At 45.6% G+C, this 124,780-nt stretch overlaps 1 protein-coding gene and 1 pseudogene across 2 annotated transcripts; both read right to left on the reverse strand.

Annotated features, from left to right (window-relative positions):
- Window positions 1-6,013: 6,013 nt before the first annotated feature.
- LHX4 (LIM homeobox 4) lies at window positions 6,014-85,366 on the reverse strand (the record flags this gene model as incomplete). The annotated part of the gene is made up of 6 exons (XM_081012280.1): window positions 6,014-6,479; window positions 10,723-10,894; window positions 12,386-12,540; window positions 15,803-16,005; window positions 52,692-52,863; window positions 85,291-85,366. 6 exons carry the CDS (start codon window positions 85,364-85,366, stop codon window positions 6,085-6,087), a joined length of 1,173 nt encoding a protein of 390 aa, XP_080868406.1. The 3' UTR covers window positions 6,014-6,084.
- Window positions 70,212-70,841, reverse strand: LOC308480628 (ubiquitin-related modifier 1 pseudogene; annotated as a pseudogene). The gene has a single exon. The product of its transcript is annotated as a ubiquitin-related modifier 1 pseudogene (transcript).
- Window positions 85,367-124,780: the final 39,414 nt, after the last annotated feature.

Here is a 124,780-nt window from a genome sequence, read left to right on the forward strand (position 1 = left end):
CAATAAATAGGTTTCTTTAGACTTTGCTTCAGAACTGTACAAAATGTATAACCGCAGGGAGCTGTCCGTGGTGGGATAGAGCAAACTGGGAGGGAAATGTAAGGAATGCATCAGCCTTGCTCTTGTCATTTTTCTTGCTTGAAACTGTATTCAAAACCAAAAAGTGGACAGCTTCATTTTTACCGAGTCCAAGATGCTGAGTTTGTTCTTGGTCTTTTTCCTCCTCTAAGGAGTTCTGTGCTTGCATGTCTACACAGAGAAGCTATTGGATGGAATGCCTGATGAGCTCGTGACACCACCATGCACACAGTCTGTGTGTTCTGCTCTTCAGGTACAAAAGATGCCTTCTTATTCCACAGCACTAGCTAGAAGTCACCCATGTGCTTTAGGAAAGCATTGTGTTTACCAAGCAATGTGAATATGCTAATCCTGACCTCTGCTTTTGCATTATTTGCTTCCTTGTTGCGGTTAGGAGCAAATCCTGTTCGTTTTTTTTGTTTGTTTCTGTTTTTAAAGACAACAACCAAACCCAAGTGAAATAGACAACATGCCAGTGGTGTGCTTTTTCTTTTTTAGCTTCAGCCATGGCCAAAGCCCTGCAGCAACAGGTCATAACATACAACATGTTCACACTAAACTGTGAATTAGTCCTCTGAGCACTGTTTCCGAGTCCTGAAATGCAGTGCTCTTAACAGGAAGATGGATTTCCTTCCCACAAATATACCAGCCTTAGCTGCGTTAGAGTGAAGGTGAAAGCTAAAGTCATAGAAGAGGAGTTCTGGTCAAAAACACTGAGACCTTATACAAGGCTGGAATATTGCAAAGGCAGGTAAAATGTTATGCTAAGCTCTTCAGGAATTAAGGAGACATGGATGGCAAAGAACATGCAGTAATCAATTTGCATGATTCTCTCTACATTTGAACAATTTCAGGCAGATGTTCTTAAATCCTCCAGAAAATGTCAAACTTTATTAGACACTTCATGGCAAAGCGTTTATAACTTATGCTTAATCAAGTTAATAAAACTGGGATGCAAACTGATCATCTAAATAAAAGTTTCAAGAGCAAACATTTCTCCCATTTGATGTTGTCAGATTGATAAATTGTCATACACATGCGATTGTTGCAGAAAAGTAGCTATGTTGATACCTTAGCAGTGGTGTTCTGGGTGTGGCATCAATGTACACAGATGCCCTTTTGCATCCAGTAGAGTTTATAAGTCCATTCTACCCCTCTGACTATTACACTTGAGCTTTGATTGAGTGGGGGCGTATATATAATTTCTATTGAACTTTGAAGGAAAGATGTAATAGAGATAAAGAATCCAGCCAAAGGGCAGAGCACCATCTGCATGCATGCAGATTTTTGTTAATTCAGCCTTGATGCACACAATTCCTTACTGACTTTGCTGGAGTTGGTAACCAGGAATTGAAAATGAAGTACACAGAATCAAATCAGTATTAATGTTCATCATTCTCACAAACTTGATAGCCTGCCTATTCTTTGCTGCATCAAATTCCTCATTAAAGATTTGATAACACATTGTAAACCAAAATATAGTATACCTGTGCCATATGGAAGCTAAGAATTTTAAAGGGATCTTGGCTGGGCAGCAGTAGGATGCAAAGTTTGTTCCGGGTTTTCTTTGGGGTCTCTCAGTTTGCTACTGTTTCTGTATCATTGCATCTTGAACAAAACATTTGTCAAATTATTTCTAGCACTGTCCTCACACTTGTAATTTTCACTTGTGAATAGTTCATGATGTATTTAAAGGTATCCTCCACAACATACTCCTAAGTTAAATTCTTGTCTCGTACAACATACAGGTTTTTCTGCTGTTCTTCCCAAGCTTATTTTTGCCTCAATGTATGTTTTGTTGTTTGTTTTTGTTCCCAAATGGGCAAAGGCAACCCATCATTACGGATTTATTTTTTTGTTTTTAGGCTAAAGGAATTGTGAAGACTGAAGAGGGTGAAATGGTACAAGGGCAGGTGCAATCCTTGACAGTGTAAAGCAGACTTCCTCAACCTTGGCCCTCCAGATGTTTTTGGCTTACAACTCCCATGATCCCTAGCTAGCAGGACCAGTGGCCAGGGATGATGGGAACTGTAGTCTCAAAACATCTGGAGAGCCGAGGTTGAGGAAGCCTGGCGTAAAGCATGAAATAATGCCATATAGGCAATGAGAATGATGGGGGGAAATGGCATTATTGATTTCAGTCAGAGGCTTGCTTTTCACTTAAAGGGAACTATGGCACTTGAGCATACGTGTATCTCTCCCACTGAAACCACAAGGGCTTGAAGGTGCTTAAGTTTTGGCATCAGCATGCCATGTGTTACTCATTATTTATAAAAAAAAAGAGAGAGAGAAAATGCCCCAACGCCTACAATATTCACACCTACGTGATCTAAACATTGCCACATTTCCTTTTGTCATGGTTCTAACAAAGCCTGATGCATGAATCCCTTGCAAGCACCTTCTAAACATTTCTCTGGTGTTCAGAGTAATTGGCTCCACATACTTGAACATGTGCAAGCATATACCTGCATGTTGACAGGCTTGAATAGGATGAATGTTTGCAGGGGGGGGTGTGAAAGTTAAAATGAACCCCCCCCCTTGCAAAAAAAACCCCTTTTTGTTCCTATTTTAAGTTCTGCAGTCTGTGACTCCAATATGGATAAAACAGCTTGATTTCAGCAGAGTGTGGGGCTGATACTGGAATAATTGCTTTCTCACTTGAACTGAAATAGAAAAGCTATTCAGTAATGAAGCTGAATTAGTCTTGATATTATAAAGGGTCATGGTAACAAATGACATAGAAATAGTTTACAGTTACAGTATCTTAAAGGAAGATACTGAAAATGTCCATATATTGTCAGAAACGTGACTGAGATTGTTTAGCTGTGGCACAGTGGACTTAGGCTTGGTCATTTGTACCTTCAGTCTGATCCCCATTGGGTTGTGTGGTCTTATTGTCTGTTTTTACCACTAATAAATGTATTGGGGGTAAATCAAATACTGACTCAAGGGAAATGTTTCTAAATTTTGATTGAAAGTGAGACAGTGTGCTGGTCAGGAGAAATGTGGAGCTCATTCTACATGGGATCGGTAGTCATCTTTCACATGGTGTACAATGCTTGGCAAAACTGAACACGTTTTTTTAAAAAGCAAGACACACAAGCCCAAATTATTACCAGCTCCATAAAACAGAAAGCAGTCTTCGCTTTCCCCCACAAAATCTTGTAGGGGCAACATTTTCCACAGTGGAGGCAGAATTCCAATTAAATGCTTAAAGGGAAAAAAGGAGCAGTCAATATTAATCTGGAGACTTTCAACAGATACATTGTGGGGTCTTTTTCATTAGATTGTTTTGATTATGGAAAGGCAGCTATGGAAGTCAGCAGAAATCCCTTGCCTAATTCAGTTCTGTTTATATTTTTCGCAATAGCATGTTGAAATAAAAACTTTACATATGCACTTTCCCCCTTAACAGCTATAATCTCTCCAAGGGAGAAATGTACATACTTCCACACAGTGAAAGGCAGCATGTATTTGGGTCAAGAAGCTGCTATGTTCCTTTAGCATTTTACTGTGTCTTGTCCCATTCTCGTGTGATTTCAAAATAGGCCCCCAAACCCCACCAGAGCAAGTGAAAGCTTCTTTTTAGGCTTTGACTGTGTGATAGCTCAGTCAGTAGAGCATGAGACTCATAATCTCCAGAGTTGTGGGTTTGGGTCTCACGTTGGCCAAAAAGAATCCTGCATTTCATGGGGTTGGACTAGATGACACTCTACAATTCTATGGGTTGTAGTCATTCCTAATATTTCAGTGGGTCTACTGAGGGTATGACATAGTTGGCTACCGCCCTATTGGTTCAGGGACAGAATATTGAGAGTTTGCACGTGTAAGACTGGTACACTTGTGTGTGTAACCTCATTGGCAATCGTTGTGCTTGAGGTGTTAAAACTGATCTACCTGACTGCTCATTCACAAAAAAGTAATCACATATTGAACACCTATGCATGGGCCAGTTCTCAGCTTCTCGTTACACTCATGTGACCTTGCTCCTTTTACTCAGTGAATATAGTCTGGAAGTTATTGTCTGGAAATGCAAGGAAAGACATAGTTCTTCCCTGAGCCATGTCTGCAAACAGTAACCAATTTATAGAAGACACCGTTAAGAGAAGCATTCTGTGATTCTCAAATAATTGAGAAGGGCTATAAGACTATAGTAGTTCTAAGAGCAATGCAGTACTGAGGTATGTGAGGCAGGCTTGGAATGTGTATGAGTCTCTAAGAAAGTTCAAATTGTTCACAGAACTGCTTCAGTGGAAAGTTAAACAACCCTGATCTCAGATAGTCTATGAAACCCTCTTGACACATCTGGTTTCTGGCTAATGTCTTCCACCATATGATTGTCATGTTATTTTTCTTTCTCGGTCTTTTCATAGTCTTCCCACCCTAGAAAGCGGGGGGGAGGGGATCCCATGCACTCCAGAGATGGTTGTTGGAGAGCTCCCATTCCTAGCCACTGGCTCTTCTGGCTGGGGCTGATAAACACCATAGGTGGAGGGCCACAGGTTTCCTACCCCTGCCATGAAGCTTTCTTTGGCGGGTGAATTCTGAACAGCTTTAAATCTTCTAAAGGTTTGTCTCCTCGAAAACCGGTAGCAGCATAGCAATGGCAATAAAAATGTGTCATTTAGCATGGTGCCATATTATAACATGTACTGAAATAATGAGACATCATAGGACTTTGCACTAGATTATAGGCATTGTCAAATTCTTTGTAATCCAATTTCCTATAAACTAAGACTCCTTTTTTTCATTTCTGATCAGACGAAATATGCCTTGTGCTTGACTTGTATGCAGATTGCAGCCTTGGAGTAGTGGAATTAAAGGCCTACAGCGGACTTTTTGCCCATGCTGGACCCTTGCATGCTCACATAGTTGATGGGGACTACAAGCCCAGTAAAATTGTGCATTGTGGAGAGATATTTTGTTGTTGTTCTTTTCATGAAAGGGAAAGTGTCCCAAGGTAAAAGGTACTGCTCTTGCAGTGGTTATAACCAGTGATCCCAGCAAGTCAAGAAAATAACTGCTGTAATCGCCCCGTGACCCACCTGTGGTGTAGGTTTTTCTAGCCTATGCAAAATCAGTTTTTTCCTCTCAGCTCCTCTGCAGCATGTTGTCCAATTGATCACAATGGTACCTCCTCTCCCCTAGCCAAAAACAGGACAGGCCTGTCTTGGTGGCTGGGAAGGGTTTGACATGTAGGAGATAAAATTGTATCTGCCTTGTTTTGGGTACTGTGCCTTGCCAGTTGGTACAGAGGCTGGGAAAAGAGAGGAAAAGGCAGCAACATCCCCTGTGATGCTGCAAACTGCAAATGCTGAAAGGCTGCAATGTAGGTAGGAAGTAAAACCACCTGTGGCTGCCCCACCATTTATCCTGCATAAGGCAAAGATATACCGAAACAGCCAAGTAAATGTGAAGCTGCAGGACTGGGGGAGGAAGGAAATACAGAAGGGGCGGGGAAGGGGGGAATTGCAATCTCCCAATAACTTTCCATCCCTTCAGCAGTCAAGTCTGGATTTAGCAATATTGCATTTCCATTGGTTGGCTAGAGGTGAGCAAATGAGGACAGGGGCCGTGCCACATGAGAGCTGATGTGGAGCTGCCAAAGGCCAAAATGTTTAGTCATTTCAACATGTGCTAGTGTTGCACTCAACAGCAGAGCTCTATGGAAAGAGTCAATAAACTCTTATTTACTACAGCTGGCACCCCTAAAGTCATACAAATACTATACACACCAATGTGCTCTGTTCAGGAGCAGTGCCTCCTATGTCCCACTCTTTCAGACAGAAAGCAAATATATATCTTAATACCATGTTTTCTTTCAGCTCTACAGGAAACAAATAGTGGATTCCCATTCTAAAATAATGGAAATGTTCTCGGAATGGCACGCCTGTGATCCTTGAAGTCTGATTGCCGTCCCTCAGTGGGTGTTCGTTTGTTTATAGTATGCTTTCAGGCCCCAGAGAGCAAGTGGGGATATGGCAAAATTGACGGGAGCGCAAAATTTTAAAAAGGAGGATGATCCATTTCATCAAGCCAAGAGGCAGGGCTTGTTGGAAAGTCTGGATAACCAACGCTGCTTCCAGTAGAAATATCAGAGGTTGGGCCTCCAGCCATAGCTCTGAGTGTCTGACTCACCCCCTGCCCTCCATGTGCCATTATTCCTAAATTATTGTCCATTGTGTAATCCAGGCCATTTAGCAACGGAGTGTGTGATGGAAGGGATGATATGGAAGCGGGAGACTGTGGGATTCCGTAGGGGCTTCCATCCCTCAAGTCCTGATACGATTGTCCAGTCCCATCCATTGAGAAAGTACCGTTCATTAGCTGTCCACTAGCCACCTCACCAGCATTGTTATAAATTCTGTTGTTGTGGCCAAGCTCCGAGAGGATTTGGTCTTCTGTAAACAAAGCAAGGAAAACAGCATTTTAAGTGCAGCAGTAATAATAAGGGTCACTGCATACATTTGCCATGAAAAGGAAGAAAGAACACTGGTAATCTATCCAACTGCAGTCCTATCCAAGACAGCCAACCGTTCTTAAGTCCATTGATGCCCATGGATTTAAGCTAGCCTTGTATCTAACCACCTGTCTGGTAGCTGTAGGCGACAGAGAATTGTAAAAAAGTTACTAGCCTGGCAGGGGAGGGACTTTCCATGGGATAGCATAGAAACCCACCGGCAGGGCAAAACTGTCTCCTCTTCAGCACCTAGCAGACTAGTAAATGTTGCCACAGGCTAGTAACTTTTGTGACCTTATTTTTAGGGCTTATTCAAGCACACTTCTGCCGCATCATGGCTTAAGTATCTTTTCCACCGCTGAAACAGGATCAACCCCATCCCAACTGGCTGTAGACCTACATTAACTGATTTCCCTTTCTTCTTCTTGTGGCAGTTATGAAGTTCTGCCAATCCAAAGACTGAGAAGCTTCATACATGCTCCAGTGCCCACTTCTGGAAAAGACTAACCAAAGCAGTGCAGGTGATGAAAGACTGACATGTTTTAAATGCTCTGACAAACAGTAGTTCTGAAATTCTCAGAGATATTTACATTGCAAAATTCATCAGTGTCATTGAAAGGTCTATACTGGTATCAAAAGCCAAACTGTAACAGAAAAGCCCTATTGTACCTGTGTGGGAAATGGTCGTTGTTGTTTTTAAAAAAATACATTTACTATTTTGACTTATTTTTAAACCACCATTTCTTTCTCACATCTCATTATTATTTGACTACTTGGTTAATCACTCATCAACTTATTTCTGTCACTTGCTGATTCAACACATATCTTTGTGTATTTAAGGGCATTAGTCAGCCAAACATAAAGTGCTTAAGTCCAGTTTATTTCAGTGGCAGAGTTAAGCCTAGGCTAAACACACACACACCCCGACATTGTCATCAGTGGGACTTACAGGGGCTTAGTTTATCAGCTGGTGCTTGTTTCTAAGTTTCTACCTTTTCATCAGCCACAACTGATGAAATTAAAACAGTGGTGCCCATCTTGTGGCATCTCTGTTTTAATGAGGGTGCACAGCACCACATAAAAAATGCACACAGAACACCACACAAAACTTTCAGTGGTATCTATCGTTTCACAAGCAGACTTATGGGAAATGCACACTTCCAGATCTATTCCAAAGGGTCCCCAACCCTCTGGAGGAGATTTGCAGGGAGGAAGAGGAAGGTGAAGTCCCATTAATGCCAGCTGAAGGCCATTCCGTGCGCACACAGAGACACCTTTCTACACATTTAAAAGGAAGGAAAAATTCCAAACCTTAAAACAGGGAGAAGGTTTAATTAAATTGGATCTGGCTTTTAGTAAAGGCAATCAAGTTTATATGGAGTTGCACATCTGTGAATAGCTCTTTATTCTGCCAGATTTTATACAGCAAAGTTCAATTTGTGTGTACCAAGAAATAAGTCCCAATCAATTCATTGTGGTTTACTCCCAGGTAACAGTATAAGATTTCAGTCTTCAAATGCTTTCGGGCAAGGTTCCAGATTCTCATGGCAATGCACAAAGCAACTTGGGTCCCTGATATCTTCAGGACTCTTATATCCTGGCCCAATCACTGAGATCATCTGGAAAAGTGCTGTTTGTTACGTTTAAGAGACCTGAGGCATTTAGTCAGTCTCATGCTGTGGAACACTTTCCCAGTAGAGATGAAACAGCAAGCCTCCTTGTTGACTTTCAAGCCCTTTTAATGCCAACAGGCCTTTGCAGCTGCTACTTATTTATCATTAGGATTAGCCTGCCTCTTTAATTACTAACTGTATGGTTTGAATGGTGCTTTTATGAATTATTGTTGTATACCACCCTTGGATTTTATGATAATGGCAGTATGGAAACGCTTTTATAATAAGAGGGTAAAAATATGTGTTACTTGGTATGTTGGTCTGGCTCTTCTTTTTTCCTCTTTTTATTATTGGTTACCGTATTTTTCGCACCATTGGACGCACATTTTCCCCTCCAAAAATGAAGGGGAAATGTGTGTGCGTCCTATGGGGCGAATGCAGGCTTTCGCTGAAGCCTGGAGAGCGAGAGGGGTCGGTGCGCACTGACCCCTCTCGCTCTCCAGGCTTCAGGAAGCTCTGCGCAACCCTCGGGAGACCGGCTCCGAGGGTTGCGCAGAGCTGCCTGCCGTTCCGGGATCAGCGCACTTCTCCCCATCGCCAGCCCCACAAGCTCGGGGGACAGCGGGGAGGCAGAGCGCACCTTCCCGCTGTTCCCCGACCTAGTTCTTCCAGCCCCGCACCTGGGCGGGAAATAAAAATATTTTTCTTTATTTCCCCCCCAAAAAACTAGGTGCGCCCTATGGGCCGGAGCGTCCTATGGAGCGCAAAATACGGTACATTTCTTGTTGTTGATGGTTATTTTTTATATTTAAAAAAAATCATCTTTAGCCTTAAATACCTTAAACACGTTTGAAGCAGGTAATTCAGACTGCAATTCTCAACATACCCTCAGCCTAGCTCAGGGCCCTACAAGTGCAAAAGTAGGTTTCTAAATGGACTGTGCAGGCAGTTTCCTCACTGATCCAAAAGTTTGGGGTTGAATGGGCAGAGCCATTTCAAGACTGCAGTTTTGCAGTGAAGCACTGATTCAGTCCTCCACTATACCACCCAACTGCTGCTTGGCAGGATTTTAAACTGTGGACTGGAGCAACTCAATAACTTATTTTATTTATTTAAGTCCATTTCTAAACAGCTTAATTTTAGGGGGAGGACACTTAAGCAGCATACAAGAAAACTCAAATGTATAATAAATTTACAATCTGTACAATCGAAATGCCTATGGAATTTAGCTTATGAGGAGGCTGTAAATTAGCTTTCCAAACAGTTGCCTTCTGAGCAAATGTTTGTGCATTCTTAAGAGAGGGAAGCATGTTTTGTTTCCAACCTGTTCTGGCTAATGATTTTGAATCCTGTTAAGAACACAGGTGTTTTTAAATTGAGAAGAATCCCTGTGAAAAGCCAATGAGAAGTGTTATCTCATGGGATTATCAGCACAGAAATGTTTGGGGTGGGAGAGTCACATGCCGCCCATTCAATCCTGAACAGGAGCACTCCACACGGCGCCATTTTGCAGGTCCCACTGCCACATGTAGGGCCTTCTCTGCCTTGCAACTCCCACTAATAATTCTCTCTAGGTACTGGACTTTATATCTGTTTGATACTAAAAATCCAATGGTGATACCAGAGGCTCCAAGTTTACTCACCCAAATTGGAAATACCCAGCCATTCTCCAGTCAGTCAAAGACTATGCATATAGCAAACTGGTTGTTTTGGGTGGGGGGGGTGAGGGAATTGTCACAAAAACAAACAGCAAATTCAACTTCCATCGGAGAACTTCATTATAACAAACAATTCAGAGGTTCAGTTTGCCGTTTGAATTGGGCAGCTTGCACACAGTGAGGGCAAGAAAGCAAAGGTTGGATTTGCTGCCCTCTCCGCTGCATGTAGAATGTTGCATTTGGACTGGGGCATATGCCTAGATAGGCATACCTCCCACACAACCCATTCCTTTGGGTGGCCAGTGTGCAATGCTTCTCTATGGGAGATTCTACATCGAAGAGGGGAAATCCCAAGCCTCCTTCATGCCACTGCTTTTGTAGCCAACATAGACTAAAACAAGTGTGGGGAACCTCAGGACTGGTGTCTGACTGCAGTCCTCCAGGACTCGCGTTGGCTCTGCTCTGTGCTTCCCCCAGGCAATTTTGTCTGGGTATATACTGTCCTTGAAATCAATAATGCCTCTTACGTAAACGGATGGAAGCGTTTATATGTAGAGAAACCCTATGGCAGCCTTTCTCAACCTGTGGGTTCCCAGATGTTGTTGAACTACAACTCCCATCACCCCTAGCTAGCAAGGCCAGAGCTTGGGGATGATGGGAGTTGTAGTCCATCTGGGGACCCACAGGTTGAGAACCGCTGCCCTATGGCTTGCTTTTTTCTCTTGCCCTGCCCATCATCAGCACGCAGAAGGTTGCCCTCAGTCTGAAAAAAGTTCTCCATCCCTGAGCAAGGGCAACTTCAAGCACAAGCATATGAGCCTATAGCTCAATCTGCCTTGTAGAGCAAGTTTGTGTTGTCCTGTGGACGATAGCCCTAAGCCTTTCCCCAGTCTCTGCTCTCCCCCATGCCTACCTCTGAAGCTCAGCTCACTATCACTAACCCCACAGTCCTCTGCAGAGCTCTCTTTTTCATGTTTGCTGCCTCCTCGATTCCGCTTAACGCTCTTGTAGAACTGGCCCCAGCGGTGACGCCCAGCATCTTTCTTCAGACGTTTCTCTTTGGCTCTTCTGTTTTGAAACCAGACCTGGAGCCGTAGAAGATAAAGGAGGAAAAAGACAAGCATTGGTGGTGGCTTGAGAGTCCATCCAAGCAGAGAACTCTAGTGTGGTTCAGTGGACAGAGAGCAGCAATTTGATCTCCTGTATCTGAATTCAAGCCCTAATTCTGCCTTAGATACGTCGATTTATTTTGTTATTTGTAGCACTTCTACCCTAAAGCCAAAGAAAAAGCTCCCAGAGTTGCATACTAACTACAGAAAGATGGACAGGACGAACAAAATGAAAATGGTGTAAGAGGGAGGAAGAAGCAAGCAAACTCAGACACAAGTTCTTAGTTCCATGGTCGTCTGGTGTGGTGACCAATAGGTGGAAAATTTCAGAAGAGTTAGCTGATCTCTCCATTATGCTGCAGTCAGGTGCAATGGCTGCTGGAGGGAGAGAAGCCTAGCTTCTTGCAGCATAGCTGGAAGTGGCCGTGCATCTGTTTTCTTCCCTCTGTTATAGCCTCGATTATGTGACTTTCTCAGCTTCAGTTTCTGCATTCCAAAAATAATATCTGCATTGGGATAATATTTATTTCACAAGTTTATATACAGTTGTTTTTCTTTTGTAATAAAACCTCCAGGTGGTTTGCAAAAAAAGAGTAAAAAGATAAAATAGTTCCCCAATGTAAATTATTGCCATTATTAATGACATTGTAGCAACTCCCCCCCCCCAAAAAATTCCCAAGGCAGATTCATATCTGGGGTTATTGTTTCTGTGTATTACTCTGTACTTTTGTGCTTTTGTGTTGTGATTCTTGAAGGGCATAAAATAAATTTAATAGATAAATAACATTCCTGCCAAACCAGACGATCCACAGTGCAGTGTGGCACAAATAGAGGCAACTCCTAGTTTACTTGAAGAGGAGCTCTGTGACAATACAAGCCTTACACACGTTCAGTTGATACGGTTAGTATGAAAATCTTTCCCTTGGAGGATGAGTGAGAGTTAACACGGGAGCACACTCTAGGAAAGCCTTGGAGCTGCTTTTGACATCCCTAAAGATCTAAGAGGGTTTATTGTTGTGTCAAACCATTGGAGGATTCACTGGCCTTGCAATTAATGTCACACCCAAAGCTACCTCTGCAAATGTTTGAACTGGTGCTGCTTTCTGCGCCTTCTCTGAACGTGACCAGGTGAAAAAGAGGAGAGTGTTAGTAAAAGGTGATACTCCTTCTTCCTCAACAGATCTTTATAAAAGCCCTCAAATTCTATACATTCCTTTCATTCTGTTCCTGCATCTGAGGTCCATAGCAGCCTCCAGATATGCTTTATCAACCCCATGAAGTGCAGGATCGTGGAATTTTAACCCACAGGTAAAGGGACTTCCGCTGCCTCCTTCTTGCACACACAAATTTCTCCTGCATGAGCTCAGCTAATGCCACCTGGCAAGTCATTAATGGCAAGTAATTAATGCTGTAGATCAATCAATTACTTAGTTGAGGACAGTATCTGCATTGTGCCATTTGGCTCACCTGTACAACCCGCATGTCCAATCCAGTTTCAGAAGACAGCTGCTCCCGCACATGCCTCGCTGGTTTGGGGGAGTTTTTATAGGCATTTTTTAATGTTTCCAACTGTTTGGCTGTGATGGTGGTTCGAGGCCTCTTAGCTCCAGCTTCTGAATCGTCTGTAACAGAACAGTTTCCTTTTATTTTGGCACACAGAGCATGAAATGGAAGCTTAGGCAGAATATAGGTATATGTGTGCCGTGAGTTTTGAAAGTGGAAGCTGTCTCAGGAATGAGAACAAGGCAAAACCAGCCTGCACTGTCCTTTTAACAGTAGGTTGACGCTATTGAATGGCAATTTAGAGCCATTTGATTGCACAGCTTGCAAAAGCACACAAATAAGAGAACCCAGACCTTGTTTGTTATCATCTGTCTCATGCTTTTGATTCTATAATTAAGTAACACTTCAACTGGAAATCATGGATCTCACTGTCAGTTGGTTCTGCAAGCAGTAGCACGTGCAGTTTTCTGCAGTTAAAACAAATGTATAAACAGACTCCCAAATCTGATTTAGTCTCAGATAATTGCCTATGAATTTCAAGGAGAGCAGCAACAGCCTCTATCATCAGATCAGCAATAAAAATGCTAGTGTGAGGATACTCTCTGGTTGAAGTTGCCAGGCTGAAATGGGTAAAAAGTGCCTGTTTTTATTTCTGAACTCTCACAATATAGCAGCCATTCTAACAGTAGCTTTTTTCTTTTCTTGAAGGACAGAGTGCATGTTCTGGAAGAAGCATAACTGCCAAAGCCAAAAATGCTCCACAGCATTTCCTACGTACTCTGATAACAAAACGTATTGCTATAGAAACACATCTCCCCTTCCTTCATATATAGACAGTTTAGCCATCCTGTTTGGTCCACGCCTTGGAATTCCTCCTCTCTTTGCAGCTCCTTGGGCTGCAAAACTTTATGACACTGTAGCCATCGATAACGCTGAGTCAATAATAGAAATTGAGCAATATTCAATCTCTGATCTCTTAGCCCTGCCCCCCAAACCAATCCCCTTAGCACAAATAGGCATTGCATCACCCTAGCTAAATTGATTAGGTCAAAATAGAGTCCTTAATTAATGAGAAGTCAGGGCTTGTCAACATGAAATCCATTAAAGACCAGTTCAGTTTTAATTTCAGTCAGGCACTGTTTGGCAGTCTCTGTGGATTCATTAGTGTTTGGTGATCTATAGCCTCTTTCTGTCTCGCTTGCCTCAACCCACCCCCAATTCTGGGTTTTTCACCTACAGTAAATATTGGCATTTTAGACCTCGGGATGAAAAATGGGAGACTCTTTGGGTTAAGGGCCAGATTAAGCTGCTGTGTAAGATACAACTCTGTTGCCTCAAGCAGAGCCGAGCCTGGGGGGGGGGGTTGCTTTTGGCTCTTGATGTTCCTCCATGCAGAGCATCTTAAACAGAAAATAGATGGCATGCATCCCTCCGTTGCTCATCAATCCCCTGGGAATATAAGATTCTTTTTGGAGATACATTGGGGGGGACGACCAAATATTTGGCCCAGTTCCGGGAGCTTGCGGGAGGAACTGAACAATTAGATGCTCAAGACCTGCCCCTGCTCCGTGCTTCCATGTACCCTGGCACAGCCATTTTGCCAAAGCTGAGGATGTGCCAAGGATGATGTTATGCAAAGAGATTCAGGCTGGGGAGGCTAACAGCAAGAGAGAAAACAATGTGCTGGAAAAGAGGTGGAAATCCTAGGGTGGCAGGACAGAGCCAGGCCGTTGTTCATGCCTAGTGAAATGGGCAGGTTCTGGCTGCCTTTTCCCAGTTCCCTGCACCTGTGTTTTTTCAGGTAATACTGTCCATTCCAGTAGGATGTGTGTTCGCTTGGTAATATGCCCATCTATTGCAACTCTTCGTGCGATAAGGAAAAAGAAGTTTTGTGTGCACAGAACTTCAGAAGGAGATTTGGTGAGGTACATTAAATCTCGAGAATATGAAGAAGACATGGTTTCGGTAGGACAGCCCTTGAAATCCAAGGGAAGCAGGTACATCATTCAAATGGGAAAGCTACAAACTGCAAAGTTCGGCTTCCAGGCTTAGCTGCCACCTGGCCATGTCCTTGCTGTCTCTTAGCACTGTTCATCCAAGGCACTCCTCCTTTCCTGAGACATAGAAATCTCCCCAAGAAACAAGGCCAGGCTTTGTGTCTGGAGTATGGAGTTTTGAGCTGGAACGCAGCAGTGCTTTGCTCCAGACCTTGCACAGCAGAAGGAGCCAGCCTGCAACGTTTGGGCAACAACATCAAGTGGCCCAAGGCAGCAGGAGGGGTGACACGATTGGAGAAGAACAGGAGAGCCCACCGGTCATGGCATGACTCTCCATTCCCCAGCTCAGGCAAGCCACCCCACGGTACAGGGATCTGCAGATGTACACCCTAGAGTGGTACTGGCATTTGGTCTCACTTCCATTCACGGCACACTTGCAAATGAGGCTGGCCAGAACTGATGTCCCGTATGTGTATCCATGTGCCAGGATTGGATCCCAGGTTCCCAGAGGGTTCAGTTCCTGCCTTGCAAACAAATTCCAATTGTCATTTCCCATAAACAGGTTTGCTACCTTTCCTGCTCACGTGTACCATATTTTTCGCCCCATAGGGTGCACCGGCCCTTAGGGCGCACCTAGTTTTTTGGGGGGGGAATAAAGAAAAAAATTTATTTCCCCCCCAGGCGCGGGGCTGGGGCGGGGGAAGCCCGAGCTTCCCCCGACCCCAGCCCCCAGAACAGGCTGCTATCCGCAAGCCTAGGGAGCCCGGCGGGAAGTCGCGCCGGTCTCCCCAGGTTTGCGGATATCTGCCCGAAGCCCGGGGCGCGCTACTCAGCGTGCCCTGGGCTTCAGGATGCAGACAGCTCTCCGCAAGCCTTGGGAGACCGGCGGAAACTCCCGTGGGCTCCCAAGGCTTGTGGATAGCTTCCTGAAGCCTGGAGAGGAGAGGGGTCGGTGCGCACCGACCCCTCTCGCTCTCCAGGCTTCAGTGAAAGCCTGCATTTGCCCCCCCCCCCACATTTTCCCTTCATTTTTGGAGGGGGAAAAGTGCGTCCTATACGGCAAACAATATGGTACTTAATGCTAACACTAGGTGGTGCCAGAGGAGAAAAGAGAAGCAAGTGCCCCCCCCCCAAAAAAAATAAGGAGCTTGCCCCCCACTGCTGGACTCCTGTCGTTAACATAATTTTCTTTCATACCTTGCCAAGGTATGAAATATCCTTTGCCCTTCCTGCACCTGCCCCCTTCCCTGGCCACCACTGATGTTAACCTGAAAGAAAAAGAACCAATTTTTTTCCTAATTCACACAGGTTCTCTTGTCTGTTTGTCCAGAAGCAACTGTATCTTGCCACAGAGGAACGCCTGGCATGTTTGCTGAATCCCTACCGTTCTGCTTGGCCGTCTCATAGTCTTCCTTGCACACCAGGCGTCCGTCTTCCATGAGGTAGAACTCATCACCTGTGGCCAGTTGGCGATTGCAGATGATGCAGGCAAAGCAGTGCAGGTGATAGACGAAGTCCTGGGCTTTCCTGACCACCTGCGTGGGTGGAATCCCCTGCTGGCACGCTGTACATTTTGTACCAAAACGCCTGCAGAGGAGAACAAAAAAAGACTACGCCTATAACCGGAGCAATATATATACTGTACTTGGTGCAGAAAAAAAAGCACAGAAAGTAGCATTAGGCAAAGATTTCAGCTGAACACAATTTTTTGCTCATACGACTCTTGAGCATAGCTGTCAACTGTCCCTTATTGGCGGGAAAGTCCCTTATTCCAGCACTGTGTCCCGCTGCTGTCCCTTATTGATGATGTCCCTTAAATTTCCCGGGTTTCAAAGGAAGCAGCTCCTCTCCCTCCCTCCCTGCCGGCCAGGGAGGAGGCTCCAACTGTGATGCTTGGCTGCGTTGCTCACCCAGCAAGGAGTCTAAGAACAACTGGGGGGGTGGAGCTTGCATGCCTTGTGCCAATCAAATCGGCCGCATTGCCTGGGGGAAACGCCTTTGCTCAGCGCTTCCCAGTGGAGAGGTGACGGTAGTTTTCCTTGCTGCATCCCCTTTGCCGGGTTGCTGCGCTGTGGGAACCACTGTTTGAGACTTCGTTTGGCTGCTGGCTGGGCTTTCTGCTTTTGGCTCAGAGGGGCTCAGAAGTTGAACATACCTGTGTTCGAAAATCCCTTATTTTGGCTGCTGATCCCTTATTTTCGAGGCTGCTGGTCCCTTATTTTCAAATCTGTAAGTTGACAGCTATGCTCTTGAGAACTAGTCTAGAGTGTATGGGTAATGCCTGCTGAAATCTCAGAAGCCAGAGCCATTCCTATATCCACTTTTGAGAAGTGGAAGGCAGGGTTTCAGAGCCCTGTATAGGTATTTGCCCCTTCCAAGGACCAGCAAAACTAGAATAAATTAGGTTAAAAAAAGCAATGTAGATTGGCACAATGCATGCAGCTTTTCTTGGTCGTACAGAGTATGGATTACCTGGGCACCAGTTTTTATTTTAAGGGTGGGATGTACACAGCTCTGCCTGCGGCAGAAAACCAGGATGGAGTGAGTCACTGTTCTGAGCAAGGGAGGCCAAGAGATCTTCTGAAGAAGAGAAGTACTCAAAATGAAGAGAAAGGGATGTGGACGAAGGGGCAGAGTTTAAAGCAGCAATCAACCCAATTATGCATGACATTTCACACAGCAGGGCTTAATCTTCTTCACTGGAGAGAGACTGGCCTAATGGATCGCAGGAAGGGTTGGTCTTAATGGTCCTTTTAACTAAAGCCTATGTGGGCCGTGCAGTTGCCCCCGCGAGGACAGTACATATTTCATCCACATTAAGTCTAAATTAATTATGGCTAAATAAATAAATTATAGCTGGGATGATGAATACAGAATTAATTTAGAATGATGGGGTCTCGCATGCGCCAATAATACTGAGCACAGCACACCTGCTGCGTAGGGGAAAGGGAGGAAGGAAACACATCCTGGGTGAGATATTGTCCCCCTGCATGTGAGTGGGGCCCTAATGGTCTATACGGCAGTGTTAAAAGCTGTGCTATGAATCAGTGCCCAAGACAGATAACAGTCTTGGGAGGGAGTGCAGCCACAGCATGCCAGCATGACAATGTGAACATAATCAGCAGAGTCCCAATCCTGTGCAGTAGATGTTTATGCCCTTGGAATTCAAGGATGCCATCTGTGAATTGTGGGGTCTCTTCCCACAAAGTTGCAAGAAAGTTGAGGCTGCACAAACTGCTCTAGCAAGTAACAGCAACACATTCGGTGCATTGAAATGTTTACCACCAGCCGATTTGTACTCCAACCGGCAAGCAGGGGCGTCTTACCCATAGAGGCTAGTGGCGCTGGGCGCCAGGGTGCCAAGTTCTGGAGGGCACCAGGGAGGAGGCAGAGGCTGGACGCAGCGCCTCCCATCATCAGCTTTCCACCCTCGCCCGCCTCCGCCATGCTGCCTGCGCCAAAGCAGCACTGCGCCCGGAGCCTCCGTCTGCCATGGCCACCGTGGCACGAAGTGGCCAGCTGAGGCAGGAAGTGCCACGTCCAGCCTCTGCCTCTTCCCCACCAGAGGAGCCGCCCTCCAGCCGCTGCCCGCCTCCTCCAGCCCCGTCGGCAGCACTGTCCTCCCTAAAAAACTCTGGGAAGCGGGGGGCGGGGCGCCGGAGGGAGCTTTGAAAGCCAGTGTGGTGTAGTGGTTAAGAGCGGTAGACTCGTAATCTGGGGAACCGGGTTCGCGTCTCCGCTCCTCCACATGCAGCTGCTGGGTGACCTTGGGCCAGTCACACACCTTTGAAGTCTCTCAGCCCCACTCACCTCACAGAGTGTTTGTTGTGGGGGAGGAAGGGAAAGGAGAATGTTAGCCGCTTTGAGACTCCTTCGGGTAGTGATAAAGCGGGATATCAAATCCAAACTCTTCTTCTTCTTTGCACCACGGCTCCAGATATGCTTCAGATGGCCCTGCCAGCAGGTGACTGCAAAAAGGCTCCCACAGCTCCTTTTGGGTTTTGCTTATTGGGTTTCTGCTCCTTTTGGTTATTTTCAGATGTATACTTAAAACATCTCAGGTCTACACCCGCAGAAAACATAATGTGCAGTTCAACCCTTAAAGTGCCCTTCTCTGTTAGAGCATCCCGAGAAATGCAGGTGTTCCCGTCTGCCTGATTTGTAGCTTGCATTCAGTTTCCAGTGTCCTCTGCATCTCAGAGAGAAAGGGACTGTGTTCCTATATTCTGGGACAGCATATACCCATAAAGTCACATTAAGGCAACATTAAGGAGCCACATTTATTTTAAGTGCCGGAAAAGCAGAGTCATAGCATCACAGTTCAGCCATGCAGCCACTTGATTTTATGGCCTACCTTCCCAAACCTAAACTGCAGCTAATCAATCTGCAAATGCAGGAAAGAGCATAAAAGCCACTTGCAGAAATTCACCTCTCGGTTTTTCTAAGCGTCGACACGTGAGTTCTGGTTAGTAGCAAAAAACATTCACTCGCTATCTTTTGCAATTTGTGCACACCTGCAGGCTACTGTCCTACAACAATAACAACATAAAGATGGGAGAGTAGAGGTAAATAAATCTCCAGGCCTTCTCCATGATAACCACCTTTTTGGCTGACAATAATATTGTATTGTTTTGCAGCATGAATGGATTCCTCGCAATACAATGAAAAACAATTGACCTGGGGTGTTTAGATCAGCCCTCATTCATTGACATTTGGGCTCTCTTTGTATTCATACTACTTCTCCTTCTGACCTTGCTGCCCTCTATTCCCATCTTTGCCTTTTCTTTAAACAGCTTCCACCACCGGCCTTACAGTCAGCATGCTGGTCTTGATTTTATAACTGGAAACAGGACATCGGTTCCTTCCACCCCAGTTGTACACCCAATCCTTAGAACCGGGGGCTTTGCAAGGGAGGGGTACTGGGATCAATTGCCCCAGGGTTTTCTGCATGGAGGGGCCTCATACACGAGAGAGCATCATCAGCATTGGCACTGCTGCATTTTGTCAACTTTTGTAAGCTGCAGACAGCAGGGGCCTGGAAAATGCATCCCCCGAAAAGGAAAATGCATCCTCCAAAATAAAGAAGGAACAGCATGGAGGGAGAATAAAGGAGACGGGATCATTCTGGTTGATCAGCTGAAATGCTTGTGCAATTGGAATGACTGGAAAAGCGCAACCCATTTGAATTCCACCCATTGTATTTCTTCTTTTAATCGGGGACCTTTGTTGGTTCTAACAAATCAGGAATGCAGAAGCAGGTATACAGCATGGAATGGCGGTGGAAGAGAACTGTTGTTGCATGCCACCCCAATCTCTGAGCGGTGCGAGTTTCCAGGGGTTCCATGCGTGCTCACCCAGGGTGTGACTGCGGTGTCTTTATGATATATGGTTCATTTACACATATATACAGTGGCACACATATATTGAGTGCTCACTGGAAGGACAGATCGTGAAGCTGAGGCTCCAATACTTTGGCCACCTCATGAGAAGAGAAGATCTCTGGAAAAGACCCTGATGCTGGGAAAGATTGAGGGCACAAGGAGAAGGGGACGACAGAGGATGAGATGGTTGGACAGTGTTCTTGAAGCTACCAGCATGCGTTTGACCAAACTGCGGGAGGCAGTGGAAGACTGGAGTGCCTGGCGTGCTCTGGTCCATGGGGTCACGAAGAGTCAGACACGACTAAACAACAACAGTGGTACCTCTGGTTACGAATGCTTCTGGTTACAAACGCTTCAGGTTATGAGCTCCGCTAAGCCAGAAGTAGCTGCTCCTGGCTGCGATCTTTGCCCCAGGAGGCGAACGGAAATTTCACACCGGAGGCATGTGTGCAGCAGGACGCCTCGTTAGTGAAAGCACACCTCAGGATAAGAACGGTTTCAGCTTAAGAATGGACCTCCGGAACAAATTAAGTTCGTAATTAGAGGTACCACTGTACAACCTAACCCCATGATGGAGGGGTTCACAGCATTAACACTCCGAGAGGGTTTTGCTTTTCCCATAGGCACAGCTCTGGATCCAGACAAACATCAGACATCGTGCTCTGCCCCTCTCTCCTGCTTGCTCTAAAAATATCTACTACAAACTCTGCCTTTGCCTTCTAACTCTGAGTCCTCTCTCTTTGGCTTTCTTCATGGCTCATCACCTTCGTTTTGTCCTCTAAATGGCTCACCTCAAGAGGAAACTGCCTGCCTTATTTAACTTTTAACGTCTGCTGGGTCCAGGGATCAAGAGTCTGGTACCCACAAACTCATAACAATATTAATGGAGTGCTTCACAACTAACATAATGTACAAATTCATCCTAGGGTGGATCATCCATAAGCCCACTGCTCCTGAGTATTGCCTACCTTTTGTGTGTGTGTGTGTATAGTTTTTTAACATATCATTTTCAGCAATTATTAAACATACTTTTATATAGTATACAATTTTTTTGACTTCCATCAATCACATAGAGAGCCAGTGTGGTATAAGAGTGGTGGGCTCGTAATCTGGTGAACCGGGTTCGCTTCCCCGCTCCTCCACATGCAGCTGCTGGGTGACCTTGGGCTAGTCACACTTCTCTGAAGTCTCTCAGCCCCACTCACCTCACAGGGTGTTTGTTGTGGGGGAGGAAGGGAGAGGAGAATGTTAGCCGCTTTGAGACTCCTTCGGGTAGTGATAAAGCGGGATATCAAATCCAAACTCAAACTCATCTGAAAGTTTTCCAATCTTTTCACTTGAGTATTGCCTACCTTGTGGGCATAAGGGGCAGTAGTGCCATCTTGCTGGTATCAATAGGGCCTATCTGCCCCAACAGAAGTGACAGCTTGGCTCATGAAGGCCAAAGCTCCACCCTGTATATTCAACAGCTTTCAGTTCCATGGAAGCCACTTCCAGGTCGGTTGGGTCACAAGGGCCATTTCTCAGGGGCCAACAAGCCCTTGTTTTCTCAAACTGTGAACAACCCCCTTCCATCCAAGATGGTGCCAGGATACTCCTCTGGCCCTCTAGTCCCCCAGCTGCCAGGACAGGAGGATCCGTTCTAACTTGACACTGCCAGAAGAGGGAAGGCAACATTGACCATTGAGTCAAAATAATCATCCAAAAGTTCACTTTGAAAAATCTGTCGCAAACAAGATGGTCCTTTGGAGAACCAGCCGCACTGGTTCCTCTTGTCCTGTGACAGGGAATTTTGAAGATTTCAACATGAAAATTGTCAATGAGTGGCAGTGTCAATGAGAAGGTGGCAGTTTAAATAGGAGGCAAACTCTTTGTTTTTACCAAATTTTTGAAATACATTTCATGGCAGCAATCTGGGCATAAAGTCCTTCAAAGATTTGACTGTGTCAACAAAATCCTAACAGATGAAAGAGGAACAGCATGGAAACACAAATCAGTTTTCCCAGGTGATGGCAAGCTAACTGGCAGAGATGGTTCAAACATACTACAATCTCTCAGGTGGAACTGAACAAGAGCTCCTGGGTTTCCCCAGAAATTGTGGGTTTAATTCAATTCCTGACAAGACTTTATCACTCTTCCCAAAATAATGCTACACTCAAAAAGGAATGCAGTAGCTTTAGTGAGAGCTTACCTAAAAGATCTTCAAATCTCTGTTCCCTGATCTGAAATATTTCATTTTCTTCTTGGATACTGCAGAAGGATGTAATGGACCTGGGATTATTGCATAAAGTCGTTTGAAGATCACTTAGAGTAAGAACCTGGTAGAGGTGTTTCCAAAATGTATCATAGCTGATGATAATCTTTAACTAACTGCCTATTTCAAACGGTGAAGGAGAAAGAGAATTCTCTAAATCATATCTTATGAAAAGTAAATTATGGTAAGCAATGCAGCAGTCAAGGCTGTGATCGTTATCTGTTCTCCCTACAGAATAAGATCTTAGAGAGAAATGTCTCCTGATAATCTCATTGCTAATTTTGCTGCTCAGAAGAATAAGTTATCCAAGGCCGGATTCAACTAACCTTGCGTGCTGGCAGAAGCCAGTGCAAGGACTCCCAGTAGCACACTGAGCCTCTCCTCCCCCCTCTATGCCCAATGCCTCCCCCAAAATCTGCTTGGAAGAGTCAAGAGATCCCCCAAAACAGCAAGGGGGGGGGGGGAGGAGACAGGAGATTGTTCTGCCTGGCAAACAAAAATGTTTACACTGATGGGCAATTGTAATAGTGCCCGATGTTGAGCGCCACCCAAATTTCCTACAGTAATGTAACATCTACAGTAATCTGAATGTGGTTTGTCATTGTGTATAAATACATTCCTTAGATTTGTTTGTGTTTGTTTATGGATCCCAGATGCAGAAGGACTCAAGGCATGTTTGCAAGCGAACTTTATAAAATTGTCTTCAAATTCTAGAGGCATATCTTAACACACTCTTTCTGACATCAAATCAATATGCTTTTTAATGGATTGCATGCACATTTGCTCTCTTTGGGGGTTTTCGCAGCTAGAGGCGGGGAGGAGAATGGCGTTAGCACATGGCAGAGGTTTTCAACCAGTGTGCCATGGCACCCTGGGGTGACTTCAGTGATGGTCAGGGGTGCCACGGGCAACACTGGCCTCTGTCCTTCTTTCCTTTGCTCCCTCCTCTGATGCCCTCTTGCGTCTCTGCCTCCCAAAGGCTTGCACAGCTGTTTGTTGCAGCAGCCCTGGCCACAAGCTCCCCAAGCCCCCGTGGGGCAATGTGAGGGGGAACCTCTTTTGGGGGTGGAGGGGCAGCTCAGAGACCAGGGGGGCAAGCAACAGCTGCCCGGAGGACTCCCAAGGAGAAGGGAGAGGAGAGGAGGCTGAGGGAACACCGAAGAAGAAGAAGAAGAAGAAGAAGAAGAAGAAGAAGAAGAAGAAGAAGAAGTAGTAGTAGTAGTTTGGATTTGATATCCTGCTTTATCACTACCCGAAGGAGTCTCAAAGCGGCTAACATTCTCCTTTCCCTTCCTGCCCCACCACAAACACCCTGTGAGGTGAGTGAGGCTGAGAGACTTCAGAGAAGCGTGACTGGCCCAAGGTCACCCAGCAGCTTCATGTGGAGGAGTGGGGAAGCGAACACAGTTCACCAGATTACGAGTTCACTGCTCTTAGCTACTACACCACACTGGCTCTCTACAAAGGAGGATGTTCAAGAAAGGGTGAGAGGTTGCCAGCTCTGCAGGCAAGGGGTGACATAACTGGGCCCCTGAGCCCCACAGGGGCCACAGAAAGAATATAGTTGGTCAAGGGAGCCTTGGACTCAGAAAGGTTGAAAACCTCTGGCACATGGTGTAGTGAATGGGGAACCCCTCAAAAATTCTGTCCCTGCTCCTCTCAGAGTCATACGCCCTGCTCATACACAGTCATACACAGGATTAAATGAAGTCCTCCCTACATGGTGGCCAGTCTCCTGCCAGAACCTTCCAAGCACCATGATTACACTTTAATACATCTTTTTGCCTCTATTCACGTTGCATGAAAAATGTTCCGCTCTCGTAAAAAACATGTTCTTTAATGGCACCTGTCAGAGTCTGGAAATGTGGCTAAGTAAACACGCAATTTGTTACCGAAGGCAGCAACAGCAATTGCTGGACATCAGATCAATCAGTTTTTAAAAGGCAAATTAATAAAAGGATACGTGGCGGCATAAACACATTAACATGGGGAATTCATTCAATTCCTCCCCCAGTTGGATGTCTCTGTGAGTAATAGAAGAGCAGCCAGGTTCTACCTAAAGAGAATTGCTAGCTTCAGCGCTAATATTGCTGCATTTGGCAGGCATGGGGTTTGCAGGGATACGGCAGGACTGTGATGTCAGTCAAAGGGCCTCCGCACATTAAATGTTTGGTGTACAACCTAAAACGTTTCAAGTGAGCGTTTAAACAAGTACATTGTGGATGCAAAGCAAGCCCTTCGGTTATTTAAAGTCTGAGTCAAGTAACCCACTTTTTGAGGCTAACCAGTTTTAAGACAGCATACATTTTCAAGAATTGCAGTCCAACATTCCTCCTCAAATCCCTGCACTGACTTTTCACCAGCCCCCCCAGCCCCAGTTGATGGGTAAAGTTAAAGGAACCCCTGATCATTAGGTCCAGTCGCGGACGACTCTGGGGTTGTGGTGCTCATCTCGCTTTATTGGCCGAGGGAGCCGGCATACAGCTTCCGGGTCATGTGGCCAGCATGACTAAGCTGCTTCTGGCAAACCAGAGCAGCGCACGGAAACGCCGTTTACCTTCCCGCAGGAGCAGTACCTATTTATCTACTTGCACTTTGACATGCTTTCGAACTGCTAGGTTGGCAGGAGCAGGGACTGAGCAACAGGAGCTCACCCCATCGCAGGGATTTGAACCGCCGACCTTCTGATCAGCAAGCCCTAGGCTCTGTGGTTTAACCCACAGCGCCACTCATGTCCCTCGCGGTACTGTCATTCAAATGGTGTGCAATGCTGTGTCATGTGAACAATTATGTGAGGCAGGGATTACCTCCCCCCCCCCCAATATTTTATTCATATTGGCACCCCTGATTCCAACTAAACATCAGGAAGAAGCTTCGGACAGTAAGAGCTGTTCGACACTGGAACAAATGAGATGATCCTCAGGCTCCCTTCCAGTTCTATGAAATGTCCTCCACCCCATGACATTATTAGCATTTATGTATTATCCGGAGAAGCATCAATGCTTGAAACATATCTGGCTTGCAGTAGTGCCCAGCAGTTGGAGCTGATCTTTGGAGTCTCAACCTACCCAAAGTCCAAAAGATGACTAAATAAAACTGAAAGCAACAGTCTTGACGTGAAGACTTGGCGCTCACCAACCTGCTCTGTAAAGAACTTCAGGAAGAGTCTTGGCAGTGCTGGTAAGAGCTCCAGTTAGTGCACTGAAAGTACATTCTGTTCCAGAGGCCGGGGGTGTCAGACAAGCAACTTCCAAAAGCTGCGTGCAACTTAACAGTTTGAAGCACCGGAAGGAATTCATTCCATGGCAACCACTTCAGTTGCCCCATGGGGGACGGAGAAGCCACAGGGCTTTTTGGACCAGTGTGAAAAGGCTATTGGCGTTGTGGAAAGAATGGGGAGGCACAATTTTTAAATGCTTTTCAGAGTTGCTGAAATGGCTAAAGGCAGCCCTAACACAACCACTGTTTCATTTTGATAGCAAAAGCTTTTGAACATGGTTTGGAGGGCCTTTGTTTTGTTTGTTTTTCTCTGGCATTGTGGTGTTGCTCACGCTGTTTTTACATTTACCGGTATATCTCGCCTTTCCTCCAAGGTGGTACAAAAGGTTCTTCCTCTCCCCATTTTACCCTCACAACCACCCTGTGAGGTAGGCTAGGCTGACAAGCACGGGGGGGGGGGGAGATATGTTCTCCTGAAGAGAAAACGACCATGGAGTTAAGAATAAAATGCTCAAAAGGGAGGCCACTGATGAAGACTAAAAGTTGAAATGTATCTGACCATTCCAATTTTAATTAGACTGTATCTTATAAATAGGGTGCAGGAATGCTTTATAAACATGTGTTTGTAGAATTTATTTTATGGAATATTAAATATCAATGTCTATGACTGTAACTCTCCAGCATTTTATTTGCAATGGAGGCAAAACCTTTTTTGGGGGGAGAACCCCTACCTGAGATTATATAGTCATGTTAGGCTATAAAGGTAAAGGTAAAGGAACCCCTGACCATTAGATCCAGTCGTGACCGACTCTGGGGTTGCGGCGCTCATCTCGCTTTATTGGCTGAGGGAGCCGGCGTACAGCTTCCGGGTCATGTGGCCAGCATGACTAAGCCGCTGAGCAGCCGAACCAGAGCAGCGCACAGAAATGCCATTTACCTTCCTGCCGGAGCGGTACCTATTTATCTACTTGCACTTTGACGTGCTTTTGAACTGCTAGGTGGGCAGCAGCAGGGACCGAGCAACAGGAGCTCACCCCGTCGCGGGGATTCGAACCGCCGACCTGATCAGCAAGCCCTAGGCTCTGTGGTTTAACATGTGGCGTCCCATGTTAGGCTATATAATGGCCCAATTATCTACCTCTGTGCAATGGCAGCTTTATATTTGTAAATGCCGGCAATAAATAACAATACAACTACCATTCACCCACCACACCTTAATATTTAAGATATTGGCCTTATCACGCATGACACCAAATGCAATGTGGTTTTTCTTGATATCAAAAGCATCATCTCTGTTCAACAGCAAGGAGGAAGGACACAACCCAGATGTTTGCCTCCCTCTTGCTGCCCTAGCTGAAATCCATGCTTTAGGACCGTGGCTCCACGCTTTACCTCTTCATCTCGCATCTAAATCTCTCAAGTGTCTTCTGTGATTCATCCCATCCATATGACTCATGGCTGAAGGTGACAGCAGCCTGACTGGAAGAAGAGGGAGCCAGGAAGTGCCCTTAGCCTTCCCCAACCTGATGCTTTCCAGATGTTTTAGACTACAACCCCTGTGATGGCTGGGCTGATATGAGTTGCTTATTGTCTTCAGAAAACAAACAGCAAAATAAAGTAAAATAGGCAATTATGGGTGCCATAAACAAATAGGAATTTAACAGGACTAGGCAAGATTCACTATTTCCTTGTGAATGCCTTCGTATGATTTCATTTGATTCCAGGATCTTACAAAAGATCAAGGGTATCCTTTATCACATGGGTCTGTTATTATTATTGTTATTATTATTATTATTATTATTATTATTATTATTAATTCTAAGATATCACTCCTGCTTTCCCCTTCCAATGGAGATGTCAACCAGATAGAATAAGCAAAAAAATCAAAGTGAAAATAACAACAGTCCAATTATTTAAAATATCTAAGTAAATAACAGGTGGGTTACCATGCTAAAAACAGCATTAAAAGAACCCAGGAAGTTGAAACTCACAGATAGTAAAACAGCAAAAGGATCTAAGGATGGTTGAGAAACAAGACTCAGAAAACATTTCTCTTCAACTATGGCTTTTTAAATGTGTTGGGGGGGGCACTGGTTTGTTTTTGTTTTACTATATATTTTGCATTTTCCCATTGTGAATGGACTTGGGATCTTCAGATGAAGGGTGGTATATATTACTACTACTACTACTACTACTAATAATAATAATAATAATAATAATCTGAGCTCTTGGGAAGTATGCTATACAATGGGTCATGTTCCCAGCAACTGTACCTGAGAAGAGAGTGGCACATTCCCTCTCCTCACCCCCCCTTCCATTGTCCTTCTCCAGTTTGCCCCCCCCCCCCCCCGCTTCACCACTTCACTTCTCCTCCCCATTTTATGGTACCTTGCTTTCCTTTCTTTTCTGAACCCCTTTCGGAGACCTGCTCAAGTATCACGTTGTGTGCATCCTGACACCTAGTTCTGCAAGACAGCACCTTCCATAAGCCATGGTGCAAAGGCGAGAGAGAGGTCCATCGGCAGAATGACCAGAGGAGGTGTGTTGGGGGGGTGAGGAAACGCTGTGTGAGAGAGGTGAGCACTCCCCACAACATCCACTGTACCTCCTCTCCATCCAAAGACACCTTTCAGCCAGTAAAAAACACTCAAGAAAGGCAAAAAGCAGGACAGGTAAGGGGGCAGTCTGAGCCCCAGCAGAGAGGCCTGGAAGGTTGCATTCGGTCCTTGCTGTCAGGAGCTTGTCCTACACTCGAGTAGGACCCCGGCAGACACACATGCCCGACTGGCATGTTCTCTCCCTCCGGGTCAATCGTTCTGGAGCTTCAAAAGCTTTCTTCAGCCTGAACATCACAGTGACCGATGCCAACAGACACCGGCACACTTAGGGATCTGCAGAGTCTGCGCAGTTGCGTAACAGACCTCAGCAACTCAGCATTTTGGCTAATCTACTTTATTTACATATAAACACACACGGAGCACTGCAACATGGCTCCCTCTCTCTCTAGCATCAGACAGCAAAGAGAAAAGAACAAAGGACAATAGTCCCACTTCATGGAACACAGTAACACAAACATCCTGTCTCCGTCACACCCCACTCTGTGGAGTCAAAACATATATCGTCATGTGAAAGACAACAATCCCATGACTGCAATCATGGAGCTGGAATTCTAACACCTGCTCCTGATATTCCCTATCCATGCCCTAACCCGGCACCTTTAACAAGCTTCGGTGCCCGGGGGACACATAATTTTCTGGTTTGCCTCGGGCAGCAAAATGTCTTGGGCTGACCGGAAGCAACATCTTTCCAGAGAGTGCCTTCCCCCCTCCGAAGCGTAGTGAAGTTAATTCCTTGCTTTTCTCTTGATACAGAAAAATAGGGGTGGTTGGCTTTTGCTGCCCAACTCCCCAAGGGACTGAGTCCCCTAAGTCCATGATCGGTCAGAGATGAATGGATGGAATCAGGATGCAGTGAAAGCAAGGCAGATCTTTGTTTTTCTGTTGTGGTGGAGTTCCCTCCCCTCCAACAAGGAGGCAAAAGAGACCCAGAATCAAGATGAAAACCTCTCTTTTAAGGGTTTTCATTTTGGCATGGAGAAGAAGGACATCCCCTCTACAAACAGTCAGAAATTACCTCAAACATAAGGTGGGGTTACTGTGATTCAGGCAGGCCGGGGTGTGATATTCCTGAGGATTTACCAAGTTTCACTTAGTTCAAGACACAGTTTACACAAAATATTAGCATTTGATAGGAAATCAGGGTGCCTGTCAGACATCCCTCAATGCAGAGCATCTGGGCAAACGATGACAATTAATACAAAGGAAGTTCATAGATATATAGGAGAATAATCCCTTCAGGAACTTCGCCTGACTGCTATCTGCCTGTGTGTTCTCAGGAAAGGGGGATTAAGGAGGCAGAGGAAATATTTAGAAGAACCAAGATGGCTTTTGGGTTGCTCTCCTGTACTATTTTAGACATGTGGGTTGTATACTTATGTATGTGCGTTTACCTTGTGCAGTTATCTTAGAATTCCTCTAAACAGTTCCAAGATCCTGATATGAATCTACCATCTACGCCGGTGATATCTGAAAGGACAAATGCACTCAAGGACAAAGTGCATGATTAATATCAGGTGTAGTTTGGCCCTAAGAGGTCGTTGGGTTTGAGTTCCAGGCTTCTTGCAGGAATGAGTAAGAAGGGATCAGCACCTGGATGAGCAAGAAGCTTGCAAATGGGCTCTGTGACACAGGCTTTCGGCTTTCCTTTCCTCTCAGCTGTTACAGCAGGGGTGAAAGGATCTGTCCATTCCAAAAACAAAAGTGGTTTAGAAAGCCTGAATGAATTTTTAAAAAATCTTCAGGCAACTTTGCGGGGGACGAGGAAACAAAGAAAGCGCTAGGTGAGCCTCTCACAGGAGGGTTTTCCTTTGCCAAGATGCCACAGTGAAAAAGGCCCTCTCCTTGATAGTCTCACTGCACTTGGAGCTTGCACAAGGAGAAGCCCCCCAAAAAGGAGATTATGGTTTATGCAAGAGGTCAGGTACCCTGATCCCAAGCCATTTATGGGGTTTAAAAATTAAAACCAGTTGCACCTGCTCATTGAAAAAAAAGTTGAATGAATCCAGGTAATTGTGATTGGGTGGCCGTGCACCTCCCCACCCCACAATGTACGGTAGCAGCACAGACAGGAATTTCTATGTTAGGTGAGCGCAGAAGTTCCCTGCCCAGACAATGATGTCAGTTACTCTTGTATTTTCTTACCAAGGTGTCCTGAACATTCCAGAGGATGCAGAAGCTCACAGGGCCATCCTGGGGACTTCTAAAAACCTCTTAAATATGTTGCCAACTTGAAACATCTAATGAGTCTCCCTATATAGAAAGCACTAACTTTTAAAAATTGTTATCATCTGTATTTTAAATAGATTTTTAAAATATTGTTTTAATTCTATTAGTGTTTTTAAAGGTAAAGGGACTCCTGACCATTAGGTCCAGTTGTGACCGACTCTGGGGTTGCTGTGCTCATCTCGCTTTATTGGCCAAGGGAGCCACCATACAGCTTCTGGGTCATGTGGCCAGCATGACTAAGCCACTTCTGGCAAACCAGAGCAGCGCATGGAAACGCCGTTTACCTTCCCGACGGAGCAGTACCTATTTATCTACTTGCACTTTGACGTGCTTTCAAACTGCTAGGTTGGCAGGAGCTGGGACAAAGCAACGGGAGCTCCCCTCGTCACCGGGATTCGAACCATCGACCTTCTGATCAGCAAGTCCTGGGCTCTGGACAGCACCACCCGCGTCCCTTCATTAGTGTTTTTAATGACCTTCTAATGACTATCTTTTCTACATTTTTAGCTTTTTCTATTTTTGTCCCACTCTAGTCTCTAGTCTGAAGGAAAGACAAGATGATTCCTCCTCCTCCTCCTCCTCCTCCTCCTCCTCCTCCTCCTCCTCCTCCTCCTCCTCCTCCTTCTTCTTCCTATTATGTGCTACCGATTCACTTCTATACTGATATGCACCTGACCAATTGAGTTTGCTATTAAGGGCTCATCTACACTTCCACTTGTGCTGTGCCTGGAAACTACAGGTCCAAGCAGTTTTCTGTTTCCCTGGGAAAACTCCCTCTTTACTGCTGAATCTCCAATTCAGAGGTCTGGAGGGTGTCAACATGAAAACGGGCCTTTTCTGTGGTGGCTCCCTGGAGTCCAAGACAGAAGAATGTCAAGAGAATACAAACTCATTTGCAAGGAAGATCCTCAGACCAGAGACTCGGCTGCCTTCTATCTTTCCTGCAAATTCCGCATGGACTCTGCATTTCATGTCTATGCCTTCAAGGGTGTTCTTCCATGGGGGGGGGGGCAGAATATTACAGTAGAATTGGCTCCAAGGCTTATCCTGCTGAGTGATGCCCACACGAGAGCCGTTACTTCCTTTAAAACCTGCTTATGTAATGCCATTAAAGAGGTTTTAACTAAAAGCAAAAACACTCATTTCTGCAGGGCAGATCAAGCAGCCATTTCCCCAATCCAGAGAGATCCAAACAACTGGCGAAATGAGGGGGGATATTAACTGTTGGATTAAAAAGCTCATTAATGCCAACAAAGGAGCACCGGAGGGAGGTCCGCAGAGCAAAATATTATCTTACGACATGCCGCTGGGAGCTTTGAAAGCTGCACAAGTTTTGCACAGCCAGCCAGCCAAACATTATGTGGTTTTTGAGTGTCCAGAGAATGAGATATGAATGCTAACAAGCAGGTGTGCCAACATGAATAAAATAGGGGGGGGGGGAGTAAGCCCTGCCCTAAGGGTGGCGCTGTGGGTTAAACCACAGAGCCTAGGACTTGCCGATCAGAAGGTCAGCGGTTCGAATCCCCGCGATGGGGTGAGCTCCCATTGCTCGGTCCCTGCTCCTGCCCACCTAGGAGTTCAAAAGCACGCCAAAAAGTGCAAGTAGATAAATAGTTACCGCTCCAGCGGGAAGGTAAACAGCGTTTCCGTGCGCTGCTCTGGTTCGCCAGAAGCGGCTTAGTCCTGCTGGCCACATGACCAGTAAAGCGAGATGAGCATCGCAACCCCAGAGTCGTCCGCGACTGGACCTAATGGTCAGGGGTCCCTTTACCTTTACCTTTTAAGCCCTGCCAAGCATAATCACAAGATGTGGTGCATGCACACCCTCAACTTGTGGGGAGGCCCTCAAATATTTATTGGGGGTGCTGAAACAACCTTGGCCCCTAGGAGTTGGCTCCTATGCTAATAGGGGATTCTTCATTTTTGCCATCCTTGCGAGTCACCCTAAATCAAGCCTGAAAAGGGCCAGTTTTCAAGTTATTTGGTGAAATGGCTATTTCTAAGCAATCACTTGTTTTCAGCTCCCAGAATTCTTTGACGGGGTGTGTGCGCGCCCTTCAAATGTATATATTGTGTACACAGCATAGGTTCTACTCAGAGTAGGCCCGCTAAAATTAGTAAGACCTATTTGAATCATGTTCATTAATTTAAATGGGTTTACTACGAGTAAAATTTAGCTGAACGCTACCCATAATCTCTAAAGACGGTTTACAAAATAAAAAAATAGATGCAGCAAACACCATCACCAGGGAACCATTAGCTGTCCTCTTCCTGTTGCTCTAATCCCTTGCATAAACAAAACCCCCACTCTCTACATTATGGCTTAAAATGATCCATGTTAATTGAGCATCTGGCCTATTACATGTTCCTCAGCTGCTAATGGCAAAAAAAAGATACGGCAGGGAGAAGCATCAGGTTTCATCCCAAGAGCCGCAAACAAACCCACAATCAAAATGGGAAGACTACAACAACAGTCACACCTCACATTTGAAGCTCCTTATGATACCACTAGGAACGTGGGTGGTACTGTGGGTTAAACCACAGAGCCTAGGACATGCGGATTAGAAGGTTAGCTGTTCGAATCCCCGCGATGGGGTGAGCTCCCGTTGCTCAGTCCCTGCTCCTGCCAACTTAGCAGTTCGAAAGCACGTCAAAGTGCAAGTAGATAAATAGGTACCGCTCTGGCGGGAAGGTAAACGGCGTTTCCGTGCGCTGCTCTGGTTCGCCAGATGCAGCTTAGTCATGCTGGCCACATGACCCGGAAGCTGTATGCCGGCTCCTTCGGCCAATAAAGCGAGATGAGCGCCGTAACCCCAGAGTCGGTCACGACTGGACCTAATGGTCAGGGGTCCCTTTACCTTTTATTATACCACTTGGCCATGGTTTTCCCCAAAGAATTCTGGGAGCTGTAGTTTGTTAAGGGTGCAGAGAGTTTGCTAGGAAACCCTATTCCCCCCCCCCCAAAGAACTACCATCCCTCGAGTTTGCCTGTGAAGAGATTAATTGTTAAAACAACTTTGGGAACTGTAGTTCTGTGAGCGGAGCAGGGCTTTCCTAACAACTTTCTGCAGAGGAATCTGTGCCCTTAGTCTGCCATATGTCAGCTTCAGTCTAAAGCAGGGGTAGGCAACCTAAGGCCCAGGGGCCGGATGCGGCCCAGTTGCCTTCCCAATCTGGCCCATGGACGGTCCGGGAATCAGCGTGTTTTTACATGAGTAGAATAATAATAATAATAATAATAATAATAATAATAATAATAATAATTTATTATTTATACCCCGCCCATCTGGCTGGGCTTCCCCGGCCACTCTGGGCGGCTTCCAAAAGAATATTAAAATACTATAATACATCAAACATTAAAAGCTTCCCGAAACAGGGCTGCCTTCAGATGTCTTATAAAAGCCTGGTAGTTGTTCTTCTCTTTGACATCTGGTGGGAGCGTGTTCCACAGGGAAGGCGCCACTACCGAGAAGGCCCTCTGCCTGGCTCCCTGTAACTTGGCTTCTCGCAGTGAGGGAACCGCCAGAAGGCCCTCGGCGCTGGACCTCAGTGTCCGGGCAGAACGATGGGGGTGGAGACGCTCCTTCAGATATACTGGACCAAGGCCGTTTAGGGCTTTAAAGGTCAGCACCAACACTTTGAATTGTGCTCGGAAACATACTGGGAGCCAATGTAGGTCTTTCAAGACCGGTGTTATGTGGTCTCTGCGGCCGCTCCCAGTCACCAGTCTAGCTGCTGCGTTCTGGATTAGTTGTAGTTTCCGAGTCACCTTCAAAGGTAGCCCCACGTAGAGCGCATTGCAGTAATCCAAGCGGGAGATAACCAGAGCATGCACCACTCTGGCGAGGCAGTCCGCAGGCAGATAGGGTCTCAGCCTGCGTACCAGATGGAGCTGGTAAACAGCTGCCCTGGACACAGATTTGACCTGTGCCTCCATGGACAGCTGTGAGTCCAAAATGACTCCCAGGCTACGCACCTGGTCCTTCAGGGGCACAGTTACCCCATTCAGGACCAGGGAATCCTCCACACCTGCCCGCCTCCTGTCCCCCAAAAACAGTACTTCTGTCTTGTCAGGATTCAACCTCAATCTGTTAGCCGCCATCCAACCTCCAACCGCCTCCAGGCACTCACACAGGACCTTCACTGCCTTCACAAAGAATGTGTCCTTTTATTTAAAATGCATCTCTGGGTTATTTGTGGGGCATAGGAATTCATTCTTTCCCCCCCAAAAAATATAGTCCAGCCCACCACATGGTCTGAGGGACGGTGGACCAGCCCACAGCTGAAAAAGGTTGCTGAGCCCTGATCTAAAGACTATTTCACAAGACAAGCCTCGGTTTGGCACCAGATATACCGTATTTTTCCATGTATAAGATGCCCCCATGTATAAGACACCTCATATTTTTGGGGACTCCAAATTAAGAAAACACCCCTCAGCACTACCCGTGTATAAGACGAGCCCCAATTTTAAACCTAATTTTTTGGTTAAAAAACCTAGTCTTATACATGGGAAAACATGGTACACTTAAAGAAGGAGCTGTAGCCTACCACTGGTCCCTGACAAAGGTAGCATGATATGCATGCCAGGAAACACGCTTAAATTGTTAAGCGTGCACTTAAACAATTTAGGAGCACCTCTTAAATAATGCAGTGTGTTTAATGCCCCCCACCAAGGTTTTTAAAAATAAGCTCACCCGACACTAGCTATGCTGTATTTAATATTGGCATGCTAAAACTTTCTGCTGGTTCCCAGGCACATCTCACTGCTTCAGTCTGCCGTACAACAAATGTGTTTGGGAAAGATCAGGAGGAAACAGGAGGGCAATCAAGAATGGGCATTTTTGTGGGGGGCTTCCTGCCCTCTGGCACAGAACAGATGTGCTCGATGTGGGCAAGAGAGATTAAAATCAGACAAAGCAATAGTCCAATTTGGGCTTAAAAACGCAGTGGGGGGGGAAGGGTGTATTAGAGGGATTTGGGTCTCTAAGAAGGTTAAATTCCCACAAATAGCATTCACCCTGTGAGAGCTCTAGAGCAGGACAAAATTCCCTTTATTACATGCTTGGAGATTCTACTCCATTTAAAAAATGATCCAGTATTTCCCCACACATCACCTGCTTGTCTTATACAGAGTCTCTTTCCCATGACATCTACCTTTCCCCCACCCCATTCCATTTCCCCCAAATTTGAATTTCCTCCCCTCTACTAGCACATAGCATAAGGACATATCTGTGGCACATTATCGCAGTCAAACCAACAATTCATGCTTTGCCAGACAGACACACGAAGGGGCTGAGGCTCACAGAGCTTTCCTGTAAAATTTGCTAGAGAGAACTCTGTGAGATCACTTCCTTTGCCTGCCTCAGCAGGAAACTGTAACACGACATCCTTCCTGCCCTGACAGCCTCCTCCTTTTTCATCGCACTTCCAAGATGACCTCATGAGCATATCTGTGCTCTGCAGCTCAGACACCATTTTTTATTTTTGTACTAAAAAGCAATGACAAACCTAGATGGCATCTTAAAAAGCAGAGATATCACCTTGCCGACAAAGGTCCATATAGTTAAAGCTATGGTTTTCCCAGTAGTGATGTATGGAAGTGAGAGCTGGACCATAAAGAAGGCTGATCGCCAAAGAATTGATGCTTTTGAATTATGGTGCTGGAGGAGACTCTTGAGAGTCCCATGGACTGCAGGAAGATCAAACCTATCCATTCTGAAGGAAATCAGCCCTGAGTGCTCACTGGAAGGACAGATCCTGAAGCTGAGGCTCCAAGACTTTGGCCACCTCATGAGAAGAGAAGACCCCCTGGAAAAGACCCTGATGTTGGGAAAGATGGAGGGCACAAGGAGAAGGGGATGACAGAGGATGAGATGGTGGGACAGTGTTCTCGAAGCTACCAGCATGAGTTTGACCAAACTGCGGGAGGCAGTGGAAGACAGGAGTGCCTGGCATGCTCTGGTCCATAGGGTCACGAAGAGTCAGACACGACTGAACAACAACAACAAAGCAACTGCAGCATCCTGGTGAATTCTGGTGAATTCTGGATGGATCAGCTATACAGACACACAGGCATCCCCTCCCCCAGCTGTCCTGGGATTTCCCTTCACCCAAATGCACACGGGTTAAGGGGTTTTGTGAAGGTCCCAGCATTTTTGTGGCAATTGGAGACTATGGAATTGGGGTGCTGATTCCATAGTCCCGGCCTGCATGATTAGGACTCACTCACATAGCTGAGTCATTTACAGATAAGTTGCTCCCACAAGTGAATAAAAGACAACTTAGAGATGCAATATTAGAAGCCAAAGGGCTTGCAGAGTTGGCAGTACATGAGCTGGGGTTTAAAAGAGGGAGACAGAGAGAGGGGGAAAGTGATACGTTTTTAATTAGAGTAACTTCAGTTGGTGAAGGAGTGCAGACTTTAGATCTACCTACACACATTTCATTTTTAATTTGTACACCGCTTTTCTATGTTATTAAAAACAAGGTGATTTACAAGCTGAAGAAACAACAAAATGGGCAGCAAAGACCACATACCCAATAACAATCTGATCCAATACACAAAAAGTCATAATAAAAACATAACTTTAAAATAAACAACTTGCATCAAACAAAGCCATACAAAAATCTGTAATAATAATAATAATAATAATAATAATAATAATAATAATAATATATTACTTATACCTGCCCATCTAGCTGGGTAAAGAGTAAAATTAAAAATCAGCAAATAATAATTAAACAGTTTTCACTTAACAATTGCAATAAAGAATTACTAAACTATAATCAATAAAAAGAATGGCAAGTCACATGCATAAAACCATGTAAAAGGATCAAATTGAGAAAAAGGTGGGAAAACCCATTGCCTGTTGGACAGGACAAAGACTCTCCCCTCACTTGAACTGGTGATAATTAATTCTAAGCTATAGCAAGGTTATTTATTAATGATGACTGGTAGTAATTATCCAAACCCCAAACTGAGCTGTTTTAATGCTCAGCCCCAGAGGCTCTGGTGTCCCCTTGGGGTTCATGAGATTACAGTGAAACTAATATAGAAAACAGTTGGAAAAATTGATCTTTTTCTAAGGTTTCCACCACATGCCAAAGAGCAAGCCGCTTTTCAGTTAAAATGTAAAATTAAAAACAACTTGCCTCTTCCGCATGCAAGTAGCTGTAAACATCAAAGAACCTCCTGGCTGTGTGTGCATATATCTTTGGGGGACAAATATAGAAGCTCAGTTTTAGTCTGGAAGCCTTTCAAGCCTCTCATAGGTTGGCCATATCAGTAAGAATAAATCTCTGGTGGGCCTCAAGCAAGAAGAAAACCAGGATACGTATCCTTAGCACAACAAAATTTAAGAACTACTGTACTGACATTAAATGTGAAGTCAGATGTTTTTAAGAGTAGCAGAGGCAGCTTCACAATGCACCACAGTAATTCAATGCATCTTTTTCTCTGGAATAGGTGCTAGGGGAAAAAACCCAGTTCTGCAGTTTTTCGGTGTCTTTTAGTTTAATAGGACAATCCCAGCTGTGGGGGGCACCTACTGGCTAGCACCAATGCCATCGACAACACAATTCCCAGAGGAGGTATGGTATAGTTCTCTTTTAAATGATTGCATTAAAAACAAAAACAAACCTTCAATTTTGTTTTCTTTCAGGTAAATCAACGAATACGAGCTGCTTATATATAAAAACAGAAGAGGTGCCATAGTTCAGTCTCTCGGATCTCCAAATAAAAGACCTTGGACAGCAAGACTCAAAAGGACCCCTCTGCCCAATTGTCAGCCAATATGAGGGTAGATAGTCCACCTGCCTAAATAAGTGCAAGCCCTTCCATATGGACCGTCACTCAATACATAACAGAAGGGACAAAGCTCATCCAGCATTTGTCAATGTATAAGGCAAGCTATGGTGCTGAGTTCACACTGTGTGTGAAAAACCAGCTAGAATAGCTCTTAAAATCTGCCAGTTTTTAACCTCAATCCTTCCTGGAAGCCATGTTAGATGTGTCTGAAGAATTAAACATTCCATGATTAAGCAATTATATGTTTCTTAAACAACAGAATATGCATCTCCTTACACATAACTGAGAATTACCATATTTTTTGCTCTATAAGACTCACTTTTTCCCTCCTAAAAAGCAAGGGGAAATGTGTGTGCGTCTTACGGAGTGAATGCAAGCTGCACAGCTATCCCAGAAGCCAGAACAGCAAGAGGGATCACTGCTTTTGCTGTGCAGTGATCCCTCTTGCTGTTCTGGCTTCTGGGATTCAGAATATTTTTTTCTTGTTTTCCTCCTCCAAAAACTAGGTGCGTCTTATGGTCTGGTGCGTCTTATAGGGTGAAAAATACGGTACCTGTTTCCCTCCTTTTCCCAATGTAATTCAAAAGTCCGCATGCTCTTTTGCCCACAGAAATGGGTCCAGTGCAATGTGCATTGCCATGACTGTTTTGTGTCCTCCCCACACCCTGCCCCCTGCCGTCAGTCCCCACAGCAGGCAGACAGGGCACCAGCTGTCTACCAAACTAACTGGGTCACTGAGGCTACAATCCTGTGCATGCTTACTCAGAATAAAGTCCATCTGTTTTAAATGAGGCTTACTCTCAGGTAGCTTTGCACAGGGCTGCAGCCTGAGATACTGTACCTGGAACTGATCCCAGAGGCGCCATGCACTCGTTCCATCAGTCCAATCCATGCCATGCCTAGGTTCCCCACTCCCACAACTGAAGCAAAGCAGCTGCAAGGAGCAGAGCAGGTTTTGATTCGGAGAAATATTAAAGTTAAAAGGGATTTATTTCTAATGCAAAACAGCTTGGAGGGATTGTTATATGCTGGAGGGTGTCTTAGGTTAAGCCACTGCGTGACTCTGTGCAGGAAAGGCGTTCGTGTTACCCCTTTGCCACTCCTTTAACTACTGAAGCACTACTACTTAGTGCCTAGGACCCTCGTACCTATGGGACCGCCTCTCCCGGTATGCCCCACGGAGAGCCTCAAGGTCCATAAACAGCAACACCCTAGTGGTCCCGGGCCCTAAGGAAGTTAGATTAGCTTCAAGCAGAGCCAGGGCCTTTTCAACACTGGCTCCGGCCTGGTGGAACGCTCTGTCTCATGAGACCAGGGCCCTGCAGGATCTGATTTCTTTCCGCAGGGCCTGTAAGACAGAGTTGTTCCACCTGGCCTTTGGCTCAGAATCAGTTTGATTCCCTACCCCCTCTTTTTTTTCTTTCTTTCTCCTGTGATGAGGTTGCATTTTAATATTTCAATGTTTCAATATTTTAATGTTGTATCTTAATCTTGTTTTTAAGTTGTATTCATTCAACTTGCTTTTATTATTGCTTGTTAGCTGCCCTGAGCCCGGCCTTGGCTGGGGAGGGCGGGGTATAAATAAAAATTATTATTATTATTATTATTACTTCTGAGTTCCCTTCCTGATGTTACTGTGCAGTGGCTGAATTTGCAAAGAGGTCTATCACCGGCCAGCCAAAGTGATGAGCAGCATGACGCTCAAGCAGGTCTTAATGAACACCTGTCCTCAACCCAAAAACAAAGACTTCACACCCAGGTAGATGGCCTAGAAGTGTATAATTTTCTTGCTGTATGCTTGTGAAACATGGACCACTTATAAACGCCATCTCCAACTCCTCAAAAGATTCCATCAAAAGTGTCTCCAAAAAAAATTATACATCACTTGTGAAGATAGGCAAACTAATGCCAGTGTACTGGAAAAAGCAAAGATCACCAGTGTTGAAATGATGATTCTTCAACATCAACTTTGTTGGACTGGTCATGTTGTGCAGATACCTGATTATCATCTTCCAAAGCAACTACTCTACAGTGGACCCTCGGATTATGTTACCTTCGGGTTGCGAACGCAGCAAACCCGGAAGTGTATATTTCTGGGTTTCGCCGTGCATGTGCGCAGAAGCGGCGCCTCTAGATGTGGACTTTTCGGGATATGTACGGACACCCGGAACGAATTAAGTTCGTATCTGGAGGGTCCACTGTATTCTGAACTTAACATGGAAAGCATAATGCTGGTGGTCAGCAAAAGAGGTTTAAAGACTCTCTCAAGGCAAATCTAAAAAATAGTAGTATAAACACTGACAACTGGGAAACACTGGCCTGCAAGCGCTCCAGTTGGAGAGCAGCCTTTACCAAAAGTGTCGTGCACTTTGAAGACACTCAAACTCAGGACAAAAGGGAGAAATGTGCTAAGAGGAAGGCATGCTTGGCAAATCCACACCATGATCAACTCCCGCCCGGAAACCAATATCCCCACTGTGGAAGAACGTGTGGATCTAGAATTGGCCTCCACAGTCACTTACAGACTCACTGTTATGACCGTGTTCCTGGAAGACAATCTTACTTGGCTATGAGTGGTCGCCAAAGAAGAAGAATAGTACAATTTTCTGTCCCCTCGACCACTAAGTGGCTGAGATGAGCTTGCTAGCCCAACCAACTAGCAGCAGAAGACAAGACAATTCTGTAGCTCCTCCAGAATCATTCTTCGCTATAACCGGGGTGGAATCTATAGGCACAGTAGCTCCCTCTTGGCTGGGCCCAGAATAGTTATTATCTGCCTTCTCATCAACCCTAGGACGAGTTATTGGAATGGAAACAGAAGCTGCTGAAGGGATTGAGGGAGAAAACACAACAACTTGAGGAAGCCATGTGTAATGGTTCTAGGGGTTGCTTGTGCGTAAGCCGGTGCAAACACCTGGCTGGATTGCCTGAGTGAACCTTTTCTGTCCGGACAGCCACTCACCCGTGGCTGTCTCAATCGCTGGCAGAATCTGTCAGTGGGCGTTTCTTCCACCTCCTCCTCGGGACCCCCCACCCCACCCCTGGTGCAATTTTCCGGTACAACCTCCTCTCTCTCCTCAGTCGACGATGCGGGGAATCCCCTGAAGGAACTGTCATCATCTTCTGAGGATTCAAAACCAGCCTCCCATCCACTCGGACTTCTCCCCGCTGGTTGAACCTCCCAGTCTGATCCTTCTCCCTCGGACACCTCCCCTCCCTCCTCTTCGGAGGCAGGGAAACCCACAAAGTCCCCGTCGTCATCTGTGGGTCCAAATTCTTCCTCCCAGAATCTAGCTAATGGTTTGGGCTTCTCCGGGAACAAACCGTGGAATTCTTCCACCAGATACTCGTCAGTGACTGATTCAGCCGGGACCCAAGTGTTTTCAGACCTAGGTTCCCCCTCCCAGGCTACCAAGTACTCTACCTGGCGACCTCGCCACCTTGAATCGAGTATTTCCGTGGCTTCGTTACAGTGTTCCCTCTCCTCTACCCGCGGGTGGGTGGTAACCCCTTCCTCCCGTCCCGGGAATTCCCACCCCTCCTTGTAAGGTGAAAGTAGGGACCTATGGAACACCGGATGTATCTTCATGCTGTCAGGCAACTTGAGTTTAAATGCCACGGGGTTAACCTGCTGTATTACCTCAAACGGCCCCAGCCGCCTAGGCTGCAACTTCTTGCACCCTCCCTTTAGGGGTAACCCTTGGGACAACAACCACACCCTGTCCCCCACCCGTATGGCCTCCCCCTCCCGACGGTGCCTGTCTGCCTGCCTCTTGTAGACTTCCTTGGCCCGCTCCAAGTTCAGCCTGAGTTGCTGGTGTAAGGCCTCCATTTCCTCCACAAATTGCTCAGCCGCAGGTACACTCCATCCTTCCTCCCCCCACCCCGGGAAGGCCCTGGGGTGAGACCCGTAATTGGCCATGAAAGGGCTCATTCCGGTGGACACGTGTTCAGCGTTATTGTACGCAAATTCAGCCAAAGCTAATTTCTCTACCCAATCGTTCTGCCTCTTGCTGACATAGCAGCGTAGGTACTGCTGGAGTACGCCGTTCGCTCTTTCGGCTTGTCCGTTGGTTTCTGGATGCCTCGCCGTCGAGAAGCTCACCTCGACCTGTAGCAAGCTCATGAGTCTCCGCCAGAACCGGGAAGTAAATTGTTTCCCGCGATCTGAGATTACCCTCAATGGAGCCTCATGCAGTCTAAAAATGTGATCCACAAACAGCCTGGCTGTCTCCTCTGCCGTTGCTGCATGTGAGCAAGCTACGAAATGGCACATTTTAGTCAGGAGATCAACCACTACCATGACCGCTGTCTTTCCCCTTGACTTGGGCAGATCTGTCATAAAATCAATGGACACCACCTCCCAGGGCCTTTCTGGTGTAGGTAAGGGTTCCAGTAGCCCCGCGGGGGGCAGCCCTTTCCCCCTTTGCCCTCTGGCATCGGTCGCACCCTCGTACATATTCTCTTACGTCTTCCCTCACCTTTGGCCACCAGAACTGCCTGGTGACAAGTAGCATGGTCTTGTGCTGTCCAAAGTGCCCAGCTGTTGGGTTGTCATGGAGTTGTCTAAGTACCTTCCCCCTCAAAGTCTCCCCTGGTACATACAGCGCCCCCTTATAGTACAGTAGTCCTTCCTTTTCCTCAAACCCTCCATTGACTTCTGTTCCGTCCCTGAGTTCCCTGATTTTTGTTTGAGCAAACTCATCGTCTCTGGTGAGCCCTGCCAGTTCTCGTTTCCCAACCAACGCTCCCCCACACACACACTGGTCCTCGGGGAACACGTGCCTGGTCTCTGGTGGCCCCTCTCCTTCCATGTACTCCGGCTTCTGGGAGAGAGCATCTGCCCTTACGTTTTCTTCTCCTGGCACGTATCGGATCACAAAGAAAAACTTGGCGAACTCCTGAGACCCTCTGATCTGTCTCTGGTTGAGCACTCGCGCGGTCCGCCAGTATTCCAAGTTCTTGTGGTCAGTTTGGACCTGGATCTTGTGCCACGCCCCTATCAATAGATGTCTCCATTGCCGAAATGCCGTATAGATCGCAAGCAGTTCTTGGTCATACACCGTGTAGTTTTGCTCCGACTTGCTCAGCTTCCTAGAGAAAAAGGCACACGGCATCCACTTCTGCTTGGCCCCGGGCTGCAAAAGGACCGCTCCGATCGCACAGTCGGACGCATCCGTCTCCAGTCTCATGGGCTTCTCCGGATCCACGTGCAGGAGCTGCTCTTCCGAGGCGAACGCCTTCTTCAGTTTTTCAAAGGATTGCTGCGCATCCTTTGTCCACGCGAACTTCTTTTTGCTACTAAGACAATCCATTATGGGCGCTGTCAAGTGAGCGAAGTTCTTTATGAACTTCCTGTAGAAGTTGCTGAAGCCTAGGAACCTCTGCACATCCTTTCTGTTTTGGGGGGCTTTCCATTCCAGCACTGCCTTCACTTTGCCCGGATCCATGGCTAGTCCTTTGTCTGACAACCTGTACCCCAGGAACTCGACCTCGATGCTTCATCAATCTCTGTAGCACCTCCCTGACGTCTCTGACGTGTTGCTTTTCATTGTCCGAATAGATTAAGACGTCATCCAAAAAGGCTACGCAATTCTTGTACAGCAGGGGCCCCAACACATGGTGCATGAAGGCTTGAAAGCAGGCAGACCCCGATTGTAATCCAAATGGCATGACTAAGTACTCAAAAGCCCCCAGGGGGTGAACATGGTCGTTTTCCATTCGCCCCCCTCCCTTATCCTAATCAGATTGTATGCTCCCCTGAGGTCCTGCTTGGTAAAAATCTTCCCCTGCCTCACACGTGTCAAAATATTGTCAATCCTGGGCATTGGGAAAGTCACAGGTTCTGACACCAGGTTTAGGGCCCTGTAATCCACGACTAATCTGGGCTGATTAGTCTCTTTTTTGTCCACAAAGAACACTGGACTGCCTCCCACCGCCTTTGATTCCCTTATGAAACCTCTCTTCAGGTTCTTGTCAATAAACTGCCGCAACTCCTGCATCTCCCGGTCGGACATGGCATACAGCTTACCCACCGGTAACTGAGCCCCTGGAAGCAGGTTGATTTGGCAGTCAAATGGCCTGTGGGGGGGGGCAGTCTGTCTGCCTCCCTCTCGCTGAAGACCTCATTCAAATCAGCATATTGTGTTGGCACCTCCCTCTTTTGCTCCAGGGCCACCCCAGCCACCCTGGCCACAGTCCTTCTTGGTTCCTTCCCTCCCAGACAGTGTTCTAAGCAGTAAGCTGACCCAAAGGTGACCGACCGCTGATGCCATGACACCACTGGGTCATGTATTGCCAGCCAGCTCATTCCCAGTATTATCGGGGGTCCTGCCAGCGTGGCCACGTGAAAGGCAATGGTCTCCGTGTGTCTGGAGACACTCATTCGCATTGGCGGTGTCTGGTGTGTCACTTCCCCTCCCAGGAGTTCCCTGCCATCGATGGTGGTCACCTGCAAGGGAAAATCTAGTGGCAACAGGTGGAGCTGGTGCTCCAGAGCGAAGTCTCTGCTGAAGAAATTACACGAGCTGCCAGAATCTAGCAGCCCCTCCACTTTGATGGGGTGCCCATTTGGGAGTTCTAGCACCACCTCTATGGCCATAGCTGCCTTGGGGGGGTCAGGCTGGGGCACTTCTATTGGTTGCTGGCCTGGCTGCTGCCCCTGCTGGTTGGCAGCCAGGCGTTGTCGTTTCCCTGCACCTGCTCTTCCTCCCCCTTATCGTCATGGCCTGCAGCCCCCATCATGCCTTGCCAGGCCTTTCGCTGAGGGCAGACCTTTGCAAAATGTCCCGGCCTCTGACAGGAAACACTTCTTGGTAGTTTTCCACTCCTTTTTCCGACCTTCCCCAGTGTTTGAAACTTTGCGCGCGCGCGCTCCATCAATTTCCATCGGCTCCGCCACCTGGGAAGGCTCCCTCGGCATCTCTGGAATGCGGTTGTCATGGAAATGTTCCGCCCTTATCTCCCGCTTTTCCTGAGCCCACGCTTCCTGGCGTACACCAATTGCAAGCACAGCCTTTGTGAGTTCATCCATCGACCGCGGGCGGGGCGCTCGGGACAACTCGTCTTTCACTTCGGGGGCCAGACCCGCTTCAAACAACATTTGTACTGGTTCAGAGTCCAGATTCCACCCGAGCTTGTGGACTAACATTTCAAAACGCGACCAGTAGTTTCTGACGGTCAGGCTCCCCTGCTTGCACCCCATCAGCTCCCTCTGTGTCACGCTTTGCTCAATCTCACTGGAGAACATCGCGTCCATCGCGAGGTAGAATTTCTTAAGATCTTTCAAAGCGTCATTCCCCGATGCCATCAAGGGCCTGATCCATTCGCGCGCCCCATCCTGCAGATGTCCAATAATGTAAGCCACCCTCTCCCCGTCATCCGCAAAGTCGTTTTTCTGCAATTCCAAAGCGTACTGAATTTCCGTCCGGAAGGCATTGTAGTCTTGGGGCGTTCCACCAAACTTGTGTACCAGCCCCGGGACCTTCCTCCCTATCGGGGTGGCTCTAACCTGTGCATCCTGAGCCCGTCTCTCCTCCAGCCGTGCAGACAGGGTAGCGACATGCGCCTCCAGGTCTCGGTTCCTCTCGACCAGACCTCGCATCATGGCTTCTTGCTCTGTCTCTCCGGCCGGCCCCGTTTGGCTCATCGTGCTGCCTCTCCGGTGCTGCGCACAAGCAACGTCAAGGACTGACGGATTGCTGTAATGGTTTTAGGGGTTGCTTGTGCGTAAGCCGGTGCAAACACCTGGCTGGATTGCCTGAGTGAACCTTTTCTGTCCGGACAGCCACTCACCCGTGGCTGTCTCAATTGCTGGCAGAATCCGTCAGTGGGCGTTTCTTAAACTTCTTCCAGCAAAGAAGCTCTTTGACGCCTAGTCTCCTCCTACTTTCTCTGCGCGAAAGCCTTCTGCGCAAGGAGGGCGTAGGCAGCGGAGGAGCTCTACTCTCCCCGCTGGTCCCCGGCAAGGAGTCATGGGACCGCCTCGCCGCTTCCCCCATCTGCCCCCCTTCTCCACTGGTGCTACGCTGATTCTCTTCCCCAGAAGAGGGGCTGCCTCTCCCAATCCCGGGACACTCTCCGGAATCCCTCTGGATTTTGCTCTCTCCCTCCGACGCTGATGGCAGTTCCCTGACACTATTGCATGACACCAACATGCCCTGTGGCTGGGGCCTAGAATATGAGATGCACAAAGCTGATGGTGTCCCCTGAAACACCAGCTCCAATTCTGCAAGCAGGGGAGAAAAAATATGTCTAATAGACACCAGTTAATTGATATAACAATACTCCAAAAATGTTTTGACATCAGCCAATTATTTGTGTTTTTTTTAAAAAGCAGCTAGATGAAGCTTCTCACACCTCTGTGCAGGGCTTGTCATTGCCACCTTAAAATTGCAGTTGAACATGAACATGAAATTTATTATGGTCAGAGACCAGCTTGCGAAACACAAATGGAACTACAATCCCAAAAGCAAAACAAACATTTAAAACAATATACAGCAATGGATTTTAAGTTTAAAAATGCGGTAGGCATATAAACACATAAAAACTTTAAGCTAGAGTGCCATAGAGAAATGACCCAGAGTCTCCCGTGGACCCGAGTTTGGGAATTTTCTTAACAAACTATATTGAATCAGGGGATGGTCTGCGCCTACAGATCTGTGTGCAGAATCTGGCGACTATCCGGGTCGTCTTGTGATCTTTGCCTAACAGGAGTTTAATTGGGACATAATAAACTACTTGAAGCCCTGAGGATTTCTTTTCCGTCTTAATTAGGCAGTAAAGAAAAAGTCACCTTTTCTGTTCTTGATTCTACTAGACACCTCTTCAGAACCTTCTGGTATGCAGGCTGAGACTCTCCCTGCCCGCGGACTGTCTTGCTAGAGTGGTGCATACTCTAGTTATCTCTCGCTTGGACTACTGCAATGCGCTCTACGTGGGGCTACCTTTGAAGGTGACCCGGAAACCACAACTGATCCAGAATGCGGCAGCTAAACTGGTGACTGGGAGCGGTCGCCGAGACCATATAACACCAGTCTTGAAAGACCTACACTAGCTCCCAGTACGTTTCCGAGCACAATTCAAAGTGTTGGTGCTGACCTTGAAAGCCCTAAACGGTCTCGGTCCAGTATACCTGAAGGAGCGTCTCCACCTCCATTGTTCTGCCCAGACACTGAGGTCCAGCGCCAAGGGCCTTCTGGTGGTTCCCTCACTGCGAGAAGCCAAGTTACAGGGAACCAGGCAGAGGGCCTTCTCGGTAGTGGCGCCTGCCCTGTGGAACGCCCTCCCACCAGATGTCAAAGAGAAAAATAACTACCAAACTTTTAGAAGACATCTGAAGGCAGCCCTGTTTAGGGAAAGCGTGTTCTCCTTCGTAGGTTGAGTGCCTGCCCCTCTAATGCTGCTGCTGCAAGGGATTCCGTTAAAGGAATTGGGGGCTAACTATTGCTTGTCCACTCTGTCAAGGGAGCTCAAGCCATAGCAATGAGCTCCTGGTTGCATTTGGGGTGAGGGCAGGTTCCCTGCTCCGCGTAACCCCCAAGTGTATTCCCCTATTCTGACTTTTGCATCGTGCGCAATGTCATTCTATCCCCCATGGTGGGGGCAGATAGTCGCAACCAATGCCTAAGCAACCACTCACAAATTTGTATTTCAATAAAGTTGTGGCCAAAATTATGCCAAAAATCTTAAACAAAAAATTCTGTGTGATGTGTGAGTTATTGGGGTGGCCCTGGGGACCTCGACACGCAAGCTTTTAATGTTTAATAGGTTATTGTATTTTAGTGTTTTGTTGGAAGATGCTCAGAGTGGCTGAGGAAACCCAGCCAGATGGGTGGGGTGATTTATTTATTTATTTATTTATTAATTATTATTATTATTATTACCTTCAAACAAAAGGATAAAGAAAATGTATCTTATGTTTAAAGGCCAAGCTTCATTCAATAGTAAACTGTAAAAAAGGTAGAGAGAAAAAACAAAACAGTGTCTGAGCTTTGACTACTCACAAATCTTCTACTCAAGGTGTGTCTACCAGGAGTTCCTTAACCCAATGCACTGAAATACGAACAAAAGAAAGACAACTATGCCCTTTCAATGGATTAGGCTGAAGCCTTGTAAACATGAAAGAAGACAAACACACCATTCAGCTTCGTTCACCAGGGTAACTCAAAACACATCCTCCAGACCAAACTGTGATCCATAGACCACCAGAGGTTTATGAGCTTGCTTCAGGTGGTCTGTAGCAGGCGTGTGAAGAACACCCATCACATTAAATATCTATATTGGCTTTAATTGCATTGAAATTTGCATTTCATACACAGCATCTAGCACAGCGCACTACAGCTAAACAACCAGTAAGTGGTCCGCAGAGAAACTTTGCCATTTTCAAGTAGTTGAAGGGATTGTGGATTTAGGGAACCACAGCTCTAGGCAAATGCTTCACTCTCCTTGTAGACTCACGAGGTAATTCTATTATTAATTTAATTTCGAACTGCAGCTACTGCAGATGCCAAGTGCTTTTGTAAGAGTTTCCACAAATGCGTATTACAGGGCCTTTCCATAGGAAACAAAGAAAAACAAATGCTTATGATGAAACCCCAGAGGGAATTTGTATTTATTCATTTATTTGACTGTAGTAATATGCTCCCTGTTGTTGCTCTTGGAAATAATAATATTTATTTATTTATACCCTGCCCATCTGGCTGGGCTTCCCCAGCCACTCTGGGTGGCTTCCAACAAAATATTAAAATACAGTAATGCATCAAACATTAAAAGCTTCCCTAAGCAGGGCTGCCTTCAGATGTCTTCTAAAAGCCTGGTAGTTGTTTTTCTCTTTGACATCTGGTGGGAGGGCATTCCACAGGGCGGGCGCCACTACCAAGAAGGCCCTCTGCCTGGTTCCCTGTAACTTGGCTTCTCGCAGTGAGGGAACCACCAGAAGGCCCTTGGCGCTGGACCTCAGTGTCCGGGCTGAACGATGGAGGTGGAGACGCTCCTTCAGGTATACTGGACCAAGGCCATTTAGGGCTTTCAAGGTCAGCACCAACACTTTGAATTGTGCTCGGAAACGTACTGGGAGCCAAATGCTTCCTTGACCCTTCAAAGCCTTGGGGAGACAGAGAGGGAGCTCTCAACAGAGAGTGTTTTTATTGTGTATTTTGATGCTGTGAACAGCCCTGAGATCTTTAGATGAAGGGCAGTATACAAATTCAATATGTAAATAAAAAATAGCTAAATAAAAGTTTGATCCTGACTTTATAGTGCACTCCACAAGCACTAGAAAGGCTATAGATGAGAAGAATTGTTGTCCAGAGAAAGAAGACCTAGACATCACCGACAGCAGGCAAAAGGCTTCAGAGGACCCTGCCCAATTCTTTAGGAGCAGGGCCAGATTTAGGTTTAATGAGGCCCTAAGCTACTGAAGGTAATGGGGCCCTTTATATGTCCAGCTGTCCTTTGTCAACAACAAATTGTCGCTTCTTTTGTGCTGAATATATGCTGTATGGTAATTTATGGACCTAATAGGCATCTAAAGCCATTTGCACATAACAAAATATGTATTTTATCAAAGTAATTGTTGAACTGAAATACAATTAAGAAGTAGTATATTAATAGTGAAACACAATTAAGAAGAATTATATTAATAGGTAAATAATTATTAAGCTACAACTGTATGTAGGTTTTATTTTATTTGTTCTTTATCTTATTTTTAGAAATGTGCATCCAGGTTTTTTTCCTTTAATTTTTTGGGGGCCCCCAAGAGAGTGGGGCCCTAAGCTATAGCTTATATAGATTATACGTAAATCCAGCACTGTCTAGGAAGCATCTTCCCTGTCAGGAATGCCCCACAACCAGGGCCAGTGCTAGCATTAGGCCAACGAGGCAGTCGCTTCAGGCACAGATCTCGGAGGGGCACAGTTTGTTACAGACCAGTTTTTGTTGTATCTTAGAATTTTCTGATAATATTTTCCTTTCATTTTCTATTTTGAAGAATTTTATCATTTTTAGAGTAATTCGTATGTAGACACCTGTTTTTGAAAAACGAAGTGAGCAATTGTAGTGTGTGTGTGTGTGTGTGTGTGTGTGTGTGTGTGTGTGTGCGTGCATGTAGTTGCCTAGGGCAGAAAACGGCTTGGCAGTGGGCATTGCCCATAACAGCATCTGGCAAAAAAAAACCCCAAACGCACAAGTAAGTCAAGTTCTTTTTATGTATGGAGATAGGATTCTGCCTAATTGCTCCATAAGAACATAGCTCTGTTGCTGGCTTCCAGTGCTCTGATCAATGAATACAAACAGGGCTGGATTTAGGTTTGATGAGGCCCTAAGCTACTGAAGGTAATGGGGCCCTTTAAATGTCCGGCTGTCCTTTGGCAACAACAAATTGTTGCTGTTTTTTGTGTTGAATATATGCTATATGGTAATTGATGGGCCTAATAGGTATCTCCGGGATGCGGGTGGCGCTGTGGGTTAAACCACAGAGCCTAGGACTTGCCGATCAGAAGGTTGCCGGTTCGAATCCCCGCGACGGGGTGAGCTCCCGTTGCTCGGTCCCTGCTCCTGCCAACCTAGCAGTTCGAAAGCACATCAAAGTGCAAGTAGATAAATAGGTACTGCTCCGGCGGGAAGGTAAACGGTGTTTCCGTGCACTGCTCTGGTTTGCCAGAAGCAGCTTAGTCATGCTGGCCACATGACTCAGAAGCTGTACGCCGGCTCCCTCGGCCAATAAAGCGAGATGAGTGCCACAATCCCAGAGTCGGTTACACCTGGACCTAATGGTCAGGGGTCCCTTTACCTTTAATAGGTATCTCAAGCCATTTGCACATGTTGCCCTGCAACCAGTCCATGCAGAATGTAAGCACCCTATATATAGAAATGAACAAACCAGTGATATTTTAGGGACCAGGCTAGCAGGCAGGGCCCATGACTTACATCATAGGAGCCTACACAACACAACCCATTGTTGCTGTATGTAGGTTTTATTTTATTTGTTTTATATGTACACCCAGGTTTTTTTTCCTTTGATTTTTTTTGGGGGGAGGGGCCCCTAAGCTATAGCTTGTTTAGCTTATACATAAATCCCGCACTGAATACAAAAGGGCACTAAGATGTTATACAAGTACTCCTTCATATGCTATTAAAATTTATTTTATCACACTTATTTCATAGATTAAATGGCGCAAAGATATTAAGCTACCTTTATTGAGGCTTCTGTTGATTTGCACTGAGTTAGGGGACACGGGTGAAGCTGTGGGTTAAACCACAGAGCCTAGGACTTGGTGATCGGAAGGTCGGTGGTTCGAATTCCTGTGACGGGGTGAGCTCCCGTTGTTCGGTCCCTGCTCCTGCCCACCTAGCAGTTCGAAAGCACATCAAAGTGCAAATAGATGAATAGGTATTGCTCCAGCGGGAAGGTAAACAGTGTTTCTGTGCACTGCTCTGGTTCGCCAGAAGCGGCTTAGTCATGCTGGCCACATGACCCGGAAGCTGTACGCCGGCTCCCTCGGCCAATAAAGCAAGGTGGGCGCCATAACCCCAGAGTCGGCCATGACTGGACCTAATGGTCAGGGGTCCCTTTATCTTTACCTAGGGTAAAGAACATTAGAACTGGGAGAACCGGGAGAAGTGTCCCAGCATAAGTTATTTGCATAGGGCTAAACATGTCTGCTCAGAAGTAAGTTCTCAATAGCTATTTCAATCCTCCCAAGAAGAAAATGTTGGCCGGAAAATACACACTGCTCTTGCTGCCCCATCTGACTATAAGGAAGTAGGTGTGTTGGATGGAAGAACAATTACATTGGCAATAATTACGTCAAGGGAGCAATACTGGAGATTTCTGTGAAGCAAGCAGGATATATAGCTATATATCTGTATAAAATAAATACCGTTGCTACAGAATCAGAATATGATATTAATTAGAAATGCTGTACCCAGATTTTCTATAGCACTTTTATCAAGAATTTCATAACAGTAATATTTACAGCAATCCCGTATGGTGAGTCTGCATTATCATCATGGTTTGCCTGCTTGCCCTTTCAGTCACTATGTGATCTCTCAATTATTCCAAGCGAAAATTGTTTGTTCAAGTATCAGCAAACATCTACTTTTGAAAGGAAGTGAGACTGCATATCCTGCAGCTACTTCGAGGGCTAGCAAACTCCCCAAGGCTAAAGTGGAAAGTTCTCTGCACCTACCGTATTTTTCGCTCTATAAGACGCACCAGACCACAAGACGCACCTAGTTTTTGGAGGAGGAAAACAAGGAAAAAAATGAAAAGCAGCAATCCCTCTTGCTGTTCTGGCTTCTGGGATAGCTGCGCAGCCTGCATTCGCTCCATAAGACGCACACACATTTCCCCTTACTTTTTAGGAGAGAAAAAGTGAGTCTTATAGAGCAAAAAATACGGTACTTTTTTTTAAAAAAAAAATATTTTATTAAGGATTTAACGCACCTACTTTCAGCAGCCAGAAACACCATAACCAGACACTGGAGAGACCTGTCAGGAGTAAACATGGACCAATGGTACCAAGTAGTATGGGAAACAGCCCTACTAGAAAAATTAACTAATAAACTGAAACTGACACGGGGACAAACAGAAGAAGACGCCTTCACCCCGGTATGGCTCCCCTTTATCACATACACAGCCCAACAAGACAATGACAATAATCCACCAACAGCATACAAATCAATATGGCTAACCTGATCCAAAACACCCACCCACCTCACTCACACACGAAAACAAAGATCACCACAGCCAATCACTCTGCACCTACTTGAAGAAGTCTTCTTTGCAATAGACGCTCCCGGCTCTGGAGAAGCAGCGATCTGCCAGCTGCATTTGGCAATCTGCGCACTTGAGGCAAGAACCGTGCCAGTGGCGGTCGAGGACTTTCAAGATGAATTTATCCAGGATGTGCTGGTTGCAGCCGGCACACTGGGGGATCTCTGGCGGAGGAAGAAAGAACATCAGCCACACACAAAAAAAATCTACCCAAAAACACTGCAGAGCAAGAAAAGACTTCAAGGTATGACCATTTCTGACCTAGAGGGATAATGGCAGCAACCTAATCTGTTGCTTGAACAATTGAAGTGGGGAAAGGTGTATTGGAACTGCTGGTTCAACATGTATAACAAACAGCGCTCCTAACAAAAGGATATCTCATATTCCTCGGCTGTTCGCACACCATTTCTCTGTCTGGACTTACCATCCGTACCAATTTGGGCATTTCTCTCGGTTCACTACATGAACTAGCCTCAAACCGGCTCGGGACAGCTGCCACACAGCTTGTAGGAGCTAGTAGCCGAGATCAGCTCTTGCGCAGAACTGTGACACAGAATTTATTGTGAAAACCCATCCCTGTGACTTGCAGGAATTGTGGTGAATATTAAAACAGGCACGCCCTGGATCTCGTAGCCCAAGTCTCCTGCTGCTGTTGTTTTATGGCATATTATTTAATTACGGGTGCTTATATAATAGGATTGCTTTATTGTGTATATATGTTCATTTAAAAAATGTTTGTATTTTGAGGTTCATATCATTGGTTATTATACTTGTAAACAATTAAATTATTGGTTATTATACTTGTAAACAAATCATCATCGTCTGAATAGGGGCATCCAAATATTGCACCCATTTAACAGCTTTGTCCCATATATACACCAATTGAATCAAATAGAGAGGAGCAGCCGGGTGGGGGAGGCTGTGGCAATGGGTGACAAGCGCTGGAGGTGGCGAGTGGCAAGATCCTTTGGGGGGCCCAGATTTGCTGCCCGCCCCCCAGCTGTCCCCAGCCTGCTGCTCAAGGTTGACTGCCTCACTGAGCCTCATGGGCTGGCTGGCACTGAGTGGAAAGGCCCTGTATAATTTAATATATATGTCCAAATAAGTTGTTATAAGTAGATCTAGATAGGATTACTATCCCCCTCCCCAGTTTAAGCCCAACAACTAAAGAGGGCTTCTGCCTATATATAAAGTGTCTGTCTGCAGGCAGAACAGGTAATACTGATGTGCATATCTGTGTGTTCGTCTCTATTTCTATCCGCCTATAGTTCGAAATAATGGAATGTGTTGTAAAAATCTGCCAAGGGATTACCCAGTAAAAGCAATGCGCATAAATTCTGATATACATGCCTGAAAGAAGATTGATTTCTGAGGAGTCAAACGGCAGAGCAGGTTTAGTGTAATATTGCAAGAGATGTTTATGCATCAGAGCCTTCCTGTTTTGCTATCCTCTTGGGTAGCGATGGAGTGGCAGGAGACTGGCTCACAGTAAATATCAATGATTTGTTGCCTTTTGATGCTGCTACAAATCCTCTGGATGGCCGGGAAAGACTTCTCAGGAGCAAGAGCGATGGAACCTTTTGTATTGGAATCCAAATGAAACAGCCAAGCTGATTGGCTTATTTATTGAGGAGCCTTCTATTGCTGGAGACAGGCGTTGCTTTTGAAGAGAACTGAAGGTGGAATGATAGACCCATGGCTGCCCCTGCTGCACAGACATAACCAACCACTGTCTCTGGAGTCAGAGAGCATGCAAGGTTCTGTAGTCCATCAAAAACTCACAAGACATCTTTCTCCAGAGATGACCATGGGACAAAGGAAGCAATGCGTACACTATATTGTATACCTGTATCTATTTTTAAAAATATATATTTAGTTTTTCCGTATTTTGAAATTTACAAACAATTATCAAACAACCAACATAAAAAGAGAATTCCGAAGAATCTCCTGGACTTCCCTCCCTCTCCTTTGTGGGTCCTCATATCAACCTTTTCCTCCTGCATCTTGTCTATTAATCCACATCTATTAAATCTCCATTATAACCAAAATTCAACATTGAACTACAAGTGTTATTCCAATAGTTTTAATAGTTTACAATGCTTTTTAAGGTAAATTATATATTTCCCCCATCGTATACCTGTATCAAACCACCTTCAGCTTTTCAGAGCAACTGTCTCCTACTCTAAACACAAAGGCACCAACCATCAAGAACTGAGGCTTTTTTAAAAGACCTGTGGAAAATGCTATTTAAACTCATTGTGATTAACAGAGCACATTCAGTTCCAGAATCCACAGATGAATGCAATTCACTTCCAGATTGCCCTGCTGTTCCTCCTGTCTCCTTCACCAAACGCTTTGTTCTGTTTTCAGGTTCAAAACATTAGAAAAGCATAGGATGCTGCCTAGACCAAGTTGGGCCAGTGGTGCATTTAGCTCAGTATTGTATGACTGGCAGTACCTCAGTTGTCCTATCAGGAGATGCCAAGATACCTTCCCGCATGCAAAGGCATGCACAAAACCATGCACTCAGCTGCAGCCTTTTCCCAGAAGCAGCACTTAATGTATTTTTTGCTCTATAAGACGCACTTTTTCCCTCCTAAAAAGTAACGGGAAATGTGTGTGTGTCTTATGGAGTGAATGCAGGCTGCGCAGCTATCCCAGAAGCCAGAACAGCAAGAGGGATCGCTTTTTTCTTGCATTCCCCCTCTAAAAAATAGGTGCGTCTTATGGTCAGGTACGTCTTATGGAGCGAAAAATACGGTAAGTGAAAAATAAAAAGAGTGCTTCTGACTATGTCCTGCCCAAGTTCAACTGGGCTCACGCTGCAAATCTTTGATCAAACAGAATGGTCCTTTTCAGCAAGCCACCAGCTGAACGGCTCCGAAGCTGTCTGATGACTCCAGCAAGGCCAATTTATTTTTATTTTTTTAGAAAGGAGCGAAACCAGTGGGTTTCAGATGACCCAGTGGGGATCATGCTGTTCTTAACCAAGCCACTGCAATATAGCAACCCCAGCCACGCGTCCCAGCAATGTGGCTGGGAAGCTGTGCTAAGTAAATCCAATATGCAGAAAAACATTGTTGTGGAGAAGGTTGGGGTTAGTGCTGTGCCCTCATCCAGGGATAACTAATGCCAAAAGGGAGCGTTCGTTGAATGAGTCAGCCACCAAGTTGTACAAGAACATTTTAATTAGATTGTTGCCGTTTTTTAAATGGGATGTAGTACATAAGTCGTACACTGTCCTTCTTAGTTGTTTGACTACCGATAAAGACTGCTGATGCAAGCCTATTCAAAGTCAACTAGGAAGGCAGCCCCAACACCACCTATGGGGGGCTGAAGGAGGGTTTTACTATCAGATTTCTAAAAACAGGACTATTCCTTAAGTCAGGGGTAGTCAACGTGGTAGCCTCCAGAGCCTGTGGCACTCCAGTTCCCGTCAGTTCCAGCAAGCATGGCCAATGGTCAGGCACCATGGGAATTGGCGCTGTGGGTTAAACCACAGAGCTTAGGGCTTTCCGATCAGAAGGTTGGCGGTTCGAATCCCCGTGACGGGGTGAGCTCCTGTTGCTCGGTCCCTGCTCCTGCCAACCTAGCAGTTCGAAAGCACGTCAAAGTGCAAGTAGATAAATAGGTACCACTCTGGCGGGAAGGTAAACGGCGTTTCCATGCACTGCTCTGGTTCGCCAGAAGCGGCTTAGTCATGCTGGCCACATGACCCGGAAGCTGTATGCAGGCTCCCTTGGCCAGTAAAGCGAGATGAGCGCCGCAACCCCAGAGTCGGCCACGACTGGACCTAATGTTTCCTTTACCTTTACCTTTAATCAAAGTATTTGACTTGACAAAAGAGTGTTAATAGCATGGAATATTTCAGGCAGCAGCAGACTGGAGCGGCGAATTCAGGAAAAGCTTTGCCTCTGCTGTTTGTCAAGACTGCTGCTTTGCATTAGATCTCAGGATCTAGACACATGAAAAATGCGTTTCAGGAAAACGCGTTGTAAACTTCATAATGGGAAATCACGTTGGCGAAAGACGGGACTCCACAGCGCCATCTGGTGTCACTGTGTTATAAAACGCTTTTCCTTTACTAATGTAGCCGAGTCTTCAGTGTCCTCCCCACGGACCTCCAAAACAATAACTGAGCCCCTCTCCATCACTATTTGTTTGTTTATTGCAATGCTGAGATTCTGCTTTACCCTTACAATAGCTCACAATAACAAAATTTAAAATTAAAACAATCAATCACATTAGATGGAACGGCCCTGCTTTCCTAATTCATCCCACCCGGTGGTCCCACATGGCACAAAACAGAAGCCAATCAAAATGGGGTAAAACGCCTCCCTAGCTTGAACGGTGAAAGACTAAAATAAGCAGGAGTCAATAAAAAATCTATACGCCCGCTTTGTCTTCTTAAATAGAATTGTCTTTTGTGTGAATGGCTGCCAGGCCAACTCTTCCACTGCTATCATAGGCCTGGCAAACAGCTTTCATTTATCTAATTTATTTTAACTAAATTATTTAACATAACAGGAATCATGTTAATGGAATTCTGCATAGTGACCAGATTAGAGTCTAGCGCTTTAAAGCAACAAATGTCTCCAATTCACCTCTGAGCTAACACCCATCTTATTAAAATAAATATGTTTCCTCTGCATTTGCCTCTCAGTAGACATTCAGCACAATACGTAATTGGATTAGCGTTGCTGCTTAATTGACTAGCTACAAATTCATTTCCCTCGTTTGTCCTCATGCACCTTCTCACTCGCCCACCCCAGACACACCTCCAGGACTTGCCAAGATCACAGAATGTACAGGAAAAGGAGGCGACTTAGAATCATAGAATCATAGAATTGAAGAGGGATCCCAAGGGTAATCTCGTCCAACCCCCTCCAATACGGGAATCTCAGCATGTGGGGGCCCCCCCCATTGAATCATGTTGGTGGATCCACAGTAGAGAGGTAATAAGCTTTTGAACTAGTCTTGTACAAAAAGGCAACAGGAATTAACCCTCCCTTCTTTTTTGTTTATTATTTGTGTTTCTTAAGGGTTCAAAAACTGCTCTACATTCAGAAAACGTACAGTGTACAGAAGTGGAATATAAAACAGTACTGAAATATAAAAATTGAACTGGAATGTAAAACTGCAGAAATAAAATAGACTGGCAGTGCGATCCTAATTGTGTCTTCTCAGGAGTAAATCCTATTAAATTTGTTGGGGCTTGCTCTGGGGGTTAGGTTTACGGCCTAATTTGAGAAGGTTTGGGAGAAAATAAGTTTTCAGCAAATGAACTGGTAAAGGGACCGCTGACTATTAGGTCCAGTCGTGACTGACTCTGGGGTTGCGGCGCTCATCTCGCTCTATAGGCCGAGGGAGCCGGCGTACAGTTTCCGGGTCATGTGGCCAGCATGACTAAGCCGCTTCTGGCGAACCAGAACAGCGCACGGAAATGCCATTTGCCTTCCCGCCGGAGCGGTACCTATTTATCTACTTGCACTTTGATGTGCTTTCAAACCACTAGGTTGGCAGGAGCAGGAACTGAGCAACGGGAACTCACCCCATGGCGGGGATTCGAACCGCCGACCTTCTGATCAGCAAGTCCTAGGCTCTGTGGTTTAACCCACAGCGCCACCCGTGTCGCTAATGAACTGGTACCACAATACTGAAAGCATATGCTCAAATCACAGCATGCTTTATCTAAAGTGGCATGTGGCACAATCGACAGATTTTCATTCACAGGTCAAAGTAACGGGGTTGGGATGTGGAGAAGAGGTGGCTCTTCAGATACCCTCCTGCAGAACAATAGAGGGCTTTCTGTACCTTGAATTCAGTAGCAGATTAGCAACTAGCGCAATGCTTTTAATAGTGGTGATGGGACGCCCCCCCAAAGTAACTGTGCAGCAGTATTCTGTACTAGCTGAAACTTCCAGACCAAGTTCAAGGGCAACCACACATAAAGCACATTTAGTGCTATAGTGTCTTGAGCCCTTGGCCCTGAAACCAGACCCTCCAAGTGTCCCTGTTTTGCAGGGACGTCCTTGATTTAGAGAAGCCATCCCAGTTTCTCATTTGATCCCAGAATGTCCCGCTTTTCCTTAGGATGTCCTTATTTCCATTGCAGAAATGTTGGAGTTATCTGACCCCCCAGCTGTCTGAAGGCAATCCTGTATAGGGAAGTTTTCTTAATGTTTAATATTTTATTATGTTTTTATATGTGTTAGAAGCTGCCCAGAGTGGCTGGGGCAACCCAGTAAGATGTATAAAAGGGGTATAAATAGTAAAAATTCTCAACCACTGAACCTTTTGTTAAGTTACCGTATCTAATCTCCTAGCCTTGGGACTGAGAGGCTGCACATCTTCCAGTGAGAGTCGGTTAGCTCACTCTCTTCCCGTTCTTGCTGTTCACCTCCCAGTTATGCCCAGCTATTGTCCTCTGATCTGTGCCCCTCAGCAAACCATTGTTCCAAATCAACACTACTCCACTGCTCCTGTGGAGTTTCAGGATCATAGCCATGAGCAGGCCATTCCTCAACAGAGTTGTACTCCTCAGCCTGGTCTCTGACACTTAGTTTCATCAGAGAAATGTTGGAGGGTATGTGAAACTATTGCATGAAACATCTGTAGGTAATTTGAGAAGGGCTTTTTAAAAATGGTAAAATACAATATAAGGAGAATTTGGAAGGCTCTGCTTAGATCAGGCATGGCCAAACTTGGCCCTCCAGATGTTTTGGGACTACAATTCCCATCATCCCTGATCATTGGTCCTGTTAGCTAGGGATGATGGGAGTTGTAGTCCCAAAACATCTGGAGCGGAGAGCCAAGTTTGGCCATTCCTGGCTTAGATGAAACATATTTAGGAAAGAGGAGGTGAAGAAATTTCAATAAAATTAGGGGAAATTTTTCATATGGCTTTGGCACACCTTACAGGCCTATAATTATTTCATAAGCTTCTTATATTACAAATATTTTTTTTTAAGTGGGGCTTTTTTAAGGCCCCAGGAATAGCCTTAGAAGCTTTTATGTGTTTGGCTCTTTTCAATCTGACTCTTGACCAGTATTGCGAAAAAAATAGGAAGCAATACCTTAAAATGTTAGAGTGCTAAATATGACAGAGATTAATGACTCTCCAGGATTCTCGGAATTGACTAGGGATTTGGAAAATGTCTTAATCGGGCACTTTGCACATCATTAATATCAGAACATCCTGAGTACTTTGCTCCTGAAACTTCAAAGTGTTTCATTGTCCTTCAGAGAAACTGAAACTGCCTGGGCCGAGAACTTGCTTGGTGCTCCAAACACATTTTAGAACTGTTTCTTAAGACTGTTGGGACCTTTCAGGTTCAGCACATGAAATAAACATCTGATAAGCAATGGAGAGTAGGGAGATCTGAATGCTTTCCTTGTGGAAACTCTTATTTTGGAAGAATATCACCACACACACACCCTACCCCAGCAACGCAAACTGCAATAATTTGACACTGGAAAAATGTGATTCCCATTTACCACTTCAGTATTGCTTAAATTGCAATGGTGTGGACCATATGGCAGGAACCGCCAGCCTGTTTCTGTTGCATGTTGGTGGCGAGTGGATGGTTTATGGTACAGTGGTACCTCGGGTTAAGAACCTAATTAGTTCCGGAGGTCTGTTCCTAACCTAAAAGTGTTCTTAATCTGAAGTACCACTTTAGCTAATGGGACCTCCTGCTGCCACCGTTGGACGATTTCTGTTTCATCCTGAAGCAAAGTTCTTAACCAAAGGTACTATATCTGGGTTAGCAGAGTCTGCAACCTGAAGAGTCTGTAACCTGAAGCGTCTGTAACCCGAGGTACCACTGTATGTGGGGCCATGTGTTCAGCCCTTTGCAGGGGGCCCTACTCATTTACCCAAATTAACATGACGCGGGTGGCGCTGTAGTCTAAACCACAGAGCCTAGGGCTTGCCGATCAGAAGGTCGGTGGTTCAAATCCCCGCAACGGGGTGAGCTCCCGTTGTTCGGTCCCAGCTCCTGTCCACCTAGCAGTTCAAAAGCACGTCAAAGTGCAAGTAGATAAATAGGTACCGCTCCGGCAGGAAGGTAAATGGCATTTCCATGTTCTGTTCTGGTTTCACCAGAAGCGGCTTAGTCATGCTGGCCGCATGACCCGGAAGCTGTCTGCAGACAAACGCCAGCTCCCTTGGCCAGTAAAGCGAGATGAGCGTGCAACCCCAGAGTCGTCCGCAACTGGACCTAACGGTCAGGGGTACCTTGACCTTTACCTTTATGACCAAAAATATGTAGTTGGTATCCATTACATAGCTCTCCCCTATGGCTCCTAGAAGACGCCCTGACCAAAAATATGACGGTGCTAAATGCATAAAAATGAGCCCTTGTCCTGGCTCCTACTAGCCTGCCAGGTTAGTTTAATCCAGCCAACTGTTTTTCTGATTCCAAGGTGATATGAAAGTTCTGCCTTTAGTAGCCATTTCACATGCAGTTCATCCCTTGTTATTGTCATCGCCTGAGAAGCATGTATGTGTGAAACAGTGTTAAGCTCAGTTATGAAACTGGATAGATAACTCTCCCTCCCCATTCCTGCCCACCTTCTCCATTGCTCACAAATAGGTGCTGAACTGTGCATCAAAACAAATGTCAGAACCCTGCCACCAGCCACTCATGAAACATGGGTACCACCAAAGGCAGCCTCTACTTCTGCATCAATCTAACTCAAAACGCTCATGCTCTCCTTAATTCCCTGAACCACCTATCTCATTGTAGGAGTACTATTTCACTGAACTGCATACGTACAAAACAAGCCCCACAGAATAAAATTATGAAATGCAACATAAGTAAGGCTTACTGAATCAACTTTAGTATGTGCCTTGTTCTCAGAATTCTTCATCAGCATCCCAAAGGCAGTGAAACAACACATTCAGAGAAAACTCAAAAGCTGCGTAACCTTGCACTAGCAAATATTAATCGCCTTTTCAAACTGTAACAAATTGCACCTGATAATCTGGCCCAGAAGCAGCAACAGCTGTGCATCAAGCTGAGATTTGGGAGTCTGTTGCCATTTATTTACATCAAGGGAACATTTTTCCTCGCTTAACTAATATGAACCTTGTTATCTCCCTCCTTTGTCCAACTTATGAGCACTTAGGTAGTCTCCTCCATCCTCTCAATCTCTCTCTCATGTGTAGCTGAGCTTGCTTTCAGCAGCCACAGATCTGATTAGGTTACCAGCTAATGGACCTACTCCTTTAACCCTAAGTCAGTGTCTTTCAGAGAAGCTAAGTGCTGGAAGGAGGGTCCTTGCATGATTCAGAAGACAACACAAGACAATGTCCTCTCTTTTAACAACCTGTTCAAACAACATTTTCATTGAGCCCCACAACTGTTTGAGTGAGGAGATAATCTGAAAGGAGGATGGGGAAGGGTGCCAGAATTCCCAGTCAGTTCAGCACAGCATCTAAAAGCTAGGATCTAGGCTCTAGGCCAGCGGTTCTCAACCTGTGGGTCCCCAGATGTTGTTGGACTACAACTCCAATCAGCCCTGAGCTCTGGCCTTGCTAGCTAGGGGTGATGGGAGTTGTAGTTCAACAACATCTGGGGACCCACAGGTTGAGAAAGGCTGCTCTAGGCTTTTCTGGCCTCTGAGAAAATGATAATCACAGGCGCTGAGATGTACCCAACATTGATGGGGGGGCTGAACTCCTGCACACATTGCGTGTGACATTACACACATCACATGTGTGACAACTGTCACACCGGGAGAGGCCTCAGCCCCATAGAGTTGTTGCAGGTAAAGGTAAAGGGACCATTAGGTCCAGTTGTGACCGACTCTGGGGTTGCGGCGTTCATCTCGCTTTATTGGCTGAGGGAGCCGGCGTACAGCTTCCGGGTCATGTGGCCAGCATGACTAAGCCGCTTCTGGGGAACCAGAGCAGCACACGGAAACGCAGTTTACCTTGCCACCGGAGTGGTACCTATTTATCTACTTGCACTGTGCGCTTTCGAGCTGCTAGGTGGGCAGGAGCAGGGACCGAGCAACGGGAGCTCACCCCGTCGCAGGGATTCGAACCACCGACCTTCTGATCGGCAAGTCCTAGGCTCTGTTGTTTAACCCACAGCGCCACCTGTGTCCCACAGAGTTGGTGCACCTGGTAACAATAGCAATCTTGTAGCATCACCAAAAGCAACCCTTTTAAAACAAGCCTCTTCAGTTGGTGGCATTGCCTACCGAACCCCTCTTCCTCTCATACCCCACACATCAGGACATATTCATGGGAGACTATTACTGAGGCAACACTCATGCTTGTACCCCTTGCCTTGGAAATAGGGGCAGCTCTACCATTTGGCAGAGTGAAGCAGCTGCCTCAGGAGACAGATCCCAGGAGGACTGAGGGAAACAGCATTAACTCTTCAGCTGTTCCACTCTGTTGGACTACAGACCTGTGTGCACCACGACCCCTAAACTAAGGCACTGCTCTCAAGAGCAATGGAGGCTGTTGGCTCATTGCCAGCACTGAAGTCAGATTCAACTGTTTCTGTATGTGGACCTTTGTTCTTCAGAATCTATACACCAGGCCAACTGCAAGCATGTGTCCTCAGGACATTAAGGCAAGCTGAGAAACTCCACCTGTCCCTAGGCAGCAGCTCAACTTCATTGGACTGGTCATGTTGTTCGGATGCCTGATTATCATCTTCCAAAGCAACTACAGTGGTACCTTGGGTTAAGTACTTAATTCGTTCCGGAGGTCCGTTCTTAACCTGAAACTGTTCTTAACCTGAAGCACCACTTTAGCTAATGGGCATCCTGCTGCCGCCACGCCGCTGGAGCACGATTTCTGTTCTCATCCTGAAGTAAATTTCTTAACCTGAGGTACTATTTCTGGGTTAGCGGAGTCTGTAACGTGAAGCATATGTAACCTGAAGCGTATGTAACCCGAGGTACCACTGTATTCTGAACTTAAAAATGGAAAGCGTAATGCTGGTGGTCAACAAAAGAGGTTCAAAGACTCTCTCAAGGCAAGCCTTAAAAAAATGTAGTATAAACACCGACAACTGTGAAAACACTGGCCTGCGAGCGCTCCAGTTAGAGAACAGCCTTTACCAAAGGTGTCCTGGGCTTTGAAGACACTCGAACTCAGGACGCAAGGGAGAAACGTGCTAAGAGGAAGGCACACTTGGCAAACCCTCACCGTGATCAACTCCTGCCTGGAAACCTATGTCCCCACTGTGGAAGGACGTGTGGATCCAGAATTAGCCTCCACAGTCACTTACAGACTCACTGTTGAGACCGTGTTCATGGAAGACAATCTTACTCAGCTACGAGTGATCGCCAAAGAAGAAGAAGACTGTCAAAGAGGCAGACTGACTTCTGTTTGGCTGATTTCCAGAAGCTTCTATAAACATTATATATATGCGCTCCCCACTAATGTCCACCTCTTTAACTCCCCAGCATACATTTCAAGTCTTCTCCTTTCCCTAGAGAGATGGATTGCACTGGTCCTGATGCGAAACTTCCTTATTTACTCAGCCCGCCCGCATGTTGTGTGCAAGCCATAATTAATGCAGACTTGGGCCCTATAAATTTTTTACTGCCCTGAGCTGGTTGAGACTGCGTAGGCTCCTGAAATATCAGTGAGTTATGCAGCTTTCCCCAATAAGTGGCAATGAAAACTTTATAGCATCCCAACACTGCGGATTTTGTTTATGCTACTGATTTTAGTCCCCCTTTTAAAAAAAGAAAATAAAACCATGCTCTGTTTTCTCCTTGAAGTGCATTAGTTGCCATGGAAACAGTGACGTCAATCAAGTGGGCACAACTTCAGTGATGCCCTAAAGTGCTGACTTAAGCAAGGGGAAGCATCTCCCGTAAGGCAGTTGCAGAATTTGATCCTAATCAGTTGCAGGAAGTTGCCACGTACAGAACACACAATGAAGCATACTGATGGCATAATCAGTCTATTGTGACTTCTTGTGCTTGAAATTAAAGATGTACAAATAAATAAAAAAATAGAGCTTCAGAATTTAATCAACAGAATTTTAAAAATAACTTGATTTATTGTAGAGGTCAATTTTAATAGCAACTAAACACGGAAGGGACATGGGTGGCCTGTGGGTTAAACCACAGAGCCTAGGACTTGTCGATCAGACGGTCGGCGGTTCAAATCCCCGCGACGGGGTGAGCTCCTGTTGCTCAGTCCCAGCTCCTGCCCACCTAGCAGTTTGAAAGCACGTCAAAGTGCAAGTAGATAAATAGGTACCGCTCCGACAGGAAGGTAAACGGCATTTCCGTGTGCAGCTCTGGTTCACCAGAAGCGGCTTAGTCATTCTGGCCACATGACCCAGAAGCTGTACGCCGGCTCCCTCGGCCAATAAAGCGAGATGAGCGCCGCAACCCCAGAGTCGTCCCCGACTGGACCTAATGGTTAGGGGTCCCTTTACCTTTACCTAAACATTTATATAGTGCTTTGAGCATTCAGAGTCCTTTCTATACATTACCAGAGAAATCTGTACAACGGTATTGTATAGTGGGCCATAGATAGATAGAAAGTGTGCATTCTCTGCCTACAATTTGGCACTTGAGGCAATGTACGATACGAGTAAAACAACAATAAATCACAGTAATGAAACAATTTTTAAAACGCAATTGAAACACAAATCAGCAAGTCAAACAATCTGTACTAAAACATCCATAGAAAGGTCAACAGAATCCCAGTGGTAGAGGGAGAAGCCAGCTTCACACTGAAAGCCACAGAAGCCTTTCTTACAAAGACATTTTTTATTTAATCACTGTAATGACAGCGAAAATGCCTCTGCCGGCAAAGTATTGCAGAAGAAGAAGAAGAAGAAGAAGAAGAAGAAGAAGAAGAAGAAGAGGAGGAGGAGGAGGAGGAGGAGGAGGAGGGGGAGGGGTTTTGAGGAACGGCTTTATGAGGAACGGCTAAGGGAGCTGGGCATGTTTAGCCTAGAGAACAGGAGGTTAAGGGGTGATATGATAGCCATGTTCAAATATATAAAAGGATGTCACATAGAGAAGGGAGAAAGGTTGTTTTCTGCTGCTCCAGAGAAGCAGACACGGAGCAATGGATCCAAACTACAAGAAAGAAGATTCCACCTAAACATTAGGAAGAACTTCCTGACAGTAAGAGCTGTTCGACAGTGGAATTTGCTGCCAAGGAGTGTGGTGGAGTCTCCTTCTTTGGAGGTCTTTAAGCAGAGGCTTGACAACCATATGTCAGGAGCGCTCTGATGGTGTTTCGTGCTTGGCAGGGGGTTGGACTCGATGGCCCTTGTGGTCTCTTCCAACTCTATGATTCTATGATTCAATGATTCAATGCTCAAACTGACTTCAACTGAATCTCAACTAGAGTTGCATGGTACAATTCTATCCTCCATTGATCATCACAGTTCCACCCATGCCACTCTAGTTAAGATTCTGTCAGTGTTTCCATAATGGAGAGGTTCATAATTAACCCCTAAAAATGTTACCCCTGGCTAGGAGATCAAAGGGTGGAAGCAATTAAAGGCTTGTTGGGTTTAAATCAGATTGATTATGATTTTTCTCACCCTTTTTCAAGTTCAGATAATCCTCGAAAATCAATTTGCTTTTTATTTACTTAACTTTGCATCCTTAAACATCATTTCTTCAAGTTCTGGAAAGGAAGTATTAAGCAGAAGGAATTAAGAACAACTCTACTAACCTGGGAAAACTGATAGGAGACATAGCAAGAGGAAGGAGAGATTGAGGGGGGGGGGAGAGATTAGCGTCACACAACTGATCCTAAAAAACAGCAGAGCAGCTCTATCATCAGTTATGAGCAAGGAGAGCTCTACACAACCTCTAAACACAGAAAACCACATGCTGGAGAGAAACAAGTGAGGGCTTGCAAACACCCCACAGTCATTCAGCTGACTACCTTTGGAAACAGAATGCCTGGCTTTTGGGAAGGAGATTTATTGTCGGAAAAGTGACTCCTCCAACACAGTGGTCATGAGTTTAACGGCTTGATTGAAATCCTTATTATGACACAATGGGCTGGATACTGCAGCAGTTATTCGACACTTCTTCTAAAGGGGTACAAAGTCCATAGCCAGGGAGAGATGGAGACAGGGGACAATGGCCAAGGTAACGTGTACATCAAGTTGATGCACAACAACGGAAACCCAGATCTGAACTTTTGTCTATGTTTGTTTTAAATTCATTTCATTTAAATAAGATGGTAATAACTGTTAAGGGCCCAGTGTCCCGGAACCTGTCAGTCCAGTAACTTTGTTCATGTGAACAAAAGCAGTGGCATATGGGAGCTGGGTTTTTTCTAAGTGAGCAATATTATCTGCACATTTCCCCTTCTATTTCTACAAGAAAAAGGGCAAAATACTTTAAATTATGCTGAAAATTCACAGGAGAAGGGGAAAGGCCCATGGCCTGCCCCCCTTGTGACTATGGGCCTGGACCACAACAAGCAAAAACTCTTCCTAAAACCAATCCAAATCACCTCAAAATGTATAGAAGAACTGCCACCTTCCGCATTGTGTTTCCCATGCACAGTCACCTTCATTTTATAATGATCCTGCGCAAAATCCTATCAATTCCCAAAGAAGTGCTGTTTATTTGCATAATAATGATGCCATAATTCACAAGGCAGCCTCCTTCCCTCCGCCTCATGACATTGCCTTTGCCTTTGAAGTAGCATGCAGAGAAGCTGTGATGGTAATAATACAACCTGCTGATCAATCGCATCTTAACTGCTCTGGTTCCACAAAGAAGGTGTAGCGTGTGTCATATCAGGTACCCATGGGTTTTCAGGAGAGACTTTCCTGCAGTGCATTTTGGAACACGCCTGCTAAACAGGACCAGTTGTCAAGAGCATCCTATGTCAACACAATCTGCTGTGGTGTCCTAATCTGGAGCTTTCTGCGGGCCTATGATTTAAGGTGCTGGGCTTGACCCACTCACCCCCACCCCCATGACAGAGTTGTTTATCTTCTATGATTTTTCCATGTACAGGTCTTCTGAGGTCTGGGACAGAATCTGACATTGGCCATGGATTCCGCAGGATCTAATCTCACTTTCAAACTTTTCCAAATGTTTATGGAATTATATTATTAAGAATAATTATTACCTTATAGTACACTATGTATTTATGGAACACCGTCCATGTAAAATGGTATTCTAAAGGATAACAAAAGCAAAACACAGCTGTCTGCCCTCAAATTTAAATTTAGAGGACGAAGGCAGCTGGGGTAAATGTGAGTGTCCTGGACTCTGGATTGGTTTGCGTTGCTAATGAGGACTAAAGAGATTGTGCTTGAAAACATACAAGCTGCCTAGAAATGGCCCCAGTTCTCAGGGCCAGAGATTCTGGCCCCTGCTTTGAAATGTGAAACTTCCTCTAGGCTCTCAGCTATAAGCACATCCATACCATCCATCATCCATCATTTTTACCTCCCATTCCTTATTTCCCTGCCTTTCCCCCTGCTCCCCTCCAACACAATTCCTTCTTGCAACAACTCAGTTACAAAGCCACAAATCAGGTGTCTACCTGCTGCTTGTTAGTGCCATTCTTTTGTCTGAAGTACAGAATTGTGGCTTTCTTGGTGCCAAATTTAGATGAATTTTATTATAGGTTTGTGATCCAAAGGATGAGGGATTCCTTACAAATCCCTAAGTGACTTTCACCCCAGATTCCCTGTCTGAGGGTTACATCTCTCCCCTACTTTCCTTTACATATTGTTTTGTGAGAAACATTCTCTTTATGACATGTGGTCAAGTTCATGCAACAAGGACAGCTGGAAAGACATTCTCATAACTTATTTCTCCTCCAGAAACAGCAAGTTCTGAGACTCTTATAGGAGGTTTTTCTAGACTGTTCAAACTGCATTTATTTTTCACTTAGCAGGGTGAATCTGTTTCAAGTTATATATAAAAGATAACACCTTGCCTTAGCTTTTTAGAATTTGTTGTCCTTTTTAGCTCTTTGGGATTTCATAAAATTTTTCACCTAAATAGCATCCCTTGCAGATCTATAAAGTAACATAATACTTGAAGTAAAATTAGTGATTTATTCAGGTACATAAACAAAAGGTCAAGTGACAACGGCAGTATTCAATTCAGTAAATCCTCGTGGATGAGAGTCTGGGTGGTCTATTATTGTTCCAAGCTACTCAGTTAGAAACAGGAATCCTTTTTCCAATAATAATTAAATCTGGGGTTAAAATGCTATCTTCCATTGGTGCAATACTTTATCCATTATTAGCATCTTCCACGCCTTCAATTAAAGTTGTGTCATTCTTCCACTTTTGCAGAATTTGGAAATTAGCAACCACCCACTCAGCTTTCATTCTGAAAGCCATAACCTATTTCCTATTATGTATGTCCTTCACGGGACGCAGGTGGCGCTGTAGGTTAAACCACAGAGCCTAGGGCTTGCCAATCAGAAGGTCGGCAGTTCAAATCCCCGCGACGGGGTGAGCTCCCGTTGCTCGGTCCCTGCTCCTGCCAACCTAGCAGTTCGAAAGCACGTCAAAGTGCAAGTAGATAAATAGGTATCACTCTGGCGGGAAGGTAAACGGCGTTTCCGTGCGCTGCTCTGGTTCGCCAGAAGCGGCTTAGTCATGCTGGCCACATGACCCGGAAGCTGTACACCGGCTCCCTCGGCCAATAAAGCGAGATGAGCGTGCAACCCCAGAGTCGGTCACGACTGGACCTAATGGTCAGGGGTCCCTTTACCTTTACCTATGTCCTTCACAGATTCAAATAGGTACAAACAACATAGCCTATTTGATTTTTGCAAATAGTTAAATACATAACCAAAATTGCATGTTCAAAACATGCATTAAATTAATTACAACTGACCAGTGACAAAGAATGAATTTTGTGTTTTGTTTTTGTTTTCACAACTTTTATTATTTATTGTCACAACCATGCTGCAGAGTCGATCATTTCAAATCTCACTTTACACATGTGGAACTGAAGTTAACGTAGAGAGCAACTTGCTCAAGGCCACCCAGGGAAGTAAGTACATGACTGAGGCAGAACCCAAGTCTGGAACACTCAGCTTCAAATGAAGCACTCCGTCTTCTGCAACACATTGCAAAACACTTTGCAACAGAACAGTGCAGAGCAGACAATTTGAAAAGGGAAATCAATCGCATGCATACACAGCAGCTGTGGCAGAACAGGATCAGGCAGTGCCACCAGAAGATTAAAAAATAGAGCATCATAGAATTGTAGAGCTGGAACGGACTCTGAGGGTCATCAAGTTTCTTTTTCTTTAAAAAAAGGCAGGCAAAAGTATACTTCATAGTCATCAAAATTCAAAGTAACCATTTGTGAGCTGGTTCTAGCTGGGTACTTTTCAAAACTGAGTCACAGAACTGAAATCCATGCATGGCAAATCAAGAGCAGATAGGGTGAGGGAGTCTTGCATCTGCCATCTTCCTTGCATGCGCCCCATATCCCTTAATGACTGTTAATGGCTGCAACCCGATCCAAGGCTTGGATTGGAAGGAAAGGGAGATCCCCTCTTTGACGTTCCACGTGCAAAGCAGCTCCTTTCCAGCCACTTGTCCCACGGCATGAACCTCTTGGAGCAGGGAAGAGGGTGACCAGGTGCAGAAAAGATTTCGATCTCCTTCTGGGACAAAAGAGGAGAGAGCTGAACCACTGGGTGGGAGGAGCCAAGCGTCGAAAGGGCAGACTTTATTAAGAAAAGAAGCTAAGGAGAAACCGACTCTGATCTGGGGTGACAGCCAGGAGAGCAAGGCATGTTTATGCCCTCTGTCCACCAGCACAAATGTTCTTTTCCATACTCCCAGCAGTCTATCCACCATGCAAGGTGGAGATGAAAACGACGTTATCCTGGTCTTGGAGCAGGTAGTCCAGCTCGCCCATCAACTCCCAATCTGCCCCATTGATCAGCACCAAGATTCCCGGCCGCACAGAATCTCCCTGCACAAAGAGTTCCGGCCTCTCTTTCAGCAGGTTCTCTTTCATCCACACCAGCAGCTTTCGGACATCCCAAGGTCCTTCCTGGCTGGGCAGAGTCACCCGCTGCTTCCTGATCCCGCCAAACAAGAGCTCTGCTCCACCTCCGCACTCCAGCAGCAGGGACAAGGGCGCCGCCATCTTTGGTGAGGGAACGGCGCTGCCCGCACCGGAAGCGCGACGCCGCGTCTGCTTCCGGGGGCGGCGGTGGTTGCCCAGCAACCACAAAGAATGGATTTTTGACCCTCTCATTCTGGGGCAGAAACAACAATAGCAGCAAATTTGGTTCTATTCATCTTCTAGGCAGTGCCTTTTTCCCCCCTTTAAAAATGTTTAGGGGTACTCTCATTTTGACTCAAGAAAATCACCATTTTATAGTTCAAATAGGAGAAAATAAATACAGTAAATGGAAAAGTACAAAGATTTACACAATATTTAGGGTATGCGTACCCCCATAAAAAAGCACTGCATTTGAGTTTTACTCAAGACCAGGTTTTTTTTCCTTCCACTACAGGTAATATAGAAAGAATGAGTTCTGCCCAGTGACTTGTTATAGATGCTCACTGATCTTACTATGTATAAATACACACAAACAACAAACACATAGATCCACATACAGTATAAATATCGGATGCCTGCTGTATCTTTTGTATTTCATGGTCTCTTCATCTCAGTGTTCACACATGTGCTGGGAGGTGGTTTCCTCTTCTGTCACCATGTATATCCTGCAAATTGATAAATCTTATGAAACAGGCTCCGGGACATGAAATTGTATGCCACAATTTCTGCTAATCTTTATGGCGCCGCAGTACTCTTTGTTGATTTCACTGCCACAGATTAACATGTCTAAACCTCAGGAATATCCAGTTATAAATTGAATTGGTCCTAAAGATAGACAGGCATCCAAGAAAGCTGGTTCTAGCACTCTTTATTTTGCTGATTGTATTGGTAGAGCAAGGGAGCACAATTTTGAATTATGCCAGCAAATCATATGGTTCTATCAGAATTTCCTGGACTCCCGATTCACATGCCACTAATAAGATGGTTTAGCTGCCTCACCACAGTCAAAGGGAATAATCATGGGAACATTGGTGAAATTTGTAAGTGGTCAGTCAGAGGTGCTTCATTTATTAGATTGCCTCCCTTGCTCCTGGATTAAAAGTGCTAAATGCAATATTAGTGGCAACTAATATATCCCAATAGTGGCAAAATGCAGGAAACCCACAGGTTTCTCTGCATCCTTTTGTGAACTGTCCCTAATCACAGAAACATAGAATTAAAGGGTTGGAAGGGACCTCAAAAGTCATTGTTCCATGCTTTTATAATGAATGATTTTAGAGTGTTGTTTGTGCTGTACTTTTGTACTGTTTTATTGTTGTTAGCCGCCCTGAGCCCGGCTTCGGCTGGGGAGGGTGGGATATAAATAAAATTTATTATTATTATTATTCAAATTTCATCGATACCTTTCCAAGCAGGACTGATCCTCCTAACTCTAGAAGTCTGAAAGAGGGCCCTCACACTACGCTAATAAAGGACAGGCTTTATTTAGCTATGTAGCTATACACAAAAAGTTTTCTCTGGTGCATGTTTTATTTCCTTGAAAACACTATGCACAGAAGGTGTTACATGTGCAGAAGATGCTTGCATGACTAAATAGAACTGAACGGAGGTGAGCCTACACCAGACAGTAGATTTGGGGCGCCATTAACACGGGTGTCTTAGGGAGGAGCAATGGGTGTCATCGTTCCCTTCCTTTCCCGATATTTCAGGTCACATTGCAGCAGTTAAATATATCTTTATATTAGTTATTTATGTTAGAAGAAAGTAACAACAGATAGCCTGAACTACCAATGTGAGAAATATTTCCTACTACACTTCGCTCCTTACTATTTTTGGGAGGTGTTTGTATAAAATGGAGTTCTAACAGGCTTCCAAACCTTGCAATGACTCTTTCCACACACACACATCACCACCACCACCACCACCACCCAATGCACATAATGAAACCTCTTCCCTGCCCTCATGGGAACCCAAAACACTACCCCCTGGCCATCAAGAGTAGCAAAGAGGGCAATCAGCCTCTGATACACAATTCCCTGGGAAGTTCCACAAGCCTCAGTGAAGTGTTCGGTGTTTGCTAGAATCAGTCATCACCAACCCGGTAGGCTCTACAGGTCTTGTACTACAGCTGCCATCCATGGGGCTAAAGGAAGTTGTAGTCCAAAACATCTGGAGGGCACCAGGTTGGCCAAGGCTGGCCAAGATCATGTTGGTGAAAGCATTTAGGATCATGCTGTAAGGCAACAGTTTTCCCAGCTGCTGTTCATTTCAATCAGGCCAGCACTGGAGAACATCCCCTATGGACTGTGCCTCACGCTAATTAGTGGAAGCAGGAAAGATGCAGTTGGGATTTTTCACCACACCAAAATGGGCTAGCCCTGTAACTAAATCTAAGTATTATTTTTTTACAGCAACAAAAGTGATTAAAGGTCCCATTGAGCAGTTTAATTTGGTGTAAAGTTACTAGAACATGGTATGATTTAAAGTACTTTGAATAAAAAAAATCAGCTGGCGCCACTTCAAGACAATGAAAATCAAGTATTTTAGGGAGGTGGGGATTTTTTGTTTCCTTCCTTTGCAAAATAGCAGTCTGTATCCCTGAGCAGTATCCATTTTGAGACCCATGTATTCTGATTGCCCATGGCAATTTGTTATGTGTGGATTTTATTTTATCCTGTTTTTCATCCAAAGATCTAGTTCCCATTTCAGTGCAACGTAGGTGAATATGGATTGCTTTTTTATTGTTGGCTACCAGGGTTTCTTAATTATTTCTCATATTTAAAATATTTTAAAATGTAAGGTGATATGCATTGCCTTTTAAAAGTTATCCCGTGATTTTAAATTTTTTAAAAATGTACATTTAATTTAATCATTTTTAATGCACAGCGTTTCTGCTTCATTAGAGCTTTGTGCTCATTTGTCAGAACATGGGAACACCCCCTTTTATTGTCTTAAAATGGCAGTAGGACCTAGAATAGGGAGAGCCAAACTGATGTCCTCCAGAGGATGTAAACGCCCATCACCCCCAACCATTGACTATGTTGGATGAGACAGAGGGGAGCTGGATTCTAGCACCACCTGGAGAGCACTGCATTGGTGAGCCCTGGGATAGAATGCTAAGTCCATAGCTTTGTTTAACTGAAGCTGAACATTTAGGGAAGGAACCTGGAATAGCCCTGTGGAAAGCTGTGCTCCTGCAACCCCTGTCCCACCACAAACATGATCTGCAGCCACAACAAATCAGCTCCAAATTATGGAAGTCTCAGTAGAGAAACAGGCATGCAGGTAACCCTTCAAAAGTTACAACAATGCACCTCTGAAGAAGACACACGTGTGCATAAAAGCTATGTTTCAGAACATAGTCCAAGAACAGAGCCAAGCATGAAAAGCCTTTAAGATATTAAACACAACAGGCAACGCTTTGGCAAAACCAGGTAAATAAAGGAAACACTTCCATGGCTTAATCCTAAAAGTTTGTCCTTGGCATGCATGTCCCCACATCCACAATAAACAGAATGGCTACCCCGTTCCTTGGCCCTAGGGTCCCAAACAGATGTATTTGTCCAACATTCTTGATATTTTCACTGCGTATTGCTGCTCTTCAAGAGAGCCTAGTAATCGTACTTTTGCAAAAGAGATGGGAGTCCTATGTTGGGGAGACAACCCACGTCCCTCCCACCCTATGCTCAGCTATAGTAATCCCAATATTGCTTAGAGAGAAATGTCACAACAGTCAAACAATTTCAAGTTGATTTTCCTATATAACTGTGGTTGTGGTCCACTAAGATAGAAGTGCGCTATTTTCAAAACTGCAGTGTTAAAGAATGTGATTCAGTACCTGGAGTTCTAAGCTAAGAGGGATCCCGGTCCAAATTTAATCTCCATCATAGACCCACTGGGTGATTAATTCACTGCCTTAGTTCCCTTCTGTAAAATTGCTGCAATACTGAAAGCTCAGTAACTTAGCAAAATGTATATTGTTATTTATTACCTCTCGAAGGCACATATAAATGCTGTCCTTCATATTCACATTTAGAGGTAATGAAGCAAATTCATTCTCCAGAATTCAAAAGTGAATACTATATATACTCAGAATTTTGATTCACACACACACACACACACACACACACACACGAGAGTATATAAAATTGGTAAGCTGTTCCCTTGTACTGGACTGGTTTATTCTAAAGGCAAATGTGTAAGTCTTTCCAGATACACCAATTATTATTTTTTAAAAATTGTTGTACATTAAATGGCTGTGTCACTGGAAGGTATGATTCACTTAAACTTTAAAGCATAGAAAAATTTAAAGTTTAAATTATCTTTTCTCACCTAGTGTCTCTCCTACTCGCTGTACTGGGAACAAAGGGACAAATCCCCATACCAACGGCTGGATAAACTGCCTTTCATCAGTATCTGTTTATTTATTTATTTTCATTTTACTCCTGCATATTTTGGTTATTTGAACCAGGGCAGGCTTTTCTGGAATACAGAGGAGATGGGCGTCTGATAATGGATTTGAATCCTGTGTGTTTCAAGGGAGGAGAGCAAGATAAAAAGGGGTTAGAACTGTACTGTCATTTTTAAAAAACACATACACACACACACCAGATGTTTTAAAAGCAAGGGGGTAAAGGAAAAGGAGGCAAGCAAAAAGTGACACATACAAAGTGCTCATTTCAGCAAATTTTGCAAGGGCTTTAAATAATGTGTGTCAACGCTGTTTTTCATTGTTTTGAAGCAAATTGTAGTAAAGTGGTTATGTGACAAAAAATAATAATAAATAGCAACAATTAGTATACATGACCAAGCCATTAAACCGTGAATTTCGTTTATTTCAATCCAGAAGTTAAGAACGTGGTGGTTCCTCTCGCGTTAAAATCGGTGGGACTCCTATTAACTTTGGCTGGATCGCGCACTGAATATGAGGCTAGAGCACACAAATTCAGAGAAGCCCAGAATGGGGCTCAAGAGATGTATAGAATAGGATCTCTTCAGTGATCTGAAAAAGACATGCTCTAAATTTCTGCCCTTTTAAAACAACGGAAAACAACAATAGCAACGTTGCATTGATTTAATTTCTGCTATGCGATATTGCCATAGAAATTCAGCGCATGGGAAAAGCGTATCAGGAGTTTCCCGACGATTTTACCCTTCGCAGTGGGAGTTAAAGGCTGCAACGCTATGCCTGTTTGCCTGGGAGTAAGCCCCATTCAACTCAGTGAGGCTTGCTTCTGAGCAGGCACGAACAGAGCTGCGCTGTGTTCTGCCAAAAACATCACAAAATGCTGCTTTTTACACGGATTCAGATTCCAGAACCTTTCGAGGTTAGAGGCGCATTTGAAAGGAAACCACCAAACGATAATTTCTACGAGGGCTGAAAGTGGTTCGCGAGAGTCTTTGCTTTCCATGGCCTATGAACACACACCGTTTTTTCTTTTTAAGAACACCAACCACACAATACAGCCTTCAAAACCTGCGCACCTGGTGTGATGACCCTGCCCTGGGTGTCTACATTAAGACCACCATCAGCAATCTCTCTCCTAAACCACAAATCATAGGTTATTATTTTCACATCTACAATGCGCGGAGGGGAGCCCAATCTTTCTTAATTTTCTCAAAAGCTGGCGCTGTGCAACTTTCCCCACTCATTCTCTGTGCCGAAACGCGAATAAATTTAATGGGGAAATATCACAAAATAAAGCGAAAATGCTCTGGGTATAGATAGCAACCCTAAGGACGGCTGGGCCAGGGGCTCAGTCCCCAACAGCCAGGTGCAACGCTAAGTGAGCGGAGGTGATGCGAATTAATTCCGTTTAATGCAGTTCCACGCCGGCTTTGGAGTTCCGCAAAAACTAAGTTTTTTGGAGTTGTGCTCAACAAAAGCGTCGTAGTTATTTTGCATCCAACGCCTCAGGTTAGGGACCTTGTTCTGGCGATCCACTGAGGATCCTTTTCCTGCGACCACATTGTCGCAGCAGCCACCTGGCCCAATGCTGGGACTCACATCATCGCCCAGGAACAACGGGAGGAGGAGGCTGTCGTTATTTACCTCGCAATTTTTCCAGGGAAAGGTTGGGAACAAACGGCTTGAAATCCGGTCTGCGCCTGGGATGCCTTGGGGCGATTTGCTCGCCCACCGGTAGCAAGATCCACTTATACAAGACGCAGCACTTAGAAAGGGAAGACAGACCCGCGAAGGGAGACGCGAGGCTGCTGCCTGCGGCGCAGTACATTGCGCGGGAAGGGAGAGAGGGAGGGCGCTGGAGAACGAGTTTTCCTCCAGTTGATATAATGGAATTAGGAGACCCCACTCCCTCCCTAGGGGATCCCACCACGGGAAAGAAAACGGGGGTGGGAGCCACGCAGATTCCGAAGGAGAGATTAAAACTGGAGGGTCTCTTCGTCCTCTCTCTCCACTGAGCTTCCAAAATGACGAAGGAGGTAGGTACCCAAAAAATCCCCCCAAAAAGGCCCGAGTCTCCCCGGTGCCTTTTGCTTTCCTAGGATCCTGCCACTACCCACCCCTCCCCCGCCTTAAAAAAAGGCAAGCAGCCAAGCAGGATTTGCTATAGCAACAGAATGCGATGAAAGTTGTTGTTGTGTTCCCCATTATAGATGGTTTTCTATTTGTCTCAACTGGAGAGAGTGGGCGGAAGAATGGTGGCTGTATTTTTGTTGGAGCTGTAGAAAACACACGCGCGCGCACACACACACACAAAACAGCAACTGTAAAAAAAAAACGAGTAAAGGAAAGTGAGGAAACCGTCATTTTTGTGTCTTTAAATTAGTGGTTCGAAAATGCAATAGGCTGTTGATTTTCTGGAGATCTTAAAAATGCAGGAATGCTTTGTCCCCCCCCCCCCCCACTCGCCGGACAAGGAGTGAGGGGCCATCAAAAATCACGGCAGAACAGAGACACCCAGACCCTTTAAGTCGGTGTCAGTAATTTGTTTTTTCTTCGCTCATCAGTGTAGGAGAAGAGGTGCAGCTAAACGAAATTTAAAATGCCCCTAGATGCAAAATAACAAAATGCCCTTAAATGCAAAATCGAGTGTTTGTATTTTGTTTATGGTCTGAATTCCTGTTTGGCTTATTTCCTGACAGGCTCCAACAGGAGCGGCTGATGTTCACACAGAAGGCAGCGGAAGTTAGGGTAAAGGGGAAGAAAGGACTATTTGTCTGTCCCCAGCTACGCGCGCGCGGAAAGTAAAGCGGGCTGGTGGGAATCCGCGAGAGATCTCTGGAACTCGCGCAAAGAGGTTAAAGCCGAGCGTCGGAAAAGGCGCCCGCGCTCTGGGGCGCAAACAAGACCGCGAGAAAATCTGCATCTCCAGAGGCCGCTGCTTGCCAGGACTTGGTCCCATCACGACAGCAAATCGATGGGGCGCAAACATTCAGCCCCCCACCTCTCGACTACAGTCTCCGTGCACCTCTGGGTACAGACAGTTGAAAACAAGGAACCTCAGGACTCTTCCCCACGCGGACCACGTAACCATTTCATCTGCCTAATCTGCGGTTAAGCACGCTTCCCACACCTGCGAAAGACGCAGCGCACTGCCCTTTCTCCTGCGCAAGCTTCACTGAAAATAATATGAGCGCAGCAGAAAATGCGCATTACCATCCGAGCTTAAGATTCAAATTATTTACATATTATCCAGAAACTTGTATTCTATAGCCCACGCAAAATCCTCTTTTAATTTTCTATCCTCCGCCTCTCCCTCCGCACTTTTACCCCTCCCCTCTCCCTTCCTGTTTATCTGTCTCTCCCCCCCCCCCCTTTGGTTATTTACTTGCTCCTTTAAATTACTTTTAGGTGTTTAGTGATCAGAAAACTGTTTGCACTACGTGGTATACGAATGGTGACGCGCAGGGCACGCTAAAAACGGTTTTATACAAAACCACATTCATAAAATGCATTATAATATATAACCACTGTCGCACAATTCTCGTGCCTATGTGTATAGGCAGGCTGCGTAAAATTCTAACCCCATTTCGGGAAGAGAAAACTCCTTGATATGGAAAACATCAGCGGTGCGGACAAAGGAGGCGAGAGAAATAGGGGCTTGCCACTCCGAATTTAGAAAACCTGTCTTTTCGTTCTTAGCCCAAAGCGTCGCCTTTTGCTCGGCAACCGGCGGCGAGGGCGAGTTCCCCTCTCCCCAAATCCAAGGAAGGGAAAGGGACACACAGACACCTTGCAACCAACCCCCTTTGGGTCCAGATCTGGGCTCCCCTCCTCGCCGAGGTTCCATACTCAAGATACATTTCGACACGGTGGGGAAAAGAGGATTTGCTGCTGGACGCAACAACATAGATATTCCCCATCATAGCCCAGTCAGTCTCGAGGGATGGGGGGGGGGGGTCGGGCTGCCCAGTTCGCCCTCTGCGCCCGCCCCCTCCCAAAGGAAAGGCGGCTCCAGTCCGGTCAGGAAACCGAAGTCTCCGGACGTCGTGGCGCAAGCGAGGGAGCTGGTAGGGACATTGACAGAGAACGACGCTTCCCCGCCTAGAGTGAATTGGAGAAGGCCGAGAAAAGATATCAGAGAGGAGGCCAGGGATATATCCCCATGATAAGAGGTGACTTCGTCTCTCTCCTTACGGTCCCCAGGCGAGAGAATGGATTCACTCGACAAAGAAATCGGATCAAGTCACAGCCGAGAATCTGAGCAAGACCCGCACCTTCTTCGTGCCTATTCCACCTTGGCTCTTTCCTGCTCTTGGCCCCCACCACCCTCCCTCGTTTTCCACTAGTAAGAACAACCAGAACGCGCAGAACCATTGGAGAGGGGGAACCAAAGCACGGGAACCGAACCCTCTCAGCTTATCTCAAATTTAACTCAAAGCCAGATTCGATTTTCTGGCTGGGGAAATCTGAATTGGGAGTCGGGGTGGGAGGGAAGGAAGGAAGACATCTAAAAGGAAAAGAAGGCGCATTTTATAGCTTGAATCCGAAACAACCACGTTATCCGAACTAACGTGGATTTAATTCGATTTGCGTCCTATTAATCCGGGTACAACCCATCCACTTTAACGAGGCTGTGAATTCCAGACTGGATCACTGCGGAAAAGGTGATGGGTTAGTCAACCGTTCAGAGAAAAGAGTTGCCTTAAAACAAAACAAAAAGAAAACACCTCTCTCTCCTCAGCTGACTTGAAATTGACAACACACTTCGACTTCGAACCACCGTCTATCCTGGGAACTTGGGTTTCCAGGGAAATCCGTTCCCTTCCTTCGCGTTAGCCTGTTTGCTAGGGGTGGGGTTGAAACCCCTGCATTTTATGGAAATACGGTAAATGAGCCAAAATTGGGGTGCGCAGGGAAAGAGGACGACGCAAACCATTAGTGAAGGTAAAGTGGGAGGCGCAGTGCCATTTTGCCACAGATTCTCCGAGCGAAGAATTGTTCTTAAAAACAGGAGACTGTGGAGGGGCACACCCAATACTGAGGAAAGAATGGAGTATGCTTTATTTGAGTGGCATCTGGGTGCTCAGAGCCTCGCAAAACGGGAGCAGTCAGAAAAAGCAGACGTGGCGGCGGGTGGCGGCAGTCAGCCGTCCTTAACAGGTTAAACGCCTGCGCATCTCTATAAGGAAAAGAGCTTCCGAGCGTTTGCGGTGCCCTTTGCTTCTTTCCAGAAACGCCTAGGTGGAATCCCTCACCTGCTCCAACAAAAATTAAAAGATGCTTTAAAAAAAACCCTCCATTAAAAAAAGCGCGCCCCAGTCAGCCAGGATCAGGAGACCTCCTTCGTCGAATTAAAAGGGAAAGCGAGAGGGGAGGAAGTGTACTCCGGTCCCGGGACCAGAGTTCCTCGGCGGGCATTTGGGCAGGTGGGACTTTGCAAAAGAGGGGAGGGAAGCAAGAACGCATTCGCACGATCTGATGTATGGGATCGAGGAAGGGAAGAAAACCCGTGGGGAAAAGAGTCCCGAGAGAAAAATCGGAAGGATTAGGAAGAACATGGGCACTTCGAGATGGAATAGAGATTTCAGCCCAAACATTTATAGGAATAAACAAACAAACTGGGAACCTGGGAAGGCCTAGTCGGCAAAGAGATAGCATCATCTACACCGATTTCCATGGGCTTAAGAGCACCTTGCTCTGCGCGGGTTGTGGCCTTTGCGTCCGTGCGCGCAGAGATGGTGCTTTTATTTTTAATGCATTTAGAGGCGGGATAGTTTTTTTTGCGGGCCGACCTAAAATACTGAATGCACACAACATCCAGCTCCGCCCAGGAGCGGGCAATCCTCTGCGTATTCCAATGTTGACAGAGAGAGATAAAACAGGGAGATATAAATATGTAAATGAATACTTTGACGTTTGTCTACACATGGAAAGAAAGGCAGGGGGAAATGGGGGAATGCAGACGCACGCGCGCGCACACTCCAGCGGTTAGATAATTGGAATTTAACGGACTTTCTGAGTTATATTCTAGGCCTAATTGAATTAAACCAATTGACTCTCCATTAGAAATACTCTAGCAGTGACCCAGGCTATAAATTTGGGGCACACGGTTTGCAGCAAGTTCCTGATCTATGTTTCCGCATGCAGTCAGCCCGTCTTTCCTTCCTTCCTTCCGCCCTTCCTTCCTTCCTTAATTTGGTTTTCAGAAAAATAGGAGCAGCAGCTCCGGAAAGAAATAAAAAACGGGACGGGAGCCTAACCGAAAGATAATTCTCGATGGCCCACCGGCGGGCGAGAAAGTCCTCGAAGAGGATAAATGGGGCGCAGACGAAAGAGCAAATTTAAGGCTCTTTCCCGCAAGAGGTACAGTCCAGTTTGCCAAAGGTGAAGAGCCACATAGCAAAGTATAGGATTCAAGTGTTTGCATCCACGCGCTGTCGCATCCCCAATTCGCATTTTTTTTAAGGTGTAGGCTTCTCTAGGTGGAAATCTAAGGTTGGATTCCCGTGTAGCTGCGCCGTCGCCCCCCCCCCCCAATATTGGAGGAAGGGCAAGCTCCATGGTGGGGGGTTCATCCAGCTCCCCAGTTTTCCAAACTGGGTTGCAGGCCAAGTTCAGCAAAGATGCGTATCCAAATGCGCATTAGGATTTTTCTACGCATTTCACTCAGCGGAACCGAGTATTCAATCAGGCATGGGTACTGGGCTGCGCATGCACGTTTACTCGCAAGTTATTGTGTTCAATGGGTTTTACTCTCAAGTAGCGGAGTTGAGGATTGTGGTCCTGGAGCTAGGAAGAACGGTAGAGGGATCCTAGTCGCTTTTTCCAGTCGGGTCTGTACTGGAAAGGCTCGTGGTTTGGGCGTATCGGCTGTACTCCTCCCAAAGCCCACCTTAAAGGAAATGCGCATCTTTCTGGTTCCTTTAGGAAGGCAGTTCCTTAAGCTGTGCCTAGCAGAACCCGCTTTGTAACAGGGATGCCTTATATTGTTTGCGCGCGTGGCTGCTATCCGCAAGCAAGTTGAGCCGTGAATGATTGCAGATCAAGCCATCGTAGAGGGAAATCAAAAGCAGCCCAATGCTCTGCGTGTGAGTTTAGGCGGAAGCAAGGCCCTCTGCGTTCAACGGGGTTTGATCCCCAGTAAGTGTGTGGGCAGGATTGGAGACTGGAGCCTGCTCCGCCTTGGCTGGCCTGGCATGCGGATCAGGGCCTCACGTGGATCCCCGCCGCTTAGAGCACGATGCCCGCGTCTTAGTTAATAGGTTTTCTGGATCGAAGCCACGGAATGTTCCTAGCGACAGAAATTGTTAGGAAATTAACGTTCGGCTTTTAAAAAAAGACTCTCTGGGCCTCGTGTAAATGAGTGTACTCTCTCAGGATGGGTCCATTACGCAGACAGGTAAGTGCCCCCAGCTTAAGGCTACACTTAGGCTGTCGATTTGGATAGGATTGTGCCAGATGCAGAGCGCAACCCTCCAGCTTCACCGGATTTGGGGATGGCGGCGGCATTTAAGTCCCTGGGGTATTATTATTTTCGTGGGGCGGGGGAACATTAAGGCCCATGGAACGCTACCTTACTTCCGAGTATGCATAGTCTCCATAGTCCAGACTGACTTCGGGGCGATACCAAAACATACGGCGTCAGCCGAGTGGGAGCAGCTTTCTCCCAGCCGGGGGCTGCTTGCCCTGCGCTCAATTCTGAAACTAAAGATCTCCCTTTTGAAAGCCTCCGAGGCAGCCAGGTAGATTTACCGGCCCAAAGCAGCCAAGGCAGTCAAAGGATAGCAGCAAGAGGCAGTGGGGAGCCCGGCGGCGGGCAAGAGAAAGGAACAGCGAAGAACACGGCGTAGCGCACTTGTTCCACGCGCACAGCAGTCGGGAAGGGCAGGCGAGGGCGCACAGCAAGCGGGAGATGCGCGACCACCTGCTCGCTGCACACAGAGAGACGCGCAGCCCTCCGCCACACGCCGGCGGCAGGTCTCGTGTTTGTGCGTTCAGGGGGAAAGGGCGCGTGAGCACATCTGTTTCAGCACCCTCTCTCTCGGGACTTCACATGTGCACACAAACGTAGATAGAGAGACAGGAGGGTGACCAGTTCATACGCACGCGTGCATGCATCTATCCATAACGCGTCTAGGCCCATACTGGCAAAACACCCGCCGCTCTGCGGCTACAACGGCTCATATGACCGGAACCAAGCTTAATGTTTCCTTGGCCAGCAATGTCAAATTGGCCCAGGGAGGGGAGAGAGGACCTTTTCAGCATCATTATGGGCAACACAGGAGCGCGGACACGATCCAGCCAAGTCGAACGCTCTTAAGTCCCGCAGTTTTCAAAAAGAGAGTAAAACACAAGACTTATTAGAAGCTCCACTGAAATGAACTGGGCTTAACAGCTGTTAACTCTGGGGTGCACAGTGCCCCAATTTCTCTCACACGCACAAACCCCGTTCTGACACGCAGAGCCCACGGAGGCCAGAGGAATTCAAGGAAGCGTAATGAGGTTCGTAGCCTTGAATTGCGTCCGGAGACTTCTCTAGAGGCGGCCCCATTTAAAAGGTACACATCACCCTTGCCATTTGCACACACAAAACGTGTGCTCCTCGGCAGGCTTCCCGCTTGGCAACTTAATATACACATATGTAATATATACGCACACATTACAAACCCACAAACTGTGCATTTTGCTGCTTCATAGATGAACGGAGTAGCCACATGTTTTAAAAACAGACTGATTCCATGCCTGTCACCCCAGAAATCGGCCCCGAGGCATTTAGTTATTTATAAGTGAGTAACATACTCACTTAAGTTAACTTATAAGTTATTCGCTTATAAGTGAGCCAGGGGGTTTTAGGATTGCACTCGGAGGCTGAAATCCTAATCATGACTTAGAAAGAAATATGCACTTAGGAGTCTGTCCCACTGAACTCAGGGGAAGAACTGGCAAGCGGATCCATGCCTGCTGCTTACCTAGACGCTGGTCTCATTTTAAATCAGGGGCTCTCACCTCTGAATATAGTTTGAGACTGGACTGCCAGGCAGATCGAGGCAGGTTCACAAGGAAGGATACGACCAGACAGGTGCTGCGCTATATATAATACCGTTCATCAGCATACGTATTAAGAGATAAAGTTGGGGAAAATACGTTTTGCACAGGGAAATATATACATGATTGACTTCTCCAGACCTCCCTCACCTATTCGTACCCGTTTATATGTACATACTTGCGTCTACCTACCTCTTTCCGTAAACAATCCTGATCTATCTGCAGAGGCACACCGCGAAAGACATGCTGCACGTCTAAGAATAGACACCAGATAATCCCCACACTCCCCTCGGTACACGCATCTTCCCGGGGCTACAAATATACACACTCACACACAAGAAAAGATGTCATTTGGGAAAGCAACGCACAAATAACCAGTGCAATGAGTTCGCGGCGGTTCGTGTGTCCGCTACTCTTACTCTCAATAAAGCCACAGCGTTGGAGTAAGCAGCGGGGGGGGGGGGGGGCGAGGGAGAGGGGGGGGTCAATTGCCCTTCGACGCAGGCTAGCCAAAACAAAACTGCCTGAGAAGGAAGCGCGTCGGGATGGGGAACTGGGCGACAATCACTTTATTTAAAAGCAACAAACGCCCCCTCTCTCATGCATACCCTTCGGATGGAGGCCCCACGAGGGAGGGGTGGCCCCCATTATTTTCCCCTTGGAAGAGGAAAAGGAGGGATTCGAGGGGTCAGGCTTCAGGCAAACTTCTTGCGAGCCGCTGATATGTCTTTCCTGATTCCTATACCTGCCATTCTTCTTTCTGCCTTCCCAATTCTCTGACCACTAACCTCTTTAAGCTTCCCTCCCGAGGTGCTTTGAACGCTAAGATTATCTGTGAGGCAAAGAGACTCCTATGCACCTCCATGCAGCTATTTAAACGGAAAAGTAACCAGCCCACCTGTTTACAACCTTGAAATATCGCTAGCGCAGCGCTACATAAGCACACACGCGCACTCTCCTAGTCTTCTTCTTCATATCTGGGCAGCGCAGTTATTATAATAATCCTCCCTGCACCATTCGAGCTCCTAAGACTGCCAGTTTTCTTTATTATTAAATCAATGTGGGAGAGGGAGCGAGAGAGGGAGAGAGAGAGAGAAAAAAAATTCCTTACGTTGCATTGGCACACCAAGGATTTCTGGAAGCCCCTTGACAGAACCTTCTGTAGTGAGTGCTGAGCTTTGCATCATTTTATTTCAAACGTATCGAGCAGAGGGGGGAAAAATGGGGACGGAAAAAACCCCCAGGAGAATATATGTCTATAGATTTAATAAAATAAAAATTAAAAAAAATCTTGATCAGTAACAAAAACAAAAAAACCACGGAGTATGATGGGGGCCGATCCTTCTAGGCGCTCTAGGAGGGCTGAGGCTGGCCCTGGTCCGCTTCAAATCCCCTTGGCTTCTCCTGCTATCCCAGCTTGACTGTATCCTGGGTTAAAAGTGCTGCTGCAGTGGTGCTCCTCGTCGTAGGAGCGCTGGTCCAGGAGAGGCAGCTTTGATTCATTCACACTGCAGGGAGAGGGCGTGACGTCACTTTCCGCAGGGAAGCCACGCCCCCTCCAGCCAATCCCTGCGCGCCTCCTTTCAAAAAGACCCGGGGCGGGGGAAGAAGGCGATGGAGCAGCAAGTTCAGGGAGCGGAGCGCGGCTGGGCGGACGCGTCCCGGGCGCACCTCTCCATCATCGCCCTTGGCAAGGCGCGCCTGGGGGACATCTCCGCCCCTGAGCGGCAAGTCCTCATCCAAAGGCAAGCGGCTTCTTAGGTTTGCAGGCTGCTGCTATTGCACCTCAGAGCCCAGCTGCTGCATCATCATCATTTTTTAAATTATATAAAAAAAATGATATACCGCCTTTCACCCGAAGATCTCAAGGCGGTTCACAACATAAAATTACTATTGTTACTATTCTTTCTTCTTCTTTATTAAATTTGTTTACCAACCTTCATCCAAAGATCTCAGCTGCTGCGGCATCATCATCATTTTTTAAATTATAAAAAAATAATGATATACCGCCTTTCATCCTAAAATCTCAAGGCGGTTCACAACATAAAATTACTATTGTTGCTATTCTTCTTCTTTATTAAATTTGTTTACTGACCTTCATCCAAAGATCTCAGGGTGCTTCACGGCATAAAAATACAAGATAAAAAACACAAGATACATAATAAAAACTACAAGGAGGAACAAAACAAACCATATCCCGCCCCGCGACATATTTAAAAGCATATAGGATGTTTATCAGCCCAAGGCCTGGTTCCACACGCTGAGTAAAGAATGAGTCAGGGGATTGAGAAAGCGCCGCCCGCGGTTTTGTTCCCCGACCTCCCTTTCACACGTGAAAAGTCACCCGGCGCTGCGCGCTCCTGTCACGTGTGAATCCACGGCAATGCGCGAAGTCAAACGTTAAGAGGAGCGCGGATCAAGCGGTAGCAGCCGGAATTTAGATGCCAGATCTGTTGAGAAGGGCTTACTGCACAATATCGGAACAAAGAGGGATATATTGAAGGCGTTGAAAAAGACCCGAGCAGGGAACTTGAATAAATTGAGGTGAGCACATAACTGCTTTTCTTCCCTGTATGACGTGATGCATGGATGCGCAGCTAAAATTGTATTTCTCCCTACAGGAGAATTGGAGCCCCTTCCAAACTTAAATGACCGTTTTCTCAGAAGTAATTTCCAAGTAGTTTGATGGGGCTTGCTTTCAAGTTGAGGGAATAAAGAAGTCTGAGGCTTTGCTACTGTTTTAAGGATTTATCATTTTCTTACTTTGCAATGGTTATGATGACTATTTCAATTCTTTATTTACAACCCACTTCTATGCATGGGTTTTTCAAAAGCATGTCTTGATGTTTTTCAGTAGACTCACTCCTATGGGCAGAAGATGGCACCCTGAATTTTCCATTATAAAAACCTCCTTGGCAGCCATCAGGCAGAATATAAACAGAGCTGTAATTAAAACAGCACCAGAAGCTGATCAAACACATTCAGTTTTCAGATTAGGATCAGTGAACTATTTGAAAGAAGAGTTCTGGTGAAAAGAACAGTATGATGCGAATTTCAAGAGTCCCAGTGCTTAAACTTTTCTTTAAAAATAAAATAAAAATCAGAAGCTCAAACACAGAACTGGAAAACATAGTTTCTTCTGAGGGGTTTTTGGGGGTGCGTGTGTGAGTTGACTGCATTTATGATCTCAAATGACAATTTCATTTCAGCTTTTGTTCTGTTCTTTTCAGGCATTAGATTTCTTTATTAAACAAAGTTATATACTGCTTGGTTGTAAGACAACCTCTTAAGTGGCTTACACACACACACACACACACACACACACACACATATATATATACACACACCCCCACCCCCATTAAAATTCTTGATAAAAACAGGTATATAAAAGCATTCAAAAGATAACTAAAATCAACAGTAGCTTAACTGAGATTCCAGACAAGTAACTTCTCCTTGTCTGGATAGGCTTGCCTAAGCAAAAATATTCTAAGCAGCTTCTGAAAAAAATACAGTGAGGGAACTTGTCTGATGTCAAGAGGCAGGCAGTTCCAAAGTTTAGGTGCTGTGGACAAGTGGAACAGTGCTAAGATCTGCCATGATAGTGAAGAGTTAAACTCTGCAGGCATTTGCAGAGCCTTGGGCATGCAGGGAATATGCAAAATAATTTACCATACAGAATTGAAAGTCTAGCAAATCTTATCTGTGATTGTGAAAAGCCAAACCACTACAGGGACTGAAGGATCTACAGCTGTGATTTAAAAACATTTTCTTAAAAAGAAAAAAAAAACTTAGTTTTTTTTAACTCTAAAGAGGAGAAAGTTAACTTTCTGCTGCAATTTTTTCCAGAGGCAAGAGAGAGAGAGAGAGAGAGAGAGAGAGAGAGAGAGAGAGATGAGAGTTTCAGAGGCACCCAAATAACAAACAAACGAACAAATTTTAATGTGCATTTTAGATTCTCAATCTCTCTCCTCCACTCCCCTGATAGTGGTACATTCCGCCCCCCCCCATCAAAGGCTCCAGTAACATAAGCATAGGAAATGGGAAGGTGGAGGAGCGGGGGAGGGGAATAAGTTATTTAATTGTAAAGAGCCTACCAAATGTCTTGCTAAGTTTTATTGAAAGAAGGCCATTCAAAATGCTGTGCTGTGATTTAATGAAAAATATTATCTTTTTAAAAGATGTGTGCCATTTATTCCCTTTGTAAACAGGGCAAGACTCTAAGTTATCCAGGGAACAAGCTTATTGCAATGGCTGGAGTTTGCTACAAGATCAGGAGCTGGAGAGTAACAAAAATAACTTACGTGTTTGCCCCACACCCCAAGAAAGGAAATAGTGGAGTCAAAGTACAGCTAGTGGGATAACTCCTTTAAGATTGCTGATAGATGGTGTGTAACTGAGTCACCTGCGGAGTAGACTTACTCAAAGTAACAATACAACTTGATGGAGGGGTGTGGATTGCTAAGGACATTCACCCACATTTGGTGGGTTTGCCTAATAATTCAGTACTTCTGGAACAAAACATTTTATGAAATAGAATTAAGGGGCAAGATCGGACACTTAACCCTCCTATGGCTTCATTATCCATTTTTTGATGGTGCAGACAAACCCATATTCTTCAAGGGTTTATTAATCTCCTCCTTTATAGCGAGATACATTGTAATTGCCCAGAGATTAATGAAAAATTAGGTGGTGTTCTCATTGACACTTAGGGTAAAAGAGAAATCCAACAAAAAATATAGTTCATTGTATACAAAATTCTTTTGCTTTCACTAGATGTATTTCAGGCAAAGAGCATGACTGGAACGCCATCTTTATGCAGATATGTCATAGACTGTTTTTCATAATCCCACCCCTACCTTCTTTTATTACATAAAGTGGTCTTATTTATGCTATATCTTATTTCTTGACAATGATACAACATTTTCTTCAAAATTTAACCTACATGATCAGTCTGGCAGAAGCCTAGTTCTGCCCCTTATGGCTCCCCCTTATGTATGAAAATGGTATTATTTGTACTGCTTTTATTTATTTGAGTTTGATTTCTCCTTTGATAACAATCAGTTATGCAACCTGTAATATTTTGATGGACTCCCAATCCATTTTACCCCTTAGGGCCTGTTGTCATCAATGATCTGCTTTGCTGTATTGGAAAAAATTCAAAGTCTTATTACCGTATTTACCAGAGTCTAATTCAAATCTCAATTTTCAGAACCTTGAAACCCAAAAAGTATTTGCTGGCGCATGTAAATGTGCCATCAAATCTAGTGCACACCTTAATTTTCACAAAGTAATTTGGCAAAAAAAATGGTGCACATTAGTTTTGAGCAAATATGGTAACTTCAGTGAGAGAGCTACCCCAGTTATTTCTAAACCATGTGCAGGGAAACCCTATTTAGACAGTGTGAAAAATTAAATTATTAAAGGATCTTGTGAGCTCAAAGTAACCAGTCACAGAGCAGGCTGCCTGTGTGCTTTGCATGATTCAATACTCTGGGTCTTCTTCTAATCAGCATCACAGAGAGTGGATTGTTGCATTAGGTGTGATCTAATTATTCACACATCCCTAATGGAGCAAAACAGAATTCTGCTCTTAGAGGAGGATGTCTGTGGTGTCTCTGCGTGAGTCACTGCTCTGCGCTGACCTTCCAATCAGATCAATGACTAAAGCAGAATCAGAGGGGGTGAACTCCTCAGGGGGTGGTAACTCCTACTCTCACATACCATAAAAGTCAAAACAAAAAAAATTCCTTCCAGTAGCACCTTAAAGACCAACTAAGTTAGTTCTTGGTATGAGCTTTCGTGTGCAAGCACACTTCTTCAGATGTGCTTGCACACGAAAGCTCATACCAAGAACTAACTTAGTTGGTCTTTAAGGTGCTACTGGAAGGAATTTTTTTGTTTTGACTATGGCAGACCAACACGGCTACCTATCTGTAACTGATACCATAAAAGTAACCCTTAAAAACATAAGTGAAGCACACCTCCTATTTGAATTCACAAAGTTTGAGAAATACAGAGATAAGCAAATGATGAAACCATTGTCCTAAAATACTTTACTGTGGCTGGAATGGACCCAGTAATTTTAGAGTAAGGTGATAAATTGCTCACAAGAACGCAAGGGGAAATTTCATTGCTGGGCAATAAGTTAACATGTACATTATAAACTGTGCGAGTACCCTACAACTTCATAGGCTTTCAGCACCATCTCACCATGGACAGCACTCTGCTTTGCACCTCCCTGAAACATTTTTTTTTTTTTTAATCCAGTACAGTACTGTATTTACATTTATAAGTTTTTTTCCTTGAGACAGAAATTTGCATCATTTCGTTCTTAAGTCTAACAAGAGGCTAGATGTAGGGGCTGTGCACAAAAGGACCGACTCCCCTCTTAGCGTGCTATTTATGGGGAAATGTCCTAGAAATAAAATACAGACAGGACTTCCTGCTAACACAACAATTGCTGACGGAGAAGATAAAAAGGGGAAGAGAGCCTGCGGGGAAAAAATTGTGTAGAAAATGGCTATGATATGCTATCTGGCAATATGGTGTTGTGTTAGAGGTACATAAATGTTGCACTGATAAAAAGATGCTGAATTTTTACTTATTGCTCTGGTGCTCAAGTCACAACACATTCAGGCTGATTCTGGAGGGCCTTGAATTGTTACACTGTGAGCAGCTAAGGGCCATAGTTTGGCGGTAGAGCATCTGTTTTGCGTGCAAAAGGTCCCAGGATCAATTCTCAATACTTCCAGGTAGGGCTGGGAGAGACCTCTTTCTAAATCTAAAATATTGGAGAGTCATCTTATATGCCTCCTTGTTGCAACTCCTACAGCCAAGTTGGAGCCAAATGTATTGCTCTGCTTTCCTTTGGACCACACCAGCAAAGCTGAGAGGGGGGTCTTGCACCCCAGTGAGGTCACTTGGGTGCTACTAACTCAGCAAAAACAACGCTGGAGACAGCAGTTACGAGTTACTGGTCTCTGCAGCCACAGCAGGCGCTGTGATTCTCCAGCAGTTTGACTTCAGCAGAGGAACACTCCATTGTCTCTTGAGACAGAAGGATGCCAGCTGTTAGTAGCTGGCCCTAAGCTGGCTGGACCAATGGCCCGACTCAGGATAAGGCAGCTTCCTAATAATTATGTATTCCTCTGGAAAATCATTACCAATTCAGTTATTTGAACGTAGCTCCTCTATTAATATAACTCTATGCCATGTACAGAAGGTGGCGCTGTGGGTTAAACCACAGAGCCTAGGACTTGCCGATCAGAAGGTCGGCGGTTCAAATCCCCACGATGGGGTAAGCTCCCATTGCTCGGTCCCTGCTCCTGCCAACCTAGCAGTTCGAAAGCACGTCAAAGTGCAAGTAGATAAATAGGTACCGCTCCGGTGGGAAGGTAAACAGTGTTTCCGTGCACTGCTCTGGTCCGCCAGAAGCAGACCCGGAAGCTGTATGCCGGCTCCCTCGGCCAATAAAGCGAGATGAGCACCGCAACCCCAGAGTCGGCCACGACTGGACCTAATGGTCAGGAGTCCCTTTACCTTTATGCCATCTGCACACACTCTTACACAATCATCCAACTTTCTAATTATCCAGCTGCTTCAGGATACTGGAGACCTGTGGGCAAGTCAATGGCTTACTGCCATTTGGGAGACCTTAAAAATTATAGGCCAGCTAGTCTGATTTCTATTCCTGGGATGCTTCTGGATAGATCATTGTAATAAAACAACTCATCTGTAAACATGGGAGGGGGGAATGGGGAAATATTACTGGTACCAAACACAGGTACCCCCCCCCCTTCCAAGCAAAAGCAATCAAGCTTACTTATTCCAATTCTTTCCTTGACACAGTAGCTGGTTTGGTAGGTCAGGGGAAAGCAGTTAGTGGATAAGGGGAATGCCCATAAATCTTGCCTTCAGTAAAGCTTGACACAGTAGGAGATTTGTATCAACAATGTGGGAGAATGAAGGTGCAGATTATGAGTGGCTAAGCCTTTTCAGCCTGAGGGCTGCACTGCTGCTCAGTCACCTCCCTGAGGGCGCCAAGCCAGCAGCGTGCATGGCTAATGCATAGAGACCCTGCACATAGAGACCCTACATACACTCACCACATGTGCACATACACCACAAATACAGCACACACACACACACACGCCAGGCATAGTCACACAGTGTTCTCTCCCACTCAGTCACACACACACACACGTCTGTGCAAAGTAAAGGCAGCATATAATAAGTACAGTGGTACCTCGGGTTAAATACTTAATTCATTCTGGAGGTCCAGAATGTACCACTGTATTAAGAACTTCCAGAGCAGAAAGTTTCACTTCTATTCAGAACCCTTGCACTTGAGAAATTAAGCCTGATTATAACTACAGTAAAGGGACGCAGGTGGCGCTGTGGTCTAAACCACTGAGCCTCTTGGGCTTGCCAATCAGAAGGTCGGCGGTTCGAATCCCCATGACGGGGTGAGCTCCCGTTGCTCGGTCTCTGCTCCTGCCAACCTAGCAGTTTGAAATCATGTCAAAGTGCAAGTAGATAAATAGGTACCACTCCAGCGGGAAGGTAAACGGCATTTCCGTGCACTGCTCTGGTTCGCCAGAAGCGGCTTAGTCATGCTGGCCACATGACCCGGAAGCTGTCTGCGGACAAACAGCATCTCCCTCGGCCAGTAAAGCAAGATGAGCGCCACAACTCCAGAGTTATCCGTGACTGGACCTAACGGTCAGGGGCCCCTTTACCTTTTTATAACTACAGTAAGTGGTGTTGGAGGAGGAGCTTTAAGGTCCCAAGAACATTAAAAAGCAGCTGCAAGCTATGGCCCATTGCAGGTAGGTTACTGAGCCCCAGTATTTATTTATTAAATAAATAAATAAATAAATAAATAAATAAATAAATATTTATACCCCACCCATCTGGCTGAGTTTCCCCAGCCACTCTGGGTGGCTTCCAATCGAGTACTGAGTCCCATCAGGGAAAGAAGTGGGGCATCATCATCATCATCATAAGTATTATTATTAATATAACAACCTGAATATTCTTTATATTCTACAGTTCTTATATTCTGCACAGAACATGAGAATTGGTCTTTCAGCATAAGACCAAAGTCCATCTAACCCAGCACTCCATCTCCAACAGAATATTCCAGATGCCCTTGTTGTTGTTTAGTCGTTTAGTCGTGTCCGACTCTTCATGACCCCCTGGACCAGAACACGCCAGGCACTCCTGTCTTCCACTGCCTCCCGCAGTTTGGTCAAACTCATGCTGGTAGCTTCGAGAACACTGTCCATCCATCTCGTCCTCTGTCGTCCCCTTCTCCTTGTGCTCTCCATCTTTCCCAACATCAGGGTCTTTTCCAGGGAGTCTTCTCTTCTCATGAGGTGGCCAAGGTATTGGAGCCTCAGCTTCAGGATCTGTCCTTCCAGTGAGCACTCAGGGCTGATTTCCTTCAGAATGGAGAGGTTTGATCTTCTTGCAGTCCATGGGACTCTCAAGAGTCTCCTCCAGCACCATAATTCAAAAGCATCAATTCTTCGGCAATCAGCCTTCTTTATGGTCCAGCTCTCACTTCCATGCATCACTACTGGGAAAATCCAGTTGCCCTATGAATCTAGAAAGGAAGGCACAATTGTGATGTCCACCTTGTTTGGTGTTCCACTTAGGTATCACGGCTAGCAGTTCCTGATAGATTGAACCTTCCTGAATTTGTCTAATCCTTGTAAAAGCCTTTTAAATTCGTTTTCTACGCCTGCACATCCATGGAGCAAACCTTACTTGCCTGGCACGGGTAACCACTCAAATGGCTGCGTTCAGTATAGTTGAAAATAAATGTCAAACCACAGTGGGATTAGACCCCGTGCAGTAAAGTTTCCTGAAGATTCAGAGCTCCATGGTTTTCAAGGAAAGAGCAAGGCTTCAGATCTGCTCCTAGTAAATCCCAGTGTGGCTGCATACCCTGAAATTATCTAATCTGATTACAACATGTCCCTGACCATCTCAGTGCATTTCCTGGTTAGTAATTTGCCCTCTGTTAGGGCTACAAAGGTTAATGGTCTGGATGATTATGATAAACGGTGTGCTTATTTGTATCCTGTACATTTACATCCATGCATGATTTTAGATAACAACGCATTGTTTGGATTAAGAATAAAAGCTCTCTTTCCTTGTCTTTTGCAGCTGGGTTTATGGGCAGGGAAACGTAACTGAAGGCCACAAGAAAGGCATTGTTTAGAATACATCTGCACAACGCAGCAGTATTTGAAACATTACCATTAAAAACTGAGATGTGCAAGAATCAATCTTTCCTATCATATATCAAATTGCATGCAAAATTGTTTAGGTGTGGAATCACACAGGTTTGTATAGCTTCTTTGCCCTTATCTCTCTCTGTTCAAATTATTCTGAAATTGATTTTGATTTCCATGGGAAGGTGCTTTATTCACCCTTATGCTGTGGGCCTCCTCCTTACTGGGGTAGAGACCTTCGCTCTTTCCGAGCACAATTCAAAGTGTTGGTGCTGACCTTTAAATCCCTAAACGGCCTCGTCCCAGAATACCTGAAGGAGCGTCTCCACCCCCATCGTTCTGCCCGGACACTGAGGTCCAGTGGTGAGGGCCTTCTAGCAGTTCCCTCATTGCGAGAAGCAAAGCTACAGGGAACCAGGCAAAGGGCCTTCTTGGTAGTGGCGCCCGCCCTGTGGAACGCCCTCCCATCAGATGTCAAAGAGATAAACAACTACCTGACATTTAGAAGACATCTGAAGGTGGCCCTGTTCAGGGAAGTTTTTAATGTGTGACCTTTTAATGTACGGTGCTACCTCGGGTTAAGTACTTAATTTGTTCCAGAGGTCCGTTCTTAACCTGAAACTGTTCTTAACCTGAAGCACCACTTTAGCTAGTGGGGCCTCCTGCTGTCGCCGCGCTGCTGGAGCACAATTTCTGTTCTCATCCTGAAGCAAAGTTCTTAACCTGAAGCACTATTTCTGGGTTAGCGGATTCTGTAACCTGAAGCGTATGTAACCTGACGTGTATGTAACCTGAGGTACCACTGTATTTTTAATCTTTGTTGGAAGCCGCCCAGAGTGGCTGGGGAAACTCAGCCAGATGGGCGGGGTACAAATAATAAGTTGTTTATTATTATTATTATTATTATTATTATTATTATTATTATTACCACTATTATTTTCAAAAAGATGACCTCCTCAGCTCACTGCGTGGAACAGCTCTGTGTGGAATGGAGACTTAACGCAGCAGTCAAACATTAGGAAGATCCACTCTCCAAGTCTTTCATTCAAGGGCTTCCTAATGAAAAAGAAAGTACTGTACAGTGGTACCTCGGGTTAAGAACTTAATTCGTTCTGGAGGTCTGTTCTTAACCTGAAACTGTTCTTAACCTGAGGTACCACTTTAGCTAATGGGGCTTCCCACTGCTGCTACGCAGCCGCTGCACTATTTCTGTCCTCATCCTGAAGCAAAGTTCTTAACCCGAGGTACTATTTCTGGGTTGGCGGAGTCTGTAACCTGAAGCGTCTGTAACCTGAAGCGTCTGTAACCCGAGGTACCACTGTACTCATTGGGCATCAGTGGGTAGGACAATCAGCCAGCCAGCTCAAGAGCGTGAACGCTCACAACTCTTTGCTCAAGTCAGCCTGAGGGTTAAAGCATGCCAGCAGAGTGCCCAGAGATTGAAACACTGATCTACTGGGAATCGACCTGCAGCCTTTCCAAGTATGGAAAGATCTAGAAGTCGCCTCTCCAGGGGAAAGCAAAACCACAGTGTCTCTCCTGTTTGGCAAGAAGCAGCATTCAGCCCTCCCTTAAGTGCACCAAGACATATTATATAATTTTAATTTATCTCTTTCTCGCTCGCTCGCATGCACATGCTACCTGCAACGAGGTCTTTCTAATGCAGCTGCATGTTGGCAGCAGAGCTGCAAATCAATCACCTAAAAGCAATGCAAGCAACAGCTGTGAGAAGAGCCACTTGAGAGCCATTGTTGGCTTATGAGGATATGCCAAGCCACTATATGCAATTGCTTAAAAATAAAACAAAAGGTTAAACCAAAATTCTGCACCCAAAGCCATGGCCAAAACAAATCATACAAATTAAGAACATTTGCATGTATGTGCTTATGCAGCTTATTTTATTCTGCTAGCTGCAAGGAGGAGCAATGAACTGAAGAGGAAGCTACCTCTTTTTCCAGGCTTCTGAGTTTTGTTTTGTTTTTAAAAAGGGATTCCCCATATGTCCGAGGCTCCTACGTTTCCCTCCAAACCGAGCTCACAACCATGAACACTTTGTGAAGGACGGCAACTGCGCTTTCAAACTTCCAGGCATTCCCCAGAGGAAGTTTGGAGAAGCATATCTAACTTTACATACAAGTACCCCAGGTCAGAAGGGAACAAAGCAATATGGTATGTTTACAATTCCTATAAGAAGATCCAATTATGTAGAATTTTCATTTCCAGTTTGAAATAATAATATAGTCTTCAAAAGAAGCAAATGAACGACCAGGTAACAGGCCAGTCATAGCAACCTGTGTTTAAACTTTTTAGCTAGTGTCTGTGCAATCTCTTAACATGAAAAATGTACTTTCAACTGCTGAATAATTAGCTGTTTTTAGCCATTAGACAGAGTAGCCTTTATGAGTGACAAACCAGATCTCACAGCAGCACAGCGGTTTGTAAATATAATCACTCTTGACCTGCCTCATGTTTTTGTTTAAGCTACAGTAATCCAAAGGAGTCCATGTAGAGGTAATGCATTTTACATTTTGAGCTTCTCTGCCTATTTTACCCCACATAACTTGAGGTGAGATCTTGGTGCTAGGACCGTGTGTGTGTGTGTGTGTGTGTGTGTGTGTGTGTGTTGTCCTAGGCCTAAAAGTGACATTGGGGAAATGTAGTTCTTGGAATTCTTTTTTTTTTTTTAATTTTACCAGACCAAAGTCTCTTTTTTTAAAACTTTACATTTTTTAAACAAAACCACCCTAAGAACAGGACCCAAAAAATTACCTTGTGAAGGAGGTGACAGGTTGGGTAAGCAGAGCAGAAATGGGAAGGGAAGGGGGTTTCACAGCAGTTTCCCTGTTCTTTCTGCAGGGAATGTTCCTGCTGTTTTCTTTTGTATGGGAAAAAGCTCCCTTCGGAGATGGCTTCTGTGTTGCTCTCCTTGCTGCTGCATCGCAGCACTGAGTAATATGGACCAGGGCAGAGGGTCTATATCAATCTAGCAAGGCAGAAAAATGAATGAAAATTGAATTCCCTTGGGAGGGGGGGAGGGGGGGAGGGAGAGCTGTGCTCCAGACAGAAAGATAAATCAAAGGATGCTGGGGAGGAAGAAGAGTGATGAACCAGCTCTCCGTCAGAATGGAATAATTAGGGGAACAGGTTGGAAAGGCAAAGGGTGCAGGAAAGTGGAGAGATTGGGATGACAGCCTATCCGTGTGCCACAGAAGAGCAAAACATATTTACCCAGGAGATTCCAGAAACCCTGTTTTTAGCACGTATTAGACCCACAGGAAGCGATTCCCCAAATAAGCAGGTAAGGCGTACCATGGCACACAGGCTGCCCCCGCCCCCCGTTATATTATGGAGGGAAAAGACTGAAAAGAAAGGCATTCTCCATATACGTTGACCACTTTTTTTCTGGGCTGATTCCAGAGAATAAGGGACTCCCTGTCTAGTTTGCATGTGTGTTCAATAAATGCGCATTTATTAAGGCCGTCCTAACATGCTGTCTTGATGTTGCGTTTCTGTTCTCAGGCTGAGAAGTAAGAAATGTGCTTTGAGGGGAGAATCTAGAACTTATTTCACTTGTACTGGAGGAGGGTTTTGCCCCCACAGAGGTAAAGAGAAGGATACTAATAGTACGTTGGTCTTTCAACAATGTCTCTCATTTCTGGAACAGCTGTCTGCCAACGCTTTCACCCTGAACGAAGGCAAAGCAAGCTCTAATTTGGCTACAGGAATCAGGATGAAAGGGGAAAGCATGGACATAATAAGGAGTGTACGACAAGACAGAATTACTCAGAGGCTGCCCCAGGAACAAATCAGGTTCTATGCCATTGTTACACTGGGAGAGCTCACTTCCACAATGTATGTTAATGGCAGCTACGTAAGACAACAGGAATCCATGATGGTACGTCGCTCACTGGCTATTTGCCATGTTAGTGAAAAAGGAAACCTCCATAACCAGAGGCAGTTTACCAGATGCCTAAAATAAAATAAAATAATAAAACAGTTGCCCTGTTTTTGTGAGCTGAGGTATTTGGCTGGTAGGGTGGCCAGGTGAAAAAGTAAACGCAATACGTTACACCTGCTGGAATTTCCTTTTCTGCACAACTGTCTGGAAACTGAATGCTGGCTTAAACAGGCCCTGGGTCTGATTAAGCAAAGCTGTTCTCTAGTTCCTAAAAGGGATCAGAGCTCTTGGCTAAGGAGAAATCATGCAGACAATGACGTATTTGTAAGCAATGTTGTTTTGTATTATTTGTGCTTCTTTTTAAAAACAAATATTAACTGTTCAGGAAGGTAATGGGAATCGCAGAGGTTTGAGTAGGGGCACATGACCGAGGACCACAATGGAATGCACACATGAACTCTAAAACCTCTGGAATCTTTTGCAAGCATCAGTTACATACAGCGCTGTTTTTATAGAAAAAGAGGTGCTGGAACTCACTGTGAACGCCTCTCTTGTTATAATGACAATAGCGCCCACCTGAGGGGCCAGTACTGAGTTCTGGTGAGTTCCAGCTGAAAAAAAAGCCCTGGTTACATGATATAAAAGGAATCTCCCCAACCACAATTTGCATGCACTACTTCCTGAAGAATCTAAATTCTGAGCCAGGGACATAATAGACTCTTGTCTATTTTACCTAGAGATCCAGCAGGAATTAAAGTTCAAATGTCTAATTTATTCATCATTGCTCATCTCCACCCCCATATCTGGCCACAGTCTTGTATCATTTATATACACCCATGTTCAAAATAATCAGTAAATTTCAAAAAGCATATATAAACCCTGTTGGGGCCAACTATAAATCCTTTTGCTTTTTCCACTCCTGCAGTCCTGTGGCAGGAGAAGCAGCAACATCTGACAATATTTTTCACTTTGTGTCATTATCAAAAGCACTGTGTCTCACTTGCCAAATCCACACTGGACATAGAAAGGGCCTTTTCAGTCTTAATGAGAAAGCCTCTTCTGCCTTGATGGCTAATATCTGGGGGTACAAGGATGGCCCAGTGGAGGAAAGGTCTGGGCAATCTTTGACAGCTGAACTGAAGTCAGGGAGAATCCCTGCAGGTGTGGCTTCTCATGCAAGCTACACCCCTTGAAATCTCCTCTGACTTTATGACATCTGCCAAAAGAACACCAATTATCAACACCAAGAGGGAATTTACAAAGGCCTTGTAGCCAGTGGGATCATTCCAGCACTTCAGTTGAAGAGATGACCTTTTTCTTTCTCTTAAGCAGGGGAAACAAATAAACCAAGTAGAGTATACAGTATGCAAGTTGTGCAGTTCTGGTGCAGAGAAACAGAAAATGATAAATCCCAGCTGTTAGGAAAAATCAAAACTGCCCAAGACTGTGCATTCCATGCCCAGTTATCAACAAAATCAAGGAACCCCGATCTGCAGCCTTGCCCTTTTTCATTCTGCTCTTGTGAGAATATATTAGAGGATTTTATTTCGCAAAACAGGAAGCAATACAGTAGTTGCACACTCGCAATGCATTCAGGAATTATATATCGCTAACTTAATGCAGCCTCCGTCTTTCTTCGTAAGAGAGGAATATACCAGATGTGTAGTTATAAGCTGATGGAAATACGGGACACAATCCACCAGAAAGTTCAGCAGCACAAGTCCCCTCAAAATGCACAGGAGCTGTGTAAGAGTGTGATTGCGTGATTGTGCTGAACTCAATAGCAACTTCAATTCATTTTAAAGGGGGCTTGTGCACGCAGGAACCTCTTGGCAGATTTTGTCCGTAAATATTGACACATAAATAAGAATGGCTGTACTTACCAGAGGCAAAAGCAAGGTGGGTCTCTCATTTCAAGACATGGAGAGGAAGTTAGCCTGACCTGAAAACAATGAAAGCCATTTGTAACCAGCTGCCCCCACTGTCTGGCATCTAATTCCCCTTCATCCCCTGGGCAGGGCCTGTTTCCGACGGGAGAAAGAATGGAAAGTAAAATAAAGGCATAAAGGAGATTCCCAAATGGAAAAGGAAAGAGGAACTGAAAAGAGCAGGAGTGAAAGGGGAAGAGGCTAAGGGTGCCAGATCTCTGAGCAGAGAAGGTACTGCGATCTCCACAATGTGGAGCCGAGAAAGTGACTCCGTCTGTGGGTCAGGGGAGGAGGGGGTGATGGTGGAAAACAACCTCAGAGAAAATTAAATTGCACTTGAGGGCAAATTCTATTAGGGAATAGCAACTGTCTCTCAACAGCCTGCGTCCATTTAGGTAATTAAGCTGCAGGATAGGAATCGCCATGCAGGAGCAAGACTTCCTGCAGGTCTGCTCTGACCCACCTCCTTTCCTACTGCATACGGCAGAACTAGGCTTCATCCAGAGGTTCCTCACATAGGGAGGGCCCAGCTGGCTCTGGTTTAAGGCGGTCTTTGCCCGCAGGCTGCCCTCCAGATCTTGTGTGCTGCTGCTGAGAGCTGAAGTCCAAAACATCTGGAGGCACCAGGTAAAAGTTGGCTCGGGGAATTGGGTGCGGCCATGTCAGCATTAAATGGGAAAGGCTTAGAAGCAGAGAATTGTCAAGTTGGAAGGGATGCCAAGAATCATCTAGTCCATAGCTGTCAACTTACAGCTTTGAAAATAAGGGACCAGCAGCCTTGAAAATAAGGGACTAACAGCCAAAATAAGGGATTTTAGTCAACCAGCTGAAATACGAAGTTAAAAGGGACCAGATAATTTTGGAGAGCAGCGCCAATTTTTAGCCCTTTATTTCCAGAGGTTGCTGCTCAAGACACCAGCCAATGAAACACTGCAATTAAATAACTACAAGCAGCAACCACTTTTCGTGCAAAACGAAGTCCAAGCTACAGAGATGCTGCTGCAGTTCTGTATCTTTTCTCTCGTGCTCCATCTGCAGCTCTCAATTCCATCAGGTGGGGCGGGAGGAAGGGGGGGGGAATAGCGCCCGAAGTAAACCCGCAGATCAGACCATCTATGCTAGTCTACCACTACAAATCTATAGGAGCTGCTTCCTTTGAAACCCGGGAAATTTAAGGGACATCCATCAATAAGGGACAGCAGCGGGACATGGCTTTGGGATAAGGGACTGTCCCTCCAAATAAGGGATGCTTGACAGCTATGATCTAGTCCAACCTCCTGCAATGCAGGAATCCTGCCTATGGCTGTCCCTGAGTGGGCATGAACCACCAACCTTCCGTTTAACAACCAGACGCACTGACCCATTGAGCCACAGAGACTACCAGGGAATGCAACACTCCTGGTGGGTAAGTAAGAAAGACAGGCATCTTCAAATATCTTCAAGGCTGTCCTATGGAAGTTGGAACAAGCTGGTTTTCTCCTGTTCCGGAGGGCAGGACTTGAACTCATGGCTTCAAGTTACAAGGAAGGAGATTCTGACTAAATGTCAGGAAAAGTGTTCTGACAGTAAGAGCTGTTCGCCAGTGGAACAAGCTCCCATGAGAGGTGGTGGACTCTCCTTCTTGGAGGTTTTTAAGCAGAGGTTGGATGGCCGTCTGTCATGGATGCTTTAGCCAAGATTCCTGCATTTCAGGGGGTTGGACTGGATGACCCCTGGGATCCCTTCCAACTCTATGATTCTATGATTGTAAGTAACAGCTCTCTCTGCTACCAGTACAGAGAGGCAGTAATGGTGAAATAATAATAATAATTTATTATTTATACCCCACCCACCTGGCTGGGTTTCCCCAGCCATTCTGGGCAGCTTCCAACCAAATATAAAAAACAATACAGCATCAGACATTAAAAACTTCCCTAAACAGTTGTCTTTTAAAAGTAAAATAGTTGTTTTTCTCTTTGACATCTGACGGAAGGGCGTTCCACAGGGCGGGCGCCACCACCGAGAAGGCCCTCTGCCTGGCTCCTTGTAACCTCACATCTCGCAGTGAGGGAACCGCCAGAAGGCCCTCGGAGCTGGACCTCAGTGTCCGGGCTGGATGATTGGGGTGGAGGTGCTCCTTCAGGTATACAGGACCGAGGCCGTTTAGGGCTTGAAAGGTCAGCACCAACACTTTGAATTGTGCTCGGAAACGTACTGGGAGCAGCAGCACCTGTAACATTCCTACCAGTCACAAAGTCTTTAAGAACTCAGGAGCCCTCACAGGTTAATAAAACAGCAGGTGCTCCAGTGCTAAATGAAGCTTGACTGTAACCTGCCCTGGCGACTCCATGGCTTTGCCAACCACTGTGCCCTTTCTCTTAGTTTCCTTCCTATTCCCTAAGCTGAACTGCAGCTGCCCATGAACATTCTTTCCTACTGAGCAGGGAAAGGGGCTCCTGCCCCTTTAATAGCTCTCACGTGAGCTATTCTGGTTGATATTTTCTCTACTGTGTCACTATTCAAAAGTGCAGGACCTTGTTCATACCAAAGTGATGCCATGTGTGGACTGTACCACTTCCTGTCGTAGATGGAGGGTGATCTGGCCCTGTTCTCCTGACCCAGATCAGGTCCCTATGCCAGTTCCTGGCCAAAAATCCTCCCCGCCAGCTGCTATTTGCCCCCAAAAGGCGCTATTGACTGCAAATAGAAAAATCCTGCAGACAAATCTTTGGAGATCTGCATCCTGACAATCTGAGAAAGCAGGGGAATCTGCCATTTCATATTTGAAAACAGCAAAGAGACTTGCAGCACCTTGAAGACTGCCAAATGTGCTATTGCATAAACTACTGCTTATTACTGCATAATAAACAGATCATTGTTCTCTCTGCATGTCTCAGTGTTGATCTAGTAGTGGCTTTCAAACTGTCGTGGGGGCCTGAGGTTCCTCAGAAGAGTCTCAGCAATGCTTCAGTATGAAACAAAAACAATGGAATACTGTGGTTCCTCGAAGACTAACACTTTTATTACGGCATGAGGTTTTATGGAATACAGTCCCCTTCAACAGATGCTTTAAGAATTATACTGAGTTACAGGTATACAGGTATATATATATAGAGAGAGAGAGAGAGAGAGAGAGAGAGAGTGGTACCTCGGGTTAAGTACTTAATTCGTTCCAGAGGTCCGTTCTTAGCCTGAAACTGTTCTTAACCTGAAGCACCATTTTAGCTAATGGGGCCTCCCGCTGCCGCCGCGCCGCCAGAGCACAATTTCTGTTCTCATCCTGAAGCAAAGTTCTTAACCCGAGGTAATATTTCTGGGTTAGCGGAGTCTGTAACCTGAAGCGTATGTAACCTGAGGTACCACTGTATATATATATATTCTCCAGTGTGTGTGTTTGTGTGTTTGCTGTGGTCTAAAGCACAGAGCCTAGGGCTTGCCAATCGGAAGGTTGGCAGTTCGAATCCCCGCAACGGGGTGAGCTCCCATTGTTCGGTCCCAGCTCCTGCCCACCCAGCAGTTCGAAAGGACGTCAAAGTGCAAATAGATAAACAGGTACCGCTCCAGCAGGAAGGTAAACGGCGTTTCTGTGCGCTGCTCTGGTTTTGCCAGAAGCGGCTTAGTCACGCTGGCCACATGAGCCAGAAAAACTGTCTGCGGACGAACGCCGGCTCCCTTGGCCAGTAAAGCGAGATGAGCGCACAACCCCAGAGTCGCCTGCGACTGGACCTAATGGTCAGGGGTACCTTGACCTTTTAAGGTACCATAAGACTTTGTTGTCCTTGCTGAATTCGACTACCCTTATAAATGTTGTCTTAATGAGAAGATCAGTAATTCTGGATAAGCTGTCTACAGCCTCCTGATCTGCTACAATCCTCCATCACAGGTGAAGACCGAATCCAGAAGAGAAGAGAGTGAATCCCAAAAGGTCCCAGGGTTCCTTGGCAGACAGTTCAACAAAGAAAAATATTCCCTGAAGGCAGAATGTTAGAAAACCACTGCTTTACACGCTGAAGAGCACCACTAGTGGGTGGAATGAAGTCAGAACAGCTGAACTGTGGTTTGTGGTCATCAGAGCCTGATTCAATGCAAGCCTGCAGCATGGATAATAATTGAAATACTAACATGCAAAATAAAGAAGGGGCTGTCAGTGCTTGTGCACTAATATGCTGGGAGCAAAGACCATGACAGAAATAATAATAATAATAATAATAATAATATGCCCCCAAGTTATGGGCATGGCAGTGATGCTAAGCCTGAGAGCTTGCTGTTCTTTAATGTAAGAAGTATTAAAATGAAGGACAGCTTTGAGAGTGTTAGATGGGAGGGGCCACTTCTTTGAACTCCATCCTGTTTTATTTTAAATATAGTATCGATCTTTCCTGCTGCAGTAAGCAGCAGCAAGCATCCTTCCTGCTTTTACGAGCTCCCCCTGCCCAGCACTGGATATTTTTTATTCTCACCATTATTAGGATCTCTCAAAACGTTACATGGGAAAATACGCTTCATGGTGGGTGGGTGGGTGTTAGTTGGCAGGGCACACATTTGACACTTTCTTAAAAAAATTAAAACATCACATTGAAGCATATTTTTTCAACAGCCAACCCAGCCATATAAAGGTAAAAAAAGGGCACCATCACCTAGAACTGCAAAATCCTAGGCCGATGTACTGGGGAAAGAGACAATTTGAGGAGGTACACAGAATTTTGGGGTGGGGATGAAGGGATACACCCTGCATTCCAGCTGGGGCTGCAGTGATTGCCATGACATAGATGAGCAGCCCACCTAAAAAGGTAAAGGGACCCCTGGCAATTAAGTCCAGTCATGGACGACTCTGGGGTTGCGGTGCTCATCTCGCTTTACATGCCGAACGGAGCTGGCGTTTGTCCGCAGACGGTCTTTCCGGGTCATGTGGCCAGCAGGACTAAGCTGCTACTGGCGAACCAGAGCAGCGCACAGAAACGCCGTTTACCTTCCCGCCAGAGTGGTACCTATTTATCTAATTGCACTTTGACGTGCTTTCGAACTGCTAGGTTGGCAGGAGCTGGGACCGAGCAACGGGAGCTCACCCCATTGCAGGGATTTGAACCACTGACCTTCTGATCAGCAAGCCCTAGGCTCTGTGGTTTAACCCACAGCGCCACCCATACCCCCCTCTGTCCCTATAATCCCCCCCCAAAAAAAGCTTCTGGTGGTTTATTTTTTTACAAACATTAGTTTAAACATTCTTTTCATTTCATTATATATCATTTCCCAGTAATGTTTACAAGCACATGCTCCAGCGTCTTTCTGCACATACTGACGCCTGCTCAGCATCAGAGCCGCTTCTCACTTTTCTGTACATATTAACAAAGCATGGCAAAGGTAAAGGTAAAGGTAAAGGGACCCCTGACCATTAGGTCCAGTCGTGGCCGACTCTGGGGTTGCGGCGCTCATCTCACTTTATTGGCCAAGGGAGCCGGCATACAGCTTCCGGGTCATGGGGCCAGCATGACTAAGCCACTTCTAGCGAACCAGAGCAGCGCATGGAAACACTGTTTACCTTCCCGCCGGAGTGGTACCTATTTATCTACTTGCACTTTGACATGCTTTGGAACTGCTAGGTTGGCAGGAGCTGGGGCCAAGCAACAGGAGCTCACCCCGTCACGGGGATTTGAACCGCTCACCTTCTGATCGGCAAGTCCTAGGCTCTGTGGTATAGACCACAGCGCCACCCTAGAGGACAGGAAATAAAGAGAAAACAGTTGTTTGAGATGAAAATAAATGGGAAAACAACAGTCTGGCCAGCTCTTGAGCTTGAAACGTGGCACTGTTAATACTGCCTGGCACAGGAAATGCCCGCAGCTGGCGGGAGGGAAGGAACAGCCCTTACCAATAGAGCTATGGCAGCAACAGGTCACAGGGGGCAGTCCTGCTGCCACCATCTGCACCGAAGAGAAGAGGTATACATGTGGCTGGATCTGAAAGCGCTCTTGGAGCAGCCCCTACCACGCAGACCAGGTGTTCCAGAGGATTGGGAATGAACGTACCAAACAGGATTACAGAAAGGCCACTTACGGGACACTCTTTCTCCTGCCTTTCCCGACAGCTGCATCTCCCGCACGCTGTTAAATCTCTATACTCTGCCTGATAGTAAAATACTAATCCAAGCCACCTTGCCGGATGATTCAACTTAGCTGCTTTGCCCTGCTGCTGCTCACCGCTTGGCTCATCCCCCTTTTCGCTAAGTAGGGCCACCCCTCTCTTAATCTGGACCGGGATAGCTTGGCCGCAATGGTTCACACAGTGGATAACTGCAATGCATCTTATGTGGGGCTGCCCTTAGGGTTGATCCAGAGGCTGCAGCTGGTGCAAAACGTGGCAAATACCATATTTTTTGCTCTATAAGACTCACTTGTTCCTTCCTAAAAAGGAGGGGAAATGTGTGTGCATCTTATGGAGCGAATGCAGGCTGCGCAGCTATCACAGAAGCCAGAACAGCAAGAGGGACTGCTGCTTTCACTGCGCAGCGATCCCTCTTGCTGTTCTGGCTTCTGAGATTCAGAATATTTTTTTCTTGTTTTCCTCCTCCAAAAACTAGGTGCGTCTTGTGGTCTGGTGCGTCTTATAGAGCGAAAAATATGGTAGGTTGTTTGGGGTGGAGGGGTGGGGGAGAACTACCACCAGCATTTAACACCTTGCTTGCAGCATTGGCACTGGCTGCCAGTTTGCTACTGGACCTAGTACTAAGAAACTACTCTACTCCCAACTTTAGAATGGAAAGCGAAATGCCAATTTAAAGACACCCTCAAGGCCAATCTATGCAGTATAAGCACAGATAATTGGAAAACAATGGCCCGTGAGCACCCCAATTGGAGAATAAAGGTAAAGATAAAGGTATCCCTGACCATTAGGTCCAGTCACGGATGACTCTGGGGTTGCATGCTCATCTCTCACTATAGGCCAAGGGAGCCGGCGTTTGTCCGCAGACAGCTTCCGGGTCAAGTGGCCAGCATGACTAAGCCACTTCTGGCGAACCAGAGCAGCACACGAAAACACCGTTTACCTTCCCAATGGAGCGGTACCTATTTATCTACTTGCACTTGACATGCTTTTGAACTGCTAGGTGGGCAGGAGCTGGAAACGAACAATAGGAGCTCACCCTGTTGCGGGGATTCGAACTGCTGACCTTCCGATCGGCATGATCAACTCCTACCTGGAAACCTATGTCCCCACTGTGGAAGGACGTGTGGATCCAGAATTGGCCTCCACAGTCATTTACAGACTCACTTTTAAGACCGTGTTCATGGAAGACAATCTTTTTTTTTTCAAATATCATTTTTATTAAAATTTTTCCATTATACAAATTCCAATATCAAACATTTTTCACAAATTTCAACTTTTTGGACTTCCATCAGCTTCTCTGCCAATCATCCATATTTTCCCATTTTAACACCTTTACTATCCTCTTTCTGTTTAAGAATACTCCTCTACCTTTCACAAAGCCTCTTTGAATCCCACTAGTGTTGTTTGTTCATCACATATACTTTTCAGATATTCTACAAATTTTCCCCAGTCCTCGATAAACTTGTGGTCCCGTTGATACCTAATCTTCCCAGTTAGTTTGTCCAATTCTGCATAGTCGATAAGTTTCATTCTCCATTCTTCAAGAGTCGGTAGTTCCTCCTGTTTCCATTTTTGGGCCATTAATATTCTTGCTGCTGTTACTGCGTATTGAAAGAGTTTATTATCCCTTCTATTTATTTCTCTTCCTATTATTCCTAACAGAAAGGCTTCTGGTTTCTTTACAAATGTGGAAGACAATCTTACTTGGCTACAAGGGATCACCAAAGAAGTTAAGTCCTGATACAGCTCAGGACTAGGTTACTTAAGAGACACCTCCTAACAAATACACCCAGTAATTCACTGTGGACTGAAAGGACAGTGTGTTGAGTTGTGGGTTGACATATCAGACGACACAGCGATTCTTCAAAGAGCTCTTGTTTATTCATAGGCCAGAACAGAACCGAACTGAAGGGTTCAGCCAGCCTGCTATATAGAGCTCCACTACAACGCAACTGCAACAACTTGCTGTAACTATCCAATCACTGAATGTCACTTTCAATCCCTTATTTGCATATGTGGACCTGAGTGAAAACTATCTACAGTATCCCTTTGCTGGCCCAGGGTGAGAACTTCAGTACATAACACAGTGTTTCCTTCAAGTTCCAAAGATCTCGGACAGGTGCTCCACAGGAACTCAGAGCAGGGCTTTTGGTGTGGCTGCCCCTGTTCGGTGGAATAGAATTCCTGTCGAAAAACAACAGGCGTCCACTATCTGTACTTTCCAGAAACAGCTGAAGACGTTTTTGTTTTCCGGCAGGCTTTCCCAGCTGGATAAATGGGTTTTTTCCACAAGCATCCCGTTGTTAAGGTTTTAAGTCATGTTTTAAATGTACTGGTTTTGCGTTTTTAATTGTTCTTAGTTATCCTGCGTGTAAATCATCTTGCGATTGCGCTTTACTTTTTTCCAATAAATTTTATTAAAGTTTGAAAGGAAAGGTTAATATCAAATATTTTTATCAAAGATAAAAGAAACTAATATAAATAAAAACACAAACCGAAAGGAAGAAAGAAAAAAAAGCAGAGAAGGAAGCAAAAAACCCCCCAGAACTTCTGATTCTTCGTTTGTGAGTTATATATACAAAATTATTCAAAACATCCACTCCAAAATAACACCCAACAATTCCACTTTCTATAAAACCAGTATTTTCTTCAATTCTCAAACCCAGATATTCTAAGTTCATTTTCTTTTTTAAGCAAAAAGTCTATAAGGTGTTTCCAATCTTTAGTAAATACAGTGGTACTTCGGGTTACAGACGCTTCAGGTTACAGACTCCACTAACCCAGAAATAGTACCTCGGGTTAAGAACTTTGCTTCAGGATGAGAACAGAAATCGTGTGGCGGCGGCGGGAGGCCCCATTAGCTAAAGTGGTACCTCAGGTTAAGAACAGTTTCGGGTTAAGAACAGACCTCCAGAACGAATTAAGTTCTTAACCCGAGGTACCACTGTATTACCAATTATTTTTTCTTGACTGAACACCTCAACTTTGCCATCTCAGCTAAATCCAATAATTTTTGCATGATTTAAAATTATTGTGAAAATTATTCAGATGGTGGTTTAGTTAGAAGAAGTAGTTAATATGCTAATTGTAAATTACAGTAAGAGCAACTTCAACGCGCTCAAGGCAGCTGTGCACATAACCGACGCAGATGTTACACATGTGCGCACATACTTTCTGGGAAATCAACTGGGGCAATTCTGAACCAAGTGCAGCAGCAAGATGCACAGATTCAACTGTTTATATAGATAAATATCCACACACATGTGGGGAACAAACTTTGCAAGTTTACTGCCTCGGTCCTGTATACCTGAAGGAGGGTCTCCACCCCCATTGTTCAGCCCAGACACTGAGATCCAGCACCGAGGGCCTTCTGGCGGTTCCCTCATTGCGAGAAGTGAGGTTACAGGGAACCAGGCAGAGGGCCTTCTCAGTAGTGGTGCTCACCCTGTGGAACACCCTCCCTTCAAATGCGAAGGAAATAAGCAGCTATCCTATCTTTAAAAGACATCTGAAGGCAGCCCTGTTTAGGGAAGTTTTTAATATTTAATGCTGTACTGTTTTTAACACTTGATTGGGAGCTGCCCAGAGTGGCTGGGGAAACTTAGCCAGATGGGCGGGGTATAAATAATAATAAATGAATTATTATTAATATTATTATTATTATTATTATTATTATTATTATTATTATTACTGCAGGAAACACCAGTGGTTTCCTGCACTGACTGGAATGTGTGGATTTGCAGTCCTCCGCCTTTGGTGACAAGAAAAGGGGGGGGAAGCAGCTCAATATTTGGAGAGGGGGGCAGAGTTAAAGGGGGATAGACTGGATAGATCAGAGAGGTTTGGTAATGAGATCTAGTTCCTGGACCTTTTAGGTTGCTGGCTGAGAGCCAAGCTGGGTTATTACTGAATGCAAACTGTCGTTTGGCAGGTGTCTGATGGTCTGGGGGTAGGGAGATGGGGAAAATAATAAAAAAAGAAGGTTGCCTTTTGTTATTTGCTCATTTCCTAGTTGACAAGTGTCCAGATCTTCGCAGGATGTGCCCCACCCCCCAAATAGGCAGCAGCCTCCTATCATCATTTATAATGCAGTACAGATCTACTCAGAAGTAAGGCAATTTAATTTAATGGGGCTTACTCCCCGATACATGTGATTAGAAGCGCAGCCTAGTTGTAACAGAACAGTAATTGGGAAACCCTCATTCTGAAGTTACGATGTCTGGTTCTGGGTACCACATACTTCGAGGGGGATGCAGGAATACTGGGAAAAAGGCTCAGATGTGAGCTGCAAGAAGAAGGGGGTTTAAAAAGATGTAGCACAAAGAAAAGAACTGAAGGGGATATGCTTTGCTAGAGGAAGGAAGGTTATGGGAAAGATATGTTGATATAATTAAAAGAGGTTTTTTTAAAATGCAAAAAATAAGAGGGGAAATTGCTCACTGCAAGTTAGAATAGAAAGTACACATTTAAACTTCCTGGAAGTAAATGCAAGTCAAAACTTACTCTGAGAAGCATTTCAATAATAGAATTAACTTATTCAATTTTTTTTTTACATAGCCTGTCTCATCCTGAGGACTTGGGTCAGGTTAAAAAGGTAAAGGGACCCCTGACCATTAGGTCCAGTCGTGACCGACTCTGGGGTTGCGGCGCTCATCTCTCTTTATTGGCCAGCATGACTAAGCCGCTTCTGGCGAACCAGAGCAGCGCACGGAAACGCCGTTTACCTTCCCACCGGAGCAGTACCTATTTATCTACTTGCACTTTGATGTGCTTTCGAACTGCTAGGTTGGCAGAAGCAGGGACTGAGCAACGGGAGCTCACCCCATCGAGGGGATTCGAACCACTGACCTTCTGATTGGCAAGTCCTAGGCTCTGAGGTTTAACCCACAGCGCCACCCGCGTCCCTTGGGTCAGGTTACACTGTGCTAATTGTTTACCATAAGCCTCTCCATCTCTAGCGGAGAGACTGGTGGAGAGGGCCCCAGGGAGCAAATGGCTCTACGTACCACTTTGTAGCTCTTAATTATATCCACACACATACACAATCCCCAACCCCATTTTTTTCACATCACACACACACAGACACACACACACACACACACACACACACACACACAGCACCTCCTAAGAAAAGTAGCCGGGTGGGGGTGGGGCAAAAGGGGTACTTGCCCATTCATTATGTCTCTCTTGCCCACTCCTCTCCCCCCCCCCCGCAAGCCACCCTACACACCAGCACAAAAATTTAGAAACAATACTTTGACAACATGTCACCGTTATGAAACTTTTTTTTCCCCACCAGCTCCCCTATGTGCTTCCAACCACCCAACATACAACAATTTAGCAGGTTACATGTTTCCATGCTTTTAACTGTCTCCTAAAGAAATGTTTGTGTGCCAAGCTCTTGGCAAAGCCTTAAGAGCCTGGGGGTAGAGGGGGTGAGGAGTTATCTTACTGAAATATACTTGGAGTCAAGTGTGGATTTCATGCTCTTTATTCAGCTCTTAGTAGTGAGGAATGGAAGTTCCCCCAAAATGTCTGCTTTATATGCATTATTTACACAATGGGCCCCACGTGATTGGCTAATTCTGGGATTCTCCTGTAGGCCAATCAGGTTGCGGATTCACTTCCACCTGGAGTTGGATTGGGTGGCTCCTGTGGACCAATCAGACTGCTGCATTCTGGATCCTATTGTTCTAGGACCAATCAGACTGCTGCCTTTTGGATTCTATTCAACTCAGTACATAACACTTACTGACTTGGACCAATAGCACCCCCCTATTGATAATTCATGGTTGTGCAGAAGAGATAATATTGGCAGGTGTAGGTTTTGTTTTTTCCAGCCTCTCTCTCCCTAAGCTGTGTGACATGGTAAGCAGCAGTTGCCAAATTTCCTACCCAGCTATGAAAGGGACAAGATCCTCATCTACTACTTCTCTCAACAGGGTTGCCAACATTTGAGTAGGTCACTCTCTCATTTAACAGACAGTGGTTTTTATCTCCTTGCCAAGACAATCGTCATCTGCTGCTTTTTGCCTTCAAGATGCTGTTGAAGGCACATGAGGAAGTCAGGTCAGCCGCCAACACCCTGCCAATCAACAATTCTACTTACTACCTGAAAACACATTGCATGTTTTATCCAACAAGGTGGTCACCATCAACAAAATATGAGAGTCCCAGGATTCTCTGCGCTGTGTGTTCTCTCTCCCCCCTTCCCTCCCTCCTTCCTAAAAAAAACAGAAATAGGATGCAAAAGAGAGCAGGGACCCTGTACTTTCAGTAGTTTGGCAAAAGAGGCCATTCCTGCAACTATGGCTGTTCTCATCCCTGCGTGACAAGCTGTACCTGCCAAAACGCTCTCTTCTAAATAATTGTTAAAGGTACAGGAGACATCTGCGTATTGCCAATTCAGTCACTCTCATCATTTCCTTCTGCGTTCCTTCTGGTCCTTCCTCTCTGCTTTGCACATCCATTTTAATATTTGGTCAAAAAGGGCAGATGCCTCTCTGGGTTTCTGCAAGTGAGAGCCATTCAGTGGGGGGGTGGGGGGGTGGGGCAGGGCAGGGCAAGGGGCAGGATGCAAATATAGAGCAGGGCAGGCGATTGTGAAAGGGTCCAAGAGAGACAGGCCAAAGTAAGAGCAGCAGTGGGTAGGGTAGGGTAGCAGAGCTGGACAAAGATTGATGGGGGTTAAATGGCAGGACAGCTGTGGGGAAAACACAGGACTCAGTCAGGGGGAATGTGTTGCATTTGGCCCACAAAAGGGTGTGTGTGTGTGTGTGTGTGTGAGAGAGAGAGAGAGAGGGGGGGGGGTTTGAGGAGGACCTGGATGTTAGGGTAAAGAGATCAAGACAGGAGTGATGGGGTACAGTGGTACCTCGGGTTAAGTACTTAATTCATTCCGGAGGTCCGTACTTAACCTGAAACTGTTCTTAACCTGAAGCACCACTTTAGTTAATGGGGCCTCCCGCTGCTGCCGCGCCACCGGAGCACGATTTCTGTTCTCATCCTGAAGCAAAGTTCTTAACCTGAAGCACTATTTCTGGGTTAGCGGAGTCTGTAAGCTGAAGCGCATATAACCCGAGGTACCACTGTACTGTGTATGGGTCTGCGCTGTGAATGTGACAAGGAGAGAAAAAATAAAAGACAATTAAGAACACCATCGAAAGGGCAGTAAGACTTCTCAGGGACAGGCATGGACTGTGGCCTCAGAAAGTTATTTGTGAAGGCAGCAGAAGAGGGTGTGTGTGTGTGAGAGAGAGAGAGAGAGAGAGAGGATGGGGCTGAAGAAAAACCCACATTCTGTGAACCTACAATCATGCAAATAAGTACAGTGGTACCTCGGGTTAAGTACTTAATTAGTTCCGGAGGTCCGTACTTAACCTGAAACTGTTCTTAACCTGAAGCACCACTTTAGCTAATGGGGGCCTCTCACTGCTGCCACACAATTTCTATTCTCATCCTGAAGCAAAGTTCTTAACCTGAAGCACTATTTCTGGGTTAGCGGAGTCTGTAAGCTGAAACGTATGTAACCCGAGGTACCACTGTACTTTACTATTCCATTTCTAGAAAAACGTAGCTGCTGGTTTTCAATTTCTTTCTTTCTTTTTTGCATGAACCAGTGTGACGTTGGGCTCTTCAAGGGTGAGGAAAAACGGCATGTTTTCCAAAGTGAAAAAGTGCATAACTGAGCAGAAAGAAAGAATGAAGAAGAAGAAGAGTTTGGATTTGATATCCCGCTTTATCACTACCCGAAGGAGTCTCAAAGCGGCTAACATTCTCCTTTCCCTTTGTTCCCCACAACAAACACTCTGTGAGGTGAGTGGGGCTGAGAGACTTCCAAGAAGTGTGACTGGCCCAAGGTCACCCAGCAGCTGCATGTGGAGGAGCGGAGACGCGAACCCGGGTCCCCAGATTACGAGTCCACCGCTCTTAACCACTACACCACACTGGCAGCACTGTTAAGATGGGCAGGGCCTCAGAGGAAAGAGGGCAGCGAAGCGATTATGGGCCGGTGTGGCATACTGGGCCACTACTGGAGAGAACTCAGCCATGAAGCTCACAAGCTGACTTTAGGCCAGTTGCTGTATCTCGATGGAAGCAATATAGGGTTGTTACGAGGCTAAAATGGAAAGGTGGAGAGAGGTATGAACACTGTTTGGAGTTCCTTGGAGGAACGGCAAGATATAAATGTAATATGCAATACATTTCCGGAATTATCATATGATGCAGGGTTAGTGTGCTGTAGAAGAACTGCATGCTGTAAGATGTTCATGAATGAAATAATTAAAGGCTTCTGTCAGCCCAATTCCCCACCCACAGAGGAGATTGCCCACTGTGTCTCTGTAAGATTTATTAGTCTGGCCTTGATTCTTTCCAATCAGATTCTGCACAAGGGGGAAATTGTGCTGAGTCTCTGCATCAGCCACTGGGAATGATCAGATCATTCAATCACTCTCAATGCAGAGTTGCAGCAGAATTACTCACCCTCAAAAGGGGCTGTCATTGTGCCTCTTTGTGAATCTCTGCTCTAGGCTTGTCTCCATCTGCTCACGTGATGCACACAGATTTATTATCCATTGCGGGTAGATAATCCTTTCGGGATATAAGAATGAAACATGCCTTAAACAATAATTGAGGGGGGAAAGATGTGCAGGGATATTTTGTAATTATTTTACAAAGGTCTCCAAATATCTGCACTAAAAACAGTTGCTCATTACTTCCTTTGGCTAAAGCCTTTTTGCAATAATTCTGACCATTGTCAGACATCTTTCTTATTTATTGTGCGTTCATGACAAGCCTCAGGGACTACGTCCTCTTATTTGCAAAGTTGCTTGTATTGTCTCTGCTTTCTTGATAGATACACTTTTCCTATCTAAAACTAAAATTGCTACTCCAGTTATACAATGCCACCCTTTCTCTTTTACCGTCCCCTTTATCTGAAATCATTACCAGCCGAAACACACACATACACCTTTCCCCCCAGATGCTTATAAACAGAAAGCACCTGACAACATCTACCGTATTTTTCGCTCTATAGGACACACTTTTTCCCCTCCAAAAATTAAGGGGAAATGTGTGTGCGTCCTATGGAGCGAATGCAGGCTCCTTGGCTTCAGCGATAGCAACGCGAAGCCTCCGAAGCGCAAAGGGCCTCTACGCTCAGGAGGCTTCGCGTTGCTTTCGCTGAAGCCTGGAGAGCGAGAGGGGTCAGTGCGCACCGACCCCTCTCGCTCTCCAGGCTTCAGGGATAGCCGCCTGAAGCCTTTGGAGTGCAGCGTGAGTTCCCGCTGTGCTCTACAGGCTCCGGGTTCCTTTTGCTGAAGCTGGGAGAGCAAGACTCTCCCGGCTTCGGCAGAGAGGGGCAGCTGTGCAGCGCCCCTTCAGCGAAGTGGGAGGAGAAATGGAAGGGGCTCCGTTTCTCCTGCCGCTTCACTGAGGGGGCGCTGAGCAGAGAGGGGGAGAATTTTTTTCCCTTGTTCTCCCCCTCTCAAACAAGGTGCGTCCTATGGTCCAGTATGTCCTATAGAGTGAAAAATATGGTATATTCTCCTTCTCGTTTAATCTCTAATCCAAGGGTGGCTGACCTGTGGCCCTCTAGATGTGGCTTGCATCAAGTTGGATTCCAACTTGCATCAGACCCACCCAGTATAGCCAATTGTCAGGGCTGATGGCAATTGCAGACTAGCAATATCTGGAGGGCCAAAAGTTCCCCACCAATATTCTTAAGGCCCCATTTATACTGCACATTTAAAGCAGTATCCTGCTTCCCCACAGAATCCTGAGAACTGGAGACTGCAAAGGGGTCCTGAATCCCAGCATACCCGGAGGTAAGTCCTGTTAGTATATGCCAGGCATCCCCAAACTCAGCCCTCCAAATGTTTTGGGACTACAATTCCCATCATCCCTGACCACTGGTCCTGTTAGCTAGGGATGATGGGAGTTGTAGGCCAAAAACATCTGGAGGGCCGAGTTTGGGGGTGCCTGGTATACACAATCCCAAGGGCACTGCTAGAGGGTACAGGCAACGACTGTTTTAGGCGCGTCCAGTTGACATGTGACCATACATGTGTGCATTGGGCCAACCCTATAAGTGGCTGGAAAAGGAAGTGGGGCAGGCTTACATGGCCTCTGACGACAGGTGTGGGGCTCAGGAAAGCAACCCCCACGGAAAGCGGTTTTTACCTGTAGTCAGACGGTCCAAATGGTCAAATACCGGCCAAGGTCTAATCCAAAGAGCAAGTTCCAAAGTCAATCTGTAAGGTCAGAAGATCCAGGGTTGGAACACCTGGGGGCCAGTCCTAAAGTCACCGTCCAGGGCAGTTCCTGAAGCAGGAAGTGGAGCAGAGAGAGTGTCTCTCTGTCTTGCTTCCCTTTTACCCTTCCCAGTCTGGAATGATGCACCTGAGTTTGCTCCAGCTGTGCCTCTCTACTTGATGAAGCCTGGGATCCTCACCTGCCCTGAGCCTCATTACCTCCACCAAGACCTAACGAGCCTCATTACCTTCATCTGGTGCACTACTGAGCTGGGCTGTGTTCCCTTGCCTGCCTCAGTCTCCTGGAGTTCACTTCCTGATGCCTCAGAGCCCGCCGTGACCATGGAGACAGGGGCACCTCTGGCTCTGGTGCTATGTCTCCTTCCCCTGGCTCCAATGAACTGCCCCTTGCCCCCTCAACATCCTCTGAGTAACTCCCAAGTCCCACGTCTTGAACTTGTCCCAATGTACCAATCACGGCTACCCCCTTGCTGAGACTCCCTGTTCCACTCACAGGGCTGTAATGCTCAGAGTGGTTTAACAGCCAATTCCTCTTCCCAGGGAATTCTGGGATCTCAATCCATAGCAGTCAGGCGTTCTTTATTTAAATTCTTCCCTGGTCTCCTTGCTGGCTCTAGTAGGACCAACTTGGACAGTTAGCCCTGGTGATCATTTGATGTCTACTGACTGGGTTTTTTCTTATCTTTTCTTTGTCCCCTTTCCCTTTCCCTTTCTTTCCCCCCCCCCCCAAAAAATAATGACCCCTGAATTTTTGAACTTTATGAATATTGATGCTGCATTTTATGCTGTTTTTAAGTTGCATTTTAATCAATGTTTTATATTTGCTGTTAGCCGCCCTGAGCCCGGTTTTTAAACCAGGAAGGATGGGGTAAAAATAAAAATTGATTACTATTTATTATATTTAGGGGTGTTGTTGTTTTTTAAAAAAAAAAGTTTTTGTTTTATTACCCACTCTTCAGTTCCAGAGCAGGTTACAGCAATTTAAAATGCAGCATTAGAAACAATTTCAAACATACAAGGAATACCATCACAATACATACGCCTCTCAGTTGTCAAAAAGGCTAGTGTAATCCCTTTTGTGTTGTGGATTCTGCAAAATAAGACTTTCTAGCAAATATTCTCCACCTTTGCATTGCCAGGGGTTGGTGGGGTTTGTTGTTGCTGCTGCTGCTGCTGTTGTTGTAAACTTCACTGCTGATGGCAGACAATGTGAGTTTGTAGGAGATAAGGAAACTAAAACCACATACAGCTAAAGTGGGGGTATTATAATTGAGAGAATTCTCTCTCCCCCAGCCCATTTTTTTTAATGAAGAGCTGGCTTGGGTAGGGGAGGAGACCAGTTTGCTGAAAGGAGGACAGTTGGGTGGGCATGTAAAACCTTAGGCTCATTATTACAATTTCTAGCATGTGCCCAAGGGAAATCAAGGTGAAAGGCAGCAGCGGAGCTTTGCTAATGAGAAGGAGGAACAAACACACACACACCATTTATCAATCTAAGGGTTGAGGAGGGGACAGGGCACTTCAGAGTCCGCAAAACAACCGGTTGTACAATGGGAATTGTCACAAAGATATTGGGCGCCCACCACATACCCTCAGGCAGGGGAGGGACTTGTCTAAAGCTAGGGCAGTTCTGAGTGCCAAAATCACTAGGACCTGCCAGCCACAAACGCAGCTTTAATTTTTAAAAGGAATACAGTGGTACCTCGAGTTACAAACACTTCAGGTTAGAAACGCTTCAGGTTACAAGCTCCACTAACCTGGAAGAGTTACCTCAAATTGAGAACTTTGCCCCAGGAGGAGAATGGAAATTGTGTGCTGGCGGCGCAGTAGCAGCAAGAGGCCCCGTTAGCGAAAGCACCTCTCTAGTTAAGAACCTTGCCAGCAAAGGTCCGTATAGTTAAAGCTATGGTTTTCCCAGTAGTGATGTAGGGAAGTGAGAGCTGGACCATAAAGAAGGCTGATCGCTGAAGAATTGATGCTTTTGAATTATGGTGCTAGAGGAGACTCTTGAGAGTCCCATGGACTGCAAGAAGATCAAACCTCTCCATTCTGAAGGAAATCAGCCCTGAGTGCTCACTGGAAGGACAGATCCTGAAGCTGGGGCTCCAATACTTTTGCCACCTCATGAGAAGAGAAGACTCTCTGGAAAAGACCCTGATGTTGGGAAAGATGGAGGGCACAAGGAGAAGGGGACGACAGAGGACGAGATGGTGGGACAGTGTTCTCGAAGCTACCAGCATGAGTTTGACCAAACTGTGGGAGGCAGTGGAAGACAGGAGGGCCTGGCGTGCTCTGGTCCATGGGGTCACGAAGAGTCGGACACGACTAAACGACTAAACAACAACAACAAGTTAAGAACAGTTACAGGTTAAGAACGGACCTCCGGAATGAATTAAGTTTGTAACTAGAGGTACCATTGTACCTTCTTTCCACTAGTCGGGTCAACACAAGGCATTAAGCAAGTGAAGCTTTCCCCACTACTTACCCTTTGTGCCAGGAAAAAAGCAAACACCTTCATCTGCTAATTGTTTGTGAGCCAGAGTCTCTGTGTGTATAGGCAACCTTGGAGAGAAAATATGCAGAGCTGGCTAGACTGTGGTGTAACGGGTCAGTGCATCTGGCTGTTCACTGGAAGGTTGGTGGTTTGAGGCTGCTCAGGCCATGGGCAGGATTCCTGCACTGCAGCGAGTTAGACTGGATGACCTTTGGGGGTCCCTTCCATCTCTATGATTTGAGGATTCTCAAGCTACAACAAAAGCTGCTGTGGTATTTAATACCAGACTTGGCAAATTGCTCCCTAGCTGGAAACCAACAGATGAGGCTTCCTGGTAAGTCTGCAGCACAGTGCATCCCATTTTATAAAAAAACAACAAAAGGGATGCTAGAAATAATTTATAGAATCCAACCCAACTGTCAAAATCCCCAGGCCCATACAGCATCCATTTATACCTTATTCAGTTTATTTTATGGGGATGCAGGTGGCACTGTGGTCTAAACCACCAAGCCTCCTGGGCTTGCTGATTGGAAAGTCAGCGGTTTGGATCTGCTTGACTGTTGGTGAGCTCCCGTTGCTCTGTTCCAGCTTCTGCCAACCTAGCAGTTTGAAAGCACACCAGTGTGAGTAGATAAATAGGTACTGCTGTGGCGGGAAAGTAAATGGCGTTTCTGTGCGCTCTGGTTTCCGTCACGGTGTTCCGTTGTGCCAGAAGCAGTTTAGCCATTCTGGCCACATGACCCGGAAAGCTGTCTGTGGACAAACACTAGCTTCCTTGGTCTGAAAAGCGAGAAGAGAACCACCAGGTACAGTGGTACCTCAGGTTGCATACACTTCAAGTTACATACGCTTCAGGTTACAGACTCCGCTAACCCAGAAATAATGCTTAAGGTTAAGAACTCTGCTTCAGGATAAGAACAGAAATCATGCTCCGGCAGTGCGGCGGCAGCAGGAGGCCCCATTAGCTAAAGTTGTGCTTCAGGTTAAGAACAGTTTCAGGTTAAGAACGGACCTCCGGAACGAATTAAGTACTTAACCCGAGGTACCACTGTAGTTGCTTTTGACTGGACTTAACCGTCCAGTTTATAAAAGCCAGGCCTCGGTATTGCAGAGGGTGATATCAGATCAAATGAGCCCATATGAGTAACCCAAGTCTTAACACTACAGAGGAAGCAGGGGGTGAGAAGGGGTGTATGTTTGTGGTGGAGGCACATTTTCAGGTTGTAAGAGGCAAAACTATGGAAGGGATCTATTCCAGAGAAAGAGGCAGTGGCAACAGTTCTGGGCAAGGAAAATGTACATCTCAGCTTCTTCCTACTGGTGCAGAATTTCAGCTGTTGGCTTCCAACAGCCTTCCATCATTACACAGTCCCTTCTTTGGCACAGATAAACTCAGGTCAAAAGCCCGGCCAAAGCTTCTCCTTCTGCCACCTACACAAGAATTTGTCTCTCTCTTAAAGCTCTTTCAAGATCTAAGGCTAGGGACAAAGTTGTAAGGGGAGGAAATCACACATCTCCACAGAGAGTTCAAGGTTTCTGCTTAGCTATGCTTTAATGGATCACCTCATGATATTTTGGAGTTGGGCAAACTCAAATTCCGAATTGGCCACAGACTCAGGCAGTGGCTTGTCACTGTCTCCCTCAACCTCTCATTCTGTGAGCCTGTAAAATGTGAATAATATGTCAGCTACCTCATAGTGTTTCAGGGGTGATTAATGAGATACAGAATGCAATTACTTTTGCAGAGACTTAGGGGGGAAAGCCATGGTGCAAATCTTTATGCAACATTGCTGTAAAAAAAAATAATCACCTTGCAGAACACAGAACTCTTACAAAATGCACAGAAGTCCTAAGTTATTACTTACCACTATGGGTAAAAAAGGTAAAGGGTCCCCTGACCATTAGGTCCAGTCGTGGCCGACTCTGGGGTTGCGGCGCTCATCTCGCTTTATTGGCCGAGGGAGCCGGCATACAGCTTCCGGGTCATGTGGCCAGCATGACTAAGTCGCTTCTGGGGAACCAGAGCAGCACATGGAAATGCCGTTTACCTTCCCGCCGGAGCGGTACCTATCTATCTACTTGCACTCTGATGTGCTTTTGAACTGCTAGGTTGGCAGGAGCTGGGACCGAGCAATGGGAGCTCACCCCGTCGCGGGGATTCGAACTGCCGACCTTCTGATCGGCAAGTCCTAGGCTCTGTGGTTTAACCCACAGCGCCACCCGCGTCACCACTATGGGTAGGTGGGAGTTAAGATGTTTGATATGAACTTCTCCATGGCCCAGGGCTGTCCCCTTCCTCCTCACACATCTGGCTTGGATTTAGACAGGTTGGCTTTCAAAAACTGCCCCCCCATCCCAATATTATCCCTTGTGTGCCCTTGTTGCCATCCTGCTGATAAAAATGGAAGCCACAACAGCCGCATGGTTTTTCAGTGTCACCAAGTGAGAGAAAATGCCCCACCTGTCAAACAGATGAGTTGGCCATTATAATGCTTGATGAAATGTCTCACTTCCGTGCTGCTTTGAATTCTGTCATGGTTTGAGAGACCTATGGTCAAATGCCTGCTCAGCCACAAATGTGGGTTTCCCCCCGTTACTCCTTAGTGTAAGCTACTTCATAGTGCTGCTGTCACTATTTCCACTGTGAAATGGAGAAAAGGAAGACATCGAAATACATTAATACCTAGAAAGGTTTTACCGATAGGAGTCTGAACCACAGCACTGTTAAGCAATTGTTTTTAGGATTATGAATAGCATAAATTGGAATTGACTAAATCCTGATACCCACACACACGTTTGATTTGATGTAGTACATGGGTGTGGTCAAAATATATGGGAAGATCTTTGTATCCTATCCTATGTCAGGCCATATTCTGAAATTTGGCATGCCTCCCCGCTCCAAACAAACAAGTCTGTGGCAGAGAGCTATGTGGGATTTTTTAACACGGGTGATGTTAGTTAGAAAGGCAGAAGAGAGAATGAGGGCGAGACAGGGACAGAACATAAAGGGGATGAGGAGGATGCAGGAAAATATAACAAGGGAAAGAGAAATAAAAACCCAGTTGCATAATTACATAATACCACCCCTCTGAGATGCGTCAAAACTTTACTGAAACCAATTTAATTGCCTTCACAACTTGCCTCAAAATTTGCCTTAGGAGAAATTTGGTGGCAGCTTTTAGAAGGAAGGGATGGGGAAAACATCTAAACCTTTCATTGACACCTGTTTCCTTCCTTCCTTCCTTCCTTCCTTCCTTCCTTCCTTCCTTCCTTCCTTTCTTTCTTTCTTTCTAGCATGTGATGGCTGAAATGGATCAAAATATATCCCTCTAAACAGGGGCAGCGAGATCTCCCTTGTTGTCTTGGCACATCTGGGTCTCCCGATGGCGCCCTCCCCAACTCCATCCTGTAAAGTGAAGATGTAAGGTGGGGGGGGGGGGAAGAGTCCAAATCGGATTGACACCCACTACCCCCCTTAATAAAGTTTATTATCAGCGGTCTGTAATCCCTTTAAATCCCCTGCAGCGGGGGAAGGGCTGGGATTAGGGGAGGTCAATGTAATCCCAATGAATTGGTTACAGGAGGATTTAGCTAGTGCCAGGGGAGCAGATGGCCCAAGTCCCAGCTATGGAAAACAACCATTTTCTTTAATGATTTGTAACAAGGATAAAAGGACAAGAGAAATGGGAGCAGCGGTTCTGGATTTTGTTTTGGGGGGTGGGGTGGGCGTGGGGGGTTGAATGAAAGGAGGCGAGCTTTTGCCATATCCTCAAAAAAAAAAAAAAAAGAGGAAAAAAGAAAATAAAAAGCAACTCTTCACACTCAGAATGGAAGCTTCGCAGGTTCTAACCTTTGCATCGTTCTTGTAAAATGGGATTTTGGTCTACTTCTCACCCTGGCATCAAACCTATGCCACTTCTGCCCCCTTGTAAGTGTGGGGGGTTCTTATGATCCAAAGTGCCTTTGCTGGGGCTGGGGAGAGAGAAAGTCCACCCACACAAAACTGGTGTGTTAGGGAGAAGAGCTCAGTTCTACGTTTTAAGGTCTGATGCTATACTGTTTTTAATATTCAGTTGGAAGCCGCCCAGAGTGGCTGGGGAAACCCAGCCAGATGGGCGGGGTATAAATAATAATAATAATAATAATTATTATTCCCCACAGCCGGCCCACCCATTCACAAAAGGCAAAGTGAGGCATATGCCTCAGGCGGCAGGATCCACAGGGGCAGCAGATCCTGATGTAGATCGCTATTCGCCCCTATTCCTGATGTAGATCGCCCCTAACCCCTTCTTCCCTGGTGGAGTGTGGGGGGTGTGTGCGTGCCATTTTGGGGTCTGCCTCAGGTGTCAAAATGTCTTGGGCAGGCCCCGATCTTCGTTAATATACTAGTTCTCTCTATGGATAAAATTCTTTTGGGCCTTCCATTTGATAGGAATATGGGGGTGGGTCTGAAGTGGAAAGGCCTGGACATGGGGGCACCCCCTGGAAGTCAGCCATATTCCTGTCAGAAGTTTGAGGGCAATGGACAGGGTTCATGCTTGGCTTTGCAATAGCCTGAAGGGAGAAGGGCCCAACCAAACACAAGAAAAGGTGGAGAAAAGGTTGTTTGTCGCCAAGAATTTGAATTCCCGTGGAAGAACCTGCATTTGTGGCTTGAGTTTGGCGCACAAAATATAGCAAACAGAGTTGGCATTTGTGAATATGAACAGTGAAATGCACAGGGCAAGCAAAAGAACCATTCTATTAGGGAGAAATGTTCCAAGGCATGTCAACTGCTGCTGTTATTTTTCACCTTATTAGGAATTTGTTTTTTCCTAACAATGGTGGTGTGTGTGAGGGGAAATATAAATTTTGTTTTAAAATGGGTGAGGCAAGCTTTTTAAATACAAGGGAATCATGTCCCCAGTGACTGATCCTGTGATCCGAAGCGCCATGTGGCACAAACTGTTTTAAACTAGATTGTCTGGTTCACACTGTGGGCAGCTTAGATTTGAAATGCCCCCCCCCCCGGCCACTTGTTTTACCAAAAAAAATAAAAACAAACAACCCCCAACCCTTAACATGTCAAGAAAAGGGGGCAAGGTGTTCCCCTACTGCTGGAAATATGGCAAAGATATTTCAGGAGTGCCTAGAGTATTGGCTGGAAAATGGCTTTAGTGGTGAGGAATTTCCCCAAAAAGGGACCAGAAAGCAAACCAACACTTGGCAGTTGAAGCCTGCCACAAGAAAGGCAAAAATATCCAAAACAGGATGTGACACGCCCCCCCCCCCCCCAAGAACGCTTCCAATATATTTTACTAATCTTGCTGGAATCCTTTTTGTGTTCCCCAAAATTCCTACAAAGGTTTCATAGGAGCAAATTCACTTTAGGAGAAATTCCAAGGCTATTCCAAATTTATTTGAACAGTTTTGTGAGCTGCCCCCCCTGCCCCCGCCACCTCTGCAATGCATACTTAGAAACAAAAACTTTGGTCAGACGCACACCAATATTTATTAGCAAAAATAAATTTATTCCACTAATGTAGTTAGACACAATGACAGCAGGAGAGATCAGGTGCTCCTTGGATCATTCCTGTGCAGCAGCAGAAATGGAGAAAGATGGAGGAAAGGCAGTGTGCCAAACTCATTTGGATCTAAAGAAGTGACAGCAAACTTTCCTTTCATTTATTTAAAGAAGCTGGTTCT

Source organism: Podarcis pityusensis, assembly GCF_964106645.2.
Source record: "Podarcis pityusensis genome assembly, chromosome: 6".
NCBI lineage: Eukaryota > Metazoa > Chordata > Lepidosauria > Squamata > Lacertidae > Podarcis > Podarcis pityusensis.